The sequence below is a fragment of the Mytilus galloprovincialis genome, chromosome 9 (genome assembly GCF_965363235.1).
Source record: "Mytilus galloprovincialis chromosome 9, xbMytGall1.hap1.1, whole genome shotgun sequence".
NCBI lineage: Eukaryota > Metazoa > Mollusca > Bivalvia > Mytilida > Mytilidae > Mytilus > Mytilus galloprovincialis.
Genome location: NC_134846.1, coordinates 3,536,605 through 3,680,783, shown reverse-complemented (window position 1 = coordinate 3,680,783; position 144,179 = coordinate 3,536,605). Strand labels below are relative to the sequence as shown.

Below are 144,179 nucleotides of genomic sequence, written 5' to 3'. Positions count from 1 at the left end.
ACTGCATTTACTCTGAATTTTTATTTTCAGTACTTTTTATACCCTCCTCCTCATTTTGTTTTTTTTTTTTTTTTTTTAAGAATTTGAAAACAAGCTTAAATCATTGTCACCTTTCTCTATTTCCATGTTTTCTAACCCGTTTGAAATAAATGCAATTCATCTCAAGTTAGGGTGTATATTCAAACAGTCGTGTTATTATATACATTTCATGACTTATTATCATGTTTAAAAACAGAAAGAATTATTCAAAAGTGCAACACACGGTATGTGATACAAGAAATCAATTTTATTTTACACTTTTAATATTCGAATGAAGTAGAAACTATATGTAAGAGAAATCGTTGTTGTTGACGCAGCAATGACAATCTGTTACACAGACTACTTTATATTAATGTGGTTGTCCCAATAGTGGTACATTTTATCCCAGTGACAGTGGTTCTCAATCAACGTATACAGAAATCTTGGTAAGAATAAACTACCAGTTTTGGTTAATATTTACTCACTTTCGATTAATTAAATATTTTCAGAAAATCGTTACCCCATTGATTCACACAGCAGTTTCTTTAAATTCCTTGATGCTTCTACTTTTTATTTATATGTTATACATATTATAAGACTCTCATTAAGTTAATTATTATGATATTCTCTGCATTTTGTTTTATATTTTTTCAACGTTATTCCAAGTTTAAGTTGATAATTTCATGATTGATGTTGATAAATCGACGATTAAATGTCGATTATTGCAAAATAAATATCTGAAAATTCAAACAACCAAAAAAAAAAAAATTCAAAGATTAAATTTGAAAATTAAAAGATCAAAGTTAAATTTCTTTGACCAACTTTATTTCTTTATTCGAATGCTTCTCAAAGTTTAACGCGGACATTAGAAAAGAACCCCGATAGGACCAATACATAATGTTGCTATAACCATACAAACAATATTTTGAACCAGTTTCCGAACCTAAGAACCCGGTGGGAACAAATGTGTTGTACAGAGTACCCGCATAGAACCCTATTGCATTTGGAAATTTCATTACATTTTATATCTTCAATGTATTTTTAAAATTTTGTGTGAAATCATATGTAGCATGCACCCAATATATTGTATTATTTTTAATACAGTTGTTAATATTTGAGTATACCTAATTCGTGTAATATGGAGAGAGCTTATACATAATAGTCATTGCCTGTTGCTCAATTATTTTCCTATTTTTATGAATGACATTGTTTTGAAATCAAATTCCTTAAAAAAAATCCAATCACACATGCATCCATCCACCTCTGGTGCATTTCAACAATAAACGTCTCTTCAGTGATGCTCGAGGTCAAAATGTTTAAAACATCCGCATTTGTTTTTTTAGAAATATGAAGAATTTACATAAATCAAACATGGCAAAAAAGTAGAATCAAAGTCGGACAAGGATTCACAGCAATTATGCCTATTGCCTGTTTCTGTATTTGTATAACAAGAAATTAACTTCATTTATTTTTATTTTCTATATGGCTTTTTCATATAAAAAAATTGGTTTATTTTAATTATAAAAGAAAAAAGATCAATGACATTTGGTGACAGTTAAAGCAGCTGGATACCAGGAAATACTGCCCGATTTAGTCTTTTAATGAACTGTTAACACGGAAGCTGGTTTTGAAAATTATTCATATAAGGTAATATTATCGGAGTCGATATCAAATTAAATGAGCATATCAAATCAAAATCGCAGACGTCTATGATAACCATTTGTAACATAGAGAATAATACATGGCAAAATCCGTATCATATGTCGTATCATCCAGAGACACCAATATCAGCCCAAGTATAGTTGCATTTAGTGTGCCAAAACATATGAAAACTTGACGTTTGTGACGTCACATGTACTAACCAAACAGTGACGAGGCCGTTCAATAAATTGCGTTCTATTGGACCTATTTTATTTTGAGGAAAAATATTTCTTACGCTAAAATAAATGAAAAATGACTTTATGTAAAAAAAAAAGTAGGGGTGTGATAAAGGGTAGGATTGTGACAAAGGGTATGCGATAAAGGGTATGCGATATAGGATGCACATTTAAGTTGCGCGATATTGATTAAACAGCAGGCTATTCATCAAATATTGAAAACTACCGTATTTACTACTACACAGATGATAAATAGGTTTTAACGTAATCATATCAACACATGAGCGATGTATACCATTTCAGTGAATAAGAATAGAAATTAGAATAACATTAAATCGATTCATTTAATGATGAATTAATATTTGTATTCAATGCATGTTGTTAAGATAAATAATTTATTGTACTTCAATAATTGCGTCATGTATGAGTGTAGGTCTATTAGCAACTTGAACAGTTGCATTCCAACAGGTTCTAAATTATTTTGATATAAATTAAGAAATTTTTACAACATCTAGACTTCAAGTTCCTTCAGACTACATGTAAGCTGACCTTAAAGTAATTTGGCTTGCCGTTTTTATTGTTGTTTTTTTTTGTCATATAGCCCCCAATGTATGTATAACCTTTTAGGGATTCAAATGTCTAGGTTTGAACATTCCTGTTAAGGTCAAGCCATAAATTTTATAGAATACTTGAAAATTATAAAGTGTTATTTTCATTGACTTGCAATTGGTCGATAACACATCAAGGGGATTATTTGTCGCAGAGTGAGGGTATTTTAACATCGGCAATCAGTGGATTTGGTCCTGACATATTTTTAACATAATTTTGTGCATTTCCCTGTTCATGAAAAAAGAATTTTTTAACAAACTAAAATTCCTACCATTGGCTATCCTTTTACGATTTCTTTACACTTATTATTCACACTGTAAAAAAAAATAAGCGCTTATAAAACTATAAAACCATATTTTCATATATTGTATATAAATTCACTATAAAAAAATCCCCCCAAAAAAAAAAACTTTCTCATAGATTTTGTGATTCGGCACGAATACATGTCAAAATATACCTTTTACATCACTTCAACTCTGTATGAAAAAAAAGCTACTAGATTTATACTTTTGTGAGGTCAGACAAAACGCAAAGATGTCACATAAGATTGATTGATTGATTGATTGATTGATGGTTGCTTAACGTCCAGTAGCAAATGTTTCATGCATGTTAAGGACGAGAACAAGTTAACAATAAATAAGATAGGTAGGTATTGTGAAAGAGGCCATCCAGGATTAAACATCGTTAAAGTACTGTAGCCCTAATTAAGCTTATCCTACAATTTGCTGTTTGGAACTTTCCAATTTATATTTGATGATGACGTTATAGTGTCTGTCTATTTCAGATTGTTTCTTTCGGAACATGCTATTTTCATACATCGACCCATAGTTTATATAATAACAAGATTTATTTCAATTCTTCCCCTTGGGAATATTGAATTTGTTTCGTCTAAGTATGTTTCCATTCTACAAAATGCAAAGATCAATGACTGTTTAGGACACTAGCAGTGGAGGAATATAATTCAAATGTGTCATATATTCTGTGAATGATCTGTGAAAATGTACAGTTGTTCTTTCTGAATTTAATACAATATATAACAAATAGCATGTATAACCACTACAGATTAACACTTAAAATGAAACATACAAATTTTCTTTTATTGATAATTTGGTCTTAGATGCATGATTTTTGTATTAGTTGTAAGTGGCTATGAATTAGCTGTCAGTAATCTCATATCTCAGATCAGTTACTACTTAGCGTCTTTTAGTTGTTGGGATATTCAAGTATCTGGCAACGTCCACTCTGTGTTTTTGTAAGGTGTTTTTCTATTTGTATATATCAGATGAGTTAAGCCTTTTTCAATTGATTTTTATAGTTCGTTCTTATGTTGTACTGTAACATCACAGTCCCAGGTTAAAGGAGGACTGGCATCCCGGTACCATTTGTAACACAACCACAGTCTGTATGTATGTGACTGTCCCAAGTTAGCAGCCTATGAATCTGTGTTTGTCGTTTGCTAATGTGTAACATATTTATTTTTATTTATTTTTTTTTGTACATAAATTAGGTCGTTTGTTTTTTCGTATGAATTGTTTTACATTTGCCATTTGGGGACCATTTATTGCTGACTATGCGATATGAGTTTTGCTCATTGTTGAAGGCCGTATGGTGACCTAGTTTTAGTTGTTAATTTCTGTATTAGTTGGTCTCTTGTGGAGAGTTTTCTCATTGACAGTCATAACCTTATCTCTTTTTTTTATATTTATATAATATTTAATTATTATTATTATTATTACATTTTTTAATTTATAGAATTAATTGTGAAGATCTGCAGATTGTCTGTTAATTTTAGTCACTTTCGATACCTGCTTCATTTTTTCATGTATTGACACCTAGTTTGCTCATGACAAGTTAAGATCTTAAACCACAATAAAACGCTCAGAACAAACTAAAATATTCATTTGTTTCGGAACAACAATGTATAGGTTCGTTGTCTACAGAATATTGGCTATGTTTGGAAAATGGCAGTCCTCATTCATATGTAGATATCTATGAGTAAATATTTATTAAGCAATGGTACAGTAGAAATTTTCTAAAAAAAAATATTAAAAACTGATGAAACAAAAACGGATTATAGAAACGTGTGGTGTAAAGTACATTGCTTCAAAGCTGGCGACGATAAACTTGTAACTTGATGAACCTATCATTGTGTACGTCTCTGGTGGATAGCTGTCTCATTTCCTAGTATTACATCTCTTAATTGTTATATTGAAGTTATGAATTTTAACTGATTATAATATCAACACAACTTATCCTTTGAGATTTACTATCAATATTGCAATAAATGTTTTAATTAGTTTTTAGCAGAGACAAATGTATTAGTTTATCTTTACGTCGGAAGTTTTAATAACGGAAAAGAAAAAAAAAACAGTCGAAGAACTTACGGATCTATAATAATACTTTCATCCACTTAATTTGAACTTTGTTAGATAGTTGTCTCATTCGCAATCATAACACATATTCTTTTTTTATAAAATAAAAAAGCAACTTCAAAGCAGTTTGTTGATATGCAGAATCGAATCTACATAATGCCAGTGGAGTCTCATAAATTGTATTGGATCAGTATTTATTTATTCGATTATAATTATTTGATGATTTGCATATTAGGGAATACGTTGATATGATTGGTTGAGATGACTTACGGTTGTTCTGGATGTTGTTAATTTGTCGATAGACAACGTTGACCGAACTTCTTTTCGTAACCAATGTAAACAAGATGGCAACGGTAATGACACAATACGGATCGACAATACGGTATGGGCTTTGCTCATTGTTGAAGGCTTACGGTAACATATAGTTGTTAAATGCTGTGTTTTTTTAGGGGCTCTTGTGGAGATTTTTCTCATTGGTAATTATACCACATCTTTTTTTTATATTTGGAACGTTTTGTATCCACTACGTTTACTCACCGTAAACCGATTTTTTAATCTAATCTATTCCTCAGTATCGTAATAATATAATGACATTGTTCAACTCTAACTTTTTTTAATTTTCACCTCCATGGATATATTGCCATTGCATTATCTGGGCGTTTCCATTTTATACCCACACTTCTTCAATCCCTTATTAGAATGTTTAATACTTTTTCAGATTGTAAACGATATAATGGCATGGAGCAATTTTTATTTATGTATTATCTAAATTATTCTTGGTTATAGTGGTAACCTAGATAGATCTGTCTCCGTTTAAAATCGGGTTGGCATATAACATTGTCAGTAACTTTTGTTGACGATTTATATCTTAACAAGAATTGTCCAAAGTACATGGATGCCCACTCGCAATATCCTTTTTCATGTTCCATGGACCGTGAAATTGGGTAATAATCTAAAACTGAACTGCCTTGACCAAAAACCTTAACCTGAAACTACCGCTTTCATTGTCTATGTTCAGTGGACCGTGCAATTGGTATTAAAAGTCTAATTTGTCTTTAAAACTAGAAAGATCATCTCATAAGCAACAAGTGTACTAAGTTTCAAGTTGATTGGACTTCAGCTTCATCAAAAACTACCTTGACCAACAATTTAACCTGAAACTCCCACTTTCATTTTCTATATTCAGTAGACCGTGAAATTTGGGTCAAAAGTCTAATTTGGACTTAAAATTAGAAAGATCATATCATAAGCAACGAGTGTACTAAGTTTCAAGTTGATTGGACTTCAGCTTCATCAAGAGTTATCTTGACCAAAAACTTTTGCACAGAACGGACGCACAGACGAACGGACGAACGGCCGGACGAACGAACCGGGCCACGGACCAGAAAACATAATGCCCCTCTACTTTCGTAGGTGCGGCATAAAAATGTTGACCTAGGTAATATCAATTAATATGGTTTGTTTAACATATAGCTTACTTCTGCTTTGGTTGACTTTTCTTTTAAAAAACAAAAATGAAATCCTGAATAACTGACCAAACCTGCTATAATTAATTTCATAAAACAGATTATTAGGACATCTAACATTTGGTTTTTATTTCTAAACAGACAGACATCTAAGCTTTTAAGTTGTAAAGGTGTGTGCACGTGTTCTTATACAGGAACCTGATGTTCAGTGGTTTTCGTATGTTCATGTGGTTCAAATGTTTTCGATTCTTGTTTATATATTGATAAAACCCTTTATAGCTTGCTGTTCAGTGTGAGACATAGCTCCGTAGTGAAGACCGTAATATGACCTATAACGGTTAACTTTTACAAATTATGACTTGGATAAAGAGTTTTCTCATTTGCACTCATACCACATCTTCTTATATCTACATTCCAAAGCTATGTCATTACGGTTTCCTTCATAGAATAGACAAATCTAATTTATTTAATTCTTGTTCATATTTAATATGCATACCCTGTTACAGTTAATTTTATTAGACAACATAAAACTGGTTTACTTAAAGAACTTATATCTTATCTACGAAGAGCGACCATGCACTTATATCATTGTCGTATATCATAAAAAGTAAAATCAACTTGTATAGCATGATCACCAATAAACCATACAATGAAGACTAGACACAGTGAAATGATGTTAATTACTGTTTCTGAGTAGAAAAAGGCCCCGGGATATATTTAACACGATAATTGGTATTAATTTGTTAAAAAATAGGAAGCACTTTTAACGCCAAATGTTCAGACAGATTCCCAAAAAGATTCTAGAAATAACACTCTATACTCAAAGATAATATATCAGTAATTGTTCTCTTAATGGAAAAGCGTGAAATGGTTAACCGGACAAATAGCATTGTATTATGATATAATCGAATATAAATCTGTCGGAATTTGCTGGATTGATATATCATGTTCGCTCCTCTGTCAATTGGATCGCTGCAGTGTCCAGTATAATAGAAGAATAATAGCTTCATTCGACATTTGGATGTATCATTCCAATAATGTGATACATCGTTCTGTCACGTACCGAGTTTGATGGCAGCATATAGTTCAATACTTTACAAAAGAGAAAGATGAATTAAAATATGAGCTATAACACAAAATACTTTTAGCCAAATCTGCGTACATATACACAATTATCGTATAGTCTTATGTATATTTAAACATGTTAAAGGAACCAGTTCTTTTTTTACTTGCTTCCTGACGTTAGGTGTTTTGATTTACAATAGACAGGAGAAAATGAAAGGAAACAATGAAAGCTTTCGTCTCTATGCTAGTCTTATCATTACGGGATTTGTTTTATCTTTTGAGACGTTTTTTTTCGATTTGTCGAAAACGTGTGATGTTCAGTCTTATATTGTTGATTACTATTGTTTTTTTCTTACACTTTGTTTAAATATAGATTATATTTTATAAGAACAATCGATCATTACAGTTTTATTTGTATCTATGGAATACCAGCTAAAAGTTGCAAACTAAATTGTATTGAAAGGGGTCAGCATAATATGACATTTTCAAATGAACATCAACAGAAAACAAACAAAACATATATAGATTAAGAAAAAGCAAAAAGATTTACGTTTAGACAATTCTGTAATTATTATGTTTTCGCAAAAATATCTTTTTGGTAAAGAAGTGATCAAAAGTAGTCTTAAATTAATGTGGAAATAAAATTGAGAATGGAAATGGGGAATGTGTCAAAAAGACAACAACCCGACCATAGAAAAAACAACAGCAGAAGGTCACTAACAGGTCTTCAATGTAGCGAGACATTCCCGCACCCGGAGGCGTCCTTCAGCTGGCCCCTAAACAAATTTATACTAGTTCAGTGATAATGAACGCCATACTAATTTCCAAATTGTACACAAGAAACTAAAATTAAAAAAATACAAGACTAACAAAGGCCAGAGGCTCCTGACTTTGGACAGGCGCAAAAATGCGGCTGGGTTAAACATGTTTATGAGATCTCAACACTCCCCCTATACCTCTAGCCAATGTAGAAAAGTAAATGCATAACAATACGCACATTTAAAATTCAATTCAAGAGAAGTCCGAGTCTGATGTCAGAAGATGTAACCAAAGAAAATAAACAAAATGACAATAATACATAAATAACAACAGACTACTAGCAGTTAACTGACATGCCAGCTCCAGACTTCAATTAAACTAATTGAAAGATTATGATTTCATCATATGAATATCAGGCACAATCCTTCCCGTTAGGGGTTTAGTATCATACCATCATAACATATATGAGAAGAACATAACCCGTGTCATGCCAACAACTGGTTTTTTAATAAATGTGTTTAGTTCCGATGCAAAGACCCTATAAGTGAATCAATATTAACGCCAAAATAAGCAATCTTTAGTGACCTGACAACAGTATCGTAACTATATCCCTTCTTGATAAGTCTATTTAAAGGTTTTGTTAGTTTCTGAGGTGAATATTGACATTTTTGTGCTTTATAAAGAATATTTCCATAAAAAATTGGATGTGAAATACCTGAACGTATAAGAAGTCTGCATGTTGAGCTATATTTACGAATGATGTCCTTATACCGATGATAAAATTTAGTAAATGTTTTGACTAGTTTGTGATATCGAAAACCCTGGTGTAATAATTTTTCAGTAATACATAAATTTCTCTCGTTAAAATCTAAAACATTGTTACATACACGAGCGAATCGTACAAGTTGAGATATATAAACACCGTAAGATGGTGACAATGGAACGTCACCATCTAAAAATGGATAATTAATGATAGGAAATGAAAAATCATCTCTTTTATCATAAATTTTAGTATTAAGCTTTCCGTTAGTGATATAGATATCAAGATCGAGGAAAGGGCAGTGGTCATTGTTAGTATTAGCTTTATTTAAAGTAAGTTCAACAGGATAAATTTCTTTAGTATACATACTGAAGTCGTCATTATTGAGAGCCAAAATGTCATCCAAATATCTAAAAGTATTATTAAATTTGTTTATGAGATGTTGTTTCGATGGGTCTTTGCTGATTTTTGTCATAAATTTTAACTCATAACAATACAAAAACAGGTCCGCAATAAGTGGTGCACAGTTAGTCCCCATTGGAATTCCAATAACCTGACGATATACGGAATCTCCAAAGCGAACAAAAATGTTATCTAGTAAAAATTGAAGGGCATATATAGTATCAAAGCATGTCCAATTGACATAGTTTTTTTGTTTATTGCTACTAAAAAATGACCTAAAAGAGTTTGAACATATATATTCACATTCTGACTTTTTAAATGCCCATTTAATTAGGTGGGTGAATTTTTTCTTAATGAGAATGTGAGGCAATGTGGTATACATTATAGCATTAGCAAATAGCATTCTTTGCATGTGAGATATATTAAACGCCTCAAATTTTACCAAATAGATAATAGAAACGGGCCGTAAACAGGATTGGCAATATCCATATCATAGTTTCTGTAACACTGACTTGATAGCAATATAGTGAAATCCGCCTGCCCGTATTTAATTTAGTATTTGTTCGTTTAATTCTAGCAAACATGTCATTATGCATATAAGTTTCAGGTAATATACTACAATCTTATTATTTTCCAATCAATGCATTGTCTAATTTAGAGCCATATGCATAGTTTTATCATAGATGTTCATTTACAAATATAATGTACGCTTCAAGTAAAACCCATCAACTAATTTTATTGTTATAATTTAAAAAACGTGTGTTTGTCTTACTAAAAGCTCATATTGCAGGTAAAATCAATCATTTTGAAATTTGAAAATGGATAAAGACTTTGGAAAATGTAGAGTCTTAAGTTTAATTATGATAATCTGTGAAACTATTGTTCTAAGTCAGCGCGAAAACAAGTCAATATATTACGATGTGAGGCTCTTTCATGTATCTTCAGAAAACGGATACAAGGTCAAAAACGACACCCAACTTCTACATGTTCTATCCGATATAAAAAAAAGATATGGTATGATTGCCAATGAGACAACTCTCCCCCAGACACCATATGACAGAGAGATTTATAACTATAGGTAACCGCCTAATTCTCGTTTGAATTGTTTACATTAAATATTTAACCAGATTGCCATGTATGTAGCTTGTTTAACAATGGCGTCAGCACAAGTACATCGAATGTATACGGGAAAAACAAGCAAGTACAATTCAAACTGGAATCATTGAGCATCCTAGTAAATTTATATAGAATTATAAAGTCCCGTATTTTATTATAGAAATAAGTTTATATATTTTTCTATATATTTTTCTATATATATATATATATATATATATATATATATAACAAATACATGTATATCTCTGCCTATGTGTAGTGACAACTGCAAATTATACCTTGTCAATCGGATTTCTTATGATTAAGAAATACCAGGCGTTAGACTATGTATGAAGTGCCTAGAAAATCAACCTAACGATGTTAGAGTAGATTTGATTCGTAACTTCCTCCCCGGCGCCGGAGCTGGAACCTGTACTTTTTATTTCTAAATTCTACGACACCGCCTAGCATTGCGCAGAGACCTTATCCCCTCCTCTAAATCTAGCTTATAAAAAAATAAGTTTTCGTTTCGGGAGGTATATATATCATGAAACAGTTTTTTTGCATATCGGGATCTAGACAGTGGCATGTCCTCTGCCTGACTGATCACCAGACAGAGAACAGGTCAATGTCTGGTTCCAGTTTGCAATTAACCTACACTACCATGGTTTGTACCTCCGAGGGATAGTGCGTATACACGATTCTCACAGGACCACTGGCTGGGGCAACTGATCAAAACTTAAGTCGAATATTTCAAAAGCAAATAAGTAACATCTGATAAAAAAAACAACAAATAAGCGACACACTAGGTTCTTGTAAAACTCACAACAAAAGTCAAACAAAAAAAAGAAAAAAATATACAAACATTAAGTAGATTCTTTTTTTTTTTAATTAAAAAAAACCATTAGGAACATATAGGGCGCAATTTCCAGTAGGAAAGTCGTCCTTAAAAAACCCACAGAACCGATAGCGAGAATTCCAGACTTTTTCTTTTTCTTTTAGTTCAAATAAGGTCAAATGTGGAAGAATACGTGTTGCTGTGCATGCGTGATTGACAAAGATTTAATCAGATTCGCAAAAATATGTAATAACAATTTAAGTGTTTCTATATACAGATAGTGATTAAAAATATGCAATTTATGTAAATGTTTTGGTTTGAATTTGTGTTAGCCGATCTCTAAAGCCGGCAACAGTAGTGGTAGATATTCACGGTTTTTTTAAATGAACAAACACTATTACATATACATTTCATATGTGTCTGTTTTTAAACGAGTTTAGACTTAGTGTGTATATTTGTATCCGCTGATAATAATTTTATGTTAGATAAACATAATTATTTAGAATCAACACAGTTGTATAGCTATCAATAAGTGCATTTTCAAAATCCTTTATTTTTAGGCTTGACGAAGATCTACATGATTTAACGAATAAATGTAAGAAGATGTGGTGTACTTGCCAATAAATTAGATCACCGTACAGCCTTCAACAACGAGCAAACCTTAACCGCATAAACATTTACAAAATTCCCCAAAATTACAAATATGAATTCAAACAATTCAAACGAGAAAACTATCGGACTGATTGATGACACTTGTAGAAAAATATACACAACAACGACAACCACTGGTCACAGAAAAGAGGGGGTTTAAACCATATGTCCCAATTGAAAAATAATTTCGTCAAACAATCGGGAGATCTTATCTACAGAACAATACCTGGATCCGCCACTGTACAGTCTCCTGGCTTGTATACCTGTAGGATAGTCAAAGATAACGGCGTTAAAAAAATATTTTCTTTATTTATGTTTTTATTCCATTCAGTTCTTCAATTTATCGATTAATTAATAAAAGTAGCGAAGCAATTATTTTATTTAATCGAATTAAATGTCAGTACGATCTTTTTGATAAGATTGTATATTGCTATATGGCTGTGAAATATGGGGATTTAGTTTTTAAACTTGAAAAAATCTACCCCAAGCTTTATGGTATATGGAGAGCTAGGCGCTTATCCTATGTCAGTATATGTGGAACACCGTATGGTATCTTTTTGGTCTAACATTGTAAACAGTTTCGAGAGTAAATAGACAAATATTCTATATAGATATATTTATAAACTCAACGTATATGGTGGATTTACTTTCGATTGGTTGATTTGTATAAAACATATCTTGAATAAATATGGATTTTCAAATATTTGGTTAAATCAGAGTAACTTTAGTTTTAATCCAAAAGGGTTAAAGTTGAGCATTAAACAGAGATTTTTTGACCAATTTCAGCAGACTTGGAAATCAGAAATGGAATATTCTCCCAAAGCATTATGCCTTTAATGTTAGAAACTGTTTTAAGAAAACTTTGAATTTGAAGAATATTTAGACTTATTAAGTTATAAAGATAAGATAACGTTATGAAGGTTTAGAATTGGAAATCATCGGTTACCTATAGAAATCGGTAGATGGCGTAGAATTATGAGAAAGGAAAGGTACTGTGTACTTTGTAACTCTCAAGAGATAGGTTGATGTATTTCACTATATTCTAAACTGCACAGCTCTAACAGAAAGTAGCAGAGCTTTTCTTAAATCTTTCTATGTAAGCCGAGTAAATGTTTCGAAATTGGGCACTTTATTTATTTCCAAAAATATTGTGTTTTGAAAAATTTGTGTAAATTAATTTGAATTATATATACAAATCAAACTTATTTTATCGAGGAATAAATTGAATCAGGAACATATATATTGTTAGGTATATTGTTCCCAGATTGACAAATCCTTGTTCTTATATAAATAGTAATAATTTTTCATCGGCGAAAAAGATAGTTACTTTTATTGTGTTGGAAGTTTATCATGTTTATTGTGTTGGAAGAATCGAAAAAATGTTTCATTTTCTAAATTCTATTTATTTACTTGGACATCGTAGAGTTTAAAATTCTTTTTTTTTACCATATTGGACTATATATTGTGTATTGAATTAAAACACGAACGCGGACCTCGATGAGAACACCTGGATTGAAAGTTTGCAAACGTTCCGACCAATGAAATTCATTTTACTATGTAACGCGAACTTCAACGAAAGAACCTAGCTGAAATATTGTGTATTGAATTGAAACATGAACGCAGACCTCGATGAGAACACCTGGATTGAAAGTTGACAATTGTTCCGACCAATGAAATCATTTTGATATGTAACACGAACTTAAACGAAAGCACCTAAATGAAATATTTTATTTCTACAATAAATTTTTATTTAGAAATTACCGCTAAAATACAGTAAATAAAAATTCTATCAGAGCAACAATGCATAGTTGTTTCTTTTCCATTCTTGTTTTTTTTTTTAATAATGTTGGTGTTGATTTTAATTTGGTAGGTAGACTTATATTAAATGCCCTAAACGTAAATATACGTTGTTTTTTTTTAAATGCATTAGACGTAAGAGAATGTCGACTTAGAGCAAGTCAAGGTCGTTAAACTAAATCAACCTACCCATCGTTATCGCAGACTAAAATTTATCTCATAAACAGAATACATGTTCATTGATAGCAAGACTTTTTGTACGCCACGGTGCAGGACAGCACAATAATCCCTTTACAGAATCGGAACCACAATTCACAATTTTAGTATTTTGCTGCTTTTCCACAATTAACGCATGTTTCGCGTCAGTGATCGGTATTACAATTTGACACAGTTTTAAAAGTTTATTGAGCAGTTACTTCATTTACAATTTTGAGCAAGACTTAACTGTGTATTAAATTCAACAAATGTCAGCACTATCTTCATCTTACAAGTTACTTCATAATATCAACATACAGCTAGGGAATATTTCTTGTTGACCGAAAATGCAAGAAACATCGATTTAAACTATGTTAAAAATAAATCATTTGTGTAAGTTACATTAATTTCCGTGTCTATATTTAATTTACGAGTACACTATAGTAAAACAGAAAAAGAGAAACGGAAATATACAGAAATACATAAAGTCTCGTAAGTCATTTCAATGGACCATACTTACATATCACGAGTTATTATAGCACTCAGCAAGTTTTGAAACGAATATGCGAGATAAAGATCTACTGCATTTGGGCAAATTAAAAATATGTTCAACATCTAACTATTTTATTTTTAACAGATTCACAAGTTTTGCATTTTTTAAACCGTGCATCAATATTTTAATGTTTTCCTTTAAATTCCTTATATATGTTACGTGTATTGATCATTCATTTGTTTAAATTGTGAAGTATGTGACTTTAATAAGAATACACGCATTTATATATATAAGTCGATAAAGTTTGAACCAAATAAACGAAAGATACATCGATGTTGTTTTGCTTGAGTGATTTACCTGTTAAAAGTTGGGGTCTCAACACGGTTTAAAACGAAATAATACCAGTTTGAAATAGTTTAACGGGGGTGTGGCCTATTTGTTTGACGTAACTTACCACCAACTTGAATTAAATTGAACGACTGCAAGCGAATCTATTTGACTGGCATTAAAATGATTTGATATGCATTGAAATAAATTAAAATTGATTTTTAATTTTTGTCAATCTTTATCAAATGATGATTAATCTCATTTAAACAGCGTTAATACGTTTTTTTCCGATCAAGTTAAATTCGGGTTACTAGTGCATATCGGGGCCTTTTATAGTTGACTATGCGGTATGGTCTTTGCTCATTGTTGAAGGCCGTACGATGACCTATAGTTGTTAATGTCTTTGTCATTTTGGTCTCTTTTAGACAGTTGTCTCATTGGCAATCATACCACATCTTCTTTTTTATAAGTTAAAGTATAAGTGTCTGTGTGTCTGTAATGCTCTCCGATACAAGAATATTTAAAATCTGAAATGGAAGTATTTACATGTAAGACGACATGTACAACACTTAAAATAATTGGTTATGTTTCTTTATTTGCTTATAACCCCAAATTCGGGTGACATTTCCATAAGTTCTTCTAAATATGCAATCTAATTTGTCTGCTTAGTGCATTATGCAGTACACGCATTGGACTAATATATTTCTATCATAACAGCCACAGTTCCAGATAGATGCACTTGATTTACATTGTGATAAGTACGTCTCTTTACTGGTCAATACCAATTCAAACAATCATATGATGGTTTAGAGTTATTAAAACGAAAAAGAATTAAATGTCATCATAAAAAATGTTAAAAAAATCATGAATAAATCAATAGAAATGTCTTGGTTTACTGTTGTAAATTCTATGGATGTGTCCGTTGTTATTCTTCGGTTTACCTTTTGTTATGTACAACTATCCGATATTTATTTATTTTTGCATTTATCTATCCTGAGTGTTCTTACGTTTGTTTGTACTATTTTCCTCTCACATACTATTGTCATTCTAGTGGAATTTTTATAATAGCTATATATGCGGGAGGTTTGGCTTGCTATACAACCAGGTTTTACCAATCTTAAATGTCCTAAATTTAATTTGGCTGTTGTTATCAAAAACTCTGTTTCTATGTTTCTATGTATGTTGGCGTTTGTTGTTGTGACATCGCAGTCTCATAGTTAATGTTTGTCCCTGGGTTTTGGCTCGTGACCCATATTTGTTTTCTTTCAATCAATTAATAACTATCGAACAACGGTAAACTACTATCTAAAAATATATATGTTTTATTCAACATTTCTAAAAAGTTTTTTTCTAGTAATTTGGGCAGTTTGTTGCCCAGGTTGCTCTTCACCGGTTTAACCCTTAAAGATGATCTACTTTCTATTTTCAGTGGTATAGGTTTATTCGACAACAGTTACTGATAAAGAACAATACAACTAATAATATGTAATAATACTAAATTCCCTTTAATCCTAAATAAAATCCCATTTGATCTTCTCGTTGGCGTTTTATCTAATTATCAAGATGGCCAGACAAATTGCACCTAATTCTATAAGATGATAAAAAATGACCAATATCACAGAAGTATGTCAGATAAATGGCAAAAACTAAGATGTAAAACACCATTATTGACAAGGTATTAAGACACAGACACTAAGGATAAAAGTGTTACAGCAATAACATTGAATTAGTTAATTTTGAAAACGAAGATCCCCCTTGAAGCTGATGGTCAATATATTATCACAGAAGTGGTTGTTAACTGCTATGCAATAGTCATAACTCGATTAAACTAATAATTTACAAAGGATTTAAAAGATATGCCAGATCGATAATATGTTTGCAGAGTTCGGAAGGTTAAACTTTTCTAAATCTATAAATTAAATTGATATAATAATTTATAAAACTAAACCATTATAGGCAAAGGTATGGTCTTCAACACGGAGTCTTGGATCAAACCAAACAGCAATCTATAAAGGTTTCAGCAATTACTAGTGTAAAAACATTCAAACCGGAAAAAGCAATGGTTTAGTATATACATGATATAAAAAAAAGAGAAACGAGAAACACTCATGAACCATATTAACAAACGACTACTACTGAACATCGACAACTACTAAATATCATCTTACTTATATACACATATTAAGAACAATAGAACATGTCACCATGGTTACATGTAAAAAGTAATTATTTCAAAAATTTATCTTTAAAATGATATACTATGTTCGTCTTACGAAGGTAAACATTTGAAGTGATGTCACCTTTATTAAAGTACAAGCAATATATTTGTTGTAACCTTGTTATCTTTCGTTCCAATTCGGTTACAATTCGGTAAATAAATTTCATTATTTGAACAGTAAACACAAACATTAGATCACCGTGTTTACAAATAGGTATTCGTGTAAACATCCTTTCATATAATAACTATTTATTTGAAAAGGTCAACCCTTACACATTTATACATTTTGAATAGTTTAAAGTATTTGAACTATTTACAAAGTCAATGCTGAACACAAAATTAGTCTCATTATACATGTATTTCTGACTATTACTTTTTAACAAATAAGGATAAATAATTCCAATATAATGATTGTTTAAATGATAAGATTATACAAACAAAGTAAAATCTAATTTTCAAAGAACAGTCTTCCAAAAAGTATATTATTTGATAAATTATTGTTGCCGTAAATAATATCTGAACAAAACGGTATAGAATTGTTTATACTGTTCAATTTTTATTATCATAAAAATTCTCTAAATCAGGGGAGAACAGGTTGTAAAAAAAACTAGTTCATGTGTTTATATAAGACGAATAAAGCAAATCGAATCTATTATACAGATAATCTATCGTGTAAGTGATTTTAAATACGCAGAAACCATCCTGTTTACTGGTTATTAACCTGCCTTGATGACTGGGTATCCGGTAATATTCAAATAATAACACTCAATGACATTTTGTCTCTGATTATTTTTTTTTATTATATCTGAATACATTATTGTGAAAGTACGAAATTGCAGTTTGAAGCTGTCGGTATTTATAATATTATCTGATCATAAAAGCATAATTATCTTGTGAAATTATAAATACATTGACAATAAAAGTTGGAATTTTCGTGAATAGGGTAAATTGACACGAACCTGTATATGAAACTAGTAGTATACTGCAACTACTTGTATTTATTTCGTAAATATAGTAACTAAGCTATATTTTGTATTATGTCAATTTCATCATGGAACAGTTTTTTCACAATCAGGGGTCCATTAAGGGATGAAAATAAGTTTGACATTTGTGTAACGATTGAAAAAGCTATCAATGTATTAATTCATTTTGTAGTACATGTATAAAAACAAAAGTAGGTCAATGTCATACAAAACTAATTGTATTGTACTCAGCGCAAAACTAGGGAAGAGCTCGGAAGAACCTCACCTTCCCCAGTTTCTCAGCCTCACACAACAAGTTTATATTTTCCTGACATTGACCTAATATGATATATTTATTACCATTAGTTATTAAAAATATATATGATTTATTCGTTGGACATTTTACAGCGATAAGACTACATCACTAGCTTTTTGGCCAACGATCTCTTAATTGCACTAGGTATCATCCAAACTACTAAATGAAATAAATAAATCGCAAAAATACGGAACTCCGCGGAAAATTCAAAAAGGAAAGTCTTCAATCAAATAGCAAAATCAAAAGCTCTAACACATAAAACGAATGGATTTCAAGTGTCATATTCTTGATTTACTAATTTAGCATATATGAATGACAAGAATACAAAAACTATCATAAAACAACAACATAATGGCGAGATGTATATATACAGAGCCACGTCATATTATCACAAAAAAAAACAAAAAAAAAAACAACATATAGACAAAACACATTAACAAACATAAAAGAAAATAATACAAAATTTATGGAAAATAACACAATGCCGAGATGCGGCCGATACAAAAGGATTAGTCAGTCCATAAACATAGAAAAACATCCTGTTTACTGGTCATTCGGAAATTCCCTAACCTTGTTTCGCTGGAAATCCGGACTTATATTAAATGACATCACATAATCATGATAATTACACTTGAACTTTGATAGTATATAAATATCGAATGGTCACAATACTTTAAACATACGTGTACTAAAGGTGATGCTTTTTACTCAATAACAAAAAGGTAAATACAAACATTAATACTGTAATACTTTTAACCAGACAAAGGGTTGTTATTGTAATCAAAACTCTGTAAAATTCTTTAAAAAACATCAATAATTATCTACGTTTTTGAAGCATACTTGAATTTTTAACTTAGTTCTTTAACTCTTTTATCTAGTCTTAAGCGATCTTTATCCCAACGTGGCAAATAATGATCAGCTTGTCCTTCAATTTGTGTTAAACTTTGTAAATCGTATGTAACCAACATAATGAAAACTTGATTTTCATAAACTTGAGAGAAAATAATTTTCTAGTAACAAATGCATTAAATGTCAATTTGTTCCACAATTGGAATTATTGCTGTTAAGTAAATATGTATAACACACATGTACAACTTGTAAAATATGTTTACGTTTGAATGATTACCAGCTAAGATCATGTACTATAGTCGCGATAAATACAGAAGAACTTATTAAAGAGGGACGAAAGATGCCAGAGGGACAGTCAAACTCATAAATCGAAAATAAACTGACAACGACATGTCTAAAAATAAAAAATGACAAACAGACAAACAATAGTACACATGAAACAACATAGAAAACTAAAGACTCAAGAACCAAATGCCTCTGTCTTTGTATTTGCTAACTCAGCAGGCTAAACATCATACAGATCTTATAGAATATGTAGATAAAAGTCTCTATATAATTTAGATTTGACTTATAAGATTTTCATCGATATTTAACATAGAATATCCATCAACTTCACTACCAACTGTTAATGAAAAGCTACGAAATACTTTACATGGTAGAACGGTGACATTCAGGACGATAAGAAGTCAGTAATTTGCATTGAATGACAAAAATATAATTGCTTATAATAGACCTTAAGTTGTGGGTGTTATAATTATTTCTTTTCAAATAAGTGCTGAAATAATGGCAATATTTTGAATTGCAGTTTTGAACCGTCTTCAATTATTTATAAATTGTGTAACTTGATATAATATATGAAATACATTTTATGTCGTGAATGTACATTATAATTATGATTCGTTTGATGATCTTCATGAAATAAAGTGTTAATTGACATTTTCAGTCGTGAAATACAGGGTTAATTATCATTTTTCAGTTGTGAAATTCAGGATTAATTGACATTTTTCAGTTGTGAAATACAGGGTTAGTTGAAATTTTTCAGTCGTGAAAAACAAGGTTAATTGACATTTTCTGTCGTGAAATACAAGGTTAATTGACATTTTCAGTCGTGAAGTACAGGGTTAATTGGCATTTTTCAGTCGTGAAAAAAGGGTTTGTTGACATTTTGCAGTCTTGAAATACAACGTTAATCGACATTTTTAGTCGTGAAATACAAGGTTAATTGACATTTTTTATAACACAAACGTAAATTGCAACCTTGTATTCAATACTAACGATGAATCTCTATTTGTAAATAAACATGATAAAAAAAATAAGATCGCAGTGAAGAACCTTTTAAAGAGGTATGTTTTTAATCAGCTATCAAATTTTGTTTTGCAGAAAATAATGGACAAATGCAAAGGAACTATAGCTTTTATACTTATATGCTCCTCGTTAATACAACAAAGCGAAGCAGGTACGTTTGTTTGCTCTTCACCTCCCTATACCAGTCAAATAAGGATCTTGCAAATTGTTCAAATTGAGCATTCATGTATAATGGTATATAACGAAATATTGCAGCAAAATAGAATTACTTTTTAATTTGCTACATACTAACAATATATTCATGGAAACTTTTATTTCAATTTGTAGATTTTTTAAACGAGAATTATTTTGAATAAATAAAGATAAAATATCAAAAGTAAATAAAAGGACAATCAGCCTTCAACATTCTGTTACATGTCCATTTATGTAAGTATTTTTGTGATATGGATATACGAAATAAGACAATAAATCATCAAACAAGATAACCGAAAGACATTCAAAATACAAAAGAAAAACATCAGTCAATTGTTGAAAGGTATAACTATATAGACTATGTATTATTTAAAATCTTATCCTTTTTAGCATCTTTTTGATTTGAAGGTCCTACCCACAATTTCATTTAGAAAATGCTGGTATCAAATCAGGAATTTATCATTTGTTGAAAATCGCTAAATCGATTCGTGACGTTACTGTGGCATGTTTTGAAATATGACGTCGTTTTGTGAAGCCAAACATTTGACCCTGATTACATAAAAACAACAAAATGTTAATTAAAGAAAAGGAGCGAAAGATACCAGAAGAACATTTAAACACATCTACCGAAAAAAAAATGAATACGCCATGACTAAGAAACAAACAAAAATTAGTACACAACACACACACTTAAAAACTTAAGACTTAGCAATAATAACCCCACCAACAACCAACGGGGTTGATCAAAGTTGTGCCAGATCGGTAAGCAGATTCTGCTCCACCTTTGGCACCTATCGTTTTTTAATGTTATTACGAATCCGGTAAATAGTCTAGTTCGGTTGGTCAAATTCCTGAAAAAGGAATTGGATTGTTCCGACATAAGTAGCATATCTGATAGCATTCTATAACGACCAACCAACACGTGTTGGCGTTTAATTAGTGATCGATAAATATCCATTGATTTGAAAATATAGTTCATAATGACGTCATATTTAAACGTCCATAAGATACGACTTCGATCTGAATATTTGTCTTATACGTGTTATATTCTACCCCTGCAACAAAGTATCTTCGCTGTTTTAAGCAAAACTTCAATGCTCTTTAACTTCGTAATTTATTTTGCCCTTTATACTCTGTTAGATTTGTGGGTCACTGATTACTCTTTTGTAGACGAAACGCACGTCTGCTGCGAATACAAAATTACAATCCTGTTATCTATAATTATTTTTTTTAAAACCTTTTCAGAATTTTGGTTCTGCAATGCTCTTCAAACGCGTACTTTGTTTAGCCCTTGTTAGCCCTTTTTGGTTCGGGAATCACTGATGAGTCTTTTACATACGAAACACGCATCTGATAAAAAAATTATTAACCTGTTATTTATATATGATGAGATTATCATCATGATTATTAACATATAACTACACGTTTTAATGGCGTATATCTTTTTCAGCTGTATGTGGGACAAGATGGTTTAATCCTAGTTTCAAAACTTGCTGTAATGGAGTATTGAATACTTTTAGGCAACGTGGATGCTGTGGGACAGTAGCGTATAATCCAGATTTCAAAACATGCTGTAATGGAGTATTGAATACTTTCAAGCAACGTGGTTGCTGTGGAACCGTAGCGTATAATCCAGATTTTAAAACCTGCTGTAATGGAGTACTGAATACTTTCAAGCAACGTGCATGTTGTGGAACTGTTGCCTACAATCCTTCTTTCAAGAGATGTTGTCACGGTGTTTTTTGCTAGACAATGAATAATTGTAAATAAATTTGATGGACCACCTTATCTATATTTCAGATAAGAGTAACTACCCTGTAAACCTACGCATGGTACATTTTACGTTAAGTTTACCTTTTGTTATTTAAAAGAAAACTCGATGAATGATATGTAATACATATAGCATTTGGTTTATCAAAAATATTCAATTTCTTTCAAGGATTTTTTTTTTTATTTAATACAATTATAAAACTAGTTATGTCTTCAACATTTCTTTAAAAACCTAGTATTCACTGAAATGGAATATATTGCAAACGAAACAAAAAAAAACTAAACTTAAAGAAAAATTCAAAGTGAAGTTTTTTGTTATAATCATGAGCTCAAACACACCAACGAATGAAACACAACTGTCGTATGATTCTTAACTTAGTACAGACAGAGATACTAGACTAAACACTTTACTAGTATTCGGATATTCGAGATACTGACATGATTCTTTAGTATTGATATCGTTGAATTTTTTCGAAGACATCGTTTTAGGTTGGTTCAACCGGTTTCACTGTTGTCACTGTATCCCTGTCTTCATCCCTTTGTAAATTGTACTGACGCCATCACTAGTTGGTCGACCGTTATAAAATATCTGTTTCACAGATGATAATGGATGTTCTTTTTAAGGTCGTACCTACCGCATTAGATTAATTACCGGGGTTGTACTAGCATGTACAACACGACAAAAGCCACATATAGAGCAGAATCAACTTGCACATCCGGAGCATCTGAATTCACCCCAAGATTTCATTGGATTCCTATTGCTAAGTCTTTATTTGTCTATGCTGTTTTTGATTTTTTGTCTGTCTAATGGCCTTTGTTTTATACATCACGTTGTCAGTTTATTATAGACTTTTGAGCAGAATGTCCCTATTGTATCTTACGCCCCTTTTTTGTCTGTCAAATCACAAAAAAAGTCAATGAGCACACTTCATTTATCATGAGCAGCCGAGATAAAGGAAGAGCTATCCAAACGTAGAATCACAAAAAAAAAACTGAACTTCGAAAAGAATTCAAAACGGAAAGTCCCTAATCAAATGGCAAAATCAAAGGCTCAAACACATCAAACGGTTGATAACAACTGTCATAATCTTGTCTTGGTATAGACATTTTCTAATTTAGAAAATGGAGATTGAACCTGGTCATAGATCGCTTAACCTCTCATTTGTACGACAATCACGTCGAATTCCATTCTATTGACAACGATGTGTCAACAAAACAAACAGACATAATTTATAAAAAAGTCAAAATTAGGGATACATCAGTTAACAATGTGTTATAATCTTGATAACAATAAAAACAAACAAATATTTAGAAAAGACGCACAAATAGGCATCAAATTTAACAGCCTCATTCATTGCTTTCTTATTTTTGTATTTAAGCAGGTTAAGCCTTTTTTCAACTGATTTTTATAGTTCGTTCTTATGTTGTTCTGTTATACCACTGTCCCAGGTTAGGGGGAGGGTTTGGATCCCGCTAACATGTTTAAACCCGCCACATTATTTATGTATGTGCCTGTCCCAAGTCAGGAGCCTGTAATTCAGTGGTTGTCGTTTGTTTATGTGTTACATATTTGTTTTTCGTTCTTTTTTTTACATAAATAAGGCCGTTAGTTTTCTCGTTTGAATTGTTTTACATTGTCTTATCGGGACCTTTTATAGCTGACTATGCGGTATGGGCTTTGCTCATTGTTGAAGGCCGTACGGTGACCTATAGTTGTTAATGTCTGTGTCATTTTGGTCTCTTGTGGACAATTGTCTCATTGGCAATCATACCACATATTCTTTTTTATATATAAAATAATTTTGTCGTTCAAAGTACGGTTGGTACATATTTAATTCGCCATATTGTACATATACTAGGGGGAAACTTGATGGAAAGCATTATAATTTACTGTTTCCTTGCATTTAAAAGAAAAAGAGTACTTTGTGGCAAATAAACCAAGATTTTTATAAAAAAATCCACAGCCTTTAATACAGAGGTTTTTGTTATAAAATCTGAAACATAGATTACTCACTTGCTTTTCTATGATGTGCTAGCGTTTATTCTGTACAAAAAGTTCTAACCAACCTGTAAATTCCAAAATACCTCGTGCTGAGTCACTAAAGTCGAGCGCACCCTAAAAGGTGTCCTTGATTTGGTAAATATTTTGATTTTTTTAACCAATAGCTACATTAATAAACTTGTTTTAAGGAAATCAATGCTAGATTTGTATGCAATAATCCTATATCTGTCATTCATCAAATTGCCAAATATGATAGTACAAGGATAAAAACTGAAGATTTTCTATAAAATTCCATATGTTTAGCATTGAATCAACAGAAGGGTACATAATCCTTAAATTTCATTATGCCTAATATGAAATTGGATTTATATAAGACAACATTAAAACATATAACAAGCAATATTTGTGACCAAATTCAAATAATTTGCTAACATCATCGTTTAGCTCTAATTTAATACAGACCATGACAAATTGTCAATCGTTTAAAAAGATAATAACACTAAATACATGTAACATGTTTCAAAAGTCTAATAACACTTAGTAACATAATTAATATTTAATGACATTTACATGTATAGATTTTTAAATAACCGAATATTTGACTTGTATAGAAATGCTAAATATTGAAACAGTCATTCCGTTTTCAAAAACGAATCAGGTAAAGAACATATTTTTTTTATATAGAACAATTTCTCAAATTATAGATATGCATCATTTAATTTGTTTATGTTTATCTGAAAAAATCTTGAAAATCATGCCGATCATTATTGACTAATTTCATTAAATCACATGTAATAAGTGTACTGGTAAATGTAATGATGTTCATAATTGTTGACCTATTCATTCTTTGTTTACCTTACCTGGAACACATTTTTCTAGAACATTTTCAATTAACATAACTAATTTGGGTTTTTTTTTTGTTATGCTGAAATAGCATGTTTGAAATTGAGCCAATCATGGTGTGAACTTAAGATAAAATGCAGTTTACATATATAATAAAATTGAGAATGGAAATGGGGAATGTGTCAAAGAGACAACAACCCGACCATAGAGCAGACAACAGCAGATGGTCACCAACAGGTCTTCAATGCAACGAGAAATTCTCGCATCCGGAGCCGTCCTTCAGCTGGCCCCTAAACAAATATATACTGGTTCAGTGATAATGAACACCATACTAAACTCCGAATTGTACTCAAGAAACTAAAAGTTAAAATAATACAAGGCTAGCAAATGCCAGAGGCTCCTGACTTGGGACAGGCGCAAAAATGCGGCGAGGTTAAACATGTTTGTGAGATCTCAACCCTCCCCCTATACCTCTAGCCAATGCAGAAAATTAAACGCATAACAATGCGCACATTAAAATTCAGTTCAAGAGAAGTCCGAGTCTGATGTCAAAAGATTTAACCAAAGAAAATAAACAAAATGACGATAATACATAAATAACATCAGACTACTAGCAGTTAACTGACATGCCAGCTCCGGACTTCAATTAAACTGATTGAAAAATTATGTCTTCATCATATGAATATCAGACACAATCCTCCCCGTGAGGGGTTTAGTATCATACCATCATAACATATATGAAAGAACATAACCCGTGTCATGCTAACAACTGGTTTATTAATAATAAATGTGTTTAGTTTCGATGCAACGACCCTATAAGTGAATAAATATTAACGCCAAAAAGAACGTTTTTGACAATACATGGAGTGCCCTTTAACTTTTAAGTAATATTTGATGAAAGAGAGGCAAAAGATACCAGCAGAACCATGCTAAAAATAGGGAAAAGACTATCAAACAGACCCACACCAAAATCTTGGGGTAATTTCAAGTGGTTCGGATGGATACACACATCCTGCTTCACATGTAGCAGCCGTCATGTGACACGCGTCGTTATACAATCCTCACGTATTTAGATATCTATACACATTTGGCTTTCACACATCATTTGTCTAAAAGAGGGACGAAATATACCAAAGGGACAGTCAAACACATAAATCTAAAACAAACTGGCAACGCCATGGCTAAAAATGAAAAAGACAAACAAACAACAGCACACATGACACAACATATAAAACTAAAGAATACAAGAACAAAAAAAGAACAACACGAACCCCACCAAAAAACTAGGGGTGATCTCAGGATCTCCGGAAGGGTTAGCATTATACATAAACAAGGTTAATTAAGTTAATAAGGTTTGACACCTACAGTTTAAAAATGAGATTTATGTTGGTTTCGATTTTATTGGTTTAGATTTCGGAAGTCAAGATAAGAAAGTAAAACAATTTACGGACATGTGTCAAAGAGATACACTTGTAATTGGTGGTATGATTGCCAATAAAATAACCCATAGTTATAAACCGTTCCGAAATAAAAAATGTAACTCAAACAAGAAATCTAACAGCATAAAAGAGGGACGAAAGATACCAAAGGGACAGTCAAACTCATAAATCTAAAACAAACTGACAACCCCATGGCTAAAAATGAAAAAGAGAAACTAACAACAGCACACATGACACAACATGGAAAACTAAAGAATAAACAACACGAACCCCACCAAAAAACTAGGGGTGATCTCAGGTGCTCCGGAAGGGTAAGCAGATCCTGCTCCATATATGGCACCCGTCGTGTTGCTTATGTGATAACAAATTCGGTAAATATTATAATTCGGTAGGTCACTTTTGAAGGGAATTGTAGTTACGACGTAAGGAACTTATCCAATATCATTTGTGAAGCGGTTAAGTCAAGATATGAGGCCGACTAAACTGTATCTGTAGTATCCTATATCTCTAGCTCGATGGGATAGATGTGTTCCACATAGTCACCAAATTTTGAATTATTTAGTGAAAGAACATCATCTATATAGCGGAAAGTAGAGTTAAAGGATATTGCTAACTTCTTATCTTTCTTCCTAAGAAGTTCCTGCATGAAGTCAGCCTCATAATGATAAAGAAACAAGGCGGCAAGTAGAGGGGCACAGTTTGTTCCCATAGGAATGCCGACAGTCAGTTGAATAACACATCCTCCGAACGTAACTAATATGTTGTCAATCAAGAAATCAAGCATCTTGATAATATCAGTTTCAGAGATTTTTTTGTTTGAATAAGAGTGATCCCTTACAAAGTACGTAGTATTTATCCCTCCCTAAGACAAGATACTTGTATCTACGTTGGCCATTCTTTTTTATGAAGCAAAGTAATACCAACTCTTTCAGTATGAAAAAAAATAATGACAGAAAAGAAAAGAAAGATATAAAACATCAACAAATGACGACCACTGTCACAAAATATAAGTTCTGTCATAATATTTATTCCAAAGATAATTTATTATGTAACAAAAGTTCCAATTGGAATTATTGTTATGTGATATTTATTCCATCAGCATAATACAAGGACCGATGACTCAGAATTTTTATCACATAAAATAAATTCCAAAAGGAAGTTTTATTACATAATAAATTATCTTTGGAATAAATATTATGGTGGAAATTTTGTCTAATGACTGGTATTACAATTTGACTTTGATCATTTTGACATATCATTCATTAAAATGAAGAAAAAATTGGAAAAAATCTTTTGTAATAATTATTCCGATAGGAAAAAGTATTATGTTATATTTATTCCCGATTGGAAAAAGTATTATGTAATATTTATTCCCGATTGGAAAAAGTATTATATAATAATTATTCCGAATGAAAAAAGTATTATGTAATATATATTCCTGATTGGAAAAAAAAATATTATATATTATTATATAGTTATAAATATTTGTTTGTTTATTTTAATAAAAACACCCGAGAAAACGACCGTGCAATAAATCTTTGTATTTGCACGCATTTCCGGAAAAAAGCTGAAGCGTTCCGAAATCGGCATGCATATTATTTCATCCTTTGTTGTCGTTTGGAAAAGCAAGATGGCAGACGTCGTTTAAACAGATAATTTGACAGAGTCTATGATTGATAAGCAAATGGTGATGAGTTTTATTGACGATCAAAAGAAAAAAATCAACAGTTAATGCACGAAGCGTGACTTGAAATTATTATACAAATGGCTGGTTGGAAAGGGGGAGTTGAGGTAAATCGAGGACATCCCTCACAATACACTAGATGCTTTCTTGTCTGAATTTTACATAACCTTAAAGAAAGAAAATGGACAGAAATATGAACCGGGGATGTTTGACGGTATTCGTGCCAGTATCGAGAGGTATTTAAAGGAAAGAGTACTCACATTCATTACGTGACAAGGAATTTAATTTGGCAACAAGAGCACTTTCTGCAAAAAAGGTCCAGTTGAAAAAACTAGGAAAAGGACATAAGCCGAATGCTTCAAAGGCATTAAGTAAGGATGAAGAAGATTTGTTGTGGGAACAGGGGCAGCTTGGTGATGGTACACCTAGAATACTTATATTTTCTCTCTGGTACTATTTTACAAAATGTTTCGGACTACGTGGTAGAAATTAACATCGGCAATTACAATTGGGAGATATTCTAATGAAGAAGGACCCTGTGGATAATCGACAGTATTTAGAATTTTCTGAGAGACTTACTAAAACTCGTGATGGAACCAAGGGAAAAGAGAATCGTAAAGTTAAACCGCGAATGTATGAAAATAAATCTGACCGCTGTCCAATACGACTTTTTAAAGCATATCTTCTTCGACGTCCGGAAAATGTAATGGAACCAGAGTCACCGTTTTATTTGACATGTATTCCAATGGAAAGAGTTGAATCCATGATATGGTATTACGCAAGGCCTATGGGAGAAAATACGCTGGCAAACTTGATGCCAATAGCCGCAAAAGAAGCTGGGATGGACCGTAAAACAAACCACAGTGTGCGTAAAACAACAATAAAAACGCTTCGCAAGGCAGGTGTACCTAGAGACAAAATTAAACATATATCTGGTCACAAAAGTACAAGTTCAATTGAGGCTTACGATGATGATCTCTCCGATAATGAGCAAAGGGAATATTCAGATGTATTAACTTGTGTTAAATCGTCACTTGGACATGTTGGACAATCAGTGACTGCAAATGAAAGTGACAATACATGTAACAATGTGGCTTTACAGAAGATTGACCGTTCTACTGTTTCACACCAAATGAGCCCGACGATGGACACATCTTCACAGTCTGTCTGTTCTTATACTGCTGCGCCTAATAATATTCATGAACAATCTTCTAAAGGTGCGTCAGAGGCATTATCTAACATGTTCAGTAAAGGCACTGTTCTGAATAACTGTACTTTTAATATTAACTTTAACATGGAACAGTCAAATGGGGAAGGTCAGAGACATTCTAGGCAAAATTACTGTTATGAACCGCCAAGGAAAACATTCAAGCCAATTTCTTCCGTTGGAATCTTCAGACGAATCCCAAGAATTCTAGCCAGAGACTTTTCAAAACCTATGTGGAATTTAAGGACACTTTTTTATTGTTGAATTTATATTACTTATTAAATTGTTGAATTTATATTATTTATTAAATTGTTGAAAACTGATTTATTTTCTAAACAAATACAAAAAAGACATCAATGCAATAATAGATTACATGTACATTTTAAAAGTACATTTTTGTCAAACAATTGGCAGGATCGCAACTTAAAACAACAACACAAATCTGTATTCATCATTCAATTTATTGTCGTCACTTGGTGTCCTATGTCATTCATCGCCTTTAAAAAATACCATATTAATATCGCCCTTGGCAATAGTGTTGAATTGAGTTATTGGAACTGTACACAATATATATTTCGTCCTTTTTATGATATTGGAATGCTACAAAATATATTTGCACAATCTTTCATTCTTTTATAGGAATGCTACCAATATGAAAAAGAACAGATATGGGACAATGTCGCAAAGGCATCACCAACTCACTAAATGTAACACAAAAAAATATAAATCCTGAGCTGACAACACATGAAATATACTTGCACAATACCTCCTTGCTTAGTATTGGAAATCGGCAAAATATACCAACTGTCATCCGGTCAGAAAATATCTGGTTCAGTTTATTGTCGTCAATTGTCAGGCTGTCTGTTTTCCATATTGTCGCCACTTGTCCATCTGTATTGAGTGTATTCTGTTACTAAGTTAATTTCTTATTCAATTTATTGGTGTCCATTGTCTGTCTGTCATCCGTCAACAGGAAAAAATGACTGTTACTAGTCTCATCACAATGATCAAATTTACTCTAAGTAAAAGTTTTAGAAAAAATTAAATTTTCAACAAAAAAAAAATTGAAAATATTATTGCACTATTGCAAATATCATTTATTCGCATAAGGTGCAATAAGATATATTTTTCTTTAAAAACTTGTATTTTGACTGGTTAAACATAATTTTTGTGTGTAAAATATTTATTACTATATAATAAAAGGGTTATTGCATTAATATTGGTGGATATTGCCCTCGCAGTATATCATATTGCACTCGTAAACTCGTGCAATATGATATACTGCTCGGGCAATATCCACCAATATTAATGCAATAACCCTATATTATTGCATAGCAATATAATATTACCCACAGAAAGTAACAAAAAGTTAGCGTGCGATAAATTCTAATATTGCACTAGTGCAATAAATCTTCAAAATTCATGACGTCATCAACGACAAAATCTTAGTTTACACCAATTTTTACTTTCAAATATTATATTTCTATACAATAAAAGTGTTATTGCATGAATATTGGGGAATATTGTCCCTCGTAGAACATATATTGGACTCGCAAGCTCGTGCAATATAAAATTCTACTCGGGACAATATTCCCTAATATTCATGCAATAACCCTATAATATCTTTTCCGACCCAAAAATATTATTATATTCAATCCATTACTACTACCGAAATGGTAAATTGGTATTTACAATTATTATAAGAACAGGTATGATTTATCATGAATATGGGGAATAATTGTTCCCAATGTTGTAGACATGGAATAATTATTTCTGAATTATCGACAATTGCTGGTATGCATATTTGACCTTTAAATGATACTTTTCTCATTAGAATTAACATTTATATTTCACAACTGAACTTGTTATCATAAACATTATTTACTAACCTTCAAAATAAATGTTTTCTCATACTCATCAGCCTCCATGTTTTAGTATACATTCAGGTGTTGAGTACAGGTGAATATATCTAACTCATATTAACACTCTTCATTTTACATAATAATCAAATAATTAGCATTTAATCTGTTTTGGTTAAGAATATAATCAGCATTTAAAATCTGTTTTGATTTATATAATAATCAATCAGGTGTAAACTAAACTTCAGCAAAATAGGAACATTTGTTATACTCATCAACATATAACATAAGGTCCTAATATCAGTGGAACAAATATAATACAGAAGGAAAAAATATTCCATGACATAATTTCCGCAGAACAAATATTATTATAATATTGTTTCCTTCGGGAACAAATATTATTCGGAACAAATATACGTTGACACCACTGTATTACAGTACAAGCTCTAGAATTTGGACAGGTACGTACATAATGTGTCAGGATACTAATACCCTTTAACAACAACAAAAAAAACAATGCAAATTCTATAATAATATTTGAACTTTATTCTGTTGGTGTATTTTTTTTATTTACGTTTTTGATGAATTATGTTTTTATTTATTCGAAAATTTTACTTATTATAATCCATTCTTCTATAAAATATTACAAGTAAGATAATAGGTCGCATCTAATGAATTTTTCAGGAAAAAATGATCACTTGTAAAGAAACCTTTACTGCTCTACTGCTGTGTTTTGCTTTGATAGAGAACACACATGCAGGTACGTTAAGTCAATACACTAAGTAACTTAAAAATGAAATTTTTCGTGATGCTATTATTTCAAAGGTTAATAACGCAGTTTAATTGTATCAAACGCCCTGCTCGACAGAAATCGATAATATAACCTTGGATTATTCCGCTATTCCGATTTGTGACGATCAATATTTATATATTGTCTGTAAAACTTTATAAATGATATCTTTTACCTCGGGAATAGATTACCTAAGCTGTGTTTGGCATAACATTTAAGAACTGTTGGTCGTCAATCCTCTTTAACTGCGTTTCTTTTTTTTTTTTTTTTTTGTGGCCATTTTTACTTATACTATTCGAGCGTTACTGATGAGTTTTTTGTAGACGAAACGCGCGTCTGGAGCAAATACAAAAAGTCCAATCCTGGTATCTATGATGAATTTATTTATTAACACCGGTTTTCTTTTATGTGTTTGTGCATAACGTTTTTGAATTTAAGACGGTGCTGGGGTCCTTTTTAGATTGTTTTTAAACGCATTTGAGAATGTTTGCCGTTTAATAAAACACCATAATTATTAAATATTTTACTTTACTTTGAGTTAGAATGAAAAAAAAAATTATAGACTAATATTCATTACATTTGATCGAGAAAAATAATGATTGTGCTAGTCTTTGAGAAAAAGAAACAAAATTGTTATCTAAATTCTTTACCACCATGATCGCTGTATATATGTAATATACTTTATGATATGATTTGTTAGGAGTTTGCACTATCAATAACCTACTGCAATGGTAAATCCATCACACAACGAGATATAAATTTGTAGATACAGACAACACCAATGCTAAAATAGAAAAAATAACACACAGACAAATAAAAGTGCACAAGAAACAACATAGAAAACTAAATATCAAGCAAAACGAACCCCACCAAAAACTGGAGGGGTATCTTATGTGCTTCGAAAGCAGGTTGCATCCGTTGTGTTAGTTATGTTATTACAAACCCGGTAAACAATCTTATTTGTTAGGTCATATGTATGTTTGTTTGTCCGGTTTCAGAGATGGAAGGAAATGATTTATTACTAACGAACTAATAAGCAGACACGATATTTTAAAATCCAACACACACTGTTAAACTAAGAAAATTGCAGTTTCATAAGATGTATCAACAGTTAGATTACTTCTTATCAACCATACTTTTAACATAATTAAACACTAAACCATTACTACCAACAAATTTTATTAGTTTATTAGTGTGTTATATTTTAATATTTATGTTTTTTTTATCATTTTCTATTTTTATAATCTCTCACACTCACTCACCCACCCACTCACGCACGCACTCACTCATCAATCAATCAATCAATCAATCAATCAATCATCTATCAACATTATGATATTGTTCTGTTCTGATTTTCAAGATGTGTGTGGAAATGCAACTTATAGTCCAGCTTACAAAACCTGTTGTAACGGTGTATTGAATCAAGAATGGGGGCGTTCGTGTTGTGGAACCGTTGCGTATAATCCAGCTTATAAATCATGCTGCAATGGTGTACTGAATCACAAAAAAGAGCGTTCATGCTGTGGAACAGTTGCGTATAATCCAGCTTATAAATCATGCTGCAATGGTGTACTGAATCACAAAAAAGAGCGTTCATGCTGTGGAACAGTTGCGTATAATCCAGCTTATAAATCATGCTGTAATGGTGCATTAAATAATAAATGGAATCGTTCATGTTGTGGAACCGTTGCATTTGATCCAGCTTATAAATCATGCTGCAATGGTGTACTGAATCACAAAAAAGAGCGTTCATGCTGCGGAACAGTTGCGTATAATTCAGCTTATAAAACCTGCTGCAAAGGTGTACTGAATCACAAAACAGAGCGTTCATGCTGTGGAACAGTTGCGTATAATTCAGCTTATAAAACCTGCTGCAAAGGTGTACTGAATCACAAAAAAGAGCGTCGATGCTGTGGATCAGTTGCGTATAATCCAGCTTATAATACCTGCTGCAAAGGTGTACTGAATCACAAAAAAGAGCGTTCATGCTGTGGAACAGTTGCGTATAATTCAGCTTATAAAACCTGCTGCAAGGGTGTACTGAATCACAAAAAAGAGCGTCGATGCTGTGGAACAGTTGCGTATAATTCAGCTTATAAAACCTGCTGCAAAGGTGTACTGAATCACAAAAAAGAGCGTCAATGCTGTGGATCAGTTGCGTATAATTCAGCTTATAAAACCTGCTGCAAAGGTGTACTGAATCACAAAAAACAGCGTCGATGCTGTGGATCAGTTGCGTATAATCCAGCTTATAATACCTGCTGCAAAGGTGTACTGAATCTTAAAAAAGAGCGTTCTTTTTTTTGCTGTGGGATAGTTGCTTATAACCCAGTTTACAAATCATGCTGCAATGAAGTTTTGAACAGAAAGATGCGCTCATGCTGTGGAACAAAATCGTATGATCGAGCTTACAACACCTGCTGCAATGGTGTTTTGAATCATGCATGGGAGCGTTCATGCTAAGGAATTAAGCCTACATGAAATGTTGCAATGGTGTTTTGTGCTAGTTAAATCATTTTCACCTGGTGTCATCACTTTCTCTCATTAGTAGTGTTGTTATGTTACCTTTAGGATGTAAGGGGATTTTCGTATACGCCAATGAAATAGTGTTTTGTAGAGGATTGTTTGGTATTTTTACAACATGTATAAGAAATATCTTGAGAAGATTTGTAGTTACTTTATAGAATAACTGGACTGTTTCTATGACTTTATTGGTCAATCGATCTTCTGATTTGTACTTGTTATCAGCTGTACTGGGGAAAGGCACCGAAGTAGCAGAGTGCCAAATGGCTATCTATATTTCTTCATATACATAATTAATATCAATGAAAATTTCATGAAAATTCTTTTGACTGAAATAAATATATATCAGTAAACAATTATGACTAGATATCTGTGTATGTTGGGATTTGATGTGGTATGTATACTAGTCAACGGTTAAATTGAGGGTTGAATAGCATCAAAGAAGCTTAAAATCCATATGATCCGGTGCCACACCACAAAATCATGGTACGTCACACCCGGTTGCATACGAAAAAGGGTCGGAAAAATATTCCCTTGAGTTTAAAATTAATTTATAGGAAATTAATTCTACATTCTGGGACAAATAGTAAACGTATTCTGAGTCATAAATATCTATCTTGGTTGTGTCAAACCACATTTATAATTTTCTTTTTTGTGTTTATATAGAATATAATGGGAACGAGGTTACATTTCTACTAAAGCGTGTACACAGGAAGTAAGGGGTAAATCTTTACTTCCGGTGAAAGTTATACATGTCATACTCTGCAATCAAATGTTATGTAAAATTTTGTCTGTAATACTGGACAGGATTAAACTTTACTCATGCCATATTTGAAAGAAAGATAAATTTAACAAAGACTAATAGGGGAAATCAATGGTGGTATAACACCTAATATGGGAAGTTTCACATGTACCATTGATCTTGTGTATACTCTCTAATGTTAACATGTTAAAATCTCATGTTTTTAAATGAAATATTAAAAATTTGAAGTATTCTGAGTGGATTGTTTCTCAATGAAACATTTTATGAGAAAATTGCTTTAAATATGCCTCTACCATGAATATTAGTAGATATAGTAAACTATACTCAGTGTTTTGTGAGAGTTATATGCAATTATATGCTATATGAAATTTTGTCTATAGAACAGGACAGGATTATACTTTCCTCATGCTAAGTATTTCATTATTTAAAACAAAGATAGGTTCTGATTTTATTTTTTTAAGTGCGAATTTTACGCTGTCGCATTTCAAAATGTGAAACCAAAGGCTGCAAAACTTGTGCAATTTTGATTACAGATGCTTAATTCACTAGCAGTTTGACCAAGAAGTCATATTTTACCAAAAGTTACGATGATCTGAATTGTAAATCGATAAAAGAGGGACGAAAGATGCCAAAGGGACAGTCAAACTCATAAATCTAAAACAAACTGACAACCCCATGGCTAAAAATGAAAAAGAGAAACTAACAACAGCACACATGACACAACATAGAAAACTAAAGAATAAACAACACGAACCCCACCAAAAAAACTAGGAGTGATCTCGGGTGCTCCGGAAGAGTAATCAGATAAATGTCGTCTACGGATTAGAGTGCAATCTTTACTAATTGGTATACGTCGGTGAAACGAAAGGAAGGCTAAACAAACGTATGTGCGGTCATAGATCAGACATTAACCTCAATGCTAACGACATTCTATACCAGCATTTCAATCAGCACGATCATTCCATCGTTTTTATGACAGTTCGCAATATCGAAAAGATATACCATAGCTTTAACAATCCTAATCTTTCAACGACTCTCCGTAGACAAAAAGAGGACTACTGGATTAGACAATTGGGAACTGCGACACCGTATGGTTGCAATGACAAAATTGATGGTATAGGTATTCTATCTAGTCCTTCGTGTAACTCGGTGAAAATGATGAATATTTTCAACTCGACTTCTCAACGTAGACGTAGTCATGGTCATCGTCATTATTCATCACCTTCTCTGCATGATATATCTATGAATGACTTGCTGCCATTTATACAAAAGCCGTTAGGTATTCATCACATTCGCACAAAACTTTATTCATTACCCCTTTCAAAATGTCATTCTCTGTTCAATTTATGTTTGGAATCCACTGTTACAAACCCTCATTCAAACCAAATACAAAATTACAGCTATAATTTCGGATATTGCAAGTCACAGACTTTTCAGGCCAGTCTGCATTGGCAAAGATGAAAAAGAGAAAAGATATTTCCTTAATCTTTTCTTTGCCAACAAAGGTATTGATGGCGTCAACTTAGGCAATATCCTTCATCCTAAATTAGTTCAATCGAAAATACCTCCTCATTTCAAAGACCAGTCTGTACCAATCATTTCTTATACCTATACCAAACCTATTGCAACTAAAATTTTCAATTACAAACACGTTTTACTGGATCTCGATATTGACGACTTCAAGTCTAAACCTCCTGATTGCACTTGTGCTAGTTCCCAATTCACATATAATCCTGCTGACCACGTTATTACCGGTGACCTCAACATTGTTAATAACATTTCTCCACGAAATGTGTTATCGAAAGGTCAGAAATATCGTTAGCCTAAATCCATCAATTGGAAATACAACTTTTGATGGATTCAGTTGAGGATTTGTCTGGGCTAAGCACGAGAAGGAAGACATAAAACACTCTTTCCAATGAGGTCGTTGATACAAATCAGAATTAAGAAACTGAATGGGTCTATCACTGCCCATGCTTCGTCAATCTTTGAAGACCGAAATGTTGCAAAACACCTATTCTACCTTCATGACAAATATGTTGTTGTCCCCGCAGATAAAGCCCTAAACAACACCGTGTTTGCATGTAAACACATAGGTCTGTTCTGTGTTCCTTTGGAATTTCAACCAAAGATGAAGAACTGGATCTTCCATCACTGTATTGGACACCTAAACTACATAAGTGTCCTTACAAACAACGTTATATTGCTGGGTCTTCCAAATGCTCCACGAAACCTCTTTTTTAAATTATTAACATCGCTGTTATCAGCAATCAAAGACGGGCTTCAAATTTATTGTGAAACTGCCTATTCTAGAGGGGGCGTGAATCAGATGTGTATACTTAAAAATTCCAAAGATCTTTTAGAGTACATACAATCTTACTCTCTTTCATCTTGTAACAGTATTAAAACATTTGACTTTTCTACCCTTTACACAAGTATTTCACATTCCAAACTAAGAGACAAATTGAAAGAGTTGGTATTGCTTTGCTTCAAAAAAACATAAAAAAGAATGACCAACGTTGATACAAGTATCTTGTCTTAGGAGGGGATAGATCCTACTTTGTAAAGGACCACTCTGATTCAAACAAAAAATTCTCTGAAACTGATATTATCAAGATGCTTGATTTCTTGATTGACAACATATTTGTTACCTTCGGAGGATGTGTTTTTCAACAGACTGTCGGCGTTTCAATGGGAACAAACTGTGCCCCTCTACTTGCCGACTTGTTTCTTTATTATTCCAAGGCTGACTTAATGCAGGAACTTCTTAGGAAGAAAGATAAGAAGTTACCAATATCCTTTAACTCTACTTTCCGCTATGTAAATGATGTTCTTTCACTACATAATTCAACATTTGATGACTATGTAGAACACATCTATCCCATCGAGCCTCATATCTTGACTTACATCTAGAAATTGACATTGAGGGTCGGTTGAAAACAAAACTTTACGTAAAAAAAGATGATATCAGCTTTCCAATTGCGAACTTTCCATTTCTAAGTAGCAACATTCCAGCAGCACCTGCATACGGATACCCCATCACGAGTTGGTTGACCGTTATGGAATAACCGTTTCACAAATGATATCGGATATGTTCCTTACGTCATAACTACAATCCCCTTCCCTTTCATGAATGTGACCTACCGAATTATGATATTTACCGGATTTGTTATCACATAAGCAACGGGTGCCACATGCGGAGCAGGATCCGCTTACCCTTCCGGAGCATTTGAGATCACCCCTAGTTTTTGGTGGGGTTCGTGTTGTATATTCTTAATTAGTTTTCTATGTTGTGTCATGTGTGCTGTTGTTTGTTTGTCTTGTTCATTTTTAGCCATGGCGTTGTCAGTTTGTTTTAGATTTATGAGTTTGACTGTCCCTTTGATATCTTTCATCCCCTTTTTTATTACAAAGACGAATAGTGAAAAATCAATGGGGTTATTTCAACTGATTACTTGATAGGCAACTATGCAAAAGATTTAAAATGTGATGGATGTAAGCAATTATTTGGCCATTTGGCCACCAGTGATGAGGGAAAACACAGACCTTATAGTCGGATCTAATAAGGTCCTGATATAAAAATTGTGATACTATTCAAACGAGTAAACTTACAGCCTCATTTATAACAAAAAAAAAATACGAAATACAAGAATGACAACATTAACCAAGAAAAAAACCACTTAACTTTAGAGTCTTGGCGTAGGACAGACACTTACAGACTACGGTTGGGTTAAACCTGGGACAGTGGTGAATCACCAAAACATCATAACAGACTGAAAAATACTTAGTTGTAATTATCCTAACTCAACTCATCGGTTTTTATCAATTCAATCATGATTTACAAAAGGACGCAAGTATGTCAAATTTACTATTTTAAGTTTAGAAATATTGTTTTCATGACTTGTATGATGTACCAGTATGATAACAGATGGACAATTATACAGCGCAATCTACCATCAGAATACGTATGGTCTCGTTCATGTATCCCCAATTATATTACATCATCGATTGATCGACTTAATAACCCACTGCATATATTACCGTAGCAAGATTCATCACACATTTTTATAAATTTGGTTTTGATTTTTAGGATCAATCTTTAGGTAAATGAACAGTAAATAGACTATATCACAGATGTTGCTAAAATTATGCATACAACTTTGTCTCGTTGAACTATAACTGAAAACGAAAAAAAAATACTGTGTTTGTATCTGAAATATTACGATTTAAAATTACCCAATAACGTCTATAAGTGAAGTAACATTATAACATACAATTTGAAACAAACAATTAAGAGAAAGAATAAGTTGGAAAGCGTTTGACTTAACAGAATGCTATACAGAGCACCATAAGAACTTTCAATCTTATAAATGTATGAAATAAAAACGGTTTACGTTCTCGACTGAAAATAGATACTATTTTACATGGCGGTTATCAAACATAAATTGAACTACATTTCAAAATTGGAAAATGTAGCTTGGTATTAACTCAGGAATATATATAGCTGATCTAAGTATTCATATGCAGTAGGCAATGAAACCTCAATAACAGTTAAACCAGTATTTGTTAACATACAAGTTCTCATGTTTGTTTGGTTAGTTGTCGCATCGTGTATCAAAGCACATCGCACTATATTCATATTATTGGCACAAACTTACATATGTATTATATCTCGAAAATGTAAAACGAGTTTTATTACGCCATATATGATTGAATATGTGCAATAAAAGTAGAACAGGGTTTTTTTTATAATTGAATGTATTAGCAGAATATTAATTTCCTTGATATTATGAACAAACAGGAAATGTTTACAGAACCTCGATATTGTCACTTTAGTGATCAGTTTGAAAAGATATATCTATATGCCGTTTTACGATGTTAAACATATGAAGAGTAAGAAAAACAGTTGCGTTCGATGAGAAAAAATGTTGACATCTTGAACAAAATATATTGTTTGCCTAGGCCTTTATCTGCGTGGTCCACAATTATTCTGTTCTCATTGGTAGTAGTCCTGTAAACAAAAAAGAAAAGTAAATACCGTTATGGATATCGCAAAAAAAATGTTCATTTCTAATTTTCGTGTCAGGTTTTTGTTAAAAGATATTGACGATGCTATTGTGTCCGATTTTCGAATATGACTGTTTTGTTGAGTGTGAATACATCCAAAGGTCATGTATGAAGTTACGTTTCTTTAGTAGGTTCGGTTTGAATATTTGTTATGTCTTATCGTTTATGGTTGAATTATCTATTGTTGGTGTATTTAACGTTTGTCTTATACGTTAGTTAAGTCGAGTTAATTTTCATTTTCCGTGAGTGAGGAATTGTTTTAGTCCAAATAACTAGGACGTCATCATAGTATTAATTTGAAATAACCGTCCACTGCGATCATAATCATGATATTTTTTTGGGATTTGTTTAGTGACATTAAGGTAGAATGATAGTATATCGCCATCTTGGATTATACAATCACAGTAAAATATCGGTCTGTAAAAGAAAACAAAAACTATGATTTATCTGATGTTTACAGCGCATGTGTCGCAACTCAATAGCAAAATGTGTTTTCGAGTGTAAGATCGTTCAGTACCATAAAAGGCAAGTGAGAATTAATTTGCATGGCATATGATGCATGCCTTTTTAATTTGCATCTTCATAGTGTTTTATGCAACTTTAACAACAATAATCAATTGCTGCTTTTATTCTATAATAAATAATAATATCTCCTTTTGATTGTAATTTCTCTTGTTTTAAGTTAAAAAGTATATTATGTCAGCAAATGTTTGTAATATCAATTTATAGTTATATAATGTTTTGTCGGCAGTCTACAGAAATAAAGAAACAAATAAACGTAATTCGAATTCTTATTCCAAGTCTACATAAAATAAAATCGGGCCTAATGTGAATGCATCTTAATACAATAAAGACAGATAATCACTGTCAGATCAGGAGCATTATATTTGGACGGAGCTATCCAAGTACCTATGTATTACAAAATTGTATATGCACATGTAGCCAAACGGTTTGAATTTTGCTCAAATTTCTTCTAATCACTGCAAGTGTTGAAAACCCAATAAATATGGGTGCAAAACGTATTCATACTTCCCAATGTCAGGATGTAAACAATGGTAAAAGAGGAACGAAAGACACCAAAGGGACAAACTCATAAATCGAAAACAAACTGACAACGCCAGGCTAAAAAAGAAAGAAGACAAACAGACAAACAATAGTACACACGACACAGCATGGAATAAGAATAAGCAACACGAACCCCGTCAAAAACTAGGGGTGATCTCAGGTGTTCCGGAAGGGTTATCAGATCCTGCACCACATGAGGCATGTTTTTTATACATACTTGTAAAACTTTTACAAAGGTTCCTATTTTTGTTGTTTGCCATGATCACACGACGAACGTCGATAATTTTACAGGAAATTCTGCCTACCTTTCCGGAGGAATTTATTTGTTGTCGGGTTTTTCTTGAGGTGAAGTTGCTGAATCATTACCTTTTTGTACTGTGATTGATTGACTTGCATTGTCTTTTCTTTTTTCTTCTCATGCTACGCCATGGTTTTATCTTTTTTCTTCGATACTTGGATATGATTTTCCATTCCCCTCTTTTATCTTGAATCTCTACGCAAAAGAGAAGAGGTTCTGAAATACGCCAATATGGCAAAAAAAAAAAAAAACGAATGATACAAACATATCTCTAATGTTCAATTTAAATATACCTGAAGGATCTTTAGCAGTAGGCATCATATAGAATACTGGATATGTTTAGTTTAGTTTAACCATATTTATTTATAGTGGATTGGGAACCAAGTTATTGCAACTTATATTAATCCCTTTCCACTGTGAAGGTGCGAGTGCCGCCTTGTAGCGGCATTAGCTTACTCATTTCCGAAATCTACAAGGTTGTCTTATATGTGCAAGAGATATGGCTCTTTCTTTACGAGGGTCAGCCATTTATCGTCCCCTTCCGACAGACTATCATCGTTTTCTCAAAACCATACTCGCAAAAGTGTCAAAGAAGCGCGAAATATTCAGTCCCTAAAAATTTCCCCCGGAGCGGGGATCGAACCAGGAAACTTCGTGTTAGAAGTCTAATGCACTAATCACTACACAATGGCTCTACTTAACTAACTTACAACTGTTAAAACATCTAATTGTACGTAAACAAGTCTATCAAGCACTTGATGAGATACTTTATATTTACTTACGTCCTTAGGTACCTGGTACCCTCCAATGACTAAGTCAGATTCTATAACACGTGCTAATCCTCCTGAGGTAGGAAAGATAACCCTGTAGAAGAAGATCACATTATCTAAAACAAATATGTGGAAAAGATGATACATACAACCGTACTTTAACTCTCCGATATAATTTTAAATAACATCTGTTTTAATAATAACACCACTGATTAGTCTTGTGTAGAAGAAATGCACATATGGCGTGCAAATTTGTAAGTTTAGTATCTTTGCATTGTTGAGAATTAAATGAAGGTGTGATCAGTTATAGTTTTAGTGTCTTCAATTAAGACTTTAAGTACGCCTAACCATGGAAAAAACATGCATGATGTCATTAATCTTTCTCCGGTTGGAACAAAGGTCAACAAATACAATTTATGCTATAATAAAAGGAAAATATTGACGGACATAAAATCAAAATTGAAAATGAAAATCATCACTGTCAAATTGTTTGGAATTTGTAGGCTTAGCCTTCAATACAGATAAATAGCTGATACAAAATGTAGATATTACTTACAGGCCCATTTGGTCTACAAATGAAGCTTATGTTGATCTATTAGGCTCTCAAAACTCCAGTGCTGTAAACATAGCTTATCGACTTTGTGATCTTGCAAGTGCAGTCTTAAACTTCCAAGGTGTAACAGTATTATCACTGTCAAATTGCTAACATTTCCTTTACAACACAAAAAAGTAAATATCACTTGCATGCCCATTAAGTCTACGATGAAGCTGGTCACTCATGCTTTATATTAATAGTTCTAGTGCTGTAAACATATCACCATATTCCATTCTTGTACTTGCAAATAAACTCATTATAGATACCAAGAATAAAATATAATATTTTCGCCAGACGCGCGTTTCGTCTACAAAAGACTCATCAGTGACGCTCGAATCAAAAATGTTATAAAGGCCACATAAAGTACTAGATTGAACAGCTTTGAAGACCAAAAATTCCTAAATTTTGCCAAATACAGCTGAGGTAATCTATTCCTGTCAGTGCAGTCTAAAACTTCCAACGCTTGTCAAAATCTTTCCGTTTTTACGTTACACAAATTCACACATTTGTCAAGAAATCCTTTTGTAATGCTAGCTCCGCATTCACTATTCTGTAAAAACAATTTTCGTTTTAAAATTGATGTCATAATCTTGAAAATCGAGTTCTTTAATCCTTCCTTTTTACCTTTCATTTATATGATTCGAGATACTCTCTCTCTCTCTCTCTCTCTCTCTCTCTCTCTCTCTCTCTCTCTCTCTCTCTCTCAACACAAAATACAGCCATTTGCAGGAAGCAGTTGTTTACAAAATTGACACAAAATAATTAAAACAGGTATAGAATAGGGTGAAATGAATAATTTGTCCGCGTTAATTAAAATTATCCTGAATCGAGTCTGGTCACATTTTTACAGTCGTCATTTGCTTCGTGTCCACGATATGCAGGCGATATTTGGAGCAAGACCACCAACATCTTAAAACAGTTCGGATGAACACAATGTGTTTGATGTGTCTAGATATAGGTGACCTCAGTTCGTTATAATACATGCTGGTATCAGTGACATATTATCATGTTCCCATCCTGATATGCTTGTGATATTTGCCATGTTTTTCAATGCATGACTCTGCCACATATATAACATACTTTCTTGCGTCGCATTTCATTGGTACTTTCTCACATAGTATCTCATTGGTCAATACGTGACATATCTGATAGTAATGTGCTGCCTAGTTTTTGTTTCAAATTCAATTTTCAATTTTGATTGCACTAAATATCCGATGGTGTTTTGCGAGTTTGTAGGTGCCAGATTTTCTGTTTTGATTAAAGTTTCATATATTAATTCGCTAGTTCGAGCATTAAGGGTTTTCTGTGGAAGCAAACAAAAACAATATGTTACATATATGACGTCATACTTAAAGTCTAACCATTCTGTTTGTGGTTTTAGTTCTCTTATGAAAGATGTTGCTTATATCAAACCAATCTTCTCGTGTTGATGGTAGGACTACTTTAGCATAGTCTGGGTAACTAAAGATGACCCCCTTGTTTGGTCCAAATTGTATCTTGTATATATCCCCGTATTTTTGTTTTAAGTTTTTCAGTACCATATTTATATCCCCTGGTTGATGTTTACCTATAAAAAAAACAAACTATTTTCTTTTTTTTATGAAACGAATCATAAAATTGTTTAATGATTCGGTTTCTTAAAATACAGTCTTGCCTGTTAAGTACAATGATGATGGTTTAGTTGATATAAAAAAGGAATATATGTGTTCCGTTCTTTATATGACGCCTACTGTCATTCATATAGTAAAAGCTCTTGTGTTACCTTTCTTGACGTATGATCATTATCGTGTCGAGATAATAATGCAGATGAAATCTTAACAAGCTAAACTTACTGCTGATTGGTGATATTTCACCAAAAGAATATAATATCAATTCAACTTCTATACAATTTCGACAAGGAAGGATTTCCTTGCACATTGATACGGTTCATTGGATGACGGTGTCAACGCGTAATGGTGGTCATTGCTTGACTATATATATTTACTGAGCGCCGCCGAATCACATGTTGGACAAAAAGCCACATCTGGTTGTCCTTATGCATCACAGGGTAATATTTCAATTTAAAATATGTCGTATCAAAACATATCTCTGTCAAAATACAATTTTTGAAATTGAAAGCGCAAACTTTAAGATACTAGACTCCATCAGTATACTTACGAAATGGTTTAAAATTTAATGCCGCGCCAAAGTAAGGTATGTTATAAATTCCTCGAGGTCCAGGGACTTGATCATATGGTTTTACACCCGCAGTTAGCGGTGGTAGTTTCTGGCATCTGCAATAGTTATGGAAGTACGAAATAAATAGCTCTGGACTTTAAAACCTATTATGTACTTTGAACTTGGCTGACGAATTCTGCGTACATTCATCATATCTGGAATTATATTAAATAGCTGTTTAGTATAGAGAAAAAAATAATCCTTTTTATATTTAAATTATATGGATGCTTTCTGTTTGCAAGTCCTGGGCCGTATGTTAACCAATGTTTATATCTGTACTAAGAAAATTGCCGACATTTAGAAAATACATTACGTACTTTACACCAGAGTCATGTAGAGTCTACATACAGCGTTTGGCCTATCTGTTCGTATTAGTTCTGTAATGTTTTTTATAAGACTTATTATTTTTTCATTGCAAAATAATGTTCAGACAAGCGATATGGGAATCATTTACGAATAACTTTTTTAAGTGCTATAGATATTTTGCAGTACATTTCTACATATGTTGTTTCATCCTTGTTTCTATTATAACTAGCTCAATCCTGAAAGTATAATACCGCTGTACCACTAGGCCACGATCTCACTACGATCTATAAAAAATGAAAGTTTTGACTATCCTCGTGCGATCGTAAGATGGTCGTGGCGAGGTATTCAAGATCATGGACAACTTTAAACATGTTCAAAACAATTGTTGTGCAGTCGTGGCGAAAGCAGGTCGTAGTAGAAGCGTAGTAAAGTCGTGGTAAGATTGCAAAGGTCGCGGTACCATCGTAGCGAGAGCGTAGCTAAAGCGTGATTCAATTCGGGGAGACTGCGCTACGATCTCACAGCAACGTTATTACGACCTCACTACGACCATCACGTTCTCACCGCGACCCATCTACACTTCCACTACGATTAGACTGCGTTGACACCACGCTGTTCAAGAGTACGATACTAGCACGCCCATGCCGTCCTCATCACATTCGTCTTACGACCTGACTACGTTCGTACTACGACCATTATGCTCATTGTCATTTTTACATGAAATATATAAAAGCTCTCCAGGATCCGTTTGTCTGTATGTAATTTGGACTTTTTGTCCTTTTTCTTTAACGGTTCAACCATGCTTGACACATCTGTGTCATCCCAACTAACGTTCACTAAAACATCGTTATTTTAAGCTTGATGGACCAACATAAGGTTGTGATTCAGGTTGAATTGGTTGGTCCGACATCTCTGCTGGATCAGGATTCGTTACTGTCAGTGCTCCTTATGCATATACATCTACCCTACCACCACAGCAACGTGTTATGTTAGATTTTGTTGACATGGCTGTATTGTTTCCAAGAAAAATACTTATTAATCAGAAATAGAATGAATGGAACAGTATTTATATGGAACACGATGTTGACCTTATTGTTGCGAGCGTAGTGATCGCGATATGAACGTGGTCTGATCGTATTATAATCGTGGTAAGAGCGTGCTATAAGCGCAGTAGAATCGCGGTAAGATCGTGTTGCAATCGGATAAATCGTAGTATGGTCGTAGTGAGGACGTTATGACCGTAGAAAGATCGTGATAATAGTAGAGATGACGCAGAATAAGAGGGGTGAGAACGTGGTATAATCGTAGTGGGATCGTTGTAAAAGCGTAATGAGAACGTAGTAGCAACTCGATTGAAACATTTTACATTTTTATCCGCTCATACCGCGACCTCAACACGATCTGAATTTATTTTATATTGCGTTGAGCGTGGTGCGTGGTGCGATCGTGGTTTAGTAGGACTGGGGTCTTAATACTTTCTGTAAACCAAGATCGAATGGACCTATACCTCAATGTCTGTGAATGTTCCGTATAAAATGATATTAAGTTAAGTATGCTAAATCGCATGATAGAAAGTGGTTGTGCCTGTAGAAAAACATTAAGATTGGTTTACGGTTCATAAGCTCCGCCTGTGAATTTTAGTTCAATAAATGACTTTTGGTTTACTTTGCAACAGAAGGAGCAGGATCTGCTTACCATTCTGTATCATATGTAGCTTACATTGTCATGTCGCAGTGATCCCCGAGTCAATCCCCGGTGGCACAGTAGTTACTTTTGCAGAAAAATCACTCTGTACTTTAAATATTGTTTTTTTTTAAATAAATAATGGGATTCCAGTTTTTAACTGGTTGTACATAATTGGAGAGAATGTCCCCGCTTGCATATATAACTTTATAAAAGGTCATGAAACAGCAAAAGTAACGACACCCACATTCTAATGAAATATGTATGATGTGGTAATTAGCATTGTGTATAAGGGGCATTACATTTGGTTGAGGCAAACTAAAGTTACAGAACGGAAACCAATATTGGGACGTATACGTACGAACGTAAGCACGGACGTACGAACAGACAGACGGACGAATATAATGCCTCCTCTAGTGACGGCATTGACATTAGATGGTTTGTTTTAAAAGAGCGGCTCGACAAACATTGACAAATGAACAATACTAAAAATACCAAAAGTAGTTGTGAAATATTGACCTCAAATAAAACAGTATTTATTGATAGAAATTATCTGTGTCTAGTTAATTCGGTCAATAATGAAGTACGTCTAACATGTTTATTTCTAGCCTATTTTGAATATAATAACCACACCATTGATAGCAAGTTTATATGAATATGTGTATTTTTTAAGTGCATGACTATATGACCAATATATACTCTCTAAGTCATTGTAAATATCAATGTATAAAAATACTTACTTTATACAATTGCTATCACATGTATCATAAAATAATGTTTACTGCAAGGTTTTTAGTATCGGTACACGTACATTTGTTTACTTTTTTTTAGCGGGAGTTTATGAATTAAGTTAATGTGTTTAGAAATACGGAAACTAAAATATATTTTTCTTTAAGGTCGTTTTGTTTTCAATTTAATTATTCTGTTCTCACAAAGACGGGAAAACAAATTTAGTCTGTCCATAATCTGTTTTAAAAATGAAGAAAGATATTTGATTTTTTAACTTTACTATGAAGTGTGTTAACAAATTTTAAACACAATTACAAATTGGAAAACGATGCATCCAAATATACAATTGACACATATAAAAAATCTAAGAAAATAAAAATAAATTTGAATTTAATTGTTTCACCACTATACAACGTCTAATTTTTTTCTGATCGTATCAATAATTATTAAAGTTTTCAATAACACCAAGCAGAGACTCGATGTTCAGGCTGTGATAACATTCTTTCTTTTCTTTTTCCTAGACTTACCCTGCGTCAACTTTGGAAAAGATTTATTTATATCTAAATGAATATGTTGTGTGATTGCCAATGAGACAATTCTTCACAAAGACCAAATGACACAGAATGTGGTTCATAAGTGTTTTCTTGCTTCTCTTTTTTTTTTTATTGATAAGACCGCTTTTTTTTGTTTGTTTGATTTATTTTACATTAGTCATTGTGTGGCCCTTTATAGTTTGCTGTTCGGCGTGAGTCAAGGCTTTATGTTAAAATCAGAAATTTGACCTATAGTTGTTTACTTTTCTACACTCTGTGACTTTGGCACTAATACCACATCTTCTTATTTCAGTTTAAGTTATTATGCATATGCGTATTTAATGAGTGTCCTCTTCGAGGTCCGCTTACAGATATACTGGTATAATATGGCATATATAGATATGTATTTTAGTAATGCTTTGCATGTATTTCAGGATGCCAGTAGTGTTTTTATGCAAACAAATGTTGTTTATTTGTATCTTGTCTGCATGTTGTGTGTGTTTTAAAGTTGTGTTTATGTTATTTTATATTCGGTAAAAAGCTCTCAAGAGCTTATGTGTGTATTGTTATATGTGAACCGAATCAAAATAGAACTGTTGTATTCGTATAAGTTTTTTTTAGGGCAAATAACAAAAGTAATTTATTCTAATTTAGATAAATCATAGTATACAGATAGATACTAATATGTTCAAATTTTTCGTTTTTTATCCGTGTCTGGCACTTATACATAAATATATTGGTCCCAAGTCAAATCTAACATTAACAATATTCCATGACAGTTCTAATTGATATTTTTTTGTCGAAATATTGCGAGTTTTTATTGTTTTTTTTTTAGAATGTTTTAATAAACAAAACGTTAAGTCATACGTTATTCGTCATACATGTTATATATATATATAACTTGTCTAAACATCAACCCAACAATGTTAGATCTGTAAATTTGCTTTCGCAAATTTTTGGTTCTTCCCTCGCCGGGATTCGAACCCATGCTACTGTGATATCGTGACACCAAATCGCCTGCACTGCAGCCGTCCCGCTAGACCATACGACCACCTGGGCTCTCAAAAAAAGAGCTTTCGCTGGCCGTGTGTTACCTTTCCTCGTCAGTTTTAATCTAGCGGCGTACTGCAGTACATGATATATAAGGCATGAAGATGTTATTGTTACAGATCAGCTAAATTATCTATAGTAAAGGATCCTACAAATTAATGTAATATACAGTCACAGAAAATAATTATATTTATAAGTACGTCTGAGTCAGTGACAACTCTACAACAGATGTATACATCGGATCGCCATCAATGATGGTGATACATGGCTGTGTACATAATGTATATACAACTCGTCTAAACATCAACCCAACAATGTTAGATCTGTAAATTTGCTTTCGCAAATTTTTGGTTCTTCCCTCGCCGGGATTCGAACCCATGCTACTGTGATATCGTGACACCAAATCGCCTGCACTGCAGCCGTCCCGCTAGACCACACGACCACCTGGGCTCTCAAAAAAAGAGCTTTCGCTGGCCGTGTGTTACCTTTCCTCGTCAGTTTTAATCTAGATCTAACATTGTTGGGTTGATGTTTAGACGAGTTGTATATACATTATATACACAGCCATGTATCACCATCATTGATGGCGATCCGATGGATACATCTGTTGTAGAGTTGTCACTGACTCAGACGTTCTTATAAATATAATTATTTTCTGTGACTGTTTATTACATTAATTTGTAGGATCCTTTACTATAGATAATTTAGCTGATCTGTAACAATAACATTTTCATGCCTTATATATCATGTACTGCAGTACGCCGCTAGATTAAAACTGACGAGGAAAGGTAACACACGGCCAGCGAAAGCTCTTTTTTTGAGAGCCCAGGTGGTCGTGTGGTCTAGCGGGACGGCTGCAGTGCAGGCGATTTGGTGTCACGATATCACAGTAGCATGGGTTCGAATCCCGGCGAGGGAAGAACCAAAAATTTGCGAAAGCAAATTTACAGATCTAACATTGTTGGGTTGATGTTTAGACGAGTTGTATATATATATATATATATATATATATATATATATATATATATATATATAAGTACGTTTGAGTCAGTGACAACCCTACAACAGATGTATCCATCGGATCGCCATCAATGATGGTGATACATGGCTGTGTACATAATGTATATACAACTCGTCTAAACATCAACCCAACAATGTTAGATCTGTAAATTATGACCAAAAACAAAATCGACAGTAGAAAGGGGCAATGCAAATTACATCTGCTTACACCTTGCTACAGACGTATTGAAGAGCTCTTCATTCGGAGTAATTTAAGTTTTGACATATTGTACAGACTTTAGCTCTTCATTCGGAGTAATTAAGGTTTTGACATTTTGTACAGACTCCGTCAATAATTATTGTAGACAGCAACTAATTGTTGCAGTGAGGAGCCTATGGCCTCTGTTAGTCGTGTATGAATTTTATTTTCAGTTTCTTTAATATATTTCGGAGTTAAGTATGACGTCCATTATCATTGAACTAGTACATATTTTTGTTGAGAGGCCTGTTATTTTTCTTAAAGCACGCCTCTGGTTACGGAATTTTTTCGCTGTATTGAAGACCCACTTGTGACCTTCGGTTTTTTCTCTTCTTAGGTCGGATTAACTTGTTGCCTCTTTGACACATTCCCAATATCCATTCTCGATTTCATTATTGCATGTTTATTGCATTGTGTTTCGTTAGGTTGTGTAATATGTAGTCTTTGCATTTATTCTCATTTTAAATACTTCATATGTTTTTTTTTTTGGATCATTATTTAACTGTTAAAATCACGCGTATGACCGGATGTTGTATTTCACTGAATAATCAGTTTAATTCTTTAGACGTGGTTACATGCACAAGAATCATTTATTCGTGACATTACAGGCAGTCTTTTCATTTCTATTTTCATGTTATGTTTTAATTTTAATTTTGATACAGACTGTTCGAAAGATGTTTTTTTAAATGACATTTTAGAACTGGAAGCTACTTCTCTATTTAAACTTTACATGTCTGGTAATGTCAATTAGATAAATTTCAACCAATTAGGTATATGTCAATGTCTAATTTTGTGAAAATTTTAAGGCCTTGCTGAGGTGCTGAAGCCGTGATAATGGTCATGAGAAGGCATTAGATTTGTCAATTTTGAAAAATAATCGGTTTATTATCTGTTATGGCCTTTCTATAAATGCAAAGTTTTCCATTGCATAAGACATGTAAGACCAGTTATCTGTACTTAAGTGTTCGTCCTTGAAATTGCTAAATTAATTTACACCATAAATCACTAAAATATATAATGGTCTATGGCTTGTGAGACGTCATCAGTTTAGCATTATTTTTTACATCAGTATTCTAGATGAATTTTGCCTAATTTATTTTCACGAGCACTTGTCTCAAACAACAACTTTCCTAGGTATACAAAAAAAAGGTTTATTAGACAAGTGACTTTGATTGATTTCTGTTCTGATTGATTTCTGTTCTTTATATTTTAGAACCATATTATACTCTATTCTTTATTTATGGTGGTCTATTTTCTTTGTTCTTTATACTCTATGTCATTGTGTTTCAGTATTCATTAGACCAATCATTTTGTAAACCCCATCAAGATCCTCAAGAAGGAGAGTGGGTAAAAGGAGGAGATGAGCGCCCCGTCTAAATAACGGTTATTGTAAGATTGTATTGATAAGGACAAACAAAACATTCAATAAATTATCTTTAAATAACATAAAAGGGAGGATCCATGCCTAAAACGGCGGGCTGTGCAGATATTAAAAAAAAATCTTTGTTATCCATAAAAGAATTTTCCTATATAAATTTTTCACAGTTTTTTTGTAATTCGAGTTGTACTTTAGGTTTTCATATGCAGCATTGGCTTCTATTTTCGCATCTTCAAGGTTAGACACAGCATTATTCTATAAATATCAGTATAAAACCTTTACTCTTGATTTGTATGTAGGTCTACAGTAAATATAGTGTGCTTACATGTAACTAGAATAAATGACTCATATCAATTTATCATATTGCACACTTCCGGATTCTGAAATTACTTTTTAAAAGGTTTATTTGTGATAAGAGAAATGTTAAAAAATATTAAAATCTTCATCAACATTCTAATGAACAAATAACAGAGCAAAATCGAGTCCAAACTCGTTATCACCTATCATAAACCAAGCAGTGAAACATAGAGAAAACGAAACAATATGTTCTCAATTGTTTTAATGAAAAGGGTTACCTTCCTTCAAAATTAGGCGATAACTTCTTATTGCCTTTCGTCAAAAATGTAAATTGTAATGAACATTTGGACATGAAACACAATGTTCTCAAAATGAAATGTAGAAGTTATTGAACTAAAAAATACCCTAACAAATAGTTTATATAAATAAGACGATGTGGTATGAGTGCCACAGAGACAACCGACTTAAAGGTATTTATATAACCTTATATTAAATTCTACTGGTATTACGTCGTTAAATCAAAAACTTATTATTAAGGTCAAAATAAAAATGTTGTTTTACTGTTAATAAACAGTTAATTGCTTTTAAGTTTTTAATAATAAAATAATGTCAACAGTTATAAGTGCCAGTGATGCAAACATAAATGTATTATTGTGTTTTCTGCCTCTATGCCTACCTTAAGTGTGCATGTCTGCACATATATAAACCAATATGTTGACCATAGCACCGTTAAAAATCTTCCCAATTGTTTTCGAAAGGCGTCTGTTATTATTTTTGTTTGTACTAACAGCCTTTTTAAATGAAATTTCTAAAATCCATTTTTGACGTAAATGATTTTAATAACCTTATTTTATGGAATAGACATATACATTATTACTGTAATTTGTACATAAACGAATAAATATAGACAATTTTAGTTCAAATATAGTCTGAATGACCGTAATAGTTCATATATGGTCTAAATGGAAACATTTTGAAGCAAAAAGGCGTACAAGGTTTTATATTCTAAATATTTATTAATGAAAAAGACGCTTTTGGGAATCTTTTAGACATGTTGACCATGACATAATTACCATTCACAAAAATGGTACTAAAAAGATAGAATGTTCAAATCAAAATTGATATAAATTTAGTCTGATTCATGCATTTAGCTCAAAGATAAAAAGAGAGGTTTACTATCTTAAAATTGTTATTTTTTTTAAAGTCAACAGGAATAGTTATTTATCTGACTTAAATTCATATATTTTTTTCAAGATGTTTAATTTTGGAATTACATGTAAGTAGTAGTGAAAGCTTTGATTTGTAAAAGATTTTTTTTAATGTCAAAAATTTCCATTGATTCGTTAATTTAAAAAAAAGTCATGATTACCGTTTTATTACCACGGTGACCTCAATTTTGAGGGCATGCAATTTTTGATTAATACATGTATGTACATTTTAGTATAGATTCATTAACTTGGCTGTAAGGAAAAAAAATTATTAAACAGCATTTCAATGGTTTACATATTTTAAAAACGAATCCATGGTCATGATTACTACGGAAGGCTTTAGGGCGAGGACTTTTAGGGCATGCTAATTTATTTTTTTCCAATTTGATATAACAAATTAATGATTTGATATGACATTGTAACAGATTTTTAATTTAATATTTCATATTTTCAATTTGATATAACAGATTTATAAATTGATAATGAGACAATATCTGAAAAACCTAATTTCCATGTCCCGCCTTTCATCAGATATTATTTTGTTATTCAGGCATCTTTTTGGAATATTTTAAGTTTCAGTATTATCTCGAGTATATAAAGCACCAACTGCAACCAATTAAACATTCTTTTTGATATTTCATCTCATGAAATATAATAATTTAAATGGTCAACCCCCCCCCCCCCCCCCAAAGAATCATGTTTTCCCCTGCTTTTTTCTGAAAATTAAATCATTCAAAGAATATCTAAATTAAGTGAACAGCCTTCCGATTTTCTCAAATCTGATAGATTATATAATATACCTCTCCATTACTGGTCTTTTTTTTATAACTAAAGCATGTAAGAAAATTTTGCATTTTTAAGGGTCTTTTGAAATGAGGATGTCTTTTGAAATGAGGATGTCTTTTGAAATGAGGATGTTAATTTGATGTATGCCTTTTTGTGCTTCGTTACATTTGTTGTTTTTATAGTGATTAAGATGATAACACAATGTTGACTGCTGTACCCCTATTTTTGACATTTTTACCTATTGTGTCTGTTTGTTTTGTTCACGCATCGGTTACAATATAATGGAATTTGATGCGACTGTCATACAAGTGAGAGGTTTAGCTAGCTATAAAACCAGGTTCAATCCACCATTTTCTACATTTGAAAATGCCTGTACCAAGTCAGGAATATGACAGTTCTTGTCCATTCATTTTTGATGCGTTTTGTTATTTGATTTTGCCATGTGATTATGGACTTTCCGAATTGATTTTCCTCTGAGTTCAGTATTTTTGTGATTTTACTTTTGATTGTTGTCCCCAGGGGCACTTTCCCTCCTGTTACCGCTGGTTTTTTTTCAACTGAAGACACGTTTGAAAGATTAAAGCTGGCTTTAAAGCCGGTTTTAAAGCTATTTAGAACTCTCACTTGCATGACAGTCGCTTAGAAATCCAATATACAGTGTGTGAGTAGAAGACAAAAAAGATATTATAGGTAAAAATGTCAGCATTCAACATTGTGTTATATCTTAATCAGTATTAAAGCAAACAACTATTTCAACAAACAAACAAAAAAAGTTGTTAAAGTACATAAACAAAACTGAAAGACAAGAATAGAAAACGTGACTATAGCATAGTAACACAATGACGGGATGTATGAATACCACGGCAAGTAAAAATTATATTACCAACAAAAAAAATTAAACTGTTCATATCAAAAAAATAAATATAGAGAAAAACCGTTTGAAGTGCTATAAGTTAAAAACGAATTTTTGTCTAAATTGTGATATATACGTCTGCCCCATGTTATATACCTCGCCATCCGTTGTGTTTCACAATTTGCTGTGTGTTTGCCTTTTGTAATCCTTTACATAACTTAGTGTTGATGGTAGATTGCCAAAACATCTGTTATTTTTTGTTTGACAATTACAGATTTCGAGCTTATCATATCCTTCAGACATGTTACTAAAATCCGGATGTTGACATGAAAATGTATTGTTATGTTTTGTTTTACGTATATGGGAAATACTGTATCTTCTTTATTTAATATATGTTTGTTTTTTTTTGGTTTGAGTGTTGTGCCTACTTATATCTGTTTGTTAAGATTAGATAATTTGAGGAATAAAACAACATGATTTTTTCGGAGATTTTATTGAATTAATACTACATTATATATTAATTCAGTCTTTCTTCGATGTTATATTTTCGTCGGCATTTAGATGGGTTCTACAATGTTTAAGTATCTCTTTAATTACCAGAAACATAAGCATTTTTAGACATAGGTCGAAAATATGTAAGGCACATACAATATATTCTAGAATGCACAAAAAAACACTTATAATTAACACTCGTCTGATAATTTATGTTATTTAATACCACGAAAGTTTAGATCACTGATTCACGTTGTGAGAAATATCGTAATTGTATATCTAATATTATCACAGTTAATGCATTTAATCAAAATATTGTCAAACGAGAAGGAATGTATTCAAATCCTTTATCAAAATGAAGGTCAAAAACATACAAAAAAAATCGAAAATGACAAACATATCCATCACGTACTGTATTTAGCTAAAACAAAAAAGACTGCGCAACACAAAGCTATGAAAAAAGTATCCAGCCCATGAGGCACCTGTCATGATTGATACTTTGGTTACATCCTCTTATAGGTGATGTGTTTCCCTCGGTTTTAGTTTGTAATCCGGATTTGTTTTCTCAATCGATTTATGACATTTAAACACAGGCATACTGGTGTTGCCTTTTTTTACAGTTCAACAGGAAAAGTATGGTACTTTAGCCATATTCGATATTATCTTTAATAATATGACATCCTTACTCCTATTTTGCCTTCATATACAAAATAAGAAGTATCCCCTACTGTGCGCTTTCCCTATAACTCATTGTCATTTGAAGTCTCTATGTTCATTATACTTTTGTGATTAATTTACAAGAATGATTACGTCATTATTCTGACATTGTGTTTCCAAAAAGGAAATTAATGAAATCTTTCAAAACCAAATTAGCCTTTGAATTATACAATATGATCAAGCCGTCAATCACATAACTTCTAAATGTCATATTGAAACTGTGCAATTCTTCAGAATTGAGGTAAACAGATGTTTTAGGTTAATCAAATTTGAGTGGTGTCAATTCTCTTGCATAAAACATGTACAAGATGCAGTTACTTCCAGATAAAGTCATTTTTGCTGAATTGATAAATGCATTGTCGCTTATAGTTTCACGCAAAAGTTATTCGGAATATTCTACACTTATGGGTTTCCAATAAGTTAGTACATCTAGATATTTATAGTTGAAATAAGTGCCAGTCAAGATATTCAACATGGTCAATATCAGCCCTTTAGTAGATGATATTCATATACAACAATTAAACCTACATGTATTGTTTCAATTGTTTATTTGCTAGAGCGGCAGTGTGTAATCACCAGCTGTTGCAACTGAAGCTACTTTCGCGTTAAAGTGAGCATATTAAGCTTGTGTCTTCTAAATTTTTTTTATAAGTGGTCGTACACGTATATAAAATATAGCTGCACAAACAAAAGTGGTGTTTATAATAATAGATTAATGTGCTTAGTTTAGATTGATGCTTAAAAATGTATTATAACAATAAATAGATATAAGAACATGTGGTATGAGTGCCAATGAGACAACTTTCAATCCAAGTAACCATTTGTAAAAGTAAACCATTATTGGTCAAATTACGTCCTTCAAAAAAGAACGTAGTTTTAAACCAAGTAACAAGCTATAAAGTAGCATATTTACCTGACGATATCAGGATATTGGTATTTAGTCAAATCTTAACTGGAATTTGTGACACAATGAAAATTCCAAATGTAAAACAATATGTCGAAATGTTTAGGCTTTAAATAAATACCTATTTGGATAAGTTAAAACAAGCACGCGAGGTGTATAGTATTTTATACGATTACAGGTTTGTAATGTTTAAAACCCATATTGTATCAGTGTGTAACATGTTAATTATGATCTTTGAAAGTCAAGTAGTTCGAGCATTTTGCTAAGTACGTGTTAAAAAACTTCAAACAAATAATCTGTACTGTGGGTTAGCATTCATTAGTCGTCAGTATCCTATAGATTAACAACTTGTGGTTATATTGATAATTTAAAATCTTCCTTGAAGGTTGCGCACAAATGCACAGCTAAGGCCGTGTTCACACCAAACTCCATGTACAGTAAACTTGTTTACAATTAGTTTAATGTACTGGACATTGGTTTCACATTAAATTTGTTCACATCTATACACCTTGTTTAATTACCTGTACATAAGATTTGTTCACATTTGTAAACTCTATGTCATTTAAATGTTCATTACGTAGAATCGAATAAAACGTTTTCGGACAACTTTTCTAGCAGTAAGGGAACAACCATTTGACTCTAAATAGGGGGGATGGAAATCTTCCGGACCCCAATTGGATAAAGAAAACAATTCTGGTTCTACAGATGATAAAAAATATTCTGAATCAAGAGTTTCCCCATACATTATAGTGTTAAATGTTGCAGAAAAAAAAAGTTGATTGCCAGCATCGAAAAAAACGGAATAAAACGTTTGCGCGGAAATAATTCTGACTCAGATAAATAAACAAAATACCCCCCTTTTTAAGTTAAGTGGTTGCTTCTTTATGAAAGCCATTTTGATGATTTGCAGTAGTTTAAAGATACTTACAGACGAAGAAGAAGGATTGATATATTAGAGATCACTATATTTCTATCTTTAATGGTATTTCTTCTCCAAGAAGTATTTGAAAAAGGGAGGGGGTAATGTTTTTTTTATTTACTTTTTAAGTGTAATTTCACGGATCAAAGACACTAGACAAACGATACATTTACCTTACACTTTTTAAGTAATGCATTTATGAGTGAATCGTTGTTTGAGTAAAGACCAGTGGCAAATATTTCTGTGTAAGTCAAGTCCACTCGGAAAGACCTTAATTTTCAAATGAATTATGTGTTCGGCAATGATGCTGCTTTGAGTCTTGCTAAAGGCTTAATAAAGCTACGTTAAGTTTTATTTCTAAACAAAACAAATAAATATATATAGTTTAGACAAATATTTCTGTAAAGAACTTTTAATAATTTCTATAAAATATCAATTTATTCAAAAATCGATTCTTTCTTAAATATGCACGGTGAAACTAATGTTTTGAATGCCAAGTTTTGTGTACACTTAATCTACACAAAAGCTACATCGAGTATCGACTGCATGTAGACAAAACATGATTTACACTACATGTAAACATTGAGTTTTATCAATGGGAACGTAATTTTGTTTAGTTTACGTGTGAGTTACACTTACACAACACCGAGTATATGTCAATGTGAACACGGCCTTAATTAATTCGATTGATGTGTCATTTGTATACAAGAGTTATATTCCTTTGAACTATGTTTAATTTTATAAAGTCAATGTGTTGATTGTCTACCTTGAACAGGGTTATAATTTCTCTTTTACATAGTTATCAAAGGTACCAGGATTATAATTTAGTACGCCAGACGCGCGTTTCGTCTTCATAAGACTCATCAGTGACGCTCATATCAAAATATTTATAAAGCCAAACACGTACAAAATTGAAGAGCATTGAGGATGCAAAATTCCAAAAAGTTGTGCCAAATACGGCTAAGGTAATCTATGCCTGGGATAAGAAAATCCTTAGTTTTTCGAAAAATTCAATGTTTTGTAAACTGGAAATTTGTAAAAATGACCACATTATTGATATTCATGTCAACACCGAAGTGTTACATAATAGTTCTTTTTATTGAGTTTAAGATCGTTATAAAATCTGTAAATGTACTAGATACTCGTATTTTACATACGTTTTTTAAAGACATTTATGTATATAAATAATTTCTTTTATTTGTTTTGGAATATTTAAATTAATATATACCAATATAAAGAATTATTTTATTATCTTATAAATATTTTTTTGTAACATTTAATTGTATAGAACGGGCTAAAACGTCTTATATGAACAAGGTCAAATCTACCCTCATCATCTTTAAGTTTCTTCATGTGATGGGACAAACTGCTCTAAATCAAGATCACAAGCACTTGTTTCAGAATACAAATTTCCTGTATGATACCTTAATATAACATTAAGGTATATAGGGGGGGATATTCTAAAACAAGTGCCTATGTCACAGAAAATGCATCTTCTTCCAAGTATTCATGAAATTACTCTCTTTAAAAGCCATATCCTGGAAGTTATCAAAACAAAACTTTCTTTCTACTTTCAATTTGAGGTACAATATGCCAGTTAAAAACATAGGTTTAATTGTGCTGTCAAGAATACACTGTTTGAAGCTGTGGTATGCATCAAAAATATTCAACAGCATTCCTCCTTCTACTCGTAAAGGCATTTGTTTCTACGATTAACATGGTGTATACAATTATGTCAGAACTCAAATGAAGCAGAAAGGCTGATGTAACTTATCTGCTTTACTCGATCCCTAAAGTCAAATACATGAAAAAAGTGTAATAACGCCTTACACAAACACACATACGCACACACACACAAAATAGTACATTATAGCCACCACTTTATTCCAGAAGCTTTTAACTGATGCCGAATGCTGTAGTGAATAAATATAATTGGAACCTTTCTAAAACAATTAGAAGTTTTTCTGAAAAAAAACTATAAATGAACACAGAACTATATCATCTTCACATAATGATTGAATGTTAGGAAAATTGACCAGAGTTATCGTACTTTGATCACAGAGAGGGGATAGCAAACAATTTTTAATTTCAGCCTAATTAACATTAAACAAGTTTCCACTTACAAATAATGTTTCTTTATTCAAATATAAGGACTTTGTCAGCTAAATCTACTAATTTTATTAGATATTATGAATTTTTATGACAATAAATTAACATGCTATATAAAGAGCCCAAAAAATGACAAGACTTAACTTAATACCCTTAAAACAGGAAAACAAACTGTCTAATCTATATAAAAGATGAAAAATACACACCACTAAATAATGCTTTTGGGAAACCTTCCTTTTGATTTAACTAACACAATATACGTGTTCCTCCAATCGCCAATTGTGTAAAGAAAGTACTGTAAATGAGAAAATACATGTATATGTGTTCTGATATGAATCAGAAGCATGCTTATCAATTTTCCCCTTATGTTGTACTGTTACACCAATGTTAGGGTTTTCGCTTGAATTGTTTTATGTTGTCATTTCAGGGCCTTTTATAGCTGACTAGTATGTATGGGTTTTTTCTCATTGTTGAAGACCGTAAAGTGACATATAGCTGTTAATATTTGTGTCATTTTGGTCTGTTGTGGAGAGTTGTCTCATTGGCAATCATGCCACATCTTCCTTTTACATGTAGAAACCATTATGTATTATAGAAGTGAGGCGGTAAAGTGTTGAAGTGTTTGATAGCTTCAAAGGCGTCAAAATGGCAAATTATAATAAAACATGGAGCGGTTCTTGTCGCAAACCCTTTTAACTAAAAAAAACAGTGTATAATGTGTGCCACATATTCAATGGTTCTAACCAATTAATTATTTATATTTTTGTTAAACTCTCTTAAAAAATATGTTATGTTGTTGTTTTTAGATCTCTTTATTCATCCTTTTTTAATCTAGATCGTTTTCATGATTTATTGAACCTATTGAAAGTACAATGAAAATCTGCAAAGAAGACAACCTTCAACTGTTTACATATATTTTTTAAAATACTTCAAACATTAACAACAGACTCTATTTTAAAAGAGTAAAATCCATTTTATTCCTTTTTATAATCTTTTTCAATGTTTACTATAAATGAATGCAGATTTCATAAAGTTTTACAATATTCCATGTTTTTATTCTTATAATTGATAAAACTTACATTAAATGTTTGGGAAATTTCCCAAAATATATGAAAGTTTTAAAATATTTGTGGTAAAAATGTATATATGACAACTATTTATTTGGGAAATGTCCCGAAATCATTTTCAACATTAAATTTTATGACATATATATTGGCAAAGTGTTTGAACAAACAGATCTGAAACACATTTCGGGAAATATCCCGACAAAAATAAACTAATTACAAAATGTATAACACAGATGTCTTTAAATATTTTCGGGATTTATCCCGAAAAATCAAATGTATATGCTAGGTCTCATAACTAATAATTTCTTTCAACATTTCGGGAAAAATCCCGAAATCATTTTCAACATAAATTTTATGACATATATGTTGGCAAAGCGTTTGAACAAACAGATCTGAAACACATTTCGGGAAATATCCTGACAAAAATAAACTAATTACAAAATGCATAACGCAGATGTTTTCAAATGTTTTCGGGATTTATCCCGAAAAATTAAATGTATATGCTAGGTCTCATGACTAATAATTTCTTTTCACATTTCGGGAAATATCCCGAAATATAAATCTAATGTCGGCACACACTTGGTGCATAGATTTTTTTTACCATTTCGGGAAAATCCCGAAATAAAATCTACAAGCAAAAATTACTCATTTTGATTTATTAAACATATTGAGAAAAATCCCGAAAAAAAATCTTTGAGATTTTACAACACAGATTTTTGATACATAAGAAATTTTTTATGTAAACTTGTTTCTAACATTTATTGAAATATTCATAAAACATATGTCTCACTTAAAAAATTTTTTTTGGATATTATGTATAACCATACTTTTCATTACAGTTCAGAAAAAGCATTTTCTAAGAAATATAAAGGTTGCTCTATATTGCATCACATTTGCAACATGCTAAATTTGACAAAGTGCATATAACAGGTTAAACATACAAAATAAAATTCCATTAGTCTGATTAGAATAACTTGTTTTAAAAATTATTTCTTATTTAAAAAGACTAAGATTGCATATATATGCAATTACTATGCTCTAGTTAACTAATAAGCTCACATATAGAACAACAATCATGACAATGTTTACTAAATAGTGGTTGCATTTAAGGAGCTAAAAGGCACCAACAAGATTTACAGAATGTATATCTATACAAATACAATGATATTGCAATATTACATTTATACCATGTATACCAAAAGAACAGTTTGAAAGATATCAGGAAGTCTGCAGTCCTTTAAATTATGTTTGTCATTCTTTTTCTTTCATTTATCTTCAAATCTGTGTCTTTTAAGACTCACACCAATTTGTCCTCCAAGATTTCTTTGTATCCTACAAAGAAAAGTCAATTCAAGTTCAATATTCTAAAGTCCTTCAGGCATATTAATATTCATGATTCCCCCCCCCCCCCCGACATATTTTATTCTGTCTTATAATCATGATAATAGATGAATTTGTTATCATAGGTCCTTTCATAGCTTACTGTATGTCATTTGTTTTCTTCAATAATTGAAGCCTTAATACTCTGATGATGTTTAAATTTTGTTCTTATAATTATTATGGCAGTTGTTTCCTTAGCAATCATACTGCATCTTTTTTTTCTAATCTGGTGTTTTCATTTTTTATACGACCACAAAATTTGAAAAAATTTTCGTCGTATATTGCTATCATGTTGGCGTCGTCTGCGTCGTCGTCCGAATACTTTTAGTTTTCGCACTCTAACTTTAGTAAAAGTGAATAGAAATCTATGAAATTTTAACATAAGGTTTATGACCACAAAAGGAAGGTTGGGATTGATTTTGGGAGTTTTGGTCCCAACATTTTAGGAATAAGGGGCCAAAAAGGGCCCAAATAAGCATTTTCTTGGTTTTCGCACTATAACTTTAGTTTAAGTTAATAGAAATCTATGAAATTTTGACACAAGGTTTATGACCACAAAAGAAAGGTTGGGATTGACTTTGGGAGTTTTGGTTCCAACAGTTTAGGAATTAGGGGCAAAAAAAGGGCCCAAATAAGCATTATTCTTGGTTTTCGCACAATAACTTTAGTTAAGTAAATAGAAATCTATGAAATTTAAACACAAGGTTTATGACCATAAAAGGAAGGTTGGTCGTGTGTACTATTGTTTTTCTGTTTGTCTTTTTTATTTTTAGCCATGGCGTTGTCAGTTTGTTTTAGATTTATGAGTTTGACTGTCCCTTTGGTATCTTTCATCCCTCTTTTGGTATTGATTTTGGGAGTTTTGGTCCCAACAGTTTAGGAATAAAGGGCCCAAAGGGTCCAAATTAAACTTTGTTTGATTTCATAAAAAATTTAATAATTGGGGTTCTTTGGTATGCCGAATCTTACTGTGTATGCAGATTCTTAATTTTTGGTCCCGTTTTCAAATTGGTCTACATTAAGGTCCAAAGGGTCCAAAATTAAACTTAGTTTGATTTTAACAAAAATTGAATCCTGGGGGTTGTTTGATATGCTGAATTTAGAAATGTACTTAGATTTTTAATTATTGGCCTAGTTTTCAAGTTGGTCCAAATGGGGGTCCAAAATTAAACTTTGTTCATCAAAAATTGAATAAATGGGTTCTTTGATATGCCAAATCTAACTGTGTATGTAGATTCTTAATTTTTGGTCCAGTTTTCAAATGGTCTACATTAAGGTCCAAAGGGTCCAAAATTAAACTAAGTTTGATTTTAACAAAAATTAAATTCTTGAGCTTATTTAATATGCTTTATCTAAATATGTACTTTGATTTTTGATTATGGGCCCAGTTTTCAAGTTGGTCCAAATCAGGATTCCATATCAAGTATTGTGCAATAGCAAGAAATTTTCAATTGCACAGTATTGCACAATAGCAAGAAATATCTAATTGCACAATATTGTGCAATAGCAATTAATTTTCAATTGGAGTTATCTTTCTTTGTATAGAATAGAAGTTGATAATATATGTTGGAAATTTGACAGACATGACTATGATGTCATTTTCTATTTTTATTTGCCAATAACTTTATGTAAATAACTTCATTGGAAATTTGCCAATATAAAATGTTGCTGATGAAGCTTTTTTTCCTTATCTTATCTAAAATGTTTTTAGATAATGTATGTTGGACATTTGCCAGACATGACTATGATGTCATTTTCTATTTTTATTTGCCAATAACTTTATGTAAATAACTTCATTGGAAATTTGCCAATATAAAATGTTGCTGATGAAGTTTTTTTTTATTGTTTTATACAATAAACAATGTATATTCACTTTTACTACCAACCAATCTTTACCATTCAGTGATAACAAGCACTTTATTTTACATTTTAATATTTTATGATGTATTTAAAAGAGTAGTTATTGTTGCAAACTCCATTAGAAATTTGAATTGATATCAGTTTTGGAAAAAGGGAAACGGGGATGTGAAAAAAAGGGGGGGGGGGGGTTTAAATTTTTCTCATTTCAGATTTCATAAATAAAAAGAAAATTTCTTCAAACATTTTTTTGAGAGGATTAATATTCAACAGCATAGTGAATTGCTCAAAGGCAAAAAAAATATTTTAAGTTCATTAGACCACATTCATTCTGTGTCAGAAACCTATGCTGTGTCAACTATTTAATTTTAGATTTAAAAAGTTTGAAGAAGAAATCTTTAATTGATTTGTAAAATCTTGACATTTGTTTTGTGCAATCCAAATTCAGAGCTGTATCACGCTTGAATGTTTTGTCCATACTTGCCCCAACTGTTCAGGGTTCGACCTCTGCGGTCGTATAAAACTGCGCCCTGCGGAGCACCTGGTTGATATATATATGTGTGTGTGTTACTTAACCAAATCTTACCTACAAACAAATGGGACATTAATCGGCTCTGACAACCAAAAAATTAAAAAAATTGATGTTTAACAAAAAATTTAATGGGGAATGTATCAATGGATCACAGATGATGCCCACGCTTGCATATCATATAAAGTTATAAAAGGACATAACTGAAGAACAGTAAAATTGACTCTACCGAAAACACTTGATCTGATTTAGTGGTAATAGGTATTGTGTATAAGTTTCATAAAATTTAGCTTATGCAAACTTAATTTAGAGAAAGGAAAAACAAATCCAGCAATTTTTCCATTTTCATAGGGACATACCTCTAAAACATTTAATGACAACCTCAAAAGTCAAACTTGATCTGTATTTTGTGGTAATAAATATTGTGTACAATTATTCATACATGTCATAGCATTTGGTTGAGGCAAGCTAATTAAAGTAAGTGAATGGAAATGAAAATTTCAGCAATCATTGTGAAGAGGCATAATTTTAAAACGGTTAAAGTGACCCCCTTAAAATTCAAACTTGATCTGTATTTTGTGGTAACAAGCATTGTGTATAAGTTTAATTGCATTTAGTTGAGGCAAATCAAAGTTAGAGAACGGAAACTATAAATATAAGCATATTTTTCATTTGTAAAGGGGCATAACTACAGAACAGTTAAGTGACACCACCCCCTTAATACATACTTGATCTGTATTTTGTGGTAATAAGCATTGCTGTGTATTGATTTCATAGCATTTGGTTCAGAGGCAAACTTATAAAAGTTAGAAAATGGAAACAAAATTCAGCACTTTTGTTTGTTTGTAAAGGGGCATTACTCTAGAACAGTTAAAGTACATGGTGCCACAAAATCATCCCATTATTGCACAACTGTAGTTATTTGTGAACATGGATGCTAATAAACAATTGGCCAGCTAATGAGTGTGCAATATGTATATAATATATATATATAAATGCAACATTCAAATGTCATATAAAAAAGATGTGGTATAATTCATTATTGCCAATGAGACATTTACTCTCCACAAGAGCCCAAATGACACATAAATTAACAACTAAGCCTGCTTTACTTATGATTGAAAATTTGTCGCTTTTTTTTTAATAATATCACATAAACTTGATCCATGAAAATGAAGGCATGGTCAGTTTAACCAGTCAGGCAAATACAGCTTACAATCATTTCATATACCAATAAAGTGGCCTTATTGCTAAATAAGTGTCTAAGAGACAGAGGATTTTATTTGTGAAACAGCACATTTTGTTAAAAATAACATATTTTTGCACAATTACAAACTTTCAAACTTACCGTTCACATCTTCCCATTATAATTTAGACTAAAAAAGACCTTGAACTTCACAGAGAACTCAGAATCAAAGACCTTTCTCCTCCTTAGTTTGTCTAGGCTAACTGCATGTCCTACAGATATGTCAATCTGAAATAAGAACAGAATGGCATAAACCTTCATGCTGAAAATGTTCAATGTGGATTCATTATTATTCATGGGATACCAATTTTCGTGGTTTTCATTGAAACAGCTGAGTCACAAATTTAAATGTTAATCGAATTATAAATTTGCCATCGGGTTGTATACAGACTATGAAAAAACCAAACAAAACAAATACAAAATTTCTTTAATCCACGAAAATTGATACATGTGACCACAAAATTTAAATGAATCCACAGCATTATCCTTAGCATTTTTTTTTACACATGAACAACTTGAAGGCACATTTATTTAATTTAAAATTGTGATATGCACTAATGGATAGATAGATATTAGATTAATTTCTATGAAATTCTGTCTATGAAATCAGGACAGAGTTAGGATTTTCACCTAAATAGGTGGATATTGGATCAATTTCTATGAATTTATGTCTAGAAAAAGAACAAAGTTGAAAATAGATAAAATATATCATTCATTACGAATAATCAATCGAATTCTTAAGCAGAATACAATATTCAGGAAATACTGGAATCTTATCAAAATAGATTCTACAATAGGTGACAAATTCAATAAAAACCTATCAATAGGATTCAAAAGAAATAGAAACATTGGCAGATTTAAGTTAAACAGCTATAAAAGAATTTATGTGAACTAAAGAGTTCCTTCTAACATTTAACTGTGCAGAACTAATTAATGACATTAATGTAAACAACACATGTAAACTGTAATTCTGATGAAGACACTTCTTTACTATGAAAAACTTAAATTAGCAGGGGCCCAATCGCCAATGGCCCCTATAATTGGTGTGAGTTACTTAAATTTCTGCTTTTCTATATTCGACCGTTGGAAGAAAAATGAAATATAATACTTCCATAAAAAAATCAATAAAAAATAAAAAAAACGAAGAAAAAAATATTTGGTAATATATTCTTTCAAGGGCAATAACAGCTTTGAAGGATCAATTGGCAATTTAAATAATACAAGTCCTATTCCCAGATCTTACTTTGCTGAACATATTTATCACTTAAAAAAAAATTAAAATTCCTTCTTTCTATTATTATCTGCAAAAAAACATAACTTTTGGTAAAATAATTTCTTAAGGACAAAAAATCCTATAAAGGATCAATTAACTATTTTGGTCATGATGTAAGCTTATTCGCAGATCTTCAACTTAGCTGAACATAAATAAATGTCTCTACATCTATCATACTTCCTGCATGAAACTTGAAATTCTGCTAAAATTTTGTCTTTCAAGGGCAATAACTCATATAAGGATCCACACTACTATTTTGCTGTTTTAAATTTATCTTTATGATATCTATAATTGATTTCAATATGACAATCATTGTTAACAAGAACATATATATAACATGTATAAATTGTGGGAACTTGCTATTGCAGGAGCAATAACTTCAAATAGCCTAGGGTTTTCAAGATTGGTCTTAATTTTAAAGGCAGATTAATCTTGAAATGCTACGTTAAATATTAAAGTTATTGTTTTTTACCAAACTTAATGCAGTGTTTCTTAATTAAAGGACAAGATAACAACAGACTCTAAAGAGCCTGAATCGCTCATCTGTATTTCAGAGAAGACTTTTAAATGTTATATATAATTAGCAAACTTGATCAACAAATTGTGTAAAATTGACTTTAAAGGGCAATAACTCCTTAAGGGGCCAATTAACAAAACTGCATTTGACCAGTATGTTCTATTTTTAGCCATGGCGTCCATGTTTGTCAATGGATCAAAACTTCAGATACAATTTATAAACTAGATACCCTTAGGAACATTTAGTTAAAGTTTGAAGGTACATGTATTTGGCCCAGTAGTTTCAGAGGAGAAGATTTTTTAAATAGTTTACGACGACAGACGACATAGGACGCCAAGTGATGGCGTAAGCTCACATCGGGCCCTTCGGGCCTCACTGAGCTAAAAATTACAAAATATATACTAGATACCCTAAGGATCATTTAGCCAAAGTTTGGTTAAAATTTATTAATTACAGTAGTTTCAGAAGAGAAGATCTATGAAAAAGTGTACACCAGACATTAATGGATGATTCAACAATTAATGCCAAGGGATGGCAAAAGCTCACATGGCCTCTTAGGTCAGGTGAGCTAAATAGAAAATAAAACTTTTGACAAACAAACAAAAAATCATAAGTCAGGGGCATTATTTAAACAAGTAACATTTAAAACTGCCTATATAAGTTATGTTGAAAACCAGGCTATTTTCAATACTTAGCTTATATCCCCTGCGAGATGAAATTCATGAACTTATGAACCATCATGGACAGTTCATGAATGTTCTAGAACAGTGCATGAATATTCATGATTAAGTTCATAAGGTTAGTTCATGAATTAAGTTCATGAATAGTTCATAAAATACAGTTCATGAACAGTTTCTGAACTATTGTGAACTGGTAGATAGTTCATGAAATTCATAAAATAATTCATAACAAATGTTCATGAACATTTTATGATTTTTTATGAATTAGTCAATTCATATGGTTCATAAATTAATTCATGAAAAATATTAATGAATATTTTATGAACTTTTATGAATCCTTTATTTATGAAGCTATAAAAAGAATTATGTAAGATTTTTTTTTAACTATAATACAAGATGGCAAAGCCATGTTTCTTTTGGGACTAAAAGTCAGGTCTTATGTAGAGAATATAAAATGAAAAACACAGAGCTGTAAATCCTAAGATACTTTACTGTTATTAAAGCATAACAAAAAAATACACATAATTAATTTTAATCACTTAGGGAGGACAGTTCCCGTTATGAACTCAACATACTCAGATATACAATTTCTCCACCCCCCAAAAAAAACAGAATTACAAAATATACAGTATCATCCTATTCATATACATGTACAAGCTTTTTTTAATATACATTATCCAATACAAACTACAATATACTAACTAACTCAATTCTTTTGGCATTTCTTCAATACACATAAAATCCTAACTTATGCTTCAGAAAATGTAATTTACTTTCAAAATCTCAACTTCAATGAATACCAAAATATGTCAAATGTTAAGGCATAAAAATGAATCAACAAAAATCAAGTATGAAACAATGTTTTAACAATAAAATATTCTTTAGTGTACATATTTACCTGTAGATCCAGGTTTGTGGTTCGGGGGTTAGGACCCCCCCCCTTTTTTTTTTTAATTATCATTGCATTTGATTGGGAACATATAGTTGGAACCCCCCTGTAACCTAGATTGCCCCCCCCCCCCCCCCCCCCCCCAATTTAAATGCACTAAGTTTAAACAAGAAAAATGAAATGTACATCTTATTAATGTTTAACTTTTAAGAGTAAATCATTCAATTTCCAGCTAGGAGAAAACATTGATTTTGAAACATGATTTGATCATTATGAAATGGAATTTTTATGATGGAAATATAGTTTTTCTTCAGTAAACTGCACACACCTTTATAAACAAATTAGGAAAGAGTCACTTTTGACACTTATTTGTTTATGTTTGCACACTATGTGGTCAGGGACTTAAGAAAAGAAGAAAAGATTCAAAAAACAATAAGTCTTCAACACTTCGTAGCTGGGGACTTAATAACAATAAAACAATTAATTATAATTGTGTTGTTGGAATGATGCATTTAAGAATGATACACTGACATGATTTTCAAAAGTACATTAATTTTGAACAAAACAATCTGAATTACAAATGTAAAATTACACAGTTTACCCTAACTACGTGAACTACTTGAATATAGAATGTCCATGTCTACTAGGCATTAAAACAACACATTCTTGGACTTCAGGACATGTATTTACATACACGAGTGTATCCACTAAGCTACTGATTGCTTTAACTTCATTGACACCAGTTTTTTTCACAGGTAAAATGTGCTTTCCGCCTGTGAGTTCTGCAATCAAAGATCCATTCACAGCTTCAAACTTTTCAATAATGGCATATACAAAATTTGACGAGACTACCAATACAAAGTATTTCAAATAGCCAATATTTTGTTCATCATACAAAACATAGCTACAAATTCGTTTTTTCATTCGTTTGTACAATGACGAGCAGAACTGTTTTCCATTTAGACTTATTCTTTCTATTATTTTAACATCATTTTCATTAACTATTTCCAAATTTTCAAGAACATTTGGATTTACAATTGCCATATCATATGGTACCATTTTCCCACAAACATCACAATTATGTGCTTTGTATGTTATTTTCCAAGATCTTGAGTCTAAATTCACCTTCACAGTTTTTCTACGAAGAGTAGATTCAACCTGTTTACACAACATTATTTGCTTAGTGACTATGCCAGTTCCATGTACAGCTTGCAACAACATTGCATTGTTATCTTCAAACCCAAAACAACTCCAGGCCCAGAGTGGACCCCACATTTTTACATAATGGATTAAATGAGCACATGTGTTGTGAACATTCAGGCCACAACTGCCTAACCCATAAAGGTCATTAAATGATGCATAGAAGATCTCCAACAGATTTCCTGCCCTTTCTAATTTTTCGGCAGTAATACTATCACCTAGAAGAATATAAATGGCTTCTGATAAGCAGCTAAAATGGTTCAAATATTTGTCTGGCAATATTCCCATCAAACAGGGTATACAATAAAACAATAACCATGCCTGTAACTCAGTTGCTTTCAGAGATTGGTAGTGTTTCTCTAAATCCCTTGGTAGGCGTTCAATACACGAAGGTGGCTGAATATGTTGTAAACGACTGGATATAGTCTTTAAATCCTTTCCAATGAAATAATCTTTTTTGCTCTGTGTTGGGGAAAACCATTTTGATAACAACATTTTTGTTACTCCAAGTAGAACACCATGCATATAATCTGGTAATATACCTTCAACAAGATCAAATGCTTCTATAGCAATTAGTCCGGAGAAGCCTTTAAACCCCTTCACTGGCTTTTTCAAAGTTCCTTGCTCCATACATTCAAGGACACTTTCATTAGACCTCATCTGGTACTGACCATTTCTATAGGGAAAACATCTTGATGTTCCTTTCCCTTGCTTAACAACACGACCAGGCTCCTCACAAGTTATGCAAGCATATTGCCCATTGAAATACATCATTTTCAGAATGGCAGCTTTTGCTGGCAAATCAAACACACCACCCACAACTCTAAGTTTTACAGTTATATTGTCACCATCTTTTGAAATGTTTATGCCATCATTATAGAGGATGTTTAATTGATCACTTAAGCTTTTAAAATATGACTTGAACGGTGGCTTTCCTTTGCCTTGCCAAATGCCAACAAGAAGAAGGTTATCTCGAGAAAATCTTGCCTTAGGGCTTAGTTCATTAATGGCCAAAAAAATGGGCCAAAGTTCAACTTTTGAGGAAGAATAAAGATTTACTCCATCAGTGTTCAATAATGCTGTAAGTAAAAAAGCATCCTCATCCTGGAAATCATTTAATATTTCACGATAAATCAAACCATCTGATATATCTGTGATTGTTCCATCATCGAGTTCCTTCCTCACGTCTAACATCAACTTCTGCTTTTGGATTTCTTTCATGACACCTAAAAAAGATTATTTTTTTCTTATTAATAATAACAAGAAAGAATTTCTATCCGGCAGAAAAACTGTTGACAAACAGACTCCTGCATTTTCAATTTTGGGCTTTCTATGATAATTTATTGGTACATGTGATTGCCGATTTAGGATTATAATGATGTTTGTACAGTTTTTTTTGTTTTCCCCTTCTCTGATTTTTCACAAATTAACTACAACCCATATGACAGATGTGTAAAATAAGTAACTGACAGGAACTGCATGCTCTTCTGGGTTGATCAAGGATTGGTGTCATTCGTGTTTGCATAAACATTGTGCTTATATACATATAATTTTTTAATTTTTTTTTGGGGGGGGGGGGGGTGTTTGCCTTTTCCAGATTTGTACATTTTCAATGCTGGTCTAACAAATGCAGTGGCAATGGTGTCAATTCATAGACAATGGTTTTCAAATGCACTGACAATGGATTTTCAATTTCTGCACTGAACAATTTAAATTTTTTGCAGATATCAACAGATATTTGACTGAAACAATGTATCAACGTTACAGGAACAATTCAATTACCATATTTTTGCCAAAATATGACCACAAAGTTTTTGTGGTCGTATAGAAAGACATGAAGAACATTGTCACAGTGTTCAAACTAGAAATTTGTCACATGGGGTCAATTGGGCTCAAGCAACATCTGACAAGGGATCAAACTGGGAAATAGGGGTTAATATTAAATGACAACAGAAATCTAGATCAGAAAAGATGTCAACAGACAAAATGAGGCGACACTCAGTAGAAAAGGGGTTCTATCTTATTCTTTAGTCATATGATTCCTCTATTAAATAATCATACCAGGGCATTTTTTTGTACTCCATGTCTGGTAAATAACGCCTTACAGCCACGCAGGTTTAAATTTACATGAGAAAGGAACTTGAACTTGCCAACGCTGCACAGGCGATTATAATCTATTTCATCATCTATTTTTGTTTCTAAGTGACTCAGAACTGGCAAAAACTTCAATTATTAGTTGTTTTGCTTTGGGTTCTGATTGCTGGCTGTGGCTTTGACTTAATTCCTTTCCCCCCAACAACCCAGCCCCACTGAAGCAAAGTGTGAATGAATATGATGATTCATTGTGACTGTGACACTCATAGACCGGATACTTTGACATGGTAAGCAAAACTTATTAACAGCTCCACTGGCTGAGAGAGAGAGAGACTTTTCTAAAAATAGGACATTAATGGAACATTAAGTATTGGTGAAAAAATGTGGACAGCAAAATGTTAAAAACAGCACTTGTAACTCAAAAATCTTACTTGAACTGTATTTTATAGTACTTCAAAATTGTGCAAAGTTTCAAAAATAATAATCTTTAATCCGTTCTAAGTTATCATCTTGAAACCACAGGGAATGGACAGACAGATGGACAAGGGACAATCAACAGACACATTTGATGCAATCACACATAAAACCTCACAACTACCTAAGTGTGGAGGGTGAGGGGGTATAAAAACGGGGCATATATCGGTACCAATTTCCAAAATTTATGACAGGGACCAAGATGACAATATTGTGCCAGGATGACACAATGAACACCTGATTGAACACAATGTCGTGTATGTGGAGGGGTGTATACATGTTTAAGATATTACCTGGGGACTGCAACAGATCTTTCAGTTGGTTCTTTATATCAGCAAAAATAAAACATTTTCTTGGTTGACCATCCCGATTAAAACGACATCCTGTGCAATTCTCGGTACTGCATCTAACAAGTTCTATGTTATCAGGGAATACTTCGAAGCAAGATTCACAGTAGTGAACTTCTTTAATCGGGTATTTCTCCACAAAAGACATCAGATACTCATAGTTCAAAATGTGGGAATGTTCAGCACCTTGGAAAATAGATTTTAAAGTATCTGTAATATCTTTACAGGCAATAGCAGTCAAATTGTGTCTGTGAAAAGATGCTAATAATTTTAATGCACCAAATTCATTGGTCAGTTGAGAAACACTTTCAAAATGAGAGTCATTTGAACATTCTGATTCACATTCAGATGCTGAATCTGTTATATCCGATGAATTTGTGTCAGAGTACTCAGATTCATCGGTGTCTGATGTTAAACAGTCAGAGTCTCCTGAAATTGTTCCCAATGACACATCTGAAACATCTGACAGGACCTCATTTTCTTCATTAATACTGGTAGCACCTTGTTCACTAAGCACGACGCATGTTTTTTCGTGTTCCATACTGTCATCATCTACTGCAATACCGTCTTCTGAATCAGAACCTTTAAGAATAAAAAAGACAACGTCAGACCATAATATTTTTTTCATGATATGATTAACTTTTATGTATCATAAATCTATTTTAAAATTCAACAGCTGAACAATGAACATCAGTTATACGAGTAAGTAACCGTTTGTACATACATTATGTACTTATAATTATATATCCCATGAATTTCTTTCTGACCACCAAATCTGACGAAGACATTCCAGTTATGCTGATCAAGAATCAATATATTCTGTTGAAAAGAAGCGGTCAAGTTATAATTTTGTATCAATTTTTATTGATATGTTTGCCTTTTTTGCAGAGTTATCTACCTTTTCAATACAAATTTCCATAGGAATTTTAAATGGTGATGTTTTTAGTCTTTCTCAAGTATAATTGTATGGTATTTTGTTCTGTGTATATTTGGGATATAATGCTAAAGATTAAAACTTTAAAATCTTCTGTTGCAAATACTTTAACATGTTTAAGGTTAGGGTCAAATTTATGCTAGATTGACTGGTCTAATAAGACACCAGAGATGATACCAGACACTAGCATATATGATTTAATGTTATAAAGGGTAATAACCAGTCTGCACCAAAAACTTTTTCAAATATTCTGACAATTGTCTTATTGGGCCAAACTAAGTTTTGCAAAATCTTACAAGTCCAAATGAAATTTAACTAGTCTGGGGCATCGGACTAGTGGCTAACCGTGCAGACTGGATAACTCAAGAAAGGTAAAAGTGACTAAACCTAGATTTGTACTTGATTTAAAATTTGTGATAATAAGCATCCTGTATAGGATTTATACTTCTACTATAATCCAATACATACCTTCCTGTTCCATGTGCTGTTCAACTCCTTCCATCACAGATTTTCCCCTTCTTTCCATTCCAAATTCTGTGTAAGATAAGTCACCACTTTGATTACTGGTCAGTAGATCTGGTCTGCCAATATCATCACAACCTGTAAATGAAGTTAATATAAATATTATTTGTTATTCATTCAGGATCCTGTTATTTAGTGGTTGTTAGTGGTTCATATCTGTAATACCAGTTTATTTTTTTTTTGTGTGTAAATAGTATTGTTTTGAATAAGCCAGTAAGTGTTTCAGTTTGAAGTGTTACATATTTAGTTACATAAGTGCATGTTTTTCTACTGTTGTCTTTTCTATGGTCGGGTTGTTGTCTCTTTGACACATTCCCCATTTCCATTCTCAATTTTATGTTTAGATAACGCTGACAGTACCTGCTACCATAACTATGTTTTATTTTCTCACTGTAAAAGGTAGTATGGGAAACCTACACGTGTGCAATTACTTTACAGCTTTATATAAACTCTGGTGGATAGTTGTCTCATTTGCAATCATACCACATTTCCTTTATGGCTTTAATATCTATATATAGATTATGTGAATAATATATATAAGTTATAATTTTGTATCAATTTTTATCGAAATGTTTGCCTTTTTTGCAGAGTTATCTACCTTTTCAATACAAATTTCCATAGGAATTTTAAATGGTGATGTTTTTAGTCTTTCTCAAGTATAATTGTATGGTATTTTGTTCTGTGTATATTTGGGGTATAATGCTAAAGATTAAAACTTTAAAATCTTCTGTTGCAAATACTTTAACATGTTTAAGGTTAGGGTCAAATTTATGCTAGATTGACTGGTCTAATAAGACACCAGAGATGATACCAGACACTTGCATATATGATTTAATGTTATAAAGGGTGATAACCAGTCTGCACCAAAAACTTTTTCAAATATTCTGACAATTGTCTTATTGGGCCAAACTAAGTTTTGCAAAATCTTACAAGTCCAAATGAAATTTAACTAGTCTGGGGCATCGGACTAGTGGCTAACCGTGCAGACTGGATAACTCAAGAAAGGTAAAAGTGACTATACCTAGATTTGTACTTGATTTAAAATTTGTGATAATAAGCATCCTGTATAGGATTTATACTTCTACTATAATCCAATACATACCTTCCTGTTCCATGTGCTGTTCAACTCCTTCCATCACAGATTTTCCCATTCTTTCCATTCCAAATTCTGTGTAAGATAAGTCACCACTTTGATTACTGGTCAGTAGATCTGGTCTGTCAATATCATCACAACCTGTAAATGAAGTTAATATAAATATTATTTGTTATTCATTCAGGATCCTGTTATTTAGTGGTTGTTAGTGGTTCATATCTGTAATACCAGTTTATTTTTTTTTTGTGTGTAAATAGTATTGTTTTGAATAAGCCAGTAAGTGTTTCAGTTTGAAGTGTTACATATTTAGTTACATAAGTGCATGTTTTTCTACTGTTGTCTTTTCTATGGTCGGGTTGTTGTCTCTTTGACACATTCCCCATTTCCATTCTCAATTTTATGTTTAGATAAAGCTGACAGTACCTGCTACCATAACTATGTTTTATTTTCTCACTGTAAAAGGCAGTATGGGAAACCTACACGTGTGCAATTGCCAACTAAAATTAATTAGTAGATTTTCATCCAAATTTTTAAAAAAAATGAGGCGGGTGGGAGGATTTTATTTTTTAAATGTTATTTCATATGATACCCTTTTGTGACAAGTTTTTCATATATGCATGTGTAATGATAAGCTTATATCATGTATACACAAGTATGAGGAATCTTACATAATTTTTGCAAGAAAAAAAAGTTGTTGTTTAATGACTCTTTTGTGCCTGAATTTTGGACGTTTGCTGTTTGTCAACATAAAAATAAAATGCGTATGTTAGTTGACTTTTTGTCATAAGTCATAGCCAGAAATTAATAGTGCTTTTGCTAATTAATATTCATAATATGTAAATGAGAATTGTACCACGTGATAATAGCTTGAACTGGACTGGCTTTAGACTGGTTCTCGATCGCAATATTTAGTATGTTACACATATACCAATATAAGAGAGAGTATGGCTAATATCTAATACCTGGAACGTAGTACCGTGAACCAGGATAGACTGGCTTGATATCAATAAAATACCAATAAAATCTTTAAAACACAGATATTATAAGTTGCCCATCACAGAGTCCTTATTTACAATCACTTTGATATTTCCGAAAAGTTGTCAGGCGGTCAAAATCAAAACAATGAACGTGAATAAACAATTTAGTGAATTTTCCATGTTTTCGTCGGTTTATTCTTCTTGAAATAGGGGCATTTTAACTTTACGTGGGAACCTAGAGTTCAACAACTATACATACAAGGTTTGGACTTGCTTATTCTTTGGACATTCAAGTTTCAAATTTCACCCGGCAACCTGTTTTTCTAATGACCTTATAAGCCAATTTTCCACACGAAGTTTGCAAGTTTGACGTTTCAGACATTTCAGCCTGTATTTTACATTGCAATGTTAAAAACCTCTCCCTTCGTTTTTAAAATAGCTCAGGACCCTTAATTTTTGCAACAACAGTCATTATGTTTCGTTTAAATGCGCTGTGTATATTGTTTTGTATATTTATTTTCTTCCCCGGGAAACTGTCTATCACTTACATTAAGAATGAAAACAGACATTTTTTTCAAAATTCCCTATCATTTTGATATAGTTTCCATGACCCGTGTCCGATTTCTTTAACTATAATATTCAAATTATAAGCAAAGTGGCGTTGATTTCTGGATATGTCTAACAAATTCGTGGTGGCGTTTCAATGTCTTTCATACAGTCATGTTTTATGTATCAATAGTTTCCACGAATCTTGCGCTTTTGATATAATTCACGGTTTAAATTTCCTGAAACAGTCATTGCATAAAAAATCCGCAGTTTTCTATTCACAGAAATTTGTGACATACCGCGATTTGCTGTCTTGGAAAGAGAGTTTCTCGTAACATGAATATTTCACGTCATTCTCTTAATCAATCTTTACTCTCGGAAGATGATGTTGTCATCATAGAGCAGCAGAATATGTCAACTTAATTATTTTGGTTAGATTTACTCAAGGAAAAAAACCGAAATTTGAAAATGGAAGCTTTGAATGAAACGAAATTTTAACGGTTATTAGTAACAGAAATGAACACATCCGGAATTGTAAATTTTATTAAATAAAAAAAATCGGGGTGGGACGATTTCATAGGGGCGGGCGGGGATGAAAATCTATCAATTAGTTTTAATTGGCCTTATATAAACTCTGGTGGATAGTTGTCTCATTTGCAATTATACCACATTTCCTTTATGGCTTTAATATCTATATATAGATTATGTGAATAATATATATAAGGTAGGCTGTTGATCTTGATATATTTTTGATAACCTTTGAATTAAATTTATCTTCTAATTGTTGAAAATGGGTTTGAAAAGTCAGAGTAGCAATCTCCATTGAAATTAAATAGGTTATATGCTATCATGATAAGAAATAATGTAAAATTGTGTGTACAAATATATGAATCTGATTATAATACAGATCCTATATTCACTTTGCTCCTAGCTAGTAGAGTATTGACAGGATATGCCAATTTACATGTAGATAGATTGCTGAAAATTAAATACATGTAATATTACTTTATAGGAGCATTCAATTGTAGGGTCAATCTTTATGTATATATACAAACCTGTAGTCTGATTTAAATATATTGGATCCTTTTCTGTGTTTTCATTAATTTCACCATTTTCATAATTTTCTGTGACACCTAAACAGCTGCATTGAACATCATCGTCATTCAATTCTGAAAATGTAGAATATATTTATTTATAAGTATGAAAATTAGTTTACAGAATATAATTGGTTTCAATAATATACATATACTTTATATTATATATGATTTATCTATTATATTTTATATAAACATATATACAACTCGTCTAAACATCAACCCAACAATGTTAGATCTGTAAATTTGATTTTGCAATTTTTTTGTTTTTTATTTACCTTGCCGGGATGTATAATTTTTTTATATAAGATTGTTGTATGATTGCCAATGAGATACCCTCCTGAACAGACCAAAATAACACAGAAGTTTACCATAATACATGTATCAATAATCAATTGTTCCAGAATATCAAAGGTAACTCTTATTCTTTTGTTGATTGATTGATTGTTTTAATGCCACTTTTAAACGCCACTTTAGGACTATTTCTTGGTGGTTTGATTTGAAGGATGTAGGAAGTCCGAGTGCCCAGAGGAAACCACCAACCTTTCATAGTAAAACTGACAATCCAAGTCCACTAGGATAGATTTGAATAATCAGTCTCATTTATTTGAGTTATGATTTTTCAGTAATATATATTAATATATATGATTCTAATCATATTAAAAAAATAGATGCTCTGCAGGGCGCAGCTTGATACAACTGCAGAGGTCGAACTCTGAACAGTTGGGGAAAGTATTGTAAATTTGGCTTGCAATTTAATACTTGACAATGAATGTGGTCTTAGAACTAAACATTTTTAAATTGGACATTTATCTATTATGGTCCAATATCCAAAATATAAATACATGTTTAGATTCAGCATATGAAATCAAATAAAGTTCAATTTTTGACTCTTTAGAACTCAATGTTGACCAATTTGATAAAGGGGTCCAAATATCAGAAGTCTAAAATGAATAATTTTGAACCTCAATTTGGACCCATTTAAAGACTGGCCATAATCAACTAGAGCGCACACGCTGAGATGTCTCACCTTCTTTACTAATCATTAATATCATGTTGATAGACCTAAATGTAAAGCTTTATTACAACTGTCACATAAACTGAACATTAACCAAAAAAATAAAATATTGATCAATGAACCATGAAAATGAGGTCAAGCTCAGATGAATCATGCCAGGCAGACATGTACAGCTAACAATTCTTCAATACAACAAATATAGTTGACTTATTGCTTATAAATTAAGAAAAACAGACCAAAACACAAACACTTAACACTTAGCACTGGGCCGTGAAAATAAGGTCAAGGTAAAAAAAAAACTGTGTAACAGACATATAGATCATAAAATATTTCCATACACCAAATATAGTTGACTAATGCATAAAGTATTAGAAAAATAGCCCAAAACTCAAAAACTTAACTTTAACCACTGAACCATGAAAATGAGGTCAAGGTTAGTTGACACCTGTCAGCTAGACAAGTACACCTTACAATCATTCCATACACCAAATATAGTAGACCTATTGCGTATAATTTAAGAAAAACAGGCCAAAACACAAAATCTTAACTATAACCACTGAACCATGAACATGAGGTCAAGGTCAGATGGTCCAAGGACACAGTTATCGTCCTTTGGTTTTCGTAGTCTACGAATATAGTCCCTAGTGTAAACAGTGTATAACTTGCATGTTTTATTTAATACACTTTCCCAATTTATTTATTTATATTAAATGCATGAAATATTAAGTAGGGGGATGTAATTACATGTCAAAAAAACATGAGTGCTGAAACTTTATGTTAAGTAGTGAACTGGTCCAGTTCTAAAAGGTCAAATTTTATCATGTCTGAAGCTGTCAAACTGAATTTTACACCCCCTTAACACAGAATTGTCAATATTTTGAGTTAGAGCTGGTAGAAGTTTCTATAATTTTGATATTATTTTTCTCACTGATAGTACACTACACTGTAAAAACATTTTGGAGAAAGAGCAGGTGCGATTTTTTTAATTTGAATTTATTGTCTAAAAGAAATGCACTACGAAATAACTGTGTTCTCGGGCCAGATGACACCTGCAAGTTCGACATGTACGCCTTACAGTCCTTCCATACACTGAATATACTATACTTATTGCTTAGGGAGCTACCATTTGATTTTTAGGGGGGGGGCTAGGATGAAATTTGAAAAAAATAGGCAAGTCAGGATAAATTAAAAAAAAAAGCACGACCAGATAGAGTGAAAAATAAAAAGGCAGGACAGAGATTACAACTATAAAAAAATGCAGGACAAAATTTTTTATCCTAGCCCCACCCCCACCCCCCCCCCCCCCCATAAAAATCAAATGGTAGCCCCCTTATAGTATCTGAGATATGGACTTGACCACCAAAACTTAACCTTGTTCACTGATCCATGAAATGAGGCTGACTCAGGTCAGGTGAAAACTGTCTGACGGGCATGAGGACCTTGGAAGGTACGCACATACCAAATATAGTTATCCAATTACTTATAATAAGAGAGAATTTAACATTACAAAAAATCTAAACTTTTTTTTCAAGTAGTCACTGAACCATGAAAATGAGGTCAAGGACATTGGACATGTGACTGACGGAAAGTTTGTAACATGAGACATCTATATGTCTCATGTTACAAACGTACAAAGTTATGTTTTTAGATGGTGACGTTCCCTTGTCACCATCTTACGGTGTTTATATATCTCAACTTGTACGATTCGCTCGTGTATGTAACAATGTTTTAGATTTTAACGAGAGAAATTTATGTATTACTGAAAAATTATTACACCAGGGTTTTCGATATCACAAACTAGTCAAAACATTTACTAAATTTTATCATCGGTATAAAGACATCATTCGTAAATATAGCTCAACATGCAGACTTCTTATACGTTCAGGTATTTCACATCCAATTTTTTATGGAAATATTCTTTATAAAGCACAAAGGTGTCAGTATTCACCTCAGAAACTTAAAAAACCTTTGAATAGACTTATTAAGAAGGGATATAATTACGATACTGTTGTCAAGTCATTAAAGATTGCATATTTTGGCGTTAATATTGAGTCACTGATAAGGTCTTTGCGTCGGAACTAAACACATTTATTCTAAAAACAGTTGTTGGCATGACATGGGTTATGTTCTTCTCATATATGTTATGATGGTATGATACTAAACCCCTAACGGGAAGGATTGTGCCTGATGTACATATGATGAAATCATAATCTTTCAGTCAGTTTAATTGAAGTCTGGAGCTGGCATGTCAGTTAACTGCTAGTATAGTCTGTTGTTATTTATGTATAATTGTCATTTTGTTTATTTTCTTTGGTTACATCTTCTGACATCAGACTCGGACTTCTCTTGAACTGAATTTTAATGTACGTATTGTTATGCGTTTACTTTTCTACATTGGTTAGAGGTATAGGGGGAGGGTTGTGATCTCACAAACATGTTTAACCCCGCCGCATTTTTGCGCCTGTCCCAAGTCAGGAGCCTCTGGCCTTTGTTAGTCTTGTATTATTTTAATTTTAGTTTCTTGTGTACAATTTGGAAATTAGTATGGCGTTCATTATCACTGAACTAGTATATATTTGTTTAGGGGCCAGCTGAAGGACGCCTCCGGGTGCGGGAATTTCTCGCTACATTGAAGACCTGTTGGTGACCTTCTGCTGTTGTTTTTTATTTGGTCGGGTTGTTGCCTCTTTGACACATTCCCCATTTCCATTCTCAATTTTATATACAAAGTATGAAGCATCTAGGTCTTCTACCTTCTAAAACATAAAGCTTTTAAGAAGTTAGCTAACACTGCCGCCGTAGCCACCGCCGCAGCCGGATCTCTATCCCTATGTCGAGCTTTCTGCAACAAAAGTTGCAGGCTCGACAAAAATCGAAGTACAAAATGTATATGTTTAGATTCAGCATTTCAAAAAAAAAAACAACAAAGAAATCAATTTTTGTAAAATTCAAATTGAGTTTAAAGAACTTAAAAGAGTTCCACATACATTGTAGCCACAATCCCACCCCTTTACTAATGTGACCTACATTTACCTCTTAAGACTATTAAAGGGTTTGTACTTAGGCTAAACAAAAAAGTATATTTGTTTACTATCACATGAAGAAAAAAATAGGTAGGGATTTTATATTACATTGAGTCTATTGTAGCAACATAATGTGACTTTAACAGTGATTAAACAAAAAAAGCAAAAACAACTTAAGGGTAGGGGATTAAAGCTATAATTAAGTAGTCTACTGTGAACAATATCTATTGGTCAATAAATTAAACTTGCCTTCAGTGATTACAACTTTATGATTTCTTCTAGATAAAGTTGTTCTTGGTACTGTTATTGTTGCATCTTCTAGGTAAAGTTTTTTTACTCTCTTTACTGGACCTTCAAAGGAAACCAGATTATTACAGTAAAACTGTGCATACTTATTTTGTATGTTTCTTGTCAATCAAACAGTGCAGTCAAGAAGGGTGTTTACAACGTAATGACCTTGAGGCATCAAACTTTAAAGTACCACTAAGTGACTCTTTAAGAAAATTTAATATTTTAAATAATTGTGAATTTTTTTAACCTTAGGCAGCAACCATTTGATTTTCGGGGGGGGGGGGGGGGGGGGGGGGCTATGGTTTTTTTTTCTGGACAAATTATTTTTTTCGCCTGCGGCGAAAAACAATCTATTTTTTTCGCGACAAGTCGAAAACAATTTTTTTTCTTTCAATTTTAGCATTACATATAGTGGCAGCTGAGGGTGAAACAAACAATTTTTTTTTCTCAGAATCAAAAACAAATTATTTTTTTCTCCAAAAACTGGAAACAAACTTTTTTTTCCAAAAAAAACCATAGCCCCCCCCCCCCCCCCCCCAGAAAATCAAATGGTTGCTGCCTTAATAGTCAGGGAAAGAAACAAAATGACAACACTTTTAATAGTACATGTAATGCTACCTGATTTCAACCGGCTCATGAGGATGTGGATGGGGTAAACAGAAGAGAGAATAATGGACAAATAATATAAACATATAGAAAAACAAGGTGTTCAAATAAATACAAAAGAGAATTATGTGCAAAATATCGTACAAATATGAAGGAACCCCTATCCCAAACCGATATCATTTATTGGAATTATATCGTGTTCCATTGTCAAAACAGGAATGAAATTTTGGTAGTCCAAGGTCCCCTATAAAATCTTGCCTTAAGTTAACTGAATCTCCTTCTATTGAAACAAGACCCAGTTTGTTCATGGCATAACTTATTTTATACAATGTATATGATTATGCAACACTTTGTTATATTATCAATTTAAATTTTTATACTGAGATAAAGATAATCTGGAAGTTTAGTTTGGTTCTTGGTAGAGAGATGGTAAAAAGTGATGGTAAGTGCTTTGTTTTACAAGTGTCGATAGATTTTTAACCGTACAACATTTAAGACGGCATCAACAGTTGAAATTAAATTACTCGCAGGCAGCTTTACAGCAGAAAAAAAAAAATATTAAAGAGCCAGGAAGGAAGGTGAGTATAATATAGCAGTGATTACAATCCTCTTTATCATTTGTGTTAGCCAATGGTTGGATGTTCACTTTCACTATCAATTCTGTTATGTTTAAATTCTGAAACATAGGATGTGGGAATGTTCACTTTAAGATTCATTAATTTATATTAAAGGACTTAAACTTTTAACTACTGCTTAATTTCCTAACACTTGATGATTTAGCCAAAATAAGATACTTTCAACTTTGATTAACTTTACAGCTCAATAATTAGAAATTTTAAACACTTTAAATGGGCTTTGCTCATTGTTGGAGGCTGTACGGTGACCTAAAATTGTTCATGTTTGTGTCATTTGGTCTTATGTGGATAGTTGTCTCATTGGCAATCAAACCAAATCTTCTTTTATATTTTGCCTGGCTACACAGCCTATGCTCCAAATGTGTAACGATTGGCAGTTAGATATGACCTAGACTGGCTATTTAGTCCTTGCACGGTCACACAACTGCGTATCACAACGAATGGAAGTGCTATGCAGTATTTAAAAGGTCGGTTATAAAATATAAATAAAAAGTAAAAAATTTGAAGAAAGTATAGATAAAAAAAAGAAGTTTCAAAACAACTTTACACTTGTTCTAAGGTTGATAAATAAAAAGAAAAAATATTCTTATATGTATTTGTGTTTAATTTATACAAGATTATATCCGTTTACAAAAAAACAAATAAAATTAAGCAGTATAGTGTGATAGGGACAAAAAAGGGGGAAGTAACTCTATCAATAATATTAACAAACTTTGAAATAGACGAATTAATTATGAAAGTGCTAATTCGCCGTATGTTTGACGCCAAAGCTGTCAAATTAAGCCATGCCCTGTTAAAAGTGGGGCAGTTTATGGATCCTAACCATATAATGCTAATGAATAAATATATTTTATTGTGTGTCACAGCTATTTTAACTTCCTGACCTGAAAGAATAACGTTTGCCGTATTTGCCGGTATTTCGATGGAAAACCACTTTATATGAAATCAGTGGCGGATCCAGAACTTTTCCTAAGGGGGGGCCCGCTGACTGACCTAAAAGGGGGGGGGGCGCTCCAGTCATGCTTCAATGATTCCCTATATAATCAACCAAATTTTTCCCACGAAAGGGGGGCCAGGGCCCCCCCCCCCCTCCCCTGGATCCGCCTATGGAAATCAATTTACAGGCTCAAGAACCAGGGTAAAATGGGTCATTTATTGATATAACAGGATATTTAACTGTGTTTTTTTATATATAAAATCCCGGTTATAGGGTAAATTTCTTGGCATGACTTGCAGGATACGGGTCAGTTAACAGGTATAATGTCTAGTCATAAAATTTGACCGTTCAGTCGCATTCTTATTCAATTTTCGTTTTTATTTTTTATTTCCATTTTGTTTTGGTTAACATTAACTGGCACCCTCTATAAGTTTCCTTGCCAGTTGAAATTCATGGATTTTATATAAGCTGTAGGACAAATGTCAATGAGTACGCTGTACCCGGGGTGGAGGAGGGGTGTGCTACTGACTATCCTTTTTGGTATAAAAAGACCATGATCTCACCAGCAGGGCATGAAAAAAGCGACCCTGTTCTAACCAGCAGGACATGGAAAGGTTACCTTTTTTGCGGCACACTCGTATCACTAAAAATATAGGCAGTAACCCCCGCCGGGGACGCTGTAGCAGCGGAGCTCCTGCCAAAAGCACATGATGGAAGATACCCCCCTTGATGTAAGAGGAAGAGAGACATACCCCCCTTGATGTTAGAGGAAGCGAGACATAATTACCACGAGTTTAAAATGAGAATGTTCTAAATAAGTTAAACTTCTTGTAATATTCAACTACTTAAATAAATTATTAATTATAAAGTACATTATCGTGAAAAGAAAAGAATTTTTATATTTTGTTATCAAAAAACGAAACAAGCGTCAGCATTATATTTTAGTTTAAAACATACTTTTCTTAAAATCAAAATTTCCGATAAACATTGATAGGATTTGGAATTATCCGAATCTCAGCTTTTTTAACGCTGAAAAGTAGTTTATCATTGGCAATCGTACAACATCTTTTTATTTTTCACAATAAACTTTATATTGCGAGGTTTCTATATATAATAAATACTTACTCATATTGTGTGCTGAATGAAGGTGATGAAGAACTGAACGTTTTGATGACAAAATCCGACGGCAACGGTCGCATCTAAAACAAGTTTTTCCATTTTCAAAAGTAATTGTAAACGCTTTATCTTTTGAAGCCATTTTGGATTTGTTTACGTCTGCAAGCTTATGTTAGTGCTTAAAGGCTTAGAACTCTTAAGCCGATGATCGCGATTGGCTTAGCGTTCCGAAAATGCAATTTGATTGGTCGATTCGGTGCTTACGTAGAATCTCTTCATCCTCAGCAGCCAGCGTCAAGATGTATGTGCTTGTGATTTGGACAAGGGAAAATAATTTTAGTACAATTTCGTTTAGATCTATTGTTTCTCCAAGAAAAGAGTTTGCAGAATATAAAATAAATGAAGCAGTAATGGCAAAATATCGTGGTATAACTTATCCGGCAAAGATTGTCAAGAAATCAGGTTTGAAAAAAAGACTACAAGACATTTTTATTGTTGATACTAAAATATTTGACTTCATATTGTTATGTACTCAATATTATCTCAAGCTTCACGCTTAACCTCAAATACTACGACAGTTTGCTTGTTAAATTGCCTTCTCGATCCAACTTTAAACAATATGGGGGAGGGGTCCGTATGCGCACCGAAGTCAAGGCAAAATATTCAGTTATAGTTGATTGTGGCCATTATCCGGTAGAAGTAGAAGTAGAACAATAATTTTCGAAAATCTAAGCTTCTTGCTTGTGGACTCAAAAGTTTAGCGTGAAGATTTTTATCTCTGGGAAGATCTGCTTCCGAGTTCCGTGACGAATAACTGACACTTTTGAGACTCTTGTGTAGCTAGTGATAGCGGTTCAAATGAACGTGTACAAACTAGTAAATTATAGTAGCCTTTCAAGACGTCATAATTATTTAACTAGTGTACAAACGTGAAAAATAATAATTAAAAAAAAATGGCATCGCCATGATCGGGACTGTTCACTCTCATTCTTAACACATTCGCCCTTCACGTTTCCAACCGATGTTTAATTCAAATACAAATGTGCTTTGAGATGTTAACAGTTTTTATCAAAACAAATATATTTGATCTTCAAGAATAAAAAAAATCAAATTTGACAGGACTGGATTATTTCCCTTTGCATTACTTAATTATTTCACAATGTCTTTTGATTTCATCGTAATATTTCATTTAATTTATATACATTTTATAAAATATTCATAATTAAGCATAATTGACATTTGATTTCCTTTATTTATGACACTTTTTTCATATTTTTGCAATGTTATTTATTTTAGAATACGGGGTTGAAAGAACTTATATAAATAAGATAATAATGTTTCAACTTGAGAAAACTGGGCTGAGAAGCTAGTCAAGTATGATAATAACTTCTATTTGCTAATACAACAGACTTAGTGTGGATGCACCCATTACTAAATAATAAATGAATGAGCTCTACTAAAGCAATGAATTTAAGACCATCTTTTAGCAATAATTGTTATCAAATCGAATTAAACACTATTAGGGATGACATGAAAAGTTCAATGTAGGATAAAATGCTTCAAAGTTTTTTCACTGACCACCTACCCCTCTCTTAACTTAATATGGGAAAAATTGATTGACCAATAAGGATATATATATAAAATTGTTGTCAATTAAAAAAAACTTACAGCAATTCTTACCCCCACCCTCAAACTATTCAACTTAAGTTTTTTTTATTTTTCTGACATTGATTTTTTTTATGTCGTCCCTTAGGTGAACCTCTATTGATATATGATATTTAAGTTACATTAGCATTGGAATATCTCATAAACAATGGAGATTATTTGGTCCTATCCCCTCAGTCACAGCTTTCAAATTGTGTAAAATGGGGTATTACTAAAAAAATAGTTTTCCTTGACATGCTAAATCTAACTTGTGTATTTAGATTTCATATATTGGACAATAATGAGAAGCAGTCCTTTATATTTAAAATATTTACTCCTTTTTAGCTCACCTGGCCCGAGCAGCCAAGTGAGCTTTTCCCATCACTTTGTGTCCGTCGTCTGTCGTCCGTCGTCGTTAACTTTTACGAAAATCTTCTCCTCTGAAACTACTGGGCCAAATTAAACCAAACTTGGCCAAATTAAACCAAAGCATTAAGAGCAAATCTGACGGGGTTAAATTGTTTATCAGGTCAAGACCTATCTGCTCTGAAATTTTCAGATGAATCGAACAGCCCGTTGTTGGGTTGCTACCCCTGAATTAGTAATTTTAAGGAAATTTTGCTGTTTTTGGTTATTATCTTGAATATTATTATAGATAGAGATAAACTGTAAACAGCAATAATGTTCAACAAAGTAAGATCTACAAATAAGTTAACATGACCGAAATGGTGAGTTGACCCTTTTAGGAGTTATTGCCCTTTATAATAAATTTTTAACCATTTTTTGTTAATCCTAGTAATCTTTAAGTTTGTTTTAAAGATCTTTTAACAGAAAAATATGGGTTAAACAATGACCCTCTGATAGTTTTGCCACTGTACATGCGCATACATTATTTTCGATTTAATCGTACTAGTTTAAACCAATCTCTGCGTTCACATATAAAGTAAGATCGTTTTACTTTAGAACAATTCAAACTAAACTACCTCTTTTGGTGTTAAATTAGTTTAGACTGATTGAAGATCCATTCAAAGAGTTCAAATTAGCCCTTAAACCGAACTAAAATAAACCGGTCTAGTTTTAATCGATAAAAATATCCTAGTGTGAACATCCTGTTACATGATTACTTCTTGTTACAAATGATTTTTGTAGTTCACTATCTTGATGTAGGTTAAAATAAATTTATTATTTAATACTATATAACTATAACCAGTTAAACGTTAATGTTTGTAAACAAAAATTATTTAAATTTGCAGAAACTAGGGCTGAATTGGATCAACCTGTATATGAAGTTCCTACTGAAACAGAAAACACAGGTACTTATAATAATACCTCATGCACAGTTTATAAACATTTGAATTTCATTTTAAGCAGAAGTTAGCTTTCATATAATATTTTGAGAACATGAAAAGATTAAGAGATAGGATAATCATTTAGTACATAATTTGAGCTGTAAGTTTTTTTGGTTGAATTGTTTTACATCTTTCATTACAGTCATTACAGGGCCTTTTATAACTGACTATGGGGGTATGGGCTTATTCTCATTAGTAATTATACCACATCTTCCTATTTATCAACTGGTTTTTTTTCAGCGGGCAATACCAACCAATCTTTAGATGAGGAGCCACTTACTCAAGATCAGGAAGCAAATACAGATCAAGAAACTCAAATCACAATACTACCAGCAGGTATAATAACTTATTAATACCAGTACAATGACTGCATCTATCATTGGTGATACGGTAAATGTGTTCCTCTGGTGGGTTTTGAGATGTTTCAGAGACTTTAAAATGTGGTCATTTTTGCATTATACCTTTCTAATTTAATTTTGGATGTAAAGCGTCTTCTGATTGGATGAAGTTATTTTGTTATGAGCCCATAGACATAATTTAGTCATGTGACTGTGGCATCATCAACGTTTTTTCATGATTTTCTACGGTTTAAAATGGAATTTAGAATTAAATTATAAGAAATGACTAATATTTTTTCTGTCTACTCAAAATAACATAAAAAATGTGGTGCACACTGTTAAATAACCTGCTACGTGTATTATTCAGTGTTCACCACATTTTTTATGTTATTTCTCCATAGACAGAAAAAATATTACAGTCATTCCTTAAATGATATAGTTGACTCACAATTTATGGTATACCTTTTATAAAAAATGTATGAAAAACTTATTTTCTAATGAGCACAGCAAACAAGGAAAGAAGCTTCATATTGTGTTGAGTGGCTGATATTTAATGATAAATGTATGTAAATATAACAAAATCTCATTTTTCCAACCAGACAGTCAAGTTCTGGACAATGATAAAGAGGTACCACTACCAGTGATCAAGCCAAGAAAAAAACAAGAAAAACCTGTCCAAAAGAAGAAACAAACAACAGTAAAAGAACCTACTAAGTCAAAAGGTATAAAATAATTCATCAGATAGTCCCTAATTTCATCCAAATCAACTGCTGAACAATATACATGATATATGTGACCCATACACAAAACCCTGAATAAATGAGGGCTTGTTATGTATGGTTCATATGATAGATTTACTTTTGGAAAATAAGGGGAAGTAATTTTTTTTATCACAAAATAGAATGATTTAATGAAGACATTTACAAACAAGTTTAATGACAAAAGGTTTTCAAATATCAGATTTTCACCTATTATTTAAAACAAGGACATATTTAAAAAATTTAAAAAAGTTAAAAAAATCAAATTCAAAAGTTCTTATGTTGTATTGTCACACTGTCCCAATTTGCTTTCAAACAAGCTTAACCAAGCCACATTATGTATGTGTCTGTCACATTAGTTACATGTAGATCCCTGTTAGTTTTAGTTATTTCTGTGGTTGTTGTTTAATGCTGTCCAAACATTTGTTTTTGTTCATTATTTTGTAAATAACTTAGGCTGTAAGTTTTTTTGGTTGAATAGTTTCACATTTTTCATTACAGGGCCTTTTATAGCTGACTATGGGGGTATGGGCTTATTCTCATTAGTAATTATACCACATCTTCCTATTTATCAACTGGTTTTTTTTCAGCGGGCAATACCAACCAATCTTTAGATGAGGAGCCACTTACTCAAAATCAGGAAGCAAATACAGATCAAGAAACTCAAATCACAATACTACCAGCAGGTATAATAACTTATTAATACCAGTACAATGACTGCATCTATCATTGGTGATACGGTAAATGTGTTCCTCTGGTGGGTTTTGAGATGTTTCAGAGACTTTAAAATGTGGTCATTTTTGCATTATACCTTTCTAATTTAATTTTGGATGTAAAGCGTCTTCTGATTGGATGAAGTTATTTTGTTATGAGCCCATAGACATAATTTAGTCATGTGACTGTGGCATCATCAACGTTTTTTCATGATTTTCTACGGTTTAAAATGGAATTTAGAATTAAATTATAAGAAATGACTATAATATTTTTTCTGTCTATTCGAAATAACATAAAAAATGTGGTGCACACTGTTAAATAACCTGCTACGTGTATTATTCAGTGTGCACCACACCACATTTTTTATGTTATTTCTCCATAGACAGAAAAAATATTAGTCATTCCTTAAATGATATAGTTGACTCACAATTTATGGTATACCTTTTATAAAAAATGTATGAAAAACTTATTTTCTAATGAGCACAGCAAACAAGGAAAGAAGCTTCATATTGTGTTGAGTGGCTGATATTTAATGATAAATGTATGTAAATATAACAAAATCTCATTTTTCCAACCAGACAGTCAAGTTCTGGACAATGATAAAGAGGTACCACTACCAGTGATCAAGCCAAGAAAAAAACAAGAAAAACCTGTCCAAAAGAAGAAACAAACAACAGTAAAAGAACCTACTAAGTCAAAAGGTATAAAATAATTCATCAGATAGTCCCTAATTTCATCCAAATCAACTGCTGAACAATATACATGATATATGTGACCCATACACAAAACCCTGAATAAATGAGGGCTTGTTATGTATGGTTCATATGATAGATTTACTTTTGGAAAATAAGGGGAAGTAATTTTTTTTATCAAAAAATAGAATGATTTAATGAAGACATTTACAAACAAGTTTAATGACAAAAGGTTTTCAAATATCAGATTTTCACCTATTATTTAAAACAAGGACATATTTAAAAAATTTAAAAAAGTAAAAAAAATCAAATTCAAAAGTTCTTATGTTGTATTGTCACACTGTCCCAATTTGCTTTCAAACAAGTTTAACCAAGCCACATTATGTATGTGTCTGTCACATTAGTTACATGTAGATCCCTGTTAGTTTTAGTTATTTCTGTGGTTGTTGTTTAATGCTGTCCAAACATTTGTTTTTGTTCATTATTTTGTAAATAACTTAGGCTGTAAGTTTTTTTGGTTAACTTGAAATTGTTTCACATTTTTCATTACAGGGCCTTTTATAGCTGACTATGGGGGTATGGGCTTATTCTCATTAGTAATTATACCACATCTTCCTATTTATCAACTGGTTTTTTTTTCAGCGGGCAATACCAACCAATCTTTAGATGAGGAGCCACTTACTCAAGATCAGGAAGCAAATACAGATCAAGAAACTCAAATCACAATAATACCAGCAGGTATAATAACTTATTAATACCAGTACAATGACTGCATCTATCATTGGTGATACGGTAAATGTGTTCCTCTGGTGGGTTTTGAGATGTTTCAGAGACTTTAAAATGTGGTCATTTTTGCATTATGCTGTTATGACTCACAATTTATGACAAACCTTAAAAATTATATGTACAAAATACTTTTTTTGGAGTGAGCAATGAGCAATGACAAAATTTTTACATTGTGTTAGGCAGCTGATATCTCAAGGATGTTCATATTATGAAAACCAAATCATCTGTTGATCATTTTATTACTGGTTGCGTTCCCATCCTAATAAGACAGTATTGCGCTTGAAAATGTCGCCTCTCACATTGTGGTAAGAGAATTGAAGAGAAACTGAGCAGCGTGTTATAGGCATAGGGAATGACAATAACAGTATATAAAATATCATATTAAATGATTCATATTTTATTTTTCAGCTAACTATTTGTCTAAAGACCGTTACCATCGTGATATTATAAGACATATGGAAGAAAAAAGGGACAAAGATAACAAAGGTAAAGTAATAAAATAAATTTATCATATACTTATCATTGATATTATAGCTTTTGCATATGTGTAATGAGCGGAAGTACACAAGCCATAATTTCTGGGGCTGATAACTCATATCAGGGGCATCTTGTGCAGAAAACCCATAATAGTTTCGAAAGTATATATGATAAAGTGATTAATACATGGCCTTTTCAATATTGGCCAGGGTATCATCACATATATAGCTAGTGCCTCTTTAAAATATAATACAGTTATCTCCATTATAATGTAACATGTATATTAAAATAAATTCCTTTTAATAAATATTTCGGCTTTAAATTGCATGAATGAAAAGTTCACAAACTGTTGCATTGACTTTAGTTTTTAAACGATGTGACGACACATGTATTCTCTCGATGTTAAACATAAAGACTAAGACGTCTTTATACCTTTAATTTCTCACACATCTGAAAGGTTTAAATGTCGAAAAAAGAACATTTTGAGGCTTAAAATGCAACTTATTTGTTGATTTAGTGAGTAATAATGTACCCAAAAAAATCTGAATTCAAACTTGTGGCTAGTTAACCCTTCAAAATATTTGTTTATGTTGAATGAAAATAATTGTTACAAACAAATTGTATTACAATAATGAACTACTTGTAAACTTGAATAACATGCAGGTTTTTTAATCTTTCAGAGGATTCAGATGAATCTGATTCAATTCTCAGTCCACCAAAAAAAAGAAGAGAAGAAGCTGCATGCAACAGCAGTGCTAGGTAAAAATATTAATAATGGCAATTATTTTCACAATCAAATTCAAGATCTAAAATTGAGAATGGAAATGGGGAACGTGTCAAAGAGACAACAACCCGACTGTAGAAAAAAAACCAACAGCAGAAGGTCACCAACAGGTCTTCAATGTATCGAGAAATTCCCTCACCTGGAGGCGTCCTTCAGCTGGCCCCTAAACAAATATATACTAGTTCAGTTATCTGTTTGTACAGTGACTTACCTAACAATTAAATTTAGGTTTTAGATATATATATAATTTAACTTTGGATGTAACAGGTCTTCTGATTGGCTGACGTCATTTTATTATCAGCCCATAGACAAAATTTAGTCATGTGACCATGACGTCATCAAAGTTTTTTCGTGGTTTGCTATGGTTTAAAATGGAATTTATAACTAAATTATAAGAAATGACTGTTAAATTTTTTTCCGTCTATTTTGAAATAACATAAAAAATGTGTTGCACACTGTAAAATAACCTGCTACACACGTTACTGACAGTGTGCACCAAATTGTTTATGTTATTTCTTTGTAAACAGAAAAAATAGTACAGTCATTCCTTAAATATTTTTTCAATGTCAATTTATAGATTTGAAATTATAAAGAGGCTCTAAGGTTTCAACTCCCCCACAGATTTTTGACCATAAATGAATTTTGGTATTATATTTGGTCCCTTCTGGAAAAAGATTTATATCTAAATGTGTTCACATGGAAGAAGGTAATTCCAGAATAGTGCATCAGTGCATACAAGTTAATATTTCCATATTTTATCAACTGTAAGTTTGCTATAACAACAGAATACATAGTGATAAAAAAAAAGTAAAATCACAAAAATACTGAACTTTAAGAGGAAAATCAATTTGGAAAGTCCATAATCACATGGCAAAATCAAATAACATAACGCATCAAAAACGAATGGACAAGAACTGAAATGATTCCTGACTTGGTACAGGCATTTTAAAAAATCAACATTTAATCGTTCTGCACTTGCAGTTACATACTGATACATTGTACTTGCAATTACTGTATGAACTTTTCATTTAGAATCATATATTGAACTGTCTGAGGTGATTTTTACCATTGAAATGATAATTCAAGCAGACATATGAAAAACAATGTAAAGATTATCAAAATATTTGAAGTCAGATGCTAAAAACTTTCAATCCTAATTGTTCATACTATAAAATCATAATTCACAATGAAAGCGCAAGCCTGGTTTTTAGATGTTTAAATCAAACAAGTTTTTGTTCTCTCAAAACTTGCCAAGCATGTTTTCTCCAAATAATTATTTTTTAAAATTTTGAATTGTAGATTAGAGGTGTTGGAATCTGAAATAAAAAAACTGAAAAGAAAGGTTAAAGTGCTGGAAAATAAAGAAAAAGAAAATTTACCGAAAAGAGAAGAACTAAGCAATACAACTGAAGTTCAGGAATATAATGGGTTTTCAAAAATTGAACTTAAAAACCTGATTTCAACTACATCATCCATACCAATAGCAACAGACTTACTCTTAAAAAAACTGTTTACCACTGATGAGATAAAAAGCCATTCCATCAGTGGTAAAAAAACCTCAAAATGTGGGGCAGAAGGTCCTAGACCGCCAATGGACCAGGAAAGAATCAGGATAATGTCCACTATCATTTCAGAGCAATTTAAAGACTTTTCCAGAAAAATCCTTGTTGAGAAAATTCAAAACATCCAAAAGGTTTATCGCAGACATTAAAAAGGCTCAGTATTCTAAAAATACTTGCCTCCAGTTCTAGTTTGACATGTTTGTAATTGAAAAACTAAAATTAAAGTTTATCAAATAAGTTGATATTCATTTTTTTTTAATTGCAAACCATTGTAGAGGTGTACCAGACTTTGAAAATATTTGTATTCACTTTTAATTTTGCTCAGGAAGTATTTATGAATAATTCATGAAATATTCATGAAATATTCTTGATTAATTTAATGAATTTTCAATGAACAGTTCATGAACTACAATTGGGCAACAATGTTCATGAACTCTTCATTAAGGAATGGTTCATAAACACAATTATTCATGTGTTCATGAACAGTTCATGAACTGGTTTTGTTTATGAACAAAATTCATAAAATATTCATTAAAAGTTCATGAACTGTCAATGAACATGACATGAACTACAAATGGACAAGCCTGTTCATGAACTATTAAATAATGAATAATTCATGAATAGAAAAAGTTCATGAACTATAAAATAATGAATTTTTCATGAATAAAAAAAGTTCATGAACAATTTCGTTCAAGAATTTTAATGAAACAACGAGTTCATGAACACCCCAAGTTCATGAATTGTTCATCAATCAATAGTTCATGAACAATCTTGTCCATTTGTAGTTCATGTCTAGTTCATTATTTGTTCATGAACATATTATGAACGATTCATGAATTATGTTCATGAATCATTCATGAATCATTCATGAACATTCATGAACAATTCATCAACATTTCGCAGGGGATATTAGGTAACTTTTCTAAATATTATTTTTATAGGTGTCCAAAAATGCAGATTTTACTAGTTTGAACAAATTTTCACAGTCATCTGGTTATTTTCCCCATGAAATATAAATTTCTTCTGAAACACTAATTAACTTGCTGATGCACTTAATTATCATTTATCTTTCATATGGATACTTCTGGGTAAATTTAGATTGGTCTCTTCAGGGACTATTAAATTATCATTTTCCTCCAAAATCTTGAAGGTAGACTGGTATAAATAGAAAGTTAACATATTTGTGAATTAATTAAGATTTCAAGTTATTTATAACTGCTAACCCAAATCAACTACATGTGTTTCTTTAAAATAAGTGTTATTACTAAAAAAAAATTAAAATGTATAAAATAACTTATTCAAGTAATGTTTTTGTCATTAAAACCTTTGTCTCCATACTCCTCTCCAATCTAATAAATTCTTTATTTTATCATATAAAATTATATAAAAACTCATTCAAACTACATTTAATCTATGCTTCTATTCAAATTTAAAATAACTCTATTAACATGATTAAGTAATCTTATTATTTTCAAAAACAAAAATTACTTATATATATATATAAGTAACGTGAAAAAACTACTTGTTTAGGTAACGCCCCTGACTGTTTATAATTTTTCAATTTCAGGTTCTAAGTTTTGTATTTTATGTATGAATCATAGATATATGTCTTTCTCAGTTTTTCTCTTGATTATCAAAGTTTTTAATTTTGTAAATTATTTGGCCTTTCATTTTTTTTTAATTGGAGATCGAGATACTTATGAGTCTTTTGCAGACAAACTCCTGTCTGACCTAATCATAATTATCAGAGTATTTGTCATTTATGTGTTTATATGGCTTGATTTATTAAGGTCTAGATAGGGGTTCTGTATACATGTATCTTTATTCTTTAAGACATGTATATTAAATTGTTTTTCTTTAATATCTATTTTTATATTTCATTTCAGCACCCTGTTAAATTTTCTAATATTTATTTAGTTTTAGTTTTCTTTCTTTTCCCTATTATTTTTGTTTTACCTTTATTCTGTACATTTTGCCTCTTATTCCCTATTTTGTAAACCCCATCTAAACTCTCATCCATGTCAAATATACTTTCAAGTGGTGACATACTTGTACAAAATTCTTGAATTTTAAATTGTAGGGAATTATCAACTGGTGAAATTCAGAAACTTATTCTTAATACTTTGCATTTAAATCAATAACAATAATGTGTCCATAGTGAACAGATGACCCACTAGCACTATCATTTTTATATGTTTAGAGGACCATGAAATTGGGGGCAAAAGCTGAGACCAATTGAATAATAAAATAAGAAAGATCATATCATAGGGAACATGTACTAAGTTTCAAGTTGATTGGACTTCAACTTCATCAAAAACTTGAAGCCGGACACACAGATGGAGGAACACTCATACTCATGACTCATTAGAAAGCATAATGCCCAAAGATGGGACATAAAACATCTATAGGCAAATATCCTTAGGTGACACGATTATTAAATTTATCACTAATGCATATATATCTTTTTAATTGATATATATTAGAATTTCTTAAAATTATAAAACATCCTTAATTTCTGTATGCCTGTGGCAAATCCAGAATTTTTTTAAAGGGACCCGTACAAATCATGCTTCAGTGATTTGATCCCTAAATAGATTAATCAAACAAAATTTTATCAAAAAGGGAATGCCCGGGCCCATTTGCCCCATCCCCCTTAATATTCCTCAAAATATACTTTAAGGAGACCATACACAAAACAAAAAAAAATATACAATTACATGTATCATAATTATAATTCGCATTAAGTATAAAATTATTACTTACAATAAAATTTTCAAAATTCTATTCCTGTATGTCATCATGGTCATTGTGAAATATAATACTAACATCCTTCTAATTATTTCACTTTTATTTACACTAATTATAAGACCTATTCCCATTATACTTAATTAAGTCCATTGAATCAATGAGTAAGACATTGAATGCGGTGAGAGTATATATACATGATATATATGTATAACATTTACTGGTGTTTTTATATTTAAGTACAATACACCAAGGATTTGTATCATAAGTCTTACTATACAAATCCTTGAATACACACAACATGTACAAGTAAATGTGGCCTGTTTTTATCCAAAGATCTAGGAAGACATAAAATGAATTTCTCTTTTATTTCATTGGTTACTATATGGATTCATATTGATGTCATGACCTCATTACTTGGACATCATAAAATGTGTAGAGCAAAATAAAATGTAGTTTGAAATTCATCAAGAATACACATCTTATAACTATAATCTTCAATGTATTACAATATTGTTTTTGTGGTGATTTTGTGAAGAACCATGCAGTGAAAGAAAACAGTTCAAAGAAGAAAATGGCAAGTTATTTTAAAAATTACACTTTGAAGTTTTGATACAATTTGGACTAATAGTTTCAGATTACAAAAATTTACGAAAAATTCTTTAAATAAAATATAACTCCTTCAGGGGTCAATTGACCATTTTAGTCATGTTGCCCTACTTGTAGATCTCACTTTGCCGAACCTTATTGCTGTTTATAATTTATCTCTATCCATAATAATATTCAAGGTAATCAATGTTATTTTAGTAAATCAGCTGATTAAGTGCTTATAATACCAGCTGCAGTACATGGTCAATCAATTAAAAGCAATAAATTTCTTCAGTTTAAGTGACCACAAATAATTGCTCCCAATCAAGCATTAAATTTCTCTGACCCTAAAATGTTGTGGAACAGTATCATTATATTGGCATAATGTATTGTAGGGAGTGGAGTGTTGGAGTGGAGTATTGGAGTGGAGTGTTGGAGTGAACTTTTGGAGTGAGATTTTGGAGTGAAATTTTTGGAATGAGATTTTGGAGTGAAATTTGATGAAAAATTTTGTAGTGAATAATTTAAAAACAAACTATACTGAAATAGAAATAAAAAAATGCATGCAGTGAAGTATTCGAATAATAATGTTTCAAATAATAATGTGAACGACCTCATATCAACAGTCCTTTATAAACAATTTCAAATTCTCCTGATCTACTGATGCATAACTAAGAGTTATATAATTATTTAGCATTGTGATTTCCCAACCTCTTAAGAATCTGGCAGCATCCTCATTAGGAGAATTTTACATGCTCGTGTTCATAAAATTTATTTAGAAATAATTAATGAGGCATTCCGAAATGGTCAAATAGTTGGAAACATAAACATTCCTTACCGACCAATCATCAATAAGTGTAACTCTCCCACGAGACCCATTGAAAGATTACTGGGTCTAATCTTAAAACCATTATTGAAGAGGCATAACTTTTACATTCAAGATACAAAAGACTTCATTAATAAAATAGAGTCACAGGAGGTCACAAAAGAATGCATCCTTATTGCCTATGATGTAACGTCGATGTACACAACTATGAACATTGATAACTTAGAAGTTATCAATTCATTAGAATCAATTGACACACAAGAATATAGTTTCAGCAGATTTTACTATAATGTTCTTTAAACGGTTGCAGTATTTCTTTGCGTGTGAACTGGGTTATCACAGGTTTCAGGTAATAATATATTATGGAAATCATTTGCGGGTTGTACCAATATAGAAAATAATTTAAAAATATGTGATATTGAAAATTTTTACTTTATAAAAGAAAAAAAGAAAATGAATATACAGATAAAAGAAATTATACAAGAAAATTATAAAAAACTGTTTTAAAAAAAAAATGAATTCGTTAACAGAAAATAATAAATTATTTATTTATAGTAAAGTTAAAAAGAAATATGAAATTGAGCCTTATTTAATAAAAAATAACTCTGAAATCAGGAAATGTTTTACTAAATTAAGGGTAAGTGACCATATTTTGGAAATCAAAAGGGGCAGATACAGAAATATAAAACAAGACATTTAAACCCCTGACATTCTACTACTTCTAGAATAATATACTATATACTCTAAAATTTCACCAAAAAAAAAAATCACTCCAAAATCTCACTCCAAAAATTTCACTCCAAAATCTCACTCCAAAATCTCACTCCAACACTCCACTCCAATACTCCACTCCAACACTCCACTCCATAAAATACATTATGCCCATTATATTAATCACAGCTTTATTCTGTTAAGCTCCTGCACATTTAGCATGTCAGTTAATACATCAGATTGAATTATGCTGGCTAAAATTGAAGTTATCAGAATAAACATAATGTTGGAAGAAAATATTTTAGAATATTTAGGAACTTTTCTACAAAATCTCCACAGATCGATACATGACAAAAACTATAAAAAAAATCCCTTGAAAATACATAGAGAAAATATAATAAAAATGTGTCAAAAACTAGTGCAAAGAATAAATAAGGTAGCTTTGTTCATCTAATAATAGTTGTTTCCAGATTATTAGGGTTGGTGATATGATGATATATTTCACTCCATTCATCTAATTTTCATAATATTAATTTTTATGTTTGTATATTCAATAACAGATTTTGATACATGTTTGTCAAAAATTAACCCCTAGGGTCGAAATACATATAGGGGCCAGTTAGTCTTAACTAGACTGTATTAGTATACTCATATATATATTGGTCTGACCGTACACATATGGTCCCACCACACGAATATAGGTGTACAGTTCAAATACTCATATGGTCTGGAACATATACAAGAGGGTTTGGATGGGGTTAAATGATTAAAGAATAATGTTCTTAAAAAATGAAGATTAGAGAATAAAGGGCAAAAAAATGAAGATTAGAGAAAAAAAGGGGTTCATTTTTTGAAGATTAGAGAAAAAAGGGGTGAAAATTAAATGTTTACAGAATAACATACCCCCCCATCCAGACCCTCATACAATATGAAGTTTTTGATATAGACTGAGGTTTTAGTAATAATAACATTATGCAACTACACGTAGACTACAATATGAAAAAATCAGGATGAAATTTGAAAAAGGCCAGGACAGGAGTTTGGAGAATTAACAAAAATGATTAAAATAGGGGATGAGACACTTTGCCAAAAAAAAGGCAGGATGACTATTTAGATATATTTATATGTATGTAAAAAAGGGCAGGATAAACTAATGAACTAGACAGTTCACTAGTACACTCTTCTGGTAGGGTTGCTGTCTTTTTTACACATTCCCCATTTCCATTCTCAATTTTAATACAAAAAAGGCAGAGTGAAAAATACATTTAACAACTAATAGAATGCAGGACAAAATTTTTAATCCTACCCCCCCCCCCCCCCCCCCCTTCCCCCCATCCTTAAAAACCAAATGGTAGGTCCGTTATCTCTACCTTTCACCTTGCAACCTGTGTTTTTATTTTACTTTCAACATGCTTTAACTTTTTAATTTGACGTTCAGCGGTGGCGAATCTAGAAATTTTTCTTAAGTGGGGGCCCACTGTCTGCCTAAGGGGGAGGGGGGGTCAATTCCGTCACGCTTCAGTGATTCCCTATATAACCAGCCAAATATTTTCTGAAAAAGGGGGCACCCTGCCCCCTCCCCCCCCCCCTAAATCCCCCTCTGTTCAGTCTTACAAGACTCAGGTGCCTCTTGCAACAGTGGCGGATCCAGAAATTTTCATAAGTGGGGGCCCACTGACTGACCTAAGAGGGGGCCCGCTCCAGTCACGCTTCAGTGATTCCCTATATAAGCAACCAAATTTTTTCCCAAAAAGGGGGGACCCGGGCCCCCTGGGGCCCCCCCTAAATCCGCCTATGTGCAATGTATTCTGCTAATTTAAATTTATGTGCATCGTGATTTTCAAATGCTTATTTTTGCGTGCTCAGTATTTTTCGAATAAAATTCAAACACTTAAATTGGCAGGGATCGTCAAGAAATACTTTTTTAAAAGCTGTAAACCAATTATATCATAAATGTGTATACTAAATCGGGAATATCAAGTACACAATGTAAAACATAAAGTTAATATATACAAAAAGCAGGGGCGGATCCAGCCATTTTGAAAAGGGGGGGGGTCCCAACCCAGGACATAGGTGGGAGGATGTTCCAACTATATGCACGGGGGGGGGGGGGGGGGGGGGGGGGGGTAACTTCGATATTTTTTTGGTAGGGGTGTGCTATTTTTGCCTCAAAAAACGTACCCATTTTAATATATAACATTCACTGAAATTCAGTACCTATAGTTATATAAATATTTAAGAAAGAATGACCTATACTTATATACAATATTTAAAATATGACCATGCTTATATAAGCACTAACTCATCATCACTCATAATTCATAAATATACCAGCTACCCTTAAGTTTTTATATATAAATTGACATCGTTTGGTGCACATATCAATAGCATATTTATATATATAGATCATACCCTAAATCAATATACAATTATCAAACGTAAATGCATTTTAATATAGGATGTCATTAAAAAAGAGGGTCATTTTTATATAAAATCTTGCAAAATTATGACCCATATTTTTGGCAAATCCCCGTATACCCAATAATAGGACAGTGATTTTCCTGGTGTTTAGGGGAAGGGTCCTGGGGCCCATGCAATTGAAAAAAAATTATGGTTTGGGGAAAATATGATTGGTCTTTACGACGGCGGGCACACGGCATAAGCCCTGTGCGCCTCGCTAGGGGGGTTTGGGGGCATGCCCCCTAAGAAAATTTTGAAAATTAGGTGCAAAATCCTGCATTCTGAGAAGGATTAACTGCATGAATTGCCTACAAAATAAGCTATCTTTTTAAGGAAAAGGATTAAAAATAAAAGTTGAATGTGTCTGAGGACACATTTGCATGCACTCAAGCTTTGTAACTTTACTCTTGAAAGGTAAAATTCAACCTATCCCTTCTGATTCTAATAGGAAGTTACCCCCCCCCCCCCCCCCCCCCCCCCCGTGACTATATGTCCCCATTCAACTGCATTGATCGGCAAAAAAAATGGGGGTTCCAACCCCTGGAATAGGATCCGCCAATGAGAAGACTGTGACTCAGTCAGAAAAAGGTTCACAACAAAGTATTTATTTTTTGTGCAACGTTCATGAAATAATGTCTTATTTTACGTTTTTTATGTGTACCACCCACTGCACACTTAGTGACCTACCCTTATCCTAGTCCAAATAATTATGACGTCTTGAAAGGCTAAATATTTTTTTTTCTTTGACGCCTTACTAATTAAGTAAGGCGTCAAAGAAAAAAATTTTGATAGCCTTTCAGTAAGGCGTCAAAGAAAAAATTATAATAGCCTTTCAAGACGTCATAATTATTTGGACTATCCTTATCTTATCCCATCTCCCCCCCCCCCCCCCCCAAAAAAAAAGAAGGACAAAACGAAACACCCAGTCCTTCTTTAAACGTAAATAATGCTCTCACACTTGTTTTAACTAAATGTTTACCATATAGGACCATATATATTGAAATCACTTCAACAACAGGCTGCTGTCGTACCGACAAGCAAAGCTCTGCATCTTCAAGTTCAAGGTCTTACCTGAACTGGTTCCCAGATTGCATAGCTACATTGGATAACAGACGTTCTTCTGTCTGGACTGTTGTAGAAGTTGAACTTTACCAGTTTGAAGGTGAGGATGTTTGTTCTATCCACAGACCTGTTACCCGTCACCTATTCTGTAAATTCCACCTTTTTTCAGACGAACCACTTCGGTTTTGGGAATCCTCAGGTTACCTGACAGTGACAGGTATGGGGACAATCTGGATTCATCATTCAGAATATTTTTTTGTCATTTGGTTGACCACAATAATGTCAACTGGTCAATGCTTATTAGATAGGGCAATTATTTATCTTACACAGTTTAAAAAAAAACCAATTTAAAATTCAGAAATAAAGTTATTCATTTATAAATCAATATCTACCAAATGCATGAAATATATAGACCCATTCAAGTGCACCTTTGGCTTTGGGTCCAGGGTGTTCTTGACTTTTGATTGTATTCAAATTAAAGTTGTGTAGGACTCTTTGTAAACAACAAATTATTATGCTGGCATGAAGATATCATACTTGTATTAGTGACTTAATCACAATGAAAATCTGTAATAGATCAAACTAAGTAAAAGTCTCTATTTTTTTTTACATAAATCTAAGCTTTACTTGCATACAATCCCTATTTTCTATTCGTCCAGATCAGGCCATGCAAAAATGATTGTTGGTTTCCCCTATCCCTGCCTGGAATGAAGATTTAAAAAAAGGAAGAATTGTTATAGGTGTAACAGATTGGAAAGCTGAGCTTCCTTTTCTGGGCGTGTAGTGGCTAGTACTTCTACCAGAATTCGTTCGTAGGATACACCCGTTGTATTTGTTCAATGGCTATTAACTTTAACAAAACTGATTCAAATAACTACTTCGTTTATTTGACAAAAATAACAATAGTATATCAAGTAAATCAATTTAACAATAGTAAATCAATCCAACAAAAATAAATGAACACAAATTCCTAACAATTGTAAAGTTTCTCAAAAATATAAAGTAAACCTTAATCTAAATGGAAATAATACTTCGCGTTGTGTACTTTAACTAACATAAAATGAACACTGTACCTTAAAATGAGTGACAAGGTCACTATCTGGAACGTTTCCTAAGTAAACCTGGTGGAAACTATTTTAGTTCCGTAGGTAAGAGAAATGACCTGTCGAGGTCGGCTCAAGCTGCAACTGCTTTATTACTAAAAACTCGCCCTATTTATACTAATGAGAACAAAAGAAAATAGACCTTGACCGACAACATCGATGTAAATACGGGTAAAACTCGAGAGTTACGAGTAAATTTTGTAAATAAGTATTTTACTGGTCAAAACTGACCACTGTCTAAAAAGGACATAAAATGGCTATGGGTCAACTACTTCCGGTTTGCAACGTGCATATCATAGATGAAATTCAACATAAATATATGCTTAACTGAAGTTTCCCAATGAAAATAAGTAAGTGCATTCTTTTTATCTCAAAGGAAAGAACATACATGTATATTTTTACTAATAAATTCAATCTAGAAACGTGACTAAAATTCAACTCTACTACATTCCCCCTCCCTTAAGAACGATTTTACTTGGAAAATTGGTCAAATAAATATATATATTCTTAATTTTTAGACAATGTTGGAATTGCATATTATAAAACCCTCTATCAAAATAAACAATAAACGCATGTCAATTCAATATCAGCACCTTATAGTGTATATATGAACATTTATATAAACAAATAAACTTAAAGTCTCTTTGATATGCAGATCTATTTAATTAGTTCCATTCCTTGACTTTATCCTCTGAAGATTCCCTATCAGATAATTTGACGGCCATTGAGGTGTTGCTCTTCTCTCGTCTAGCCTTCGTGGCCAGTTCTCTCTCTGCTCGCACACGTTTTAAAACTTCCTCATTTTCAGGCGGTGTTCCTTGACGAGGTAATATTGCTTCCACGGGATGTATAAAACCTGGATTAACCACATACATTCCGATGATACATGTTTCCATGCTGTCTTCAACTTTGTGCACTTTTTTAAGATGAGAACGACACACGGTTCTTCTTGGGAAAACCTTTCTACACTTTTTACACTTGTAGATTTGTCGCCTTTGCTGATGTACATGTTGCCAATGTGTCACTAGCTCCCTGAGATGGTAATAACGATACATAGACCAGCATCTTTTAACTGGACAATATTGTCCGAGAGGATTGAAAACGGGTTGTGTAGGCCTGAAAATCTCATTATGGAACTGTTGCAGTTCGTATGAGTCAGGTTCAATGTCAAGGACGTCTGCCATATCTGAAACTATACAAAAACAATGGTGAATATTCACAATCGCAACAATTGACTATATTAAACAATTCTTCTCAATTTTACTATGTTCACTGACATAATACTATTTTTTTCTTTCTATAATACATTAACATATACGAAAACTTAAAGAAAACATTATGTACATACAGATAATATTCTATAAGAGATTACTCTTTTTATCAATTCAATAAACCATCATTAAAATTCCCCCATTGTTACCTATGTAAAGAGTCGTGTGCTAAGGTGTGTAAATATTACGAGGTTTTACTATTCTCCCTGTACGTGTCCTTACTGGTACCGGTGTACTAAATATAACTGGTGTAAAGTTTGTATCCTGTATTTGAGATGTGTTTTCATTGGTTTCATTTTGTGTTGATGTTTGTGTGTCAGTCAAATGAGATTGTTCTAATAACCAGTTATTAGGTGGGTTTTTACCTAAGTAAGGTTTTAAATGGTCTACATGTACCACTATTGGTTTTGCATGTTCTTCCTTTTGTATTTTGTAAGTAAGTTCAGATAGTTTTTCTAAAAGCAAATAAGGTCCAGTCCAGCCAAGACCTAGAGTTTGATTGATCTTTGGAGGGTACCACCTCCATACCCATGAATTTGTCTCATAAGATCTGGCTTTTAAACCTTTATCATGGTATAACTTTTGTCGTCTGGCTGCCTGTCCAGAATGTTCATAAACCAGATAAAAAGCATCTCTAAGTGAATTCTTTACCCATTCGACATACTCGATGGGACAGAAATCATCACTTTCGGGTGGCATCCCAAACATGATGTCCACAGGACATCTGATTTCCCTTCCTAACATTAAAATATTTGGGGTACACTTGGTTGTAGAATGAACTGTGCTTCTGTATGCCATCATGATATAGGGAATATGATTATCCCAATCATTCCTATGTGAATTTACAAAATTGGACAACATCTGTTTTAGGGTCCTATTAAATCTTTCAACCAAGCCTGAACTTTGGGGTCTGTAAGGAGTTGAACGAGTTTTTTGTACGCCTAATTTTTGACAAATAATCTGAAATAACCTTGATTCGAATTCCCTCCCTTGATCGCTATGTATTTGAAGGGGGCAACCAAATCTACATATAAATTCAGTGATTACTTTGTCTGCCACTGTCAAAGCAGTATGATCGGGTACTGGGTAGGCCTCTTTCCATTTGGAAAAATAGTCTCCTAGGACAATGATGTACTCATTTCCATCTTGAGTAATTGGCAGAGGCCCAACAATATCTATGCCAATTCTTTCCAAAGGGGCACAACTTCTGGATTGTCTTAAAGGGGATTTTCCTAAACCAGGCCCAGGCTTACATTGGGCACAGATATCACAGTCTAAACACCACTGTTTGATATCTTCAGTCATTCCTGGCCAATAAAACCTGTTCCTTATTGTGTTAAGGGTCCTATCTCTTCCAAAATGGCCAGCAATTTTATTGTAATGTAGTTGATGGAAAATTATCTCCCTTATCTGTTTAGGGGCAACTAATTGTAAAATTTCATTCCCATCATCCTTAGTAAAAACTTTGTACAAAATCTCCTTCTTCATTTGCAAAAATTCCCATAATCCCCAAAGGGCTTTGATTTCAGGATGTAAATTGGTTATATCCTGCTTAAGGGGTTTCATTTCACTACCTAACTTAAGTCTGATAATTTCCCCAATGATAGGGTCAGTCTCTTGTAAGACTTTTATTTCTTTTAGACTCCAAAAATCCAACCAATTAGGTTCTAAATTCTGTAAATGTAAATGGGAAGCTTCAGTGATTGTGCTAACAATGGTTTCTAAGAGTTCATTTTCCTCAGCCATAACTGCGGGACAGTGTCCTGAGCGAGCTTGATGCCAAACTCTGCATTCCACATTTTCCCCAGTCTGACTTCGGAAAGAGGGATGGAGTTTGGGGTAGCACTCTGAGCATTCTTCCCGTTTGCATTTACGAATAGGAATTCTGGATAATGCATCAGCATTAGTATGTAATGACCCTTTTCTATACTGAATTTCAAAATTGTAGTTGTCCAGGATACTAATCCATCTAGCAACCATGCCCTCAGGGTCTTTGAAATTCCTAAGCCAGGTTAAAGAAGCGTGATCAGTTCGTATAATGAATTTATGTCCCCACAAATAATGCCTAAATTGTCTCACGAATGTTACCACTGCCAGCAATTCTCTTTTTGTCACACAATAATTTCTTTGACTTTTATTTAGGGTACGACTGGCGTAAGATATTACTTTTTCGCGACCGTCTTGTATTTGGGACAGAACTGCACCTATACCTGACAAACTTGCGTCAGAGTCTAAAATAAAGGTGCCTTCATCATCGGGAAATGCCAAAAGGGGTGCTGAAGTTAACAAATCTTTTAATTGGTTAAAATGAGTCCAAACAGTCATCAATTTTTGGCAAAGGATACCCCGAGGGATCCCCAAGGGAATTAACCAAGCGAAAATCAACACAGAAGCGTATGGAGCCATCCTTTTTCTTAACTAAGCATATTGGGCTGGACCAGGCACTGTTACTAGGTTCTATAACCCCTTTTCTTAACATAGAGTCTAACTCTTTCTCAACAACGGGTTTCAAAGCGGTGGGTATGCGTCTAGGAGGTACTCTTACAGGCTTAGCCGTACCTGTATTAATTGTGTGCTTGACAATGCCAGTTTGGCCAAGTTTCCCATCAGGCCCTACAAAAATGTCCTGAAATTCTATTAATAACTCTTCTAATTTTTGTTTATTTTCAGAAGTCAACTCATCAGAGGAGTTTTGTAATAACTCTTGCAAGTGTGTGGGTAAACTACCAGGGATGGCACTACTTTCTGAATTATCTGAGTAAAAATTATCATCAATTAACTGAACAGTGTTTATGATCCCTAGTGTTAAATTCTTCTTTAGTTTAATAAATTTGTCATTAATGTTTAACACAGAAATCACAACTTCTTTTCCAGTGGTGTCATTTAAAGTTTTAGCAAATAATAAACCTTTTTGCTGTTGTAATTTTTCATCTGGTTCAATCATTCCAAAATTATTTGGACAATTTCCTTCTATGTAACCTTTTATCAAGATTTCTGTCTGAGGGGGGATAACTCTATTTTTACAAAGTTTAACTCTAGCACAAGTACTATTATTGTGTTTTCTTAGTTTAACCGTCTGCTGTCCTATAACAAGCTTTGCTTCAGACAATTTCAAGTCACATTTATTATTTTGTAAAAAATCCATGCCTATTATGCCCTTAAGTTTTCCTAACTTGGTCACAATAGTATTTTGCCTATATTGGGATTGGTCTATTTTAAGGTTAACTTTGATTTGACCTTTTATGGACATTTTATTGCCATCAGCTGCAGATAAAGTTGATTCAACTTTGGACAAGTCTGACAGCCCTACCCCTAAACTTTCTATTATATTTTCAGCTAATAAAGTTACAGGAGAACCAGTATCTATTAACATTTCTAATTTTGTATTGTTTATTTCAACAGGCATGTACAAACTATGAAGAGAGTCTCTTGCTAAATCAACAAATTCTAACTTTTCATTCATTTTTATTTCAGGCCTTGTTTTCACAGGACTGGCTGACTCGTTGGCCTCCGAATCAGCCAACTCTATTCCCCCGACTCCAGAGTTTTTGACTGAGCAAATTCCTCTCTCATACGAATTAATAACTCATCTTCTTTTTTTTTGAAGCAGCGAGTTTGTATGTGCCCTTTTTTCCCACAATAATCACATGTAATTACTGATCTCCTTTTATTGTTTTCATTTACAGATTTGACAGGTTTATTTTCATCTTTCTTTTCACTTACAGTTTCCTGAGCTACAGATTTAGTATTCTCTTTTCTTAATTCTTGAATTATTATGTTTTTGATTTTTGATTCAAGATTTTGATTTTGATTTTCTTTGGACTGATCTACCACATATGTGTGATAAGTTATTTCATCCGAAAATTGTGGTTTTCTAATATTCTCCACTGGACCTTCAAACGCTTCATATTCAATAGCGTATGAAATGGCTTGATCAAGAGTTTTTGGTCTGTTTAACAATTGAACATATCGTTTTAAGTCATGATTCCCTATTCCCTCTACGAACTGATCAACCACTAATGCTTCAATGGAAGTTAGATCTAAAGAAGTATACGCTTGGGAGGCAAGGCGACGTAACGCATGTCCGTAATCTGACACCGATTCATCTTTCTGTTTTCTGCGATTTTTGAACTCAAATTTGTGAGCAGTTTCCCTTTCAACTGGGTTAAATCTCTGACTTAACATTCTTTTAATAAATTCGAAGTCATTTAATTGATAAGGGTTTAATTCACTAACAGTTCTCTGGGCTATTCCTCGTAGACTCATAATTAACTGTTGGGCCCTTTCAAAAATATCCCATTCATTCCAATTTGCGACCTTTTCAAATTGAATGATGTAATCTACCCAATCCGTAGTTTTCCCATCAAAAGTAGCTGGCTCTTTTTGTTTTCTTCTAGAATTAGATTGATGGAATCCAGCATTTGGATTTACATAAACTGGATTTTGATTGTAAACATGACCAGGCATACCGGGCTGGGTTACTGGCCACATAGTATTTTTCAAGTTAGTACCTGTATTAAACGGGTGATTTGGGAAAGGAGGTACCATTAGATGATTCATATTTGTCCCCATTGGATTATTCATTGTCTGTTGTATAGGGTTATTTATAGCTGTATTCATTTGATAATGACTTGCCTGTACTGGGTTACTCATGGCTAAGTTCATGGGATAATGACTTGCTTGTACAGGGTTACTCATGGCTAAGTTCATGGGATAATGACTTGCTTGTACAGGGTTACTCGTGGCTAAATTCGTTGGATAATGATTTGTTTGCGTAGAATTACCAATAGCTGAATTCATTGGATAATGATTTGTTTGCGTAGAATTACCAATAGCTGAATTCATGGGGTAATGATTTGTATGTGTCAAGTTACTCGTGGCTTGACCTGAATGTCCTATCCAATTTTGTCCCAAAAGTGGGTTTGTAATCATAGCTTGTGCAGGTACATTCTGTGTTAAATGAGAACTAACTGAGAACCTAGGATTTGAAAAATTATCCCTATTCTGACGAGAGTTCTCAAAAAGTGTACCTGTCTGTCTTACAGAATGAGGGTTAAGAGAACCTGGCATATAAATTGGAACTCTTATTGGATCTCTATCAGAATGTACAAATGCATTACTCTGAGGAATATGTTCGAAATTGCTAAACCTGCCAGTTGGATATGGGTCTAATGGGTAGGGAGGCCTTGCTTTAGGTAAGGTATACACTGATTCCTCAATAGTCTCCCTTTGATTACTATCTAAACTATATGTCGGTCTAGTATGTGTAATTTGAGGCTCTGGATATGTTTTGTAGCGTAAACTACTTGAAGGAAAATGTTCTTTGTAAGTAGGTGTACTAGCCACAGGTACATTACTTGTCCCCCTTGTCTCATTGTCTCTAGGAATCAAGACACTTCTTGTAAAAGAAGGTGTACTAATAGTATGAGAGGAAGTACTTTTAGGCTTAAAATATGGAGCCTCTTTAATAACTTCTGTATCAAAAACCTTTGAGCATACTGATGTATCCCTATATTCAAAAGGCTCAGGCGGCATAACCTTTTGTGTATACATCTCCCTTATTGGTACCGAATCAGAAACTTCATTTGTATCATCTTGAACGTTTCGAAACTGAGGTTTAACAAACTCTTCTCTAGAAAAACTTAATAATGGAAACCTTTCATCTGAAAAACTAACTTTTGGCTTTGATGGCTCTTTCAGACTTAAATAACCTGTATCATGCGTAGGCACGTCGCATTCTCTATAGGATTTTGAGTCAGAATCAAAACTACTCTCTCTAAAAACCCTGGGTTCAATAAGAAAAGGTGTTTCTGGCACCGTTCGTGTAGGACTAGGATATCTACGAGTAAACATTAAAGACTCGTGTATATTTTCTTCTGAACATATACTATCTATATCTCTATCACCGTGACTACTAAGAGAGAAACGATCTTCCTCTTGGCTATAAGCCATCTTCACGAAAAAATGTACAATTTACTTTCAACAAAACAAAAATTTATTTTCAAAAAATTATTTTCTCTGAATATATGAGCTTTTTAATTAAACAAATACATATGCAAGTGTATCCTGGTCACGCGGCACCATTTGTAACAGATTGGAAAGCTGAGCTTCCTTTTCTGGGCGTGTAGTGGCTAGTACTTCTACCAGAATTCGTTCGTAGGATACACCCGTTGTATTTGTTCAATGGCTATTAACTTTAACAAAACTGATTCAAATAACTACTTCGTTTATTTGACAAAAATAACAATAGTATATCAAGTAAATCAATTTAACAATAGTAAATCAATCCAACAAAAATAAATGAACACAAATTCCTAACAATTGTAAAGTTTCTCAAAAATATAAAGTAAACCTTAATCTAAATGGAAATAATACTTCGCGTTGTGTACTTTAACTAACATAAAATGAACTTATCTTACCGCTGAATCTTCTTCCGTCCTTCAGGACAACCTCCAAAGGAGTAGTAGTAATAATCAACCTCCACCATCAAGAAATAAACAGTTGTATGTACACAATATATACAGTTTTTCTTTTATTTTGTACACAAAATTCCACTCACACACGATTCAATGTTTATCTTCTAGTCTTAATAGGTGTGAGTAGAAATCCTTTTCACCGTAGTTTTTACTGGCGGCTTTGTCTTATCGTACAGTATAGTGTGGAGTGACCCACGCTTACTATGCTGTTATAATATTCGTTTATTTTCGGGTTTGGTATAGCAGTATAGTGTGGTGGAACCCACGCTTACTAAATATCTTTATACTTTTTGGATGGTTTACATCACAGCTGTTATAATTTTAATTTAACTTTCTTTTTCTCTTTGTGTTGAATTATCGTTCTGGCTCTAATGGAATGAAGGGCAAAACACAGTTTTCGAGATATAAGTTCACAGTTCTGCTCACCTTTCTTATTTAAAATTATATCTGTTTGAAGTTCGTTAATTTTCGAGCAGTCCAGAATTAATTGTAATTTGGAGTCTGTATTGATGTTGTGAAACGATATTGTTGTTTCCTTTATCAGCAGGTCGTCTAGTTGTTTAATGAACGGCTGACGTATATTTTCCAAAATTTTACATTTAAGTAGCAGATGTTCTATATCTTCGTTGTCTTGATCACATAGCTTACACGTCGGCGATTCATGCTTGGTAAAACTTGCACGTTTAGCCTGTGTCATGTATGTACCAGTGACCATTTTAAGTTTAATTCCTATTGATAATGCCCCTTTTGATGGATTGTTGTCATTTTCCAAATCAATGATTGGATGGCAACTTCTCGATAAAAAAGTATCACAGTTAAGATGAATCAGTGAGGAATAGAATGTACAATCATGAGTTATTCTTTGAACCCAGTATGAATCCGTCTTTTTTTGTATCAATTTCTTCCATTCATATTTACTTGGTGGATTATCCAAGAATTGAAAAATATCACTAAATCCATATTTATATAAAAGTTTTTTGGTAATAACATACCAGCTGCTACTGCTGTCTAATTCAATATGTAGTTGTCTATATGCAAGTTGTTTCTCCACAGATTTATCATCCTGTCTGCATATATTATTGAACAGGGTTAGACATTTTGTGTCAATTGATGCTTCAATTGGAAGTACGCCCGATATGATGTAAATAGCTGGATCTGGGGTGTTTGGAGGAAGCGATAAGACTTTTTTCAGTAGTGATTTTTGAAACTTCTCTAATTTAGTCATGTTTGATGGACCTGGTTGTAGTATTTCTAAACCATAAGTGAGAACTGGTTGAATGTATGTTTTGTAGATAGATATTGATGTTACTGGGTCCAGCCCATTGGTTCCATGAAATCCAGCCGAAAGCAGGCTATATGCAGTGCGACGTGCTTTTGTTGTGTTTTGTTCAACATGAAGTGTTTCTGATCTCATTCTTGATGTTGATCGAATTATACCTAAATGTGATGAACTTGTAACATTCGGCATTTCTTGATTGTTCAGGTTATAAACACAATTATGATTGGTAGCTTTTCTAGATTTGTTATCCACCTCTATGATTACACTTTTTTGTGGTTGTAACGTGTAATGATGCAATTGACTGTATTGCAGAGCATGGTTGATTAAAATTTGTAAATCATAAGGGTTGTCGCTCAAGACTGCGATATCATCTGCACATGCTACAGCATTAATATTGATGTGTCCGATCATACATCCTTGATTTGATGTTTCATATAGAGATAATAAGTCTTCAATATATAATTTATACAAGTCAGCACTGTACCTTAAAATGAGTGACAAGGTCACTATCTGGAACGTTTCCTAAGTAAACCTGGTGGAAACTATTTTAGTTCCGTAGGTAAGAGAAATGACCTGTCGAGGTCGGCTCAAGCTGCAACTGCTTTATTACTAAAAACTCGCCCTATTTATACTAATGAGAACAAAAGAAAATAGACCTTGACCGACAACATCGATGTAAATACGGGTAAAACTCGAGAGTTACGAGTAAATTTTGTAAATAAGTATTTTACTGGTCAAAACTGACCACTGTCTAAAAAGGACATAAAATGGCTATGGGTCAACTACTTCCGGTTTGCAACGTGCATATCATAGATGAAATTCAACATAAATATATGCTTAACTGAAGTTTCCCAATGAAAATAAGTAAGTGCATTCTTTTTATCTCAAAGGAAAGAACATACATGTATATTTTTACTAATAAATTCAATCTAGAAACGTGACTAAAATTCAACTCTACTACATAGGACTAAATTTAAAAAAGACATTATCTGATTATTGTTTAATAAACTGAATGTGACTTTTTTCCTTTGTAATACTGGTTACTTCAAGCATTTCTGTTAAGTTTTGTCATAACCAGAGTTCAATAGTTTGAGAAAAATCTAGCATAATGAAAGACGACATCTACAGCGATTCAAGCAAAATTTCCTCGACAAATCCAAACCTGAAGCCGCATCAAGATAAAATATAGTGTGGACCAATAAATGATCAAATATTTATCTTAGGCCTAAAAAAAAAATGTTGTGTTTCCGGTCACCCGACCGACCGTCCTTCAGACCCCGACTCAAAAGTTTTTAAAGCTGATGTGGGAAAAAAAAATAATTTGTATACCTACCGACCGTTTTTTCTGAAAGAAAATAAAAAATTCTAAGTCCCTCGATCTTTTTATCACCCCAAAAGAAAACAACGCTAATTTTAAACTCGAGGCTTATTTTTAGAATGTACTGGAGAGTGGAATCTTCTTGGCTAATTATATATGCGAGAGCATGCGCAGTATTTTTTTCGTTTGTCAGTGTTTGAACATGGCAACACAACGCGTCCTATTCAATGTTCAATGCGGAAAGTGTGACCATTTCGCGGAGAAAAAAATATTTCTAAATTTTACAGAAAGTAACACCTTTTTTGACATTAGCGATGAAATTCATCCAATGTCTAACATCAATGAAAAAAAAAACACAACACAAATTTTGTGCTCGGCCACCGGCAAAAATGACTGGACCGAGATTGATGACAATAACACAACTGTTGGAACAATGCAATCTTTTGGAATTAAATTTATCAAATTTTCATGCCAGACCCTTCTTTAAAATGAACCTGATATTAATCCATCTGAAACTAGTCAGCCAATCAATGCTTTAGACATTCTGATGAAAAGCCACAGATGCTTTGCCAAAAGAATTAAAGTGTCCTGCCAGGTACAGTGTATATAATATATTTGTCTATCTGTATCTCAATTTCTTTCTCTGACAATCTCAAACTTTTGGTCCTGAAATAGGGGAATTGGGTTTAAAAAGCTAATTTCCTAGGGGAAGTGCTGCCCAAATTTTTTTTTAGGTTTGGACTTAGTTTTTTTCCAGGGGTATTTTAAAAGGAGGTAAACTAAAAGTTATTTCAGGGGGATTTTAAAAGGGGTAAACTAAAAGTTATCTCAGGGAGATTTTTAAAGTGGGTAATCAATCTCTTTCTATTAAATCCCAAACTTTTGTCTGGTAACTGGAAATTGAGTTTTATATATATAAAAAAAAAAAAAAAAAAAAAAAATCCCTACCTACCGTCCCTTCAAAATTTCAAGGGGGTGATCGGAAACACAACATTATTTTTTTTAGGCCTTATCTGCCTACAAACAGTTGAATATGATACTTAAGATGATTTTAGGAAGATAAATACCACTTATGGACCTCATTGTCTCCTTTATAAGGTCTCTTTTGGTCAATTTATACCTCTAATTTCCTTAAAATTTTAACTCTTCAGGTCAATAAGTAAAAATAATGGGGTAACTTTCACTCATTTATGATAGAAATGTTATCAGAAATGAGTTACTGAAGTATTAAAGCAGAATGAACAATCCATATATAAGTTAACTGTCTCCAAGGAGGTTTCAATAAGTCCTTACGTCAAAATTAAATTTATGCAGCATTCCAGAGAGGGACATAAAAGGCTTCTCTTTTAAAGAATAATTTGTCTTTACAGCATTAAAAATAATTTCATTAACTTATAAACATATATTTATTTAAGTATTTCCTAGGAAAATGTTCTATCATAGCAGAATATAAGAAATAAGGAGAAAAAGCCCCCCCCCCCCCCAAAAAAAAAAAACAAACAAAAAACAAAATAAATTTCAAGTAAAATAATTCTCATAAAATGTGTTTTGGAGACTCAATCCACTCAGATGTTTCATTTTTTGTTATGCTGATATCTATAATACTAAAATGATGAGGTCCAATTTGTCAGCCGGCATGGGATAAAAACGACAAATCAAGATTTAAAAAAAGGAAGAATTGTTATAGGACTAAATTTAAAAAAGACATTATCTGATTATTGTTTAATAAACTGAATGTGACTTTTTTCCTTTGTAATACTGGTTATTTCAAGCATTAAAAACGGATAAAAACGACAAATCAAAGAATTCAACTTTATATATAGCTTAATTCAATATAATAATATAGGACAATGGTGTTGATTAAAAGTTACACCACTCCAGACCCTTTTGTTTTCCACATAATTAATATTGTAAATAATTAACAAGTTCCAATACCAATACCAATAGTATATTCACCTTTTACCTATACCTTATCTGTACGTTCTGCATCTGACAGGCACACCACCAAACGGTGTATTTAGGATTTGCTATATATACAAGGGTCATAATCACAAGGTTGACAATACTAAATTTTATCACATTGTTTCCTATTGTAGTCTTTTAATCAGTATGACTTTAAAAGATGATAATATGAATACTAAAAATCTAGACTTAAAATAAGGCGTATAGGTTCAGTTTACAATTTGTTAGCCGACATGACGCAAAGCAGCAAAACCAAGAATTCGACTTTATTTAAGAATTGAATGCTTCTTTTTGTAAATTTATTGGGGTGTAAAAGCGTTGACCGAAGTACATTTTGTATGAAGCGCGGAAGCGCTTCATTCTAAAAATGTACGCACGGTCAACGCTTTTACAACCCTATAAAGTTACAAAAAGAAGCATTCAATACTTATAATTACATTTTTTAGCTATGATCACGAAAACACGAATTTTATATATTTTATTATTTAATTCACCTGTGCACTTTATTGTTGGAGCACGTGTTATCATGAATGAAAAGTTGTATTGAGCATTACAACTGCTTACGGAATAACACGTGATGTGCAGTTAGCCAATCAGAATAAAATATTATAATGAAACATACATCTAATGTAATTATTTATAATTAATATTGGACAATGCTGTTGATAAAAAATTACTCCATTCCAGGCTCTTTTGTTTTTCAAATAGTTAATATTACCAATAATTGATAAGATCCTGGTCGACGGTTTCTAACAGAAAGATTATGAAAGTAGAGAAAACTGTGCATCTTATAATCAGCATGACTTTATCAGATAACTAAATATCCAGGCTAAAATAAGGCTTACACATAGTTATATACTTTATTTTAGTCAGGGACCAGTGATTTCACGGGTGTGTTCTAGTCTTATGTAAAATTTAACACAAATGGACACAAAAGATACTACACTATATTTGACCTTCGTTCTAATAAAAATAATCAAATATAAATTTTGATCCCGACTTTCTGCATTTTCGCCGATCTGCATATCATTTTTATACGACCGCAAATTTTGAAAAAATTTTCGTCGTATATTGCTATCACGTTGGCGTCGGCGTCGTCGTCGTCGTCGTCGTCCGCCGTCCGAATACTTTTAGTTTTCGCACTCTAACTTTAGTAAAAGTGAATGGAAATCTATGAAATTTTAACACAAGGTTTATGACCACAAAAGGAAGGTTGGTATTGATTTTGGGAGTTTTGGTCCCAATATTTAAGGAATTAGGGGCCAAAAAGGGCCCAAATAAGCATTTTCTTGGTTTTCGCACTAAAACTTTAGTTTAAGTTAATAGAAATCTATGAAATTTTGACACAAGGTTTATGACCACAAAAGAACGGTTGGGATTGATTTTGGGAGTTTTGGTCTCAACAGTTTAGGAATTAGGGGCCAAAAAAGGGCCCAAATAAGCATTATTCTTGGTTTTCGCACAATAACATTAGTTTAAGTAAATAGAAATCAATGAAATTTAAACACAATGTTAATGACTACAAAAGGAAGGTTGGTATTGATTTTGGGAGTTTAGGTCCCAACAGTTTAGGAATCAGGGGCCAAAAAGGGACCCAAATAAGCATTTTTCTTGGTTTTCGCACCATAACGTTAGTATAAGTAAATAGAAATCTATGAAATTTAAACACAAGGTTTATGACCATAAAAGAAAGGTTGGGTTTGATTTTGGGAGTTTTGGTCCCAACATAATAAGGGGCCCAAAGGGTCCAAAATTAAACTTTTGTTTGATTTCATCAAAATTGAATAATTGGGGTTCTTTGATATGCTGAATCTAACTGTCATGACTGTGTATGTAGATTCTTAACTTTTGGTCCCGTTTTCAAATTGGTCTACATTAAGGTCCAAAGGGTCCAAAATTAAACTTAGTTTGATTTTGACAAAAAATGAATCAGTTAGGTTCTTTGATATGCTGAATCTAAAAATGTACTTAGATTCTTGATTATTGGCCCAGTTTTCAAGTTGGTCCAAATCGGGGTCCAAAATTAAAATTTGTTTGATTTCATCAAAAATTGAATAAATGGGGTTCTTTGATATACCAAATCTAACTGTGTATGTAGATTCTTCATTTTTTGGTCCTGTTTTCAAATTGGTCTACACTAAAGTCCAAAGGGTCCAAAATTAAACTTAGTCTGATTTTAACAAAAATTGAAATCTTGAAGTTCTTTGATATGCTGAATCCAAAAATGTACTTAGATTTTTTATTATGGGCCCAGTTTTCAAGTTGGTCCAAATCAGGATCTAAAATTATTATATTAAGTATTGTGCAATAGCAAGTCTTTTCAATTGCACAGTATTGCGCAATGGCAAGAAATATCTAATTGCACAATATTGTGAAATATCAATTTTTTTTTTAATTAGAGTTATCTTTCTTTGTCCAGAATAGTAAGCAAGAAATATCTAATTGCAAAATATTGTGCAATAGCAAGATTTTTTTTTAATTGGAGTTATCTTTCTTTGTCCAGAATCAACTTAAATCTTTGTTATATACAATATACAATGTATATTCACTTTTTACTACCAACTGATAAATTAAAATAATCTCTACCATTCAGTGATAACAAGCAGTTTTTTTACATCTTAATATTTTATGATGTATTTAAATGAGTAGTTATTGTTGCAAACTCCATTAGAAATTTTAATTGAGATTAGTTTTGGAATATGGGGAAAGGGGGATGTGATTAAAAAAATTGGGTTCAATTTTTCTCATTTGAAATTTCATAAATAAAAAAGAAAATTTCTTCAAACATTTTTTTGAGAGGATTAATATTCAACAGCATAGTGAATTGCTCTAAGAGAAACAAAAATTTTAATTGCTCTAAGAGAAACAAAAATTTTAAGTTCATTAGAACACATTCATTCTGTGTCAGAAACCTATGCTGTGTCAACTATTTAATCACAATCCAAATTTAGAGCTGAATCCAGCTTGAATGTTGTGTCCATACTTGCCCTAACCGTTCAGGGTTCAACCTCTGCGGTCGTATAAAGCTACGCCCTGCGGAGCATCTGGTTTTTATTATTTCACATGTATGCGTATTTGTGCCAATCGGCATTTCTTTTTTTATCTTTCACTTGCGTAGATTTTGTCTTTCATTTTCTCCAATTGTGTACATGTTAATTAGATAGGTGAAAGTTCTTTTTCAGCACCATTTATGAACATTATGTTTTCTGGTCTGTGTGTCCGTTCCTCCGTCTGTCCCGCTTTAGGTTGAAATTTTTGGTCAAGGCAGTTTTTTATGAAATTGAAGTCCTATCAACTTAAAACTTAATACACAATGTTCCTTATGATATGATCCTTCTAATTTAATATAGATAAACAATTATTCCTAGATGTTTTGACATACTGGCAACGTCTGCATGGAACTAATGTCTTGATGATTCTCGTAAAATAATGTCCGATCTTGCAATGAAGTTAAAATTTATTTATACTGCTTATTTCACAAAATCTTATCGTAAAAATAAAATTATGACAAAGGGTCATTGTCGTTTGTCATTTGTTTCATTTCAAATTGTCTAAAGGAGAAATGACAAACATTTCCCCTGATCTCACTGAAGATAATTACCTAATTTTTTTTGTATATCAACACTTTGGTTAGCTTGCTTTCTTTGTTTGTATATTTTGTTTGTATATTTTTTGATAATGTCCAATTGAATTTAAATATCATATAAATACAGGTTTACATACCTATATATGAAGATGTCAATCTTAATTACAAAGCTTGAATAAACATTTAAACAAACAAAGCAAAGAGGCCAACCAAAGTTTTACCCTACATGCATTAGGAAATTAGCTGTAAGGCAAAACATAATAATAAAATTAATACTCAGCGAATGTGAAATAAAATCAAAATTGTCGGTGGTAAAAACTAAATATAGTTATAAATTTAACTTAAGACAAAAAGAATTGCTCCAAGAATAATATCCAACATTAAATCTCTCCCTTTCATATTTGTAGCTTCAACTATGACCGGAAAGATTGAAAACAAATTTTGATTTTTAATACCGGCAACAACCTTTGTTTAAATTTCCAAAATGAGCAATTTAGATTTATAATATTTTATCCTGTTGGACAAATCTTACTTTGTAGTTTTCAACGGAAAATTATTTCTAAAATAATTTTTGAATTAAAAACTTTTTTGTATTTTATATTTACTGTCTCGTTCATTCAAAACATTTGAGATATTAATAACAGGGATTGTGTTTTATGATAGATTTATAACATTTTAGAATAAAAAACTTTAATTCATATATATTATACTATAATTTTAATTTCCTTATATCTTAAACAGTCAGGGGGGGACTAAATACTGAAATAAGTGATTTTTAAATCACTTATTTGAGTAGCAAATCTGTAGTTTTGTCACAAATTGTGATTTTGAAGTTTTACCAAAATTTTAAACTGTGACAGGTTTAAATTATAAATATCTTTTCATTAATAAACTTGGAAAAAATGAACTTTTTGCTTCTTTTATGTAGCAAGGTTTATGCCTTTGATGCTATCATTTATCTGCAAATTCTATTTTAGTTGAACAAATGCTATAATTATGGCTTTACATAATGAACTGATACTTTCTTAACAGATTTTTCCCAGCAGTGGGAGTATTTTTCCTGTGAAGTTCACGGTTTCATCTTTCATATTATGTAATAAAATTCTACTGTTTGTGATAAAAATTTCACTGTTAGGGGACAGTTGAAATTAGTGGGGGTTATTAAAATAATGATACTTAAATAAGTGATTTTTTGGAAGGAAATTGAGGTATGATACTTAAACAAGTGATCTTAATGTCATTATCCTAGATTCAGTACAAGGTCATCACCTGAAATGACCTGGTCATCCTAGACAAAACAGATGTTGGTTCGAAACATAATTAGTCCCTGGATCATTAGTATTCTATATTTAAAGCTATAATAAAATTATATCACTTCTTTTAGTGATTAATTTGTACTACTTAAATAGGTCAATTTTTAACAATTTTCATAAATTTTGTAAATCTTGTAAAATTTTTCAAAATAGTTTAACTACTGGGATAGATTCATAGGTTCATTAGATAGAGATAATGGTAAGCACTAAGAATGTTCAGTAAAGTAAGATCTACAAACACATCACCAGCATCAAAACACAATTTTGTCATGAATCCATCACTCTGCTGTGTCCTTCGTTTATGATATGCACATAGACCAAGGTGAGCAACACAGGCTCTTTAGAGCCTCTAGTTTCAGATGTGGACCTAAGATAAAATTCCACTTGAAGCCAAGGAACGCTATTTTATTTAACTGTATAAGCCGACTTTTAATAGGAAGTGAAATTCGGTCTGTGAATAAGATTCCGTAATATATACAAACTACCACATTACGTTACTATTAGGTAACATCACAAGTTGTTACTAGTAACAATAACAATTCTGTCTGATGAACTGTAAGAGATGCAGTGAAAGCGCTAACAGAAACAGTCAGTCAGGGGTACTACTTGTACAAGTGTATTTTATTTACTTGAAGAAGTAAAAAAAAAATATACACATATAAGTAAATTTGTAGGATACTTATACAAGTGAATTTTATTTACTTGTATAGGTAAAAAAAATTGCCTTAGTTATGTCCCTTAGTCATTCAGAATTTTTTACTTGTATAAGTAAAAAAATCATCCTTTCTTCTTTTCTTGAATTCTTAAGATTTCTTTGCTCTAATAGAATTTTAAATTGTGTACCCTTTACATATATGTCTTTACTAATCATTTAAGTGTAATTTCATGGACAATGAAAATCCCATTTGTCTGTTATCTTCATAACACTGCTCATTTACAAGCCTCAAATGCCAAAGGAGCAATTTTTGATTGCCATGCGCAAATATACAAGATCTTTGCTCAATCAGTTTTTTTGATGAATTAATGAGATGAAACATTGAACTTTAATGAAAAAATTTGAGCAAACCTGGGAAAAATCATTAAAGGCATGATTTTACATCTCAAAACTTTAGGATTTTTGTGGGATTGTAAGAAAAATTTACTTATACAAGTAAATTTTTTAGAAAATTAAGGGGAGATAATTCAAACATTATTTATTTACTTGTATGTGTATATTTTTTTTTACTTCTTCAAGTAAATAAAATACACTTGTACAAGTAGTACCCCTGACTGACAGTGTTCGATTTATAATGTGATTTTTTTTGTGTTTTTTATTTTTATGTTCTTTGAAAATTTCTTCATACATTGTTGGTCATCAAAAATGTGTGTCATTAATATTTACATGTACTTGGGACTTTTTGAATGTTCAAAACTGTTCTATTTGCTGAAAAGTAATCTGAAGCAATTTCTAGACAAGCTTCGATCATCAGGGTAAAAACATACCTGTCAACCTGTGACGATGAAAATGCAGGTCATGACCTGCATTGAAGAATCAAATCTCAGGTCATAACGCGTACGAACTTTTTCGAGCTGAATTTCAGTATTTATGGTACATTTTCTTATAATGTATATCAAAGATACCATAACATCAATGCATGTTCACTTTGTTCAGTCATTTTAAATCTTATTAAATATTATTTCATTGCACTTTTAAAGATTTTTATAAATTTGTGTAACTCAGTCTGATGAGCTTTACTTTTTGAGAAAAATACTACAATTATCAAACACCAGAATTCAATGTAATTCTTAAATGTTTGAGACTATTGACTATATAGCCTTCATCCACAATATTTCTCATTTATATATGTGGTGGTGTTTAACCACCTTGACTGGCTATACAGCCCTCGCACGGTCGGTATTTTTCATTTAACAAGGAAATTAGACTATGATAAAATATAGTAATACAGTTAAAGGAAGTATAAATGTAAAAAATAATTTTCAACTTTTTTTTAAAAATTGTATAAAGGTATAAAAATAATGAAAAGTTATTTTTCAATATGTATTTGAATTTTATATTTTTATGATTTAATCTTTTTCACCCATAAAACGTAAATATAAGGAATAATTTTGAATGGTGACAAATAAGGGGAAGTAACTCTAGTTCAGTTTGTAAACCGATGGTGCAATTTATTTACGACCTAAAGCTACTTAGGTAATTGGTGTTAATTAACAGTGTGTTTGACACCAAAGCTGTCAAGTGAAGCCATGCACTTAATGGGTCACTTAATTTGACAGTTTACATAGCTAGATGAACTTCCTGTTCATGGAAGAATTACGAATTTGCCGGTATTTCAAAGGAATATTACTTATGAAATCAATCTCAAGGCTAAGAAATACGGGTGAAATCGGGTCATTTTCGGAATTCCCGGGTTATTTCAATGACCCGGCGGGTGTTCCGGGTTATCCCTCAGAATTGTGAAAATCTCGGGTCACACCCGCAGAATACGGGTCAATTGACAGGTATGTAAAAAGCCTTGTGACCTAAATATTGATTAATCAGTTAAGCTAATTCTTTTTTTTTTCATTAATAAAAAAATTCTACAGATGACTAAGTATATATAACTTATATTTATTTCAAGCAAACTATAAGAATGTTTATAAAATTTAAAAAAATCACAGAATCTTAATAAAAAAAAATTTGCATTATTTGTTAAACATGTTAAAGGGACAGTATGGACTCAGTTCATCATTATGATTGGAGCACATGTCATGTGCATGCTGTGTATATTGTATAATAGATTTATTATGTCTTGTCTATCTTAAGTTTGGTTAAACTACCTACTGGGAAAACATTATTACATGTTTACATTCCCAATTACTACTATAAGTCAATTATGTCAGAAAAATTTCAATTTCATGGGTTTTAATCTCGGTTTTAATCCCCCAGGATGTGAAACATTAGAATTTGTGTATATAAATGAAGAGATATGAAAATTTTATCCTCAGTACTGTAGGTCCCAGTTACTTAATTAAAGACAATAGAAATATTAAATTAGGGTAATAAATACCCCCCCCCCCCCCCCCAAAAAAAAAATGAACATTGAGAAGTTCTCACTCTGATACATATTTAGATATGTCCTATTTTCGGTGCAAAATATAGTTAGCATGCATTTTGTGTCCGGGGATACATGGACACGCATATATATAACTATATAAACAGATAAACAATCAATGTCTATTATCATGATTATAGTCGTTACAGTAGCCCAGTGTTATATAAAACTTGTGATTTAGGTGGACACAGCTGGACACAACGTTATTTCTATTTAAAACTTAAAAATCTGCTGGCTACAGGTGGACACAGCTGTACACAGTTCTAATCCTATATAAAACTTCTGAATATGGGGGCTACAGGCGGACACAACTGGACACAACGTTATTTCTATATGAAACTTCTGAATATGGGCGCTACAGGTGGACACAACTGGACACGTTATTTCTATATATAAAACTTCTGAATATGGGGGCTACAGGCGGACACAACGTTATTTCTATATAAAACTTCTGAATATGGGGGCTACAGGCGGACACAAGTGGACACAACGTAATTTCTATATTAAACTGATAAATATGCTGGCTACAGGTGGACACAGCTGGACACAACGTTATTACTATATAAAACTTCTGAATATGGGGTGCTACAGACGGACACAAGTGGACACAACGTAATTTCTATATAAAACTTATAAAATATGCTGGCTACAGGTGGACACAGCTGGACACAACATTATTTCTATATAAAACTTCTAAAAATGAGAGGACACAGGCGGACACAAGTGGACACAACGTAATTTCTATATAAAACTTATAAAAAATGTTGGCTACAGGTGGACACAGCTGGACACAGTGCTATTTCTATATAAAACTTCTAGAAATGAGGGGATACAGGCGGACAAAAGTGGACACAACGTAATTTCTATATAAAACTTATGAAAACTGCTGGCTACAGACGGACACAGATGGACACAACGTTATTTCTATATAAAACTTCTGAAAATGAGGGGACACAGGCGGACACAAGTGGACACAACGCAATTTCTATATAAAACTTATAAAATTTGCTGGCTACAGGTGGACACAGCTGGACACAGTGCTATTTCTATATAAAACTTCTAGAAATGAGGGGACACAGGCGGACACAAGTGGACACAACGTAATTTCTATATAAAACTTTTAAAAAATGCTGGCTATAGGTGGACACAGCTGGACACAGTGCTATTTCTATATAAAACTTCTAGAAATGAGGGGACACAGGCGGACACAAGGGGACACAACGCAATTTCTATATAAAACTTATAAAATATGCTGGCTACAGGTGGACACAGCTGGACACAGTCCTATTTCTATATAAAACTTATAAAAAAAGAAGTCATTCTGAAAAAAAAGAAATAAGTTTCAGACTTTTTTTAATTCTAATATTCTATGTGCGCATATATTTTCTGAGGAATAGGGCTTTAGTGGTTTAATGTGCATGATCTTTTGTATTCCAATATGTGTATTGATTCTATTCATAGTTTTGTGTATCAATATGCAATGGCTTTATTAAATATAGATCATACAATCAAATTTATGATAATATTTTGACTCTGTACAAAATATTTTTTAACGGTTATCATTCTTATTTGACTGTCTTGAAAAAGATGGCCATCCATCCATCCATTTTTTGGGTACTTGGGGGGGGGGGGGGGGGATTCTCTCTTTTGTTGTTCTGCCTATGAATTAATATTTCCTGTAATATAAATAGTTTATTGTTTCTGTGGAGTTTGGTTAAGTAAGGTCCTCATATGATTATGCACAATTCTTCACTTATTTACTAAATTGTTCGGCGATTTTTAATTCATAGGAAATTAGAGAAATGGTAGGCACGTGTAACCTGTCCCCAAAAGTAGCATTGTGTTTTAGATAAGATTTGTTTTAGAAAAAAATGTATATTAGATACAACAGAAAAAAGGGGGGATCCCCCAACCCTGGTGTCTTATTCCCAGTCTGGGCATATCAGAATGGTCATAGATCTCCGTTGTAGTATAACTTGAAAATACAATGCATCCAAGCAAGTTTGATATAGTATTTTTCCCGAATGCGTTTTGCCTCCATAAGGTAAAGGGGGTAAATCATCAATTTCACTTTAATTCAATTAAGGCTTATTCCTCACAGTTGACATGTATACGCTATTGTTCTGGAATCACTCCTATAGACATTTGTTTAAAGCAATCACATTCTCTCTAGTTTTCTCTAGAACATCTTTAAATATAAATTACGATCTCCAATTCTCAAAATGTCCATTGCATACGCGCGTGTGTTATCCGACACCGCGTGTTATCCGACACCTCATCCGGGACACTTTCCGCGTCACATGATACTTTATTGATATTGAACATTTGAGCAATCCGCAAACAGATGGCCGGACGAATAGAGATTTTAAACTATTCGTCCGGCTAGCCGGATGAATAGACACTCCGTTTAATATGGCATGGTATTGGTTGCAAAAATTCGATATTTCTCATTTAAATGCAATATTTTATATTTAAATGCAATATTTTTTCATTTGAATGTTATATTTTTTCATTCAAATTGTATAATTTTTCATTCAAATGGTATAATTTTCATTCAAATGCAATATGTTTTATTCCATTTTATAAAATGTCATTTGAATGCAATATTTTCTATTCATGCAATTGGTATAATAGTTTTTTTTTTATTTATATGCAATAATGATCAATAATTGCATCATGGGAAAATTTTTGACGCCTTTAGGTCAAATTTGCAACAGCGTTTGTGATTGGATTTTCTCCCCTTTCTTTCTAAACTTGAGTGACCAAGAATTAAAAAAAAACGCGTCAGAATACCGCCCCTCTAACTAAATTTGGTGTTCGTGCGAGTTCGTGCACTGGCAATTAATGCCAATAACGGCCAGGTAGAGCAAAAAATGCGAGTGACCAGTACACAACATGTTCATGGAAAGAAACAGATGCCTGCGTGCATTGCAAAAAAATCTCCAATAAATACCTTTTCTGAAGAAACTCCCCTACAGTCTACTAATTGAAATAAAAAAAATATACATAGCTGCCCCCCCCCCCCCCTTTTCCCCCTTCTAAGTCCAGATACATGTTATCATGACGTTCTTTTGTGCTACATGTATATTATTTTTTACTTTTCTTGATCCTCAGAGACGTTGCAGGAGGGCAAACATGAAAAAAGAATAAAAAGCCTTCCAGGAAGTTATAATTATTTGAACTAAGCCACCTCTTTTTTTGCTACATGAAGAAAAAAAAATCACCTAATTACAACAGCAGAACCAGAGACCCCGTGACAAGTAGAGACATAAGCTAAATATACTCCGGAACTAGTTCTTTAATACAGACACTTCAGGATAAATTGGAACCAGTTACTAACTCATGTTACAATAGTTCTATGACATAGGACTTCACTGTATGAGGCATGCACTTCATATTTAATTCTATCTATAATATGTGCTCTCATGTATTATGCCGTACATCATTTTACATTTAGGTTTCGTTGCTGAGTTTTTTTTATTGTTCTCGTCTCCGAATCCCTTAAATAGACTTTTTTCAAGCCCCACAGTATAGTTCAATAATTACTATATGTCATTGTTTAAATAAGTATACAGAGCATATATCAAAAAATATTTTATCTTCAGGACTTTTAAATGATTTACTTTTCAATACTGCATTGGGAGAGGAGGGGGTATACAAGTTTATTTTGTGATACAGTATATAATATAATTAGGTATCCAACAAATTATATGATTGTACGTTTAGTTATCATCTAGACCCGTACAAAATGTATATAATAAGACACATATAACAGGAGCGGATAGAAAACCTCAGAGTGTCTTAGTGGGGGGGGGGGGGGGGGAGTTCAAATTTAGATATTTGTATAGAGATGTATATATGCGAGTATTGGCAGTACTGGTTATGGTGTGTGTGTGTGAGGGGAGGGTTTCATATCAAAGATCGTTACTATAATTCTATATCATTTAGTTTTTACCATTTCACTCGATTCTTTATCCTTTGATCTCTATTATATTTCTCCTAAACATACGGGACATATTTTCCACTGGACACAAGGCAACCAAAAATCAATTAACTTATTCTGTATATTTCATCATTTCTTCATTATGTTTTCTATAGGTTTGGTCCCGCCCCTTATCTGTTTTTTATTTATATATTTGATAATGCCATTTTTTGGGGAAATATATAGGGGCAAGGCGTTTTTGAATACATATTCATGGGTCGCGTTTTTTGTTTTTTTTTGTTCTTCGGAAGTGAGCCAGAAGAAGTCTATTTCTGTTTTGTTTTTTTTTTGCATTTGGAAGATCTTCTGGCTCTCTTTTATCTCTTCTTTTTTGATAGGCTATTAAGACGGCAGAGGCACATAAAAAACATGGCGTCGTTTAGACTAAAGCTAGGTTCACACTGCCGATCAGATCAACTCGATTAAGCCCGATCAAGACAAATTACGTGATCGGGAGACTGGTCTGAATCAATCGACAAGGATGTTCGGGTAAGTCTACCCTACTCGTCATCGATCTGACTATCTACCCGAGAGTTTTTGACATGTCAAAAACAATCGAGTAAGGACCGAGAAGCAAGTCACTCGAGAAGAGATTGAGAATTCGTCGAGTAGCTACTTTCAACACTATTGGGCTATTCCGTGGTGGTCAGTTTAAATTTATAAATGAAGGATGAGGAAGGGAAGGGAGGACATTATTATTCATTTCAATCTAACGCTAATCATGCCTATTTTTCAGCTCTTACCAGGCAACTATATTCATATATGAAATCATTCTGTCCCCCACCCGAACAAATTGGTGAAGAAAAAATCATATGGTGGTGCGCTTCTTTTTTTTGCTACAGCCCTCTGAAAGTACGCAATTTTGAAGATTTTTCCATTTTTAATCAGTTTTTACCCATTTTTGGGCTACTATCGTGAAAAAAATCACAGTTCCACAATTAAACTTTTTTTCATACTCTCAATAAAGATGAAGGGGACCAATCTGAGTAAATTCAACTCACAAAAACTATAGGTAGGTGTTAATGTAAGAAAGTTTTATCAGACTTTGATGCTTTTTCATGTCAAATTTTCCATATTGACAATTTCGTAAATTTTTGATTTTTCTCTCTTTAAAGAACAAAATGCATATTTTTTCAACTCTCTTGTTATAAATGATTAAAAAAATACATATCTATGAAATTTGAAAAGAAAAAGTTATATGGAATGTTTATGTTTCTGGTAAATTATTTTTGTGTACCCCTCTACCATTTTTCTCAAAATTTCACTAAAAAAGACTAACTTGATTCGTAATAAAATTTGAAAATTTCATTACTCAAAAACTTCTTATTAGAAATACACAATTCTTTCACAGAGTTAAGTTTGATTATATGATAATTATCAAATTCATTGCTATTTTTCACTTATATCACATGTTTTGGAAATAATTCTAGAACGAGATTTCAGTGAGACTGAACGAGACTGAAATGTCAGAAGAATACATCCTTAAGCTGGCATTTGGTTAAATTCCATGATTGGACTTCATTTCTTAGTAAATTATACATGAAAATATCGTCAAAAGAATTATTTAATCCTGAAACTTGCATTTGAAGAACTAGGGAGAGGTCATTGAGAAAACAGGCCACTGGAAACGTCTACTATTACTTGCAGGAAACAGATTACGGTTCGGTTCCTTCCGTACAATATATTATTTGGTACTAACAACTCTCAAAAAAAAAAATGTTGGTACTTGAACTTGCCGGGATCGTTTTTCTCCGCTCGAAACCGCCACCCCATGTCAAGCATAGCCGACATCCAGCATGTGGTGTTCTACGTGACGCTGTAATTGTACTAAGGTAGAAAAATAATGAAAAGTAATATGTATTTTAAATTCAATTTGTTTTGAATTCGTTTAGTCTATTTTACAAATTATATAAAAGTAAATTCAAGGAGTTTGTTTTGAAAGGTGACAAAAAGAGGAAGTAACTCAAATTGTTGTAAACCACTTTCGTACATACACTAGGCCGTTATATTATTTTTCTCGTTTGTATTGTTTTTACATCTATGTTTTGAATTGTCATTTCGGGGCCTTTTATAGCTGACTATGCGGTATGGGCTTTACTCATTGTTAAAGACCGTACGGTAACCTAATTTATGTGTCATTTGGTCTCTTGTGGAGAATTGTCTCATTGGCAATCCAACAAATGGAAGTGGTTAACGACCTTGACTGGCTATACAGTCCTCGCATGCACGGTCGGAATTGGCAATCCGCATACCACATATTCTTTTTATATTTGAAATACACAATTTATTTACGACCTAACGCTAAGGTAATTAGTGTGTTTGACACCAAAGCTGTCAAGTGAAGCCATACATTTAATGGGTCAGTTAATTTGACAGCACACACAGCTATAGTTAAACGGCCCTTCCTGTTCATGGTAGCTAGAATTACGAATTTGCCGCCGTATTTCAAAGGAAAATTACTTATGAAATCAGTCTGATGGCTTAGGAATCATAATGAAAACGGATCATTTTCGGAATTCCTGGGTTATTTAACGACTAGCGGGTATCACGGGTAACCATCAGAATTGTGAAACACCCACAGGATACAGGTCAGTTGACAGATATGCAACAGCCGCCTGACAATTTCTTTAATATTGCGGAAAGAAAGGAGGAAATAAAATATTTTTAGTAGTATGAAATAGTGTTATACTAAAATATTTTATATCATTTAGTGTTATACTACATATACTGCTATAAATATTTTATTTCCCCCATTTTTTCGCTATAATTATGAACATTAACGCCAGGCGAGTGTGAAACGTCTAATACGCATAGATATCTGATAATTGTCTAGGAATATAATATATATTCTTACTTTGAAATAGTTGCATTGCCATTTGATTTTATTATCAATAGTCTTGAGGACCAATTTAAAAGTCGGCTCTACACCTTCAAGTGGTTCCCCTGTACCCTGGATAAATAGATTGTACGTGCGCCTGCGCATTGCGTATTTTAAGTTCATTACAGTAAAAGTTGCAAGAATTTGGTCAACGCAAGTTTGTCCCTTTTCATACTTCATATAAGGGTATAATATTGTATTATATTGACGATTAATCCACTCTATATCTTGAATATAGCACACCTTTATCCAGGCATGATTTAAATATTAAATATTAGTATAGCCATTGGTGTTCTATATGGATGTGTCCGGTGCCTATAAACACAATGCAAACAGAGACATGAGAGATTTGCAGTATAATTTATTTATTTAAGAAAATTGAATCTGATTGAAATTTCAATTGTGTCATTTGTCATTTGGTCATTTATATTAAATCAAGCATCTATGTTAAACTGAATTACTATATTTAATATTTGTAATTTATCGTTGTGTCCATGTGTCCGGACACAAAATGCATGTCAACTATATTTTGCACCGAAACCTTGCCACTAATGTACATATTACAATGATCAATTTAATCATCTTTTATAAATTAGATGTGAGGACATGCATGGATAGTTTTAAAACTCTTTCTTAACTTGGAAAAAGCACCTGGTTTCCTTAAGAACACAACATTTCAGGGGGAGGATGCAGAGCCTCTATATATTTACTCTTCTCCTGGATACTGATTTGTGAACATGTAAACATAAGGCAGCTAATGCACTAATGTAACCTAAAAAGCGAAAATGACAAATGTATAGTTTTATTTACTTTTTAGCTCACCTGTCCCGAAGGGATAAGTGAGCTTATGCCATCACTTGGCGTCCGTCGTCGTCTGTCGTCCGTCGTCTGTCGTCGTCTGTCGTCGTAAACTATTTCAAGAATCTTCTCCTCTGAAACTACTGGGCCAAATACTTTCAAACTTTAACTGAATGTTCCTTAGGGTATCTAATTTATAAATTGTATCCGAAGTTTTGATCTATCAACAAACATGGTCGCCATTGCTAAAAATAGAACATAGGGGTCAAATGCAGTTTTTGGCTTATAACTCAAAAACCAAAGCATTTAGAGCAAATCTGACGTTGGGTAATATTGTTTATCAGGTCACGATCTATCTGCCCTGAAATGTTCAGATGAATCAGACAACCCGTTGTTGGGTTGCTGCCCCTGAATTGGTAATTTTAAGGAAATTTTGCTGTTTTTGGTTATTATCTTGAATATTATTATAGATAGAGATAAACTGTAAACAGGAATAATGTTCAGCAAAGTAATATTTACAAATAAGTCAACATGACGGAAATGGTCAGTTGACCCCTTTAGGAGTTATTGCCCTTTATAGTCAATTTTTAACCATTTTTCGTAAATCTTAGTAATCTTTAACAAAAATCTTCTCCTCTGAAACTACTGGGCCAAATACTTCCAAACTTTAATTGAATGTTCCTTAGGGTATCTAGTTTGTAAATTGTATCCGAAGTTATGATCTATCAACAAACATGGTCGCCATTGCTAAAAATAGAACATAGGGGTCAAATGCAGTTTTTGGCTTAATCTCAAACTCAAAAACCAAAGCATTTAGAGCAAATCTGACATGGGGTAATATTGTTTATCAGGTCAAGATCTATCTGCCCTGAAATTTTCAGATGAATCAGACAACCCGTTGTTGGGTTGCTGCCCCTGAATTGGTAATTTTAAGGAAATTTTGCTGTTTTTGGTTATTATCTTGAATATTATTATAGATAGAGATAAACTGTAAACAGGAATAATGTTCAGCATTTCAGCAAAGTAAGATCTTCAATTAAGTCAATTTGACCAAAATTGTCAATTGACCCCTTAAGGAGTTATTGCTCTTTAAAGACTTTTTTCACAATTTGTTCATCATGTTGACTTACTTTAAAAAATCTTCTCCTTTGAAACTGCTGTATCAATTTCAGTTAAACTTAGGTTAAATGAGTTTCAGAGTATCTAGTATAAATTTTATATTTTATTTCCTTGTATGTCAAGAAACATAGCTCCTATGGCTAAAATAGAACATAGGAGAAAATGATTATTTGTTTTGGCTTTTGAAGAAAATAGGACGATCCAAAAAACATTTAAACAAATTGAAAAGCCAAAATAATCATTGATGAGAGATTTAACCAAAAGAATTAAGGTGAGCGATTCAGGCTCTTGAGAGCCTCTTGTTTCAATTTCTCATTGATGTGTTGTAAATTTTCTGTTAGAAACTCACACGACTCTCTATCTAAACTAGTGTGACAGTAACACAAGACTGTTTTATCTTAATTTTGCATATTTTTTTTCTAGGTGTACAACTGTGCAAGAATTGAACATCAGCTTGAAATGCAATGTGACCTAAAAGACAGTATAATAATGGACAGATGTAAGTAATGATAAAATAGTCAATGATATGGGAAATGTATGAAATTGTAAGAAAAAGTTGACAGGCATATATTGTTTTACACCTGTCCCTCCGTCGGTCAGTTAACTATATATATATAGGTCATAGTACAGCCTTCAGCAATGATCATACTGCATAGTCATATATAAAAAAGGCCCTGAAATTACAATTGTAAAATAATTCCAAACTAATGACCTTAATATTAATATACAAATAAAATAACTAAAAACAAATGTGCAACACAGCAACAAACAACAACCACTGATTGTCCAGGTTCCTGACTTGGGACAGGCACAGAAGATAGCAGGATTAAAATGTTAGTGGGATCCAAGCCCTAATAAAATCATATTTTAGTTAGTCTCCTCAAGAAAATCTAATATAATTAACATCAACCATTGTCAACACTTTTAAATGTTGTACTTAACTTTATATATAAAGAAGATGTGGTATGATTGTCAATGAGACAACTTTCCACAAGAGACCAAATGACACAGAAATTAAAAACTAAAGGTCACTGTACCCTCTTCAACAATGAGCAAAGCCCATACTGCATAGTCAGCTATAAAAGGCCCCAAAATGACAAATGTAAAACAAGAAAACTAACGGCCTAATTTATGTACAAAAAATGAGTAAAAATAATATGTAACACTTCAACAATTGACAACCACTGCATAACAGGCTCCTGACTTGGAACAGGCACATACATTACATTGTACCTTAATATTTTAATTCGCATATTGTATACAATCTATTGTATGTTTTTTTTCTTTTTTTCTTTAAAAAGTTATATGCAAGTGGGGGCATAATCTGTGTCCCATGGACCCAATCATGACATTTATTTATTCAGAGAATTTTGAAAGGAATAAATAATGAATAATTTTTTATATTTTTTTTTCATCTTTTAGAAAAGTCGTCTCCTGAAACAACTGAGACAAATCTACCTAAATTTGGCCACACTCATCATATGGGTATGTATATATAGTTTTAAATGTGTTTGATGACCCTGACAACCTACATGGCATACATGGCTAAAAATAGAAAATAGGAGGAAAATGCAGTGTTTACTTATATCTCTGAAACTAAAGCAAAAGTATAACAGTTGCATTATTTCATGCATCAATTGTAAATGAGAATATCAGGTGAGCGATAAAGGTCCATTGGAGCCTCAACTTTCTATAGCCATTATTGTTATAGCTGGTCAGTGGTCATAAACCTATGAAAATAAGTCAATTATTTAACCTCAGAGCACTACCAACAGATTCTTATCCAGTGTATTTGATCATGTTGATGAATAAATTTTATTACAACTCGTTAACAGGGCAAGATATGAAAATTTATTTTTCTTCTGGTTTTATAATATTAAAGGGGCACTAGCTGTCAAATTCATGGTCACCGATTTGACTCAAATTTTCATATTTTATTTATAACAATGTAAAACATTTATCCAAACTATCAAAAGTGTGAAATAAGCAGTTTACAGAGCAATTAGAGTCAATAATATGCAGTTTCGTTTCGTGTGTATTTTAGTCTAGACTCCATCTAATTAAATATCGAGTTGACCTCAGATGACCATATAAGTGATGTAAACATAACTATACCTAATGGTTAGATATAAATAGATTAAGCCAACACATGCATTTGAATTTTATATGTCTGTTTAATTTTATTTTATAGATTAAAAATATATGTTTCTCGTCGTTTTTACATGTAGAAGAAAGCTTTTTAGTGGATCGAATAAGTCATCAAAGGATTTACCTTTGTTTCACATTCAATGTTGACATTCCTTTCCTTTTAAATAAACAGTACACGTACAAAGCATGCATTGTCCATCTCTTGTTAAGGGGTTAAATTGAAGTTCACATGAATACGGATTTAATGAGGTTGACTAATTCACTTGCAAGTGAATCAGTCATTATCAATATTATTTAGCTTAATTTGACAAAATTGAACCATTTTGGGTGTTTAAAGCAAATTATCATTTCACTATTTCACTTTTATTATTGATTGAACAAAAAAAAATCATATATTTTAAATTTTTATGCATCTCGTAGCTAGTGCCCCTTTAAGAAAAAACAAAGGAAAATGATATTTTGATAAACATTAAACATGTTGTTGTGGTTTTGTGCTCTCTTGAACCATCAGATTATTACTGTACTGCAATAAAAAAAAAAACATTAAAGAATATCAGGGATTTACGGGAACTTGTAGTAATTGAAAACTTGTTCAAATCCCAAACTGCACTTTAACTTTACTTTGTATCAACCATTAAGTGTTGTGAAATGTTTACACAATGCTTGTTAACACCAAACACTGATCAAGTCACTTTCGTCATTCTCATATTATCATGAATATGTTACTTTTTTAATTATTGAAAAAGGATATATATTAGAGATATATTTACAAGCAGGGACATCTGTGTCCCATGGACACATTCTTGTTTTATTTATTACATATTTTAGTGTATTAAAGTAATTATACTGCTTCCACCTTTCAATATTCTAACAAAGCTCTATCTCATTAATGGATAAATAAATGATACTAGTCATGACCTCAACAGATTATTTTTTTCAGGTTCTCTGGTCGTAAGAACCTGTTGGCCACACACATGAAGATTTTCATTGATCCTGCTTTCAGCTAAATATCAGAAAAATTAAGAACAAAGGAAAATATGCTGAAACTGTACAGTCACCGGTCAGGATTATTTCAGAAGTGAAATTATAATACAATTTATTTTACTGGTTAATTCCTTTGATTTGTAATTTTAAACAACACACAGAGGCTTTGCATTATTGTTTTACAAGAGATACACCAAAAGATGCGGTCAACATCTATCATTTTTATCAAAATACGCCCAGGACAAACCATGGATACACTTAACTTGAAATATGGTGCTTTCATACCAAAATTGCCTGGAAGTAAAAGAAATAAAGAACCATTCATGTCAGCAATCAGGGGATAAGATGAAAGAATGCAGAATAAGGTACTGTAATATTCAGTCTTAATAAGAGTCCTGCTTCTCTATATATATATATGCTTTTTGTTATGCCCGTCGTAGCGGAGGGGGCATTAAGTTTTATCCTTGTATGTTTGTACATAAGTTTAGATATAAGAAGAAGTGGTATGACTTCCAATGAGACAACTCTCCATCCAAGTCACAATTTGAAAAAGAAAAACAATTATACTCCTAAGGTCAAAGTACAGTCTTCAACACAGAGCCTTGGATCACACCAAACAGTAAGCTATTATTAATTTAAGGACCCAAAACATTACTATTGTGAAACCAGCTGTCAAACATGAAACCAACGGTCTAATCTATATAAAAAAAGAGAAAAGACAAACACTTATAGTGCATGATTTTCTTACTGTGTTGAAGACCCATTGGTGGACTTCGGTTGTTGTCTGCACTTTGGTCAGGTTGTTGACATATTTCCCCCAATTCCATTCTCAATTTTATGAAGAAGTTATTGAACTTTATTCTTGAAAAAGAGACGGAGGTATCATGTTCACATGGCACATCTGTTTATTTGTTTTAGTTCACTATAAACTTAAGTTTGCTTAACCTAATGTAGTGAAACTTAAACACAATGCTTATTACCACAAAAATCAGATCAAGTACTCATTTGGGTACTGTGTGTCACTTTTACCATTCTTGATTTATGACCCTTTAAAATGTTAAATGCAAGCAGGGGCATAATCTGTGTCCCATGGACCCATTCATCATTTATTTATTCAGAAAACTCTAAAAGGAATAAATAATCCATAATGTTCATCATGTTCATACAGATAAAACATATTGTTTTAAGGATTTTAATCTGTTTATTAAGTCACATATATATGCTAACTCAATATTGCTCCCCTTTTAAATCTCGATCAGTGTTTGTAAAAAGAAAAAAGTAACATAAAAGAATGCAGGTTGCCAGGCACATTCAAATTGGAAAAAGGGAAAAGAACACAACTCTACGCTAAATAATTTTGAAAACTTATTGGCTATACTATCTTTATTTATAAAAATGTCAAAAACATTATGTACATTATGATCATGTTGATTGTGTGAAACGTCCCACAAGGCAATCAAAATGGTCAGGGGGGAAAAGAAGTTTTATTATAAATGTCAAATGGTTATAGTCTTAATTTCAACCTATCAACATAATCAAAATTGTTGATTTCACAGTTAATATTTACTTTCAGCATGTTCAGCAGAATAGAAAGTTTTTGTTATATTTTATTAAATGTTAATTTACTTTGCTCTTATAGGCAGGAGTGAAAGGAAGAGAAAGCTAGGCATCAGTAAAGAAACAGATCAATTTATATTAATATGTAATAATTCCATCTGAATATAACAAACATTGCACATGCTATGAAGATTTATTCACATGTATACTATGATTTGTAGTTATATTTTATTGTATGTATTTGTAATATTAAAAGTACATGTATTTTACTTTAGAACAGTATTTTAATTTTTATATTTTGCTGTGGAGAATATCAAAGAAATTTAGAGAAAACATAATTAAAGATAGTTTCTTCCATGTTTTCTGTGACAAAAAAAATGTGCAAATTAGGAAAATTAAATTAGGCTACATTATTGAATATTTTTGAGTTTGAGTTTTTTTTTCAGTCCTATTTTAAAATTTCATTGGCATTTGAAATAATGAGTTGAAACTAGTTTTTATCAATTATTTTGTTTTCAAGATGTACAACAGTAGAGAAGGTTAAGGTTTTGTGTACAATAGTTTACTATGATGTAATGGTCAAATAAACTTGACACTTTGTACTTTCAAGTGTTCATTTAAGTCAGTGTTTTTTAAACAATTACAAATAAGTTACTGAACATGGAAATCTGATTGTGGAAGCAGAGTATAATGTGTTATGGACACACATATATATATCTCAATCCCATAGAGCATCGCCCTCCTCACCAGCCTCTCAGTAATAGCATATTGACTTTGAAAATTTCCTTTGTTTACACTGAAATATTTGTGATAAGTCCAGTTTAAGGAGAACCACTAAAAGTAGGTCAGGGATAATTTATATGCAGTTGAATAAGCTTTTGGACAATGCATGTGCTTAGGGATTTTAATAATCCTGAACGCTAAATCATGGTTTTATAACTTATAATCTTTTGCAGTTTTCTGTTTATATGTTAAAGTTTATGCTTAGGCCAGTTTAATATCGACCACTTATAAATAGGATTTAGAGGATGCATAGGCCCCCCTTTTTGTGGGACAAATTTGGTTGATATTATATTTAGGGAATTACTGAAGCATGACAAAAGGGATGCAGTATAGAGTAACCTTTTTATTTCTAAGAAATTACTTATTTTTTTAAAAGAAATGAAAAGTATGGTTATAAACATATTTTTTATGAATTAAAATTTTAACAAATGTTGGAAACAAATTTATGTAAAAACTATTTTTAATGTATCAAAATTATGTGTTGTAAAATCTGAATGATTTTTTTTTTCTGGATTTTCCCCAATATGTTTAAAAAACCAAAATGCATAATTTTTTCTTGTAGATTTTATTTCGGGATTTTTCCCGAAATGGGTAAAAAACATCTATGTAACAAGTGTGTGTCTGATATTAGATTTATATTTTCGGGATTTTTCCCGAAATGTGAAAAGAAATTATTAGTCATGAGGTCTAGCATATACATTTGAATTTTCGGGATAAATCCCGAAATATTTGAAGACATCTGTGTTATACATGTTGTACTTAGTTTATTTTTGTCGGGATATTTCCCGAAATGCGTTTCAGATCTGTTTGTTAAAATGCTCTGCCAACATATATGTTATAAATAATAATGTTGAGAATGATTTCGGGACATTTCCCGAATAATTTGTTGTCATACTACAAAAATTTTGAAACTTTCATATATTTTGGGAAATTTCCCAAACAATAAATGTAAATTTTATCAATTATAAGAATAAAAACATGGAATGTTGTAAAAAATGTGTGTTTCTTTATGAAATCTTCATTCAATTTATGGTAAACATTGAAAAAGATTATAAAAAGGAATAAAATGGATTTTACTCTTTTAAAATAGAGTCTGTTTAACCTGAATACACTGACACTATTTATCTGCTAAGCTTGTTCTAATTTTAAAGTGTGCCTTATGGACTAATTCATGTAACGCTAAGAGTGAAATCAATCTGCTAAAATTGCATGTAAACTAGTTATTTTGATTGCCATTTAATGTAGATCTAAAACGAACTGATGAAAACAGGAATAATAGTGCCATTAGTCTAAGAAACATAATGATCGTCAAGAGCAAATAAACGATGTGTAGAGCATTTGAATACTGCCTTATCAATTTCTCAAATAAAATGCTTAAATCAAAATTAATCCGCAAAACCTGCATGGTAATCTTCAACAATTCATAGTTTGTTTGTCAAAATTTATCACTGTGACGTCCTTACTGAATCTTGTTAGTTGTCGCCAATTTTTATTGCTTATATAACTTGTGTTTGTTGGCATATTTTTGCTTTTCAATTTAATGCAAACAGACTTCTTTTGATATAGACATCAACCTTTTAATGTCAACCATTTATCTAAAATTCAATAATGACTTTTTATTTTTTTCGTTTTTTTTTCAGTTGATTTATTTTTCTTGATTGATTTGTCAATTAAGAACATAAGACAAGAATACAATTCTTTTGAATTTGTCAACGCATGCCCGTACGATACTCGTGTGTACTTAATCATTTCAAGGTTAAGAAGAATTTGACACTTGATTGTTAATGTTTGGGTTTTTTCTCTCTGAAACTTCAGGCATTGCATTTCATTAATTGAAATTTGAATAACAGTAATTCAATATTGTCTTTTCAGTGATTGATATTCAACAAAAAACGACAACTAACCATCATAGTGGTATTGTTCACAATCATTTCGATGTCACAAACTACATTTACATAAAAACTTAACTCAATATCGTAAAGCCATGTTTTACATTACAATTGGTTGAAAAGCTTTAATTCAGCATTTGGTTTTTTTTTTTGTCTGATTATATCAAACTGTATTGCATGGCACCGATAATGATATTCCATTTTTATTGCTGTGTTTTTTATCCTTGCTGGCTATATACATAGTCTGCACAGCTAATCGGATGCCATACTTTTGCAAGGGATAAACCACAGGTCAAAAAAGAAAGACCTTTGATTGATGATTAAAAATATTTGTAATAATTGCTCTATTGTTTTACAAAGGTGGTTAGCGCATTGCTATGAAGTTTGTTACTGCGTTAATGTTTTATGAAGAATTATGCTGAAGAGCTACAAAAATCATTCCCTTCACGTTTGTTCAAAATATAAGAGATTGGCAATCTTCTGTTCTTGCTGTTATTAACAATGTAGCAAAACACGTAGCTTTAACATAATCAATAACATAATTGATTGATCTGAAATACCTTTCCTATAGATAATGGTCACAATCCAAATATTCTTTTTTAATGTTATAAGATGATCACAGGTTTCTATAAATGAACTATGTATATTTTTCAGGAGTGCCTTTTCTATTTGGAGAATCTGTACTTTCAGTTTAAAAGTACAATATATCTCACACGAGATCTAAAATATGAACAAAAATGGTTGGGTTAGACAATGAACTGTTTCCTTGCATAAACTCCTTCATAGTACATAATTGTCATATAAAATCAACCAAAGAATTAGTGTACACTCGAATAAAGTAATAAAACATTATGGAGAATTGTTCCATCTATTAATTTACTTGCTCTTTACAGTTTTGTTTTTAATTTTCCGTTTCTAAAATAAACATTTCGTGGTGTTAAAATTTGTTTAATCCTCGTACATGTAGTATCGATTTGTTGCATGTGCTATAAAAATGTATATTAATAAACAAACAATAAAAATCAGTACATAAAAAAACACATTCACCTGTTTGCATTTATTTTAAAACAACACGTCAGAAAATGGGCCTCGATGTCCGAGTGGTCTAAGTAGTTACTACTGTAATCACTAGCCAGTCAACACTGAGGTTGTAGTAGTTACTACTGTAATCACTAGCCAGTCAACACTGAGGTTGTAGTAGTTACTACTGTAATCACTAGCCAGTCAACACTGAGGTTGTGAGTTCGAACCCCGCTCATGCAGGTGCATTAGACTCCGATCTTAATTGACTAGAATTGTCAGTTTTCCTATCGAAGGTCGGTTGCTTTCTCCGGGCATTCCGGCTTCCTCCACCAATGAAAACTGTCCGCCACGAAATAGTCTAAATGCGGTGCGTAAAAGTGGTGTTAAAACAACAAAATCAAATCAAGTCAGAAATATGACAGTTTTTATCCATTCGTTTGATGTGTTTGAGCTTTTGACTTTGCTATTTGATGAAGGACTTTCCTTTTTGAATTGTCCTCAGTATTTTCTGTTTTGTCAAACGTACTTAAACTTTATACTAAGATTGTGTATATGGTAAGCTAATGCTAAATGTAAAAAGATGAATGTGCTAATCAATTATTTCGTGTAATGATAAAATTGAGATAATCCTTAGAAAATTGCATTGAAACTAATGGTAAAATTCTTCAATGTATATTTCCAATTCTGGGTAACCAAGCAAAGTGACACAGTGTTCTATTGGTGCCGAAATTCGTGGTGACCTCATATTGAACTTTCTAATTTGTTATGAAATTTGTTTACAGTCATATACAAATATTTCATATTAATTGAACTAATCAATTTGCAAGCAATGCAGGGGAACCTTGAAAATGAAGATGATAGTTAATATAATTCAAATGTCAAACATTACATTGTAACTAAGAAAGGTTTGACGTTGTGTTCAATTTGTTGTGACCTCTTACTTAATCTTTTTACCGATTTCTATTGCAATTTGTACTTGTAAACAAATACATTTATTTCATCTTGTATTGAAACTAAAATCGCCTTAAAATATTTTTGCATGGACTCCTGAATAATTTGACCATTTATTTAATGTCTTAAAAATACTTTGTAAATAA

The 144,179-nt window shown here is 32.3% G+C and overlaps 2 protein-coding genes and 4 long non-coding RNA genes across 7 annotated transcripts; 3 read left to right on the top strand and 3 right to left on the bottom strand.

The window, feature by feature from the left end:
• Positions 1-18,839: 18,839 nt before the first annotated feature.
• Positions 18,840-22,504, top strand: LOC143046593 (uncharacterized). Its single transcript, XR_012969172.1, has 3 exons — positions 18,840-18,942; positions 20,450-20,525; positions 22,017-22,504. It is a non-coding gene; the product is annotated as an uncharacterized LOC143046593 (long non-coding RNA).
• Positions 22,505-32,056: 9,552 nt separating this feature from the next.
• LOC143046592 (uncharacterized) lies at positions 32,057-35,679 on the top strand. Its single transcript, XM_076219743.1, has 2 exons — positions 32,057-32,130; positions 33,521-35,679. Exons 1-2 carry the CDS (start codon positions 32,061-32,063, stop codon positions 34,621-34,623), a joined length of 1,173 nt encoding a protein of 390 aa, XP_076075858.1. The 5' UTR covers positions 32,057-32,060; the 3' UTR covers positions 34,624-35,679.
• A 4,014-nt stretch (positions 35,680-39,693) lies between these two features.
• On the bottom strand, positions 39,694-43,870 carry LOC143046591 (uncharacterized). The gene is made up of 4 exons (XR_012969171.1): positions 43,203-43,870; positions 42,659-42,740; positions 41,945-42,092; positions 39,694-40,457 (listed from the first exon to the last, which is right to left on the bottom strand). It is a non-coding gene; the product is annotated as an uncharacterized LOC143046591 (long non-coding RNA).
• Positions 43,871-61,682: 17,812 nt separating this feature from the next.
• LOC143044275 (uncharacterized) lies at positions 61,683-104,801 on the bottom strand. Of its 2 annotated transcripts, none has more exons than XR_012968616.1 (3): positions 104,531-104,801; positions 66,862-66,987; positions 61,683-63,079 (listed from the first exon to the last, which is right to left on the bottom strand). It is a non-coding gene; the product is annotated as an uncharacterized LOC143044275 (long non-coding RNA). The 2 variants fall into 2 exon arrangements; XR_012968615.1 differs by lacking the exon at positions 104,531-104,801 and adding an exon at positions 104,439-104,523.
• On the bottom strand, positions 70,734-71,978 carry LOC143047116 (uncharacterized). The gene has a single exon (XM_076220069.1). The coding sequence runs from the start codon at positions 71,976-71,978 to the stop codon at positions 70,734-70,736; it is 1,245 nt and encodes a 414-aa protein (XP_076076184.1).
• LOC143044274 (uncharacterized) lies at positions 104,495-140,966 on the top strand. The gene is made up of 5 exons (XR_012968614.1): positions 104,495-104,621; positions 135,122-135,197; positions 136,121-136,183; positions 137,787-138,195; positions 139,470-140,966. It is a non-coding gene; the product is annotated as an uncharacterized LOC143044274 (long non-coding RNA).
• Positions 140,967-144,179: the final 3,213 nt, after the last annotated feature.

Excerpts from the sequence above, each read along its gene's own strand:
- LOC143047116 (XM_076220069.1), bottom strand. The coding sequence starts at position 71,978 with ATGAGGTCTAATGAAAGTGTCCTTGAATGTATGGAGCAAGGAACTTTG.
- LOC143046592 (XM_076219743.1), top strand. The coding sequence starts at position 32,061 with ATGATCACTTGTAAAGAAACCTTTACTGCTCTACTGCTGTGTTTTGCT. Across the intron at positions 32,131-33,520 it reads GATAGAGAACACACATGCAG|ATGTGTGTGGAAATGCAACT; the intron begins GTACGTTAAGTC and ends CTGATTTTCAAG.